The following is a 118,314-nucleotide window of genomic DNA, read 5'->3' as shown; positions in this document are numbered from 1 at the left end:
TATTGATATAGTAGAGGGAAGGTACGTTTGGAAAAATAGAATTCCTCTATGGCGACGACGTTTTTGCGTGCATTACTTAACCTTTAAATGTCTGTAAGTTACATATTTAGTGCAGATAATTAAAAAACAGCAAATACAGCAGCTGTCTATTCAAGGACAATCTGGATCCAACAGGATACTCATCAATCATTAGAGATCATGATGATGATCATGATTCATGAAGACTGATAAACTGAAAACGCACGAATTTAATAATTAGCTACAATGTTATACCATGCTATCTGAAGTTGTAGCTAATTATAAAATAGTCATTTTTTCAGTGTATCACTTGTCTTCATTATAATTAATTAATTATATATTTAGCTATATAGTATATATATATCCCTTCCTCAGCTGTGTAGAAAGAAAGGTGAACACAGTGCAGTAAACGTGTTATTTTTTTCAAGAATCCTGTGGATGATGTCATGATCAATAGAATGTTCATTCCAAGAGGTTCCAAGGTTCCTAGTTTGAGAGCAGCATTTGTTCCACAGCACTGACTGATCCCACAGATGGTGATGCGTCTTCAGCAGTGTGATCATTGTTGAAATGTCAGGCTGCTGGAAATGCAGTGGTGTTGACTCAAATGCTTTGTAAATGTTCCACGAGGCGGTCTGCTAAACGCCTTTTGGTTTCCCCAGTGTACAGCGTGTTGCATGTCTTTAGAGGGGCATGTAAAAGACTCATGGGTCTTGAATGATGGGTCATCGCCTCTGATCTCTGTTCGGTGTTCATGGATTTACAGGGAGTACATTGTGGTCTATTTCATGGAAGCGTGTCTTTTAAAAGTTCCCCAGAAGGATTCATCTCACTGTGGACTGCGTATCCTCTTAGCCTTCGGTCTCTTCTGTGTGATATCAGTGGGAAACTGATGGTGCTGCTGTGAAATGTGTACGTTTCCATGATGTTGTGTGTATGTTGTGTGTACGGGAAGGGAGAGGGAGGGAGAGGGACAGGAGAAGAGGGAGGAGAGGGAGAGGGAGAGGGGGGGAGAGGGAAGGGAGGGGGAGAGGGAGAGGGAAGGGAGGGAGGCAGAGTGGGAGAGGGCCAGGGAGCTGAGACATTTCCATTGGCTTGTTGCTTGCTCCTGTTTTCCCTCTGGTGGTAAACTGGAGATTTCATCAGATTTCAAGTTGATAAAGCCCCACCCCACCCCTCACACAGTTCTTGCGGTCATTCGGCAAGCACTCAGGCGAGAAATTGGATTGAGGTTATGAAATAATCTTAACAGAGCTACAGTAAAACATGGCAAAGAAAACAATGCGGTCAGCCTGATTGGCCGGCTGCTGCTTGTTTAGAAGTGACGGCAGTGAATTCTGCTCAGCTCACAAAGCCTGCTATTGTTAAACTACTGTTAGCTCACACTGACTTCTCCAGGAAAAACAAGAGAGAGAGAGAAAGAGAGAGAGGGGGAGGGAGAGAAGAGAGAGAGAGAGCGAGAGAGAGGGAGAGAGAGAGAGAGAGAAAGAGAGAGAGGGAGGGAGAGAGAGAGAGAGGGAGAGAGAGAGAGAGAGAGAGAGAGAGGGAGAGAGAGAGAGAGAGAGAGAGAGGGAAGAGAAACTATTAGTTGTTCAGGGTTATCCATTTCAGACTGGCTCTGTTTAACAGACTCCTGACAGCTACAGTGTAGTGAATAGAGCTGGTTGTTTTAAATAGCAGACTGGAAATGGCACACGTTACAGCCATGATCGTCCCTAAACAAGTATCCCATTCCAGGATGGGCAACTGCCCCCCCTCGCCCCCCCTCCCCCTTCTCCTTTTTGAAACCGTGCCACAAGATCGCCAATTAACATATAAAGCCCCTGACCTTTAATTCTCTAATTAGCATGATTGTGTTAATATTCAGAGAGGAACACAGGGTAAATGCCCCTGTGAATTCTCCCCCTTTGATCTGCAATGCCTTTGAAAATGAACAAGGACTCTGGCAGTCTGAACACGCCTTGTAGACAGGCTAGGGGACTGGGCAGGAGGAAGGAGTTGGTCGGCTCAGTGTTTCTGTGGATTTTACTGCAGCAAAAATGAAATCAAATGCTGGGACGAAGACTCGAGTTGCACAGCCCCTTTAAATGTTTAGCACGATCAAAAATACAACACCTTGTATTTAATGACTGAGCAGCACTAGAGATCATGGTCATGCATGTAGAAATGGGCGGTCCAGTGCAACAGGAATTGTCCCTGTAATGTGCAGGCTTGCAGGGATTGGAGGAGAGGCTGTTCCCTTCTTTAAATAGAGGAGATAGCACAGATGAAGATGCAATTCTTAATGGCAGTGTCTTACTGTCTGGTTCAAATTTTCTGTGTGTATAATTTACGATGGCAGGCGTTCCCTTTCATTAGAAATCTGACTGTGCGTCAGAAAGAGTTTCTTGCTCAATAGTTAGCACACACAGAGACACACTGACACCCAATGTGATTTCTGAATCATAAATCACAGTGATGTATTCTTAATCCTAATTGCCAATCCAGCCACTGCAGGCTATGAATCTTAAATCTGGCTGCTATTAGCAAGCAGGAAATAATAAGCAACGCAAGCTCATTACTCACACAGGCATTGGCTGATTCACCCCACTTGTCTGCTTCATTCGGGGACTTCAGTCTTTACAGTAACTCCTGTTCTCTGAATTTTAACTCGCTAAGTAATGTGATATATAATAAGTCAAGATCTCCTAATCGCTCTCAAAAATAGAAATCCTAAAAAAAGCCATGAGTATGCTTTTTAAAAATAAAAATACATATATATCATTTTTCTTTTCCAGGTAAAAAATTTGGTTTGTGATGTAAAAATCAGTCACTTGAAGAACAGACTTGCCTGGTCTTTAAAGCTAGTGGTTTATATCATAGTTACCCTTATACACGTTCACAGTAAAAGGAGAGAGAGGTGTAATAAAGTACAGTGAAAGCTGATGTAGGCATCGTCCATTCTAGAGAGGTATGGTAAAGCATATTAACCTTAGGAAAATATGCTTTACCATACCTGTGATCCCTTAGATCCCTGAATATGGGGTTGTTGGTAACCCCTATAATAAAGGATGTTAAATGGGGAGGAATGGCTTTTTGTTAGAGAGCCCCCAAACTTTGGAATGAGCTGCCAGTGCATGTGAGGGAAGACTCGATCTGTTTTTAAAACCAAGACTGAAAACATATTGATTTGAGTTGGCATGTTTATAATATGTATATGTGTGTATATATCTGTTTTCGTTTTTCTTGTTGTATCAGTTTGTATTTGATCTGCTTTAAATATATTTTTTTAATTTAGTTACTGGTGTTTAAATGATATATTTCTCTCTTTTTTTCATCTGACATGTTTGTTTGTTTTGTTTTTATAAATGTGACTCTTTTCTTGTCCTGTAAAGTGCTTTGAGATCCACCTGTATGAAGAATGCTACATGAGTAAACTTTGATTTGATTTGACTTTGATTTGATTTGATTAAAATCAGCAGTGTGGAGTAGTGGTTAGGGCTCTGGACTCTTGACCGGAGGGTTGTGGGTTCAATCCCCAGTGGGGGACACTGCTGCTGTACCCTTGAGCAAGGTACTTTACCTAGATTGCTCCTGTAAAAACCCAACTGTATAAATGGGTAATTGTATGTAAAATAATGTGATATCTGTATAATGTGAAATAATGTATCATGCGATATCTTGTAACAATTGTAAGTCGCCCTGGATAAGGACGTCTGCTAAGAAAGAAATAATAATAATAATAATAATAAAAAAAAACAAGGCAAACTATGGGAAAAGCAGAGGGAAACTTCAAAAAGACCATGCAGCTGTCCTGTGATAAACTTTCTGAAGGGTGATGTCATAAGCACAAATGAAACTGCAGGAAGGGTTGAATATTATTCGTATCGACTGAGTGAGCCGCCTCCTTTAAGACACTGTCACGTATTTACAGGTAAAGCAGGGCAGGCCTGTGAGAGAGGGAGCCTTGTCTTTGAGGGTGCTGTTTGTTCTTTACTTCACCTCTGCTCTCAAACTCACAGGCGCATCCCTAGTGTTTTACTGTCTGGAAAGACAAACTTGTACAGCACAGGAGAGTCCTGCTTAGGTATTTAAAGGACCCGCATGACCAGTTCTGAAGAGGAAAGACCAGAGATGGCCATGGCTGAGATTTCCCCTCGCTCACCCACCTGCCCCTTAATTAAAACAAAGCTTCTAGAAGCTTCTAGGGTAATTAGTATATCCCAGTCTATCCAGTTGTTATACACTGTGTTGCAGTGTGGGTGATGAGCACAGACTAGAGTGGTCAGTCTAGTGGCACTCTGAGGTCTGTCTGTCTGGCAGGGTGTTCTGTCCAATGTGTGCTGAAAAGCAACGCCCGTTTCAAACTCCTGCTTGAAAGGAAATCCTGGTCTGCTTGGAGGACCATGGCTGAAGACGCCAATGGTCAAGTTCACAAGATGCTAACACGGCTTTGAAATGCATCTCTTTCAACCTTTTGTTGTGATGGATTTAAAAAAAAAAACCTGCTAGCTTTGATTTGGGCCAAGAGTTTGTCTACCTGCTCACCGCAGTGAGACCGCTGGAGTGAATTTAACAAAAAAAGCGTGTACGGCTCCCTCCAGAGCTAAACTGGCCCAATCTCTCTAATGCGATACTGTCGCTGCACAGATCAAACGAAACGCCAAAATTCTGGCAGCTGGTCAAAATCTGAGTGGCGTTGAGTTTGGAAAATGCGTTATCTTCTTGAAATGAAGGTGATGCGACGTCTCCCGGGAATCTCTTCCACATGCAAGGCAGCGCGTAGGAGTTTGTTATGTTTTTAAACGGCGTATACAGTGTGAAAGCGGAGTAACTTTGTTTCCCTCATTGAACGGTGCCCCCGGTTTTATATATTCTTTTTGTTTCAGTTTTATTGACTTTTGTTTTTGATTTATTTTGGATGTTTTATTTGATTTTGATTTGACAGTTTTGTACACCGTCCCTTTTGCCTCTGTCCCTTTAGTTTAGTTGTGTAGTTTAAGTGTATTGTTTAGTTCTGTTTTATGTTCACCTTTTGAACCTTTTAAGAGAGCACTCCCCGGCCCTCACATACACTGTTTTTTTTTTTTTATAAATGGTTATTTTTTCCAGTCACTTTTAAAGCAGCACGGGTTTAATCATGTTGATTTTAATCTGTGTCTGTTTTAACCTTGTACAAAGCACAATTATCTTGGTGTTTTTAAATGTATTTTAAATGAAACGTAAAATGTATGAAAAAAGAATGGGTGTATTGTTAGATGGCAAATCTCAATAAAAGAGCATTTTTTCCCTCATCCACAAAAGCAAAACTTCTGCTACAAAAGATTGTTCCTAGAAATCTTTGGTCACGAGAAATTTCTTGAAATTATAAATTTCCATTGGGGTATGTAAACTTTTGACTGCACTGTGTTCTGCAGCGTGCCACCAGAAGAATGGGCGCGGCTCTCCAGCCACGGACACCAGGGGGCGTGCCCTGGGGGGGTTCTGGAACGACAGGGTGTGGCTTTCCTTATCTGTTCAAAGCGCTCTTTAAAAAGGGGCGTGGCTTAGAACCAGCCAGTGCGAGTTTCAACAGGAGTGGGCGTGTCCAACAGGAGAGCGTTCCATACAAGGAGCTTTTTCTCATGTGACACGATTTCCGGGGAGGTAAGAGATGCCCGCGGTGCTTATAGCGGTCCAGTTGTGATCGAGCCTCAGAGAGCGAAGCTGATCAAGCTGTGAAGTGTAGGATTGTTGGGGTTGTGCTAGCGTAGCGTGCTGTTGGTACCATTAATATTTCAGACGATTGCAACCCTGTAACAGCGGTAGGTACAGGTGTTTCCAGCGGGGAGAATCTAGTCTAGGGGGCTGTTATAGACCCGAAAGTTAATCTAGTGAATTGCCTGGTGAAGAGGCGAAACATGGGGAGCATACCGGCGCTGTCGGTTCTAATCTTGGGCATCGTAGCCCCAGCTCTGGCCGGATACATTGAGGTAAGCAGCAAAATATACTTTAGATTTTTTTTTAAAGAATTGCCGTTGTGATTTATTTATTTAAATTTGCATTGTAAAATGCGTTTTATTACATTGTCCTAATCTGCGGCGACAGTGCATTTTTATATATTAAGTTGCTCGATGTCATTATTTTTGTATTCTGTACAGTAATGTAATAACTGTTTGTTGCATTTAAATCTACGCCCGCTGCGCTATGCGGCGTTTTGTATAGAGCCGACCCACCTTATTCTTTTAGTGAAAACATAAATACAATTCCTCGTGTTAATAATATTATTATTAATAATACATATTCGATCAAAGCCGCCCTCGGATTTGCTGTTTGTTGCTAACCGTATATAAACCGCGCTGCGACATTTAGTAACTTGTGTACACATTCATAAGATTTGATGTTGTGGTGTGTGTGTTGTTTATGCTGCTGGGCTACGGCGTGCACGGCTCCCTCCAGAGCTAAACTGGCACAATCTCTCTAATGCGGTACTGTCGCTGCAGAGATCAAACGAAACGACAAAATTCTGGCAGTTAGTCAAAATCTGAGTGGCGTTGTTTGGAAAAATGCGTTATCTTCTTGAAATGAAGGTGATGCGACCACTCCCGGGAATCTCTTCCACATGCAAGGCAGCGCGTAGGAGTTTATTTTTTTAAACGGCGTATGCAGTATAACTCTTGTTTGCATATGCAGTGTCAGATGCGGTTATTTATGAATACAGGTGAAGTTATTAACAAACAAGCCTACCTCCCTAAAGGAATACTGTACATTAAATAAAGCTCTTTCACACGTTTATTTGCAGGTAATGGGGCTTTTTACAGTGATGTGGTGGAAAAGTGAATACCTTTGTCTGTTTTTTTTTAATTCCCCTCCTCAGTTAATATGTAACCCGTAGCGCCTCTTACAAATAAAACGACCCTTTCAAATGGAATGCTGGCAAAGTCTTTGCTTCCATATTAAGAGGAAAGGAACTCGGCGTGTCATGTGACTTCTACAGTAGCCCCTCCCTCCTCCTGATCGCTTCTAAAAACAAACATGGCTTTTACCCGATTTCAACTTGCTCAACACTGATACATTGGTTAACGTGTAACCCGGACTGCCACTGTGACCCTCTGCTATTGTTTCCCCCTTGTTTAGATATAGAGACAGTTCTGCCAGGTAAAGAGAAGCGCTTCTATAGTCAACAAAGCATTTCTCATTTTAGGAATTTCAATGAAATCTGTCAAAGCTGACACCGTTGCTTTCCGAGTCCCCGAACACAGTCGCGTTTAGACTCGCAGTACACGTGCTCAGCAAACCGCTGGCAGTCCGGTGCGTGTCTGTAAAGCGACGTGCAGACTGGTTCTTGTGATGGGAGCGGCGCGCTGCACAGCGTCTGATATTAAGATTTGATCTGCATTCTCCGTCATGGCCTCTGACGAGAATTTGAGCTGCATGTGCTTCTGACTGAGCTGCTAACTGAAAGCGGTCCAGTGATTTCTTAATTCCAAGACAGCGTACGACTTTGTGCCATTTCTTAAGTGTCGGGTCCGCGCTGCTGGCGCCTGCGGGATGTTATTTGTTGAACCAAGAGAATCTTAATCTACAGCGCTGTACAGGCTCTCAGGATGCATTCCTCAGGAACGTGATTGTGAGAGAGCAGCCGTGCCGCTGTAATATCTAGCATTGTAATCCTGCACAACATCCTTGTAGTCGACCGCACTGCAGCGTACTGTATCTCCTGTAATGGCTGGTTTCACACGCCCCGATAAGCACGTATCTTACACTGTCTGAGGCTGGGCAAGGCAGTCTGGCAAAGCAGCTGGAAAGGTTTTAGAGGGAGATAATTATGCAATTAATGACTTGCCTAAAAATGATTTCAGAGGAACGAGGTGAAGTGAATTCCATGTCGAGAGTCTGGCAGATTTAGCATTCTGAAAGCTTTACCCTGTATAAACTGCCTTTGAAGAAAAACACCAGTGAGTGTGACTTTCTCCTTGGAACATATCGATTTTATATGCCTCCTCCCTCCCAGTCCCTCAGCTCTAACCACTAGCCCACACTGCCTCCCTCCCTCCCAGTCCCTCAGCTCTAACCACTAGCCCACACTGCCTCCCTCTCTCCCAGTCTCTCAGCTCTAACCACTAGGCCACACTGCCTCCCTCCCTCCCAGTCCTCTGCTCTCACCACTAGGCCACACTGCCTCCCTCCCTCCCAGTCCTCTGCTCTCACCACTAGGCCACACTGCCTCCCTCCCTCCCTCCCAGTCCCTCAGCTCTCACCACTAGCCCACACTGTCTCCCTCCCTCCCAGTCCTCTGCTCTCACCACTAGGCCACACTGCCTCCCTCCCTCCCTCCCAGTCCCTCAGCTCTCACCACTAGCCCACACTGTCTCCCTCCCTCCCAGTCCTCAGCTCTAACCACTAGCCCACACTGCCTCCCTCCCTCCCAGTCCCGCTGCTCTCACCACTAGCCCACACTGCCTCCCTCCCTCCCAGTCCCTCAGCTCTAACCACTAGACCACACTGCCTCCCTCCCTCCCAGTCCTCTTCTCTCACCACTAGGCCACACTGCCAGTATGTCTCTGTTATTAAATCGTTTTGTTTAACTGAAGAAGCAGGTTCTTTTTCCTGGAGTGTGTTCTGTGTCCTGGGAGTGTAATGAAGGAGTGAGATAATGTGCTGCTGCCTGCACGCTGCCCTTGGGGTGTTTCTCTGTGTACTCTGTGAATCACTGGCCGCTGTACTCCTTCTCTCTAGGGCAGTGATTCCCAACCTGAGGTCTGTGAGTAAACTCCAGGTGGTCCACAAACAACTCCCAACATTCATTTAAACCTGTTTCTACACGATCACAGGTTGTGCTGCTGCAGTATGTATTACTAAGCAACACAAACAGCTTTAACCATGTGATATATAAGATATGTGTGGAGTCTGCATTCCCCCCCTTGTCTGTTTTCTTTGAAAACGTGTGTTTATAACTGAAACCGCTATCTGTGTGAAAAAATACTAAGTAAATGACTTGCACGTTTGTCTTGTCAAAACGAGACTTTTTATTTTAGCCAGTAACAGTGTTCATGTAAATGCACGTCTCTTTGGTATGATGAAACTGGTAGAATTAAGACTTGAACCCAAGTCTGTGCTGCCGTGTGCTTAACCTGTTGAGCTATGCAGCCCACTGCCTTGTTGCTGAGCTCCAGATTCCTCTCTTCACCTCTGCAGCTGCCCTTCATGGGTCGGTGGGTGCTCCTTGGCCGTGATTCTCATTGGAAGCACGTCACGCAGACTCTCTCCCATCCGTTCTCATTAAATCTACATGTAAATCTCAGTCCTCTGTGTGTGCAATGATATGTCAAAGAACATATTACAAATCAAAGAAACTGGGCAAACAGAGCTTTAGCTGAAGGACTCTCTGTCTCTCTCTCTCTCTCTCTCTCTCTCTCTCTCTCTCTCTCTCTCTGTCTGTCTGTCTGTCTCTCTGTCTGTGTCTCTCTCTCTCTCTCTCTCTCTCTCTCTCTCTCTGTCTGTGTCTCTCTCTCTCTCTCTCTCTGTCTGTCTGTCTCTCTCTCTCTCTCTCTCTCTCTCTCTCTCTCTCTCTGTCTGTCTGTCTCTCTGTCTGTGTCTCTCTCTCTCTCTCTCTCGCTAGTTATTCAGAGCTGGCACTAGATGAGATGGAATTTGGTGGGAATGAGATTAAAATAGACACTCCACATATTGGGTGATTTTGAATTGGTTTTGTTCTTGTCTCCTGTGCTACAGTGTGTCTGCATGCGTGTCCTCTCTCCCTCTTCCTCTCTGGCACAGCTGCTATTGTTGACGCGAGGCGCTGGTGGAAAGCTGTAGCTGGCCTGGTTTGGAGAGAGGGAGGGAGGAGGGAGAGAGAGCGCTGTGTACACAGGTACAGGCAAGCCGCTCTTGTTTGTTCAGGCACACACCACCTACAATCCAATTAGTTCCAATCTCTCTAAAAATTGCAGACAGTTGCACTGGAGGCAAAGCTGTTAAAATCAGTGTTTTCTTTTTAGTTTTTATTTGTGCTACCCAGCTGGGAAATCATTTCGAAGACGTGTGATTGAGAGGGAGAGCGGTTGTCTCGGGTGCGCTGTGCAGCTAGAGCTGTATGTTTCAAAGGTTTTGACACCAAAGCAGTGGGATGGGATTAAAAGGAGGGCGGTACAGAGTAGCTCGTTCTAATACTGGAGATAAAGAATTTCCTTTTGTTTCCAAGTGCTGTTAAAGACACTGGGCTCCTCTTCGCTTGAGATTCCTCTGCAGTGTTTTTATATAAATGTCATTGGTTTTGAACACAGTGGAAGTTTCCAGAAGGACTTCAGACCCTCCCCCCCCCCCCCCCCCCCTCTCACCACCTCCTTCTTACAGTTCCAGGGATGTGTTTCAACTGAGCCTTTGGAAAGCATGGCCGGCTTGTGATTGGTTCCTGTAACAGGACTTCGAAAGGACCGATTGGAAGAGAATTGAAAGAGCAGGACAATGGCACTGAATGGGTTCAGAACCACAGTTTGAATGAAATGAATTGATGGCGACGCAGTAGCTTCAGTTAACATGGAGGCTCCTTGGTTCTGATGCAGTCCAGGGCCCATGTTCCCTATATTCCAGTGCTCCAGTGGACAGTCATTTATTTCCATCTGTTCTGTCAGGAAACCGGATGAGCTCATCATCACCTTCCTAACGAGGGCCCTGGTTTTGTTATTCCACAGGTTTATGAATCCCTTCCCTCTGTAGTGGCCCTGTAGTCTAGTCTCTGCTTGGTGACTGATCGCTCACAGCTTCTGTTTTGTAAACCATCGCACAGTAAGACTACACTAATTGGCACCCAGGGGAGCGTTCGGATAATTTCGCTGCAACTGGCATTGTTTGACTTTCCCAGTCAGGAAAATGTACAATTCAACCCCTTTCTACCTGTACACCTAAAACCTGCAGCCCTGCACTGTACTGTAAACACCAGAGGTCAAGGGCTGGTTGCTGCATGTTCTGTAACAGCAGAGCACAGCACACAGTGAGGCAGGTTAACAAGGGTCAGTCTGGCGAGCGCTGTGTTCTGTATGCTGTATCTTTCTGCTTGTGATGCACGCTGGAAAGGGAAGCCATTAATCTGGGTCTTGTGGTTCCTTCCTAAGCCTTCCCTCTTCCTCTAAAATACAGCAGATTTAGAGAAACAGCCTAGCTTTCTGTTAAAGGACATTTTAACATATGTTCCTGTTAATGCTTGTCTTTGTCACTGAGTTTATTTTGACTTCAGCTCTATTAGGTGTGTTAATAGTTAAGGAAATGTATGGAAAGAGTCTGAATTTGTTTAAGCAAATACTGCAGGTGGCTTGCAGCTGCAGGCTCTCTTTTACAATGCGTTTCTAAAACTGGTGGCTCATGTGCTCGCCCTGGGGTTATGTGTTGAGTTCTCTAACAGGGGAAGCTGCTAGGTCATGCGTTTGTGTTTAATACACTCCGTTGGTGTGCTAGCGGTTGTGGATCTGAGGCACGTTTTTAGAGTGCTCCCTATGCTTTGGCAGCCCACTTGTGTGAGGAGAAAGAGGTGGGGTCTGAGGGGGCACAGCCTCCTGTAGTGTCAAAACACCCGCGTCCCCTTCCCAGCTGCAGCCACCGCGCTTCAGAATGTGTTGCCAGCGAAGCGCGTGGGTGAATGGAACTGCAGAGCAAGCAGAACGAAAACCGAAATCTCTCAGGCACGCAGCTTTGCAGTCTGCTCAGATGTTGAGTGCAAAACTGCTTTCCCATACCCAACAGGATATTGGAGCGATCATTGCCTTGAGTGTCTCTTTTAAAAGTGTTCTGTGTGATGTGCATTTGATCTTTTTGAAGTGCTTCTCTAAGGGGTTGAAACCCACAGTAGCTGCGGTCTGGGTGTCAGCCTGGCACTGGGTTGCATCCCTGCTGGACGGTGCCCTGCTCCTCCTCATCTCCGCTCTGCAGCTGTCCCTGAGCGATGGGAAAGGACGTCGGACGTCTCCTGTCTCTCTGGGGTCAGATCACAGCCTGTTACCTGCTCCACACCCGCCCGCATCCTTTTTAATGTTCTCTGCCTTTGCATGATTAAATAACACCTGAATACCCCTTTGAACTGCTGAAAGCGTTTCTGAACTTGAAAGAAGCTGTGCTTTTTATTACAAGGAAGAAAAATCGGAATGCCAACAGTATGCAGGGTTAGAAACGAACAAAACTGTGGGTTTGTGCATCTGCCTTTCCCACATTCTGAACCCCAGTAAAGTCTGTCTGGGCCTCAGTAACGGAACTAGCTGTAGAACCGACCCAGGTAACAGACACATATTCAGCAGTTGCCATTCTGGTTAACTGGGCTGGACGCAGGGTCCTCTCAATTGCGTGTATACACTCGTGTGCCTGGTTAGAATCTCTGTAGGTTTTCCTCACATTTTGAATCCTGTTGCCTCATCCAGGTCTCATCCATTCAAAATCAGAATACGGTCCTGCAAGGGCGTGAGCTGTTCTGAGAAGCACTTCTTAGCTTTAAAGTCACAGAGGTGTTTATGGGGTGTAGTGATTGCTACTCTTTTGATGCGTCTTGCTTGACAGCCTTTGCCTTGATCAGTTTCACACAGTTATAATGATGATTCTTCATGCGCTTTTAAAATCAACTCCCTCTTAAAGGTAGACGGTCCCGTCACAAACGTGCCGCTCCTGGCTGTCGTCATACAGGACACAAGCCTTGCAGCACGTCTTATCTTCTGAAGGATAGACGTACTGCAGCCAGTCACAGTGGGAAAGCCAGGTTACTGGAAAAGCACGCTGCCTCTTAATTCCTTGTGTTTGTGAATCATCGGCTCTTTTTTTTTTCTTTTGTGGTGGGGGGTCGCAACCTGGTATAAAAGCACATTTTTGTAAAATGACTTTACACTTCAGATATGCAATAGCTATTCATTTTATTCATCGCCAGGGTTTTAAATGTAGACTTTCGGTATTATAAATTATCTACTTTTTTTAGAAATCGAAACAGTATACAATGTCAAAGCACAAGCTAGCTCGAGTGACTAGCCGTTTCCTCACATTGTGTTTCTTTGAAGCGGACCGTGTGAATTATCGTTCTAGTATTTTACACTAAATCTTGCAATACGAATACGTTGGTAATAAGACACAGTTAAGCAATCGTCCCTTTAATCTAGATTGTTTTAAATACTTTTATATTTTACATTGATTTAAAGATCACCCTACCAAACACGTGTGTGTTCAAGCAATTGGGTTTAAAAAAAAAAAAAGAAATGCATAATTGAAAAAGGAAACGTAATGTGAGGAAATGGCTGTTTTTATACTGTTTTCATGTCATGTCTAAATTACATTTTGTTTATACTATGTGTGTCAGTCATCATGGTAGGTAGGTGTGTGTGTCAGTCTTCGTGGTAGGTGTGTGTGTGTCAGTCCTCGTGGTATGTAGGTGTGTGTGTGTGTGTGTGTGTGTGTGTCAGTCCTCGTAGGTAGGTAGGTGTGTGTGTGTGTGTGTCAGTCCTCGTGGGTAGGTAGGTAGGTGTGTGTGTATGTGTCAGTCCTCCATGGTAGGTAGGTAGGTAGGTAGGTGTGTGTGTCGGTCCTCGTGGTAGGTAGGTAGGTGTGTGTGTGTGTGTGTGTGTGTGTGTGTGTCAGTCCTCGTGGTAGGTCTGTGGGTAGGTGTGTGTGTCAGTCCTCGTGGTAGGTCTGTGGGTAGGTGTGTGTGTGTCAGTCCTCGTGGTAGGTAGGTAGGTGTGTGTGTGTGTGTGTGTCAGTCCTCGTGGTAGGTAGGTGTGTGTGTGTCAGTCCTCGTGGTAGGTAGGTAGGTAGGTGTGTGTGTGTGTGTGTGTGTGTGTGTGTGTGTGTCAGTCCTCGTGGTAGGTAGGTAGGTAGGTGTGTGTGTGTGTGTGTGTGTGTGTGTGTGTGTGTGTGTCAGTCCCCGTGGTAGGTCTGTGGGTAGGTGTGTGTGTCAGTCCTCGTGGTAGGTCTGTGGATAGGTGTGTGTGTGTGTCAGTCCTCGTGGTAGGTCTGTATGCAGTGCTGGTAATCTGAGCAGCAATGGGAAGCCCATTGAAAGAAGTCCCTGCTGTCCGAAGCAATTAGTGTGTGTCGCCCTCAGCAGCAGGACGTGCTTTTAATGTGTCAGTAATCGCCAGGCTGCTGGAACGAACGCCATCTTGTGCACAGCGAGAGCAGAGAGAGAGGGAAAAGGGTTTCTGGGCAAGCGCTGGTCTGTTTAACTCCTAAAGGGATATCATGAATTGGGCTGCAGAGTTCTACTCCTAACTTTTGTGGAAGGTGTTGAGGAACGGGCTTGTACTGACAGTGTTATGGCAGAGATTTCACATTTTGTTTAGTCTGTCCACCCACTGAAATATATTGCAAGAGCTGCAAACTGTAACCCGCCCACGATATGAACCTGCACAACGTAACCTTCAAACTGCGCTGCCTTGCAAGAGAGCAGTAGCTGTAACTGGAGACTCAAATACCCAAGAATGGGCTTTTACCCAAGATCACTAACTGTTCTAACATTGCTTGTACTCGGTATTCAAAGTGCAAGGTACAAAGTTTCACGCAGTTGTGTGGATTAGTGTTTCGCTCGAAGGATCTGGAGGCTGTGCAGTGTTGCTTTGTGAATCCGTGCAGAACACAGTCATGCATTATGAGATGCAGGTTATTTGCTGAGGGACTGGAAGGGAGGGAGGGAGTGTGGTTCAATGGTAGGTACTACTGGGAGGGATGCAGTGTAACCTGGAGAGAGAGCAAATGGGCTTTTGCTTTCTGTATGAAAGTGAATTGAAGTGCCGTTGTCTTTCTGAAGCAGTGGTTCCATGCTGTGCGGTTTCGATGTGAGAGGACGAGGGAGTAGCTGCAGAAGGAATTGAAACCGCTGTGTGTGAACAGATTCGGAGAACAGATCACTAGCTACTTCCTGAGCTCTTCCAGTCACTCTGCGGAGAGAAAGTCCCTTGCAAATGATTCAGTTTGTGAAATTTCCAGCCACCCTTGATCAGCTCTCTCTCTCTCGCTCTCGCTCTCGCTCTCGCTCTCTCTCGCTCTCTCTCCCTCTCTCGCGCAGTACTTTCTCGGCTTAGTGTTAATTCCAGGATATGAAAGATGGCTTTCTGGGCTCTTGAGCTTTTAAATCCTGTACGTGAAGTTCTTTAGCAGGTAGAACTTGTGAAATGCCAGTGCTGGCTGGCTTGGTACGTTTCTTTCACCATAATGAAGCATTTCTCTCAGTCCGGCTGTGATGCATCAGTATTGGTGTAGGGTCTGGAGGAATCGTGTCTGTTTCCCAGAGTCTGATTTAGTAGTAATCATAGACTGTGTCCTGTCTAAGGTAACATTAGTGTGAATCCGGTTCTGTGAAGCCAGCTATTGCTGTGCAGCAGACAATCCGAATTAAACAGCGACTCAATCAAAATCATTTTTATTGTGATCAAGCTGGCAGCAGTGTTTAAGAAGTCCAAAATAAATGAAGCAACAATGTATCTGATATACATTTGCTAGGCTGTCTGCCTTGCACTCCCATCCTCCCACTCTGTCCCAGTCCTGCAGCTCTAACGATTAGGCCACTCTTCCTTTCCAGTCCAGTGATCCCAGTCTTCCCTTTTGCTCTCAGTTTGAACTCAATAAAACCCCCTTGAGCAATCTTGAGGACTAAGTGATCTGGTGTTTGTTCTTGGATCAGAAACGGCTGTCCTGTTTTTATTGCGTTATTCGCTTCGCAATCGCTGGTACAGACTGAGGAGGAGGAGGAGGGAGGAGAGCTCAGGGGGCCGCAGTCCAGCTCATTTGTGCAAATCCCTCTCTTCTGTGGAGAGATTAGAGCCCCGCTCTTGAAAATAACAAACTTGCAGACTCTAATCCCTCTTTAAGAGCCTTTGCATAGGGCTGGACTGCTATTCCCCAGCCTGCAACGAAGGCAGCCATCATACAGGAACAGTGTGTGATTCCCTCTGCAGATTGTTTGTTTGGTTGGTTGGTCAGACTTTGTGTTTTTAACCTGTGTTGCCACCACACTGTAGATTCACTCCCTGTGCGACGAGTATCGGACCCCACCTGAAACACCAAAGCCCTGTAGCTGTATATAGGACTGCCGGGGGGGGTCATAATACCTGCTGCACAGGAAGTTCTTCTGTGGTGTTGTGGCAGGATAAAGGACCAAGTGCCAAAGTGAAAATGCCGTTGCTGAAAATGAGAAGGGACTTGTTATGCTAATGAGGGCTAAGAAAAAAATATTTTAACGCCTTGGTTATTACTCCCTGAAGTCCGGACTTTCCCTGAGAAGTGTTGCAGCTGTTTGATTACAAGGGCTGGTCAGAGAGAAATGAATTGACATGAAGTCACGCCTGAGTCTGTAGTTTACACAGCAATAACGGAGGAACAATTAATTTAACCTCAAGCTCCTGGTCATTAAGAATAAACTAATATTCTGGCATGGACCATCTGATTTCACTTGACGTGTGTGTGTGTGTGTGTGTGTGTGTGTGTGTGTGTGTGTGTGTGTGTGTGTGTGAATCCACCAACTGCAAACCAATTTGCCTCTTGGTGGGATTGTCAGAAGATTAAACAGGCGTGACTCTTGGCTTCAGGGTGGCCTTTTTATGTAGGGTTTAGACACGCTGTTGGGAGGGGCAGTGTGCGATTCTGCATCTGCCCCTGCTTGGCAGTACCTGCTCAGTGTTGAACACATCATCCCACCCTCCCTGGCTCTGCGGTCCAGCTGAGAGACACCCTGCACGTCTTCATCCGCCTCTATCCTGGGGCTATTGACAGCACTGACTTCTCTGCAAAATGCAATGGGATTCCTCCCCTGTAACAAGGCGCGCGCTCTTTCTTTCTTTCTTTCTCTCTCTCTCTCTCTCTCTCTCTCTCTCTCTCTCATTTTTGATTTGGTTCTATTTTTTTCTCTGGATCATCTGGCCGCGGTCATGTAACCAGCCCTAATCGGCTCAGCTATCCAGGTGGCTGCTAAGCTCTAGATGCAGGGATGAGAGGGGAGAGCACAGAGAGCACAGAGCTTTGATTGGGAGTTGGTGGGGCGGTTTTAAAAACAAAAGCATGGTCCCTTTCCTAAAACGCTGTGATTTTCCAGTTCCGGGCTGTGCTGATCCCTTGAAAGTTTGTTTCATGGCTGCTCTGTTGACAGAAGTTGAATAATCTCTTTCTCTCCCTCACTCTCCTCTAAATCTAAAAATAAGGCTACTGAAGCGTACAGTACATGTTTATTTTAAACAAACAGTTGCCGTGCCTCATGACGTCTAAATATACCTTCCTGTCTTGTGTTTGATTCCCATGCTGACTGGTTGCGTTCACCTGCTCTTCAAAGGCATCCTGTGCGTTTCAGTCCATCCTGTCACTAAAGTCCGCTCCACTGAGCTGTCTAAAAGAACCATCATCTGCTCTGGAGAGATGGGGGAACTCAAGATGTTTCAATAGGGGTGAAAGACCGAGAGAGAGATACGCTGTCTCTTTTGCGACAGGTTCATGGTTAATTGTTTTCTATCATGCTACACCCAAAGTACTATACCTACCTACTGCTGTACTGCATTTAGAAACCTGAGCATGGTAACCGATATAGCCAGCTTGTTCATTATTTTATTTGTTTTTTTTAAGCTTGATCTTGGTAAACAGCCCTGGCAGTTTGGAATTTTCCATGACTGCAGGCTACAGTAACTTCCATTTTAACTTCCCTTTTTTTGTCATCTGGATGTTCTGTTTGAATCTAATAAAACATTCCATTGTTCCAAAACATACGGCACTTCCCAGATGAGTTGCGGATGAATCCTCCCTGACATCGGCTCTCGGAAGGCTGCTGTCTTTTGGTTTTTTTTTATTTGACTTCTTTCCAGGAACCAGGGAAGGCTCCACAGCATGCTGTGAGATTGATGCTATGGAATGCACTGCGCCCTGAATGGGAAGCGATTTATCTTTCCGTCTTTTGAAGATCAATAGCATGTGTCTGCAGAACATGACGTTCGAAGCGGAGTGCGCTGCCGTCCTACAGAATAACGCAAGCCCTTGTCTTTCACGCTCTCTGGAAACTGTGTCGCGCTGTTTTCATGCAGCCTCCCTGCACTCCTGCACGTCATCCTTTTATTTCATGTTACAATAGTCATCTTTCATCCCTCTGTCCTCCGAGGTCTGCAAGCTTCATCTGTGCTAGATGGTTCTCTATTCCCTGACAGTACAACAGGCTTGGATGTAGGGATTGGAACCCACTTCAATCGAATTCTGGAGCTGTGCAATTACAGGCACATGTTTTATCTACAAGCCTGCAGAACACAGGACTGGTTTCTTGTATGGATGGAAGGATGGTGTGTGTCTGTGTCTGTGTGTGTCACGATGTAGATAAAGTAAAGCACTCCCCCCAAAACGCTGAAACAAAACCAGCACGAACAGATCTGTGATCACCACGTGGGTCACGCAGCCTTCCAGTGCGTTCAGTGTCGTAGCTGCTTGCACCCGTAGCATTGCCACTGCCGACATGCCTCCTGTAGCAGTGCGTGTTTGTTCCAGTAGTTTGGGATGGGCAGTGCCTTATTAATCTCACTGATTGCTGAGGGAGTAGCCAGACAGACGCTGTTTAATAGCTGCTGGGTAGTAAAATAATAGACCACGTGTACTGAACCACACCTCGGCACGTTCAGCTGTGTGCAAGACCGCCTGTCCTGTTCAGACTGCTCTCCTGGCTTGAGTTTTGAATTATTAGGATTATCTGGGAGCCTCGGTAGAAATGAAGAAAGAGAAATTAAGATGTGTAATTTTATATATGAATTAAACCGTACCACAAGGGAGCTTCTGGAAGTGGAGTGGCCTGGGATGATGGATTTCTGCTGGCTGGTGAATTGCATTGCAATGTAATTGCTGCTCCATTTATCTAAAAGGGATCTTGCAAGTGCATGTGTGAAGGCTTTTACTCAGTCACTCGGACGGAGCGTGCAGGGAGCTGATGTCTCTGCTCAGTACCTGCCTTCTCTGCTCTACTGAAGTGTAATTGATTCCAAAGATGTGCAAGTCTGTGTTTTAAGTATATGAATAGACCCACGTTTTGCTGTGACGACTTCTGATTTCATTACCTGTTACTTTTTACATTGGTGCATTGACTGAATATTTGACAAGAGAATATTAAATCAAGGAATTTGAATTGAATTCAAGCACACTGGAGAAGGCATTCCCAGAAAAGATTATTATTATTATTATTATTATTATTATTATTATTATTATTATTATTATTATTGTTGTTATTATTATTTGTTTATTTAGCAGACACCTTTATCCAAGGCGACTTACAGAGACTCGGGTGTGTGAACTATGCATCAGCTGCAGAGTCACTTACAATTACGTCTCACCCGAAAGACGGAGCACAAGGAGGTTAAGTGACTTGCTCAGGGTCACACAATGAGTCTGTGGCTGAGGTGGGATTAGAACCGGGGACCTCCAGGTTACAAGCCCCTTTCTTTAACCACTGGACCACACAGCCTCCTATGTTGTGTTGATCTAGGTTTTGAATCGTTTTCTGTGGAAGTGTTCTGAAGTTTTTGGACAAATGCCCCGTAGCCTAATTGAATGGAGGAGGGACTGGGACTTTGGAAAATGTTTTACCTGATCATGACCAGGGGTCTTGGGCACTGAGACAACCCAGTAGAGCACACCCAGTACGTCCCACATGCAGCCACGGCATTGTGCTGGGGGTGAGGTTGTTTGCCATTCAAGTCTTCAGACTGGGAGGCTGTAGAATCCCTGTTCAGCAGGAGGAATGTGTCTCGTTTGCCTCCGAGGTTTGAACTGTTGAACTCCTTCAGGCACACAGCACAGGGTTGCCATGCAAATATCTCTCTTCAGCTTTAAAGAAGCGTGGAGCAGCGTCTGTGGTGCTGCTTTCTCCTAGTCCTGCGGAAGCAGTGTGGTTTGTCCTGTGCTGCTTTAATTAAGAGTTCTTTTAGAACAGGCAGCACCCCCTCCCTTCTCCTCCTCCTCCTCCTCCTCCTCCTCATGGCTGAAATACTTGAGATGATTGGGATGGTGGTTTCCATGGTTACCTGGGGCTTGTTGGTTTGGGTCTTTGACAGCTTGTTCAGAAGAGTCTTGAGCCTCCTGAGATTTGAGTGTTTCACAGGCTGTGGGTTTCATATTGTTTTATTGTTGCAGATGCTTCAAGTCTCTTTTTGTCAAGCTTTTGAAGGTCAGGGCTTTGAGGTGCTGTTAAATATATAAAAAGGGAGGCAACGTTCGACCACCTTTTTGGATTTTTACTTTTCAGATCCAGTTTTTATTGGTGTGGATGTTTTTTAATAGGGAACTGCCTATTGCCTAGTTCGAGTTGTCTTGCTGACACACAGTTCTGTGACTAATAAATAGTGACGTACAGAATTTAAAGGGAAGTTTCAAAACTGACTTCACTGGAAGTTTCAAAATATTTTTTAAATGTGACGCCTATTCCCAGAACCGGGTTGTTTTCCACTGATCAAAGTGAAGAATACAGTGGATGGATTGAGGTTACTGATGGCTAAACAAAATGGTGTTTTTTTTTTAATTGCCCAGCCATACTATTTGACTGCAGTGAAAAGTCTCTTGTAATTCACCCTTGACCCCTCAATCAGTAAATCAAATCTAAAATCCAGAGTCTAAATGTTTCAGCTAATGCCTGTGCTGAATGCATCGCACTGGCCCGCCTCTTGAAGTTTTAATGCAACACAAGCATCACCTTCGATCGCCTCTGCGGACGCGTGAACAGGTTAAGGTAAGATTTCCTGCTCCGTCTCCCTGGATATAAGCATTGTCAGGTGGGGTTACTCCTTTACAGAGGCTGGGTTTATCTTTCGGACTTCCTCGGGTACGCAAGCCTCTCCCTGTCAAATTGAGTGAAACCCATGAAGTGACACCATAGATCACTGTCTTTGCTTGATGTTTTAACTGGCCCGGTCTGTCAATACTGTTAATCGGCCTCTCTGCGTGATCTGTTTGCCTTCCTTCCCCTGGGATGCTGTAATGAATACAAGAGTTGCCAAGGGGTCAAGAACAGTGCGCGGTTTCTGGGGTAAAAGTAACTGCGTCGTGAGACACTGACTCTATTGTCTGCGGCTCTGGAAGCCTACAGCAGTGTACAGCACTAGCTGTGATTGCACTGGCTTCAGCGAGGGCCGTCCTGTTCATTAGAGTAGATTGAGCTGTGATTGCGCTGGCTTCAGCGAGGGCCGTCCTGTTCATTAGAGTAGATTGAGCTGTGATTGCGCTGGCTTCAGCCAGGGCCGTCCTGTTCATTAGAGTAGATTGAGCTGTGATTGCGCTGGCTTCAGCGAGGGCCGTCCTGTTCGTTAGAGTAGATTGAGCTGTGATTGCGCTGGCTTCAGCCAGGGCCGTCCTGTTCGTTAGAGTAGATTGAGCTGTGATTGCGCTGGCTTCAGCCAGGGCCGTCCTGTTCGTTAGAGTAGATTGAGCTGTGATTGCGCTGGCTTCAGCCAGGGCCGTCCTGTTCGTTAGAGTAGATTGAGCTGTGATTGCGCTGGCTTCAGCGAGGGCCGTCCGATTGTGAAAATAACACATGTTTTGGCATTATTAAAAGAACCCAGACATTTTCATTTTCCACAATTTAATTAAGCCTTGCCTGCATTCTCTAAATTCTGATTGGAAATGAATTTGAAAGGATGCACCTAAATGAGATTACATGGGAGTTAGTGCAGTGCAGTGCAGTGCAGTGCAGTGTACTGTAGTGATCTCTGGCGTTCAAGCTGGTAGTTTCATTCACTGGCAGTGCGTGGGTCTCTTCGTTTTGTTAGTTCAGTCTCTTGAGAGGGGGGTAGTAGCCTGTGTCCTGTCTCTCTCCTCTCTCCTATGCAGTCCCAGCAGGTGCGGCTCGGAGGTGATCCTCTCTTTCCATCTGCTGATCTCTGCGGGAGCCACTGCTTCCCACCTGCTGTGTCTGAGACTGACCACTTCCCTCCCCTCCGCGCTCGCAGACTCACGACACGACGATCCCCGGCACGGACAGTGTCACGCCCCAGCAAGCCACTATTCAGTCATCTCCTTGCCTGCTGTGATGGGCTGAGGCCATGGCTTTACACTTCGCAGTCTGGCTCTGAGTCTTGCCTAAGTCAAGTCCGGATCCAACAAAAAAATAAATGCATTCCCAGAGAATAGTTGCAAAGTGTGAAAGGCATAGCAGATGATTTAAAAGCCCTGGTACTCAGGGGTGTAGTGACAATGCGATGCTGCAGTGTAGCCGGCCCTGTGTTTGAAATGGCAGCCCTGGGAAGAGTTTCCTGTAAAGTGCTTCCTGAGCTGAGATTCTAACATCCCACTGTTATCAGCAACGAGGACGTGCTAATTTGGTTTGAAGTTTGTTCCCCCATAGCGAAGGGGTCTTTCGGGTGCTGCCTGTGTATCCAGCGGTGCAAGTTCATCTTTTAGTTGAAGCTGGGATGAAGGCTGCAAAGTACACGCAGGGACTGTGAAACTGAGAGCGACACGGAGACCACTACAGCTTTAAGGAACGTCATGTGGTAGAACGCTGAAAAGGATCCTTTTTAAAGATTTATGATGCTGTCGGAAGCTATTTCCAATCGTAAGGGCGTTTTAAAAATAAATCTATATAAATAGGGTACACAGAGCCGCGCATCGGTTTTCCAGTGAGTTGGTTTCTGATTTGCATGCAGAGTCTCTTGTGTTGCGGTGCGTGGGTGGGAGCGTGTGTCTTTTGCTCCTCTGTTTTGCATCCGTTCTCCCAGCGCTGTGTTGCTGATGCCCGCTCAGCAGGTCTGATGTGACGTGCGGACTGGATGGGCTCTGAGCTAGTCTGTGGTGGCCCCAGGGAGGGGTCATGTGACGGGAGCGAGGTCAGTCTCCTCTTCATTGTGATGGGAGCTGTCACTGCAAATAGGTCATAAGAAGCAGTAGGGCTGAATACACACTTTGGATACACAGACACACACACACACACACACACACACCAGAGACACACACGCTCCCTCATACTCTCGCACTTTTAGTGTTGCATATAGTCTGCTCCCAGGATCCACTGCTCTGTGTACTGCATTCTAGAATTGAGAGCTCTGTTGTGTATTCTAGAACTGAGAGTGCTCCGTTGTGTGTTCTAGAATTGAGAGAGCTCTGTTGTGTATTCTAGAACTGAGAGCACTCTTTTGTGTGTTCTAGAATTGAGAGAGAGCTGTCGTGTGTTCTAGAATTGAGAGAGAGCTCTGTCGTGTATTGTAGAATTGAGAGAAAGCCTTGAGCTGCCTTTTGGGGAGAGAAACAGTGAGAGAAAGGAGAGAGAGAGATGTCACATTTCCTTTTCTTTCCCCTTGCTTTCCTCTAACTCTTGGCAGTGTTTTCATTCAGCCAACACCTCCTCCTTTATCTTTACAGTGATGGTGCTAGCTTGCTGCCAGCACCACCAACTGACAAAATGGCTCCTCCTTGGATTCCCAGTAGGTTGTTCATTTTGTGGGGAAATTACTATTTGTTACAATTTTAAAATGCATTTTAATATGACCTATTTCTTTTTGTTTTGTAACATCGTTTAACACCCCCCTTGGATTCCAGAGCAGAGGAGGGCGATTCAGCAGAACGAGCAGCACGTGCGGTCGCTGTGTCTAATAAACAAAAACTGAAATTCAACCTTTTGAAAGCAGTCAAGCATGGTGTGCTGGGCTCTGTTCCAGCAGAAGTAGGTTATTCAATAACATCTTCAATGCAGGCAAAAGAAGTAAAGAAAAGGCTGCTTTTTTATCTGCAGGGCTTGTATAAAAGCCTTATATAATCACTGGAACGCTGCATTGCATAACGCTGTTTTATTAGGATGGATCTCGACTCTCAAGTCTGCAGTTAGTGGCCAGACTCTGTCCATGCAGCATGCATTTGTGGGTTAGCTTGGAGACGAGCTGTGCTATGCAGCTACAGTGGCGTTCGGCTGCTTCTGATTTCTGTACAAGTTGTTGTTTTTACATTGTGAAACTGAATTAAAGGGGGCATGAGTCAATCTTGTGGGTTGCTTGTCGGAAAGTGTATACGCTGGGGACAGAGCTGTAAAGGAGTGATGCTGGAGCAGAACCGACACTGAGACCAGCACTGTTTACATCTGTACAGTGAGAAGAGGGTACACTGGTGCCCCACCTATACTGTGTGCTGTGTGTGTGTCTGTGTGTGTGTCTGTCTGTGTGTGTGTGTGTGTGTGTGTGTGTGTGTGTGAACTCCCGAAGCAATGTGAAGAACACAGAACCTCGCCTCCCAGTATGGTTCTAACTTTGATGTTAAAAACATGGTTACAGCAGTGTCTGAATTTGGAGCCAGATAAAAATGAGGCTTTTAATATCTTTCCAAAGAGGATGTTTAAGCCCCGACAGGAGAGGGATTTACATTTTATTATTATTTTCAACACCAGCGCAGACGCACGCACACAACGCGCATTCGGCTTCAGAATTGAATTTGAGCCCTGCGTGGTCTCACTCCTGGCAGTGCCGTCTGCTTTGCTGTCTGTGTTTCCGCGAGGTTAGGGGGTTGGATGCATTTTAAATTGGTTTGGGTGTTTTGCTGAACACAGTAAATCACAAACATGCGCTTGCAAATGATTTCTGTCCTAAATCTTTTCCGGATAGCTGTGTGTTACAAACAGCCATTCAAGAGAATGTATACGCACTTGCACAGGCCTGTGCGTGGGATAAATGCAAGAATATGTTGTTGCAGGAGTAGTTCGGCTCTCCTTTTATTTTTATTGTTTGCACCACTCCTGTGATCCTCGGCACAGTCTTCTGTTCTCTGACAGATGATCAGCTCCTCTGGTGGGCAGTTGTTCTGCAGCGTGTGTTTGCTCTACAGAAGCTCCCCTGTGCCCAGTGATTGTTGAAGCCACCTCCCTTTTTAATCAAGCTGCGGCTGGTAGACTGAAAGCAGGGTTGGCTCTCTCTCCCTTTGCCCCGAGGACTGGAACACTGGAAAGTGCTGGAGCTGTTGGCAGCCTCCCAGCCAGGCTTCAGTACCCAGCTCTCCTGAAACCACATGCGCTGTGGTTGTGCGGAGAGATTTAATGCGTTTCACCCAGTGATCAGCTCAAGGCTGTGTGCTGATTTCTTTTAACCGATGGCACGCTCTTGCTTTCTCTAATAGAGAAAACCAGGCACAGTGTTTACTGAACACCAATGTCTTAAATTATACAAAAGTTTTCGTTGACTTTGATCGTGTAGATTTTGATGCCTCTGTTAGGATCCTGGGTGCTGTGAAAGCCTGTCCTGTTCTGATCCATTAGGATCATGGGTGCTGTGAAAGCCTGTCCTGTTCTGATCCATTAGGATCGTGGGTGCTGTGAAAGCCTGTCCTGTTCTGATCCTATAGGATCGTGGGTGCTGTGAAAGCCTGTCCTGTTCTGATCCATTAGGATCGTGGGTGCTGTGAAAGCCTGTCCTGTTCTGATCCATTAGGATTGTGGGTGCTGTGAAAGCCTGTGGGAGGGTGCAGCTGTGCCTGTGATTCAGAGCTGATCCCTGAGGAGGGGAGGCGTTGAGGCACGCCTGCACCTGTTTTAATAACACGATGAGTGCATCAGGGTGGAGGGTAAGCCAGTGCTGTCCGAATACTGGGAGGAATGGGAGGTGACAGAGTGATTCACAGGAAAGGCGAGCAGAACTTAGAGAAATGTTTCTCAATGTTCTCCTCTTCTTTTTTTTTTTTTTTTTTTTTTTTTTTTTATATAACCTTGTGTGACTGCTTATCAGTTATCTGGGTGTGTGATTCAAGTGCACTTCTATGATTAATGATTAACAATGTAGTTCAGAATGGCGATTGCGCTGCACTGTTTGTGCTGTGTAAACATCTCAGAGAGATGACATCACTTCCTCACCACAGTGGGGCTTGGTTAGGGTAATCGGACAGGAAACGGTCTCTTATCCGGAGTCTCCAGATTTGCACTGATTTCTTTCCTGTGATTTTTGAATACAGGGTGGGAATAAACTTGCTCTGGTTGCATTCAGGTGGAGAAACCAAATAACGGACAAGCGAATGACCAGATTACCGCTGCGGACCTTCGAGTGAGACATTGTCAATGCAGATTACCGCTGCGGACCTTCGAGTGAGACACTGTCAATGCTTCTCGGCAGGAATTAGATTCACAGTGGCCTCTATGTGACATGAACACCATGTTAGGGCATTGGTAGTTTGATCATGCGACTCCCTGTGTTACTGACTGCATCCAGACTAGCTAACAATCCTTTTCATAAAAATGACTCTTTTTCACAAGAGCCCCACACTGGCAGGCAGGAAGGAAGGAAGGAAGGAGGTGTTGTCGGGTCGTTATTTTTAGCCACGGTCAAATCAGAGGTCTTCAAAACCTTGTACAGTATATCCCCTTCAGTCACAGCGTGTGCAGTTGTGCCATGCTGAGTTTGTCATGTATCGGTTCTATAATGCACATGTGTGGTGCACAAGGTTATGGCAGGTCAACTTCTCGAACTCCATAGAGTTCACACAAACTGTTCTAGAACTTGATGACGGACAGGGATGTGAGATCCGAATACCCTTCGTGTTTATAGACTAGAACAGGGAGGACCCTGCTGAGCTGCAGTCTGCTCCCTGCCAGCTGAACAGAGTCCCTGATTTCTGTTTCCGGAAGGAAGGATCACATTGCCTGCTCAGGAATGGCTGGCCTGCCATATTGCTTTAGACCCCCCTGCACTAAACTCCGCTCCGCCAGTTAATCACTGCCTTGGCTCTGGTGAAGCACCTGTCTTGCCGCCTGTTAAATTGCTAGAACTGAATGTAGCTGGAAAGAAGAAACAGACAAAATTCATTTCAGAAGCGGGAACTCTTTGACAGTTGTCTGCTGCTCCATGAAAATTCAAATATCCTCCTATAAGTCTCCTAAACTTCTCTTTGCTGTCCAGTACGTTTCATACACCTGTAAAAACACAGAAAGGTGAAGGAAGCCATAATAGAAAATCAAAATAAAACTGCAGGTTCTGTATGTACAGAGCTTTTTCTTGTACAGTGTACATTTCAGTATATAATATACTGTACAAGATTGACTTTTTTTTTGTATATGAATTAGTTTTGTGTGCGGTGTGGTGAATGTGTCTGCAGCTTTAAACTGTAGCTTCCCTGTGTGTGTGTGTGTGTGTGTGTGTGTGTGTGTGTGTGTGTGTGTGTGTGTCCTCCCTCAAGCCTCAAGGACACACCCTGCAGGACTACAGGAACCCTGCTGTCTCCATGCTGGTTGTAGTACCAGTGCCAAGCTCTCTCCCTAATCCCAGGGGCAGCTTCCGGGGAGGTTGCGTCTGGTTTACCTGTGATCATGGCTTCCAGGACCTGTAATCTAAAGTGAGGCATGCAGAGCACTCGGAATTAAGAGAGCAGTGTGTGTGTGTGTGTGTGTGTGTGTGTTCACACTGTGCTGCGGTTATCAGCAGCCCTTGTGATTTCTTTATATTTGGAAATCCTTTTTATATATTATTATTGATGGATGAAATGCTAGCCGTACCAGTCCAGAGGTCATAGACAAAGACAAGGCGAGGCGATGCCTTTTATTGGACTAACTAAACAATAATTAACATCAATCTCTCCTTTTTCTGCTTTCCCCTGAAGAAGAGACCTTTGAGGTCTCGAAAGCTTGCGATGTTAATTATTGTTTAGTCAGTTCAATAAAAGGGTTCACATCTCCTTCTCTTTGTCTTTTATATTAGTTAGAAGACGCGTGCAACGTGTGCCTTCCTGGTGCAGCACAGAAATAAAGTGTTTAACATGACCTCTATTCATCATGCAAGAATTAATCATGGATTTGAGTAGAAACCATAACAAGTCGTTGTCATGCTGTCAAAAAACCTATAAATACCTTCAATGTTTTGACTCAAACACAGGCTCCCTTGAGAGAGATGTACAACATATCGAAACGTTGGGCAGCTGGTTCTTTCAGCTAATATATATATATATAATATATAATCTCTCCTGCCCCTGTGGGACTGTCGGTAAGGTTCACCTGGATGTTCTGTGAATGTCAGTTGGCTTGTTCTTGGATTAAAGGTCTGCTGCTCAAATATTCAATTCCAGTCATGTGGGATTAGAGTTGCAGGGGAGCTGAACCAATGCTGGAGAGGGGTGTTTTCATTCCACCCCCCACGCTGCATGGTACGGTCGTCCTGATTCTAAATTGTTAACTCTAGATAATACTTTACATAAGTTATTTTATTTTTTAAACAGCTTGGTGCATGGGTTACCCAACCATTTTGTTGACGCTTGAGATCTTTGGAGACCCTACTGGATACAGTTTAGGGGTAGCAATCGGCTACTGTGCTAAGAACTGGACAAGAATCGATGTGTCGAATGACCTGTGTGTTTTCTTATGTTCTTGTGCTAATGTCACAACTGTAGATCTCCTGTGCTTTTAACATGACTGCTGCTGCACAAGTGAAAGGAGAGATTGCTGTCTGTCTCCTCTCGCTCCAGTGACCCGGGAGGTTTCCTCCGCTCTGACGTCTTTCTCCTCTTGTCCCTCGCAGGCTCTGGCAGCGAACGCAGGCACGGGGTTTGCAGTGGCCGAGCCCCAGGTGGCCATGTTCTGCGGGAAGCTCAACATGCACGTCAACATCCAGACCGGCAACTGGGAGCCAGACACCTCGGGAACCAAGAGCTGCCTGGGAACCAAGGAGGCCGTGCTGCACTACTGTCAGGAGGTAAGACGGCGGGACACCGGGGCATTGTGACATCACTTTCAGAGCTGAGGACAGGCAGCCAAGAGTATAGAACTGAAGTCTGCTCTCCCTTAAATCGCACATAAACCTGCGAAAACAGCCCCTAATGTAATAGCTGTGGGAGTCTTATTTCTAGAGCTTTGTATTGAATAGTTCAGATGATCGGCTGATGCATTTGAAAAGTGTTTTTCTTCAAGCAGCTGTAGCCTGAATTAAATCCGCGCTCTCTTACAATACTTCCACTACTAGATCCTGTTTACCCCCCCCCCCCCCCCCCAGATATCTCCTTCCCTTGCTCAGATCAACAACTCAACCAGACTGCTTGAATAGACTTTCCTCTCTCGCTGGAACCCCATCGTGTTCCTCTAATTAGATTGTGATGATATTCCTGTTCCCTATCTCATGCAATAGTGTGCTTGTATAAAGGGCTTCAAAAAGGGCTATTGACCTTTTTTTTTAGACAAGAATGAAACAATTAAAATAAGCCCTTTTTGTTTTCTGTGAAGCGATCCCTGCTCTGCTGTTTTCCGTTAGTCCTGTATTTGGAGCGTATCACTCCGTCATCAATTTATTCAGCTGGATGTAATGAACGCTTGACTGATACCTTTATAGAAACGGGGAAAGTAAATTGAATAAAACGGCAAATAACTTAATTTAAAACTGTGCTTGTCTGTCTACAGATATCGATTTAGACATTGATTAGACCTTGTTGATTTGGGCTCATTTCACCATTGATTAGACCTTGTTGATTTGGGCTCATTTCATCATTGATTAGACCTTGTTGATTGGGGCTCATTTCATCATTGATTTAGACCTTGTTGATTGGGGCTCATTTCATCATTGATTAGACCTTGTTTATTGGGGCTCATTTCACCATTGATTTAGACCTTGTTGATTTGGGCTCATTTCATCATTGATTAGACCTTGTTGATTGGGGCTCATTTCACCATTGATTAGGCCTTGTTGATTTGGGCTCATTTCATCATTGATTAGACCTTGTTGATTGGGGCTCATTTCATCATTGATTAGGCCTTGTTGATTGGGGCTCATTTCATCATTGATTTAGACCTTGTTGATTGGGGCTCATTTCACCATTGATTTAGACCTTGTTGATTGGGGCTCATTTCACCATTGATTTAGACCTTGTTGATTGGGGCTCATTTCATCATTCCCATTGAAACAATTTAAGTGTCAGCTGCTTGCATTTGTGGTGATTTTGATGCTCTCCACAAAGCTATAAATATGCAGGATAAACAAACAAACTTGTGATTTTTACTTTTCTACTTTTTCAGCATTACACAGGAATCGTTTTTATATAGCCTTTATATTTTAACATGCATACATTCTGTGTGAACCTGGGGCCAGAAGAGGCTATAAGGTCTGGTTGTGTTTTCCAATTGGCTCCAAAGATATACAAGCACACATGTCTTAAGATTAATCGTGTTTATTCTTAAAGTAGAATGAATTCAATTGGAATTGAGCAGTGTGGTTAGTGATCTGCAGTGTGTATTTCACTGGGGAGGGAGGGAGGGAGGGAGGGAGGCGGTGGGGGTGTGGTTCGTGATCTGCAGTGTGTATTTCACTGGGGAGGGAGGGAGGCGGTGGGGGTGTGGTTAGTGATCTGCAGTGTGTATTTCACTGGGGAGGGAGGGAGGCGGTGGGGGTGTGGTTAGTGATCTGCAGTGTGTATTTCACTGGGGAGGGAGGGAGGCGGTGGGGGTGTGGTTCGTGATCTGCAGTGTGTATTTCACTGGGGAGGGAGGGAGGCGGTGGGGGTGTGGTTCGTGATCTGCAGTGTGTATTTCACTGGGGAGGGAGGGAGGCGGTGGGGGTGTGGTTCGTGATCTGCAGTGTGCATTTCACTGGGGAGGGAGGCGGTGGGGGTGTGGTTAGGGGTCTGCAGTGTGTATTTCACTGGGGAGGGAGGCGGTGGGGGTGTGGTTAGGGGTCTGCAGTGTGTATTTCACTGGGGAGGGAGGCGGTGGGGGTGTGGTTAGGGGTCGGCAGTGTGTATTTCACTGGGGAGGGAGGGAGGCGGTGGGGGTGTGGTTAGGGGTCGGCAGTGTGTATTTCACTGGGGAGGGAGGGAGGCGGTGGGGGTGTGGTTAGGGGTCTGCAGTGTGTATTTCACTGGGGAGGGAGGGAGGCGGTGGGGGTGTGGTTAGGGGTCGGCAGTGTGTATTTCACTGGGGAGGGAGGGAGGCGGTGGGGGTGTGGTTAGGGGTCTGCAGTGTGTTTCACTAGGGAGGGAGGGAGGCGGTGGGGGTGTGGTTAGTGATCTGCAGTGTGCATTTCACTGGGGAGGGAGGCGGTGGGGGTGTGGTTAGTGATCTGCAGTGTGTATTTCACTGGGGAGGGAGGCGGTGGGGGTGTGGTTAGTGATCTGCAGTGTGTATTTCACTGGGGAGGGAGGGAGGCGGTGGGGTTGTGGTTAGGGGTCTGCAGTGTGTATTTCACTGGGGAGGGAGGCGGTGGGGGTGTGGTTAGGGGTCGGCAGTGTGTATTTCACTGGGGAGGGAGGGAGGCAGTGGGAAGGTTACATGCATGAATCTCTGGCTGGTCGGAGTGAATCAGTCTGTGCTGAGAACCTGGCTCAGATCGATGATCATTGTTTTAAAGAGAATGAAGAAAACCAGTTGAGGAACATCGTCTCTTCTGTAATGGCTGTAGTCAATAGCCTTGGATTCACGGTGCAGCTGTAAATCTACACTAGCCTTCTATTTTATTAGGAGTACGCTGTTGCTCAGCATTGTAGAGTTTTACCTCTTGGGAATTTTTTGTGCATTGCAGATACAGTAAAGCAATAAACCGTCATTTTAAAGAGTAAATGGTTTTTATGCAATTTCAATACTAAAAGGGGACTTGTTTGTTAGTATTTCCAGTCCTGCTTGTTTTGCACACACTGCATTCAATGCATCACTATACTAGAAATGACTTGTAATGTAAAGGATGTTTCTGTTTTAAACGGCTAGTAAAATATACCATGCCTTTTATTTTTATTTTAGTTCAAATTTTTTTTTTATTTTAGTTCAAATTTTTTTTTTAAAGATGCAATTTGCATCCGTGAAACCGGATCCCCACGAACCATTTCCATAAAGAAATGTATTTTAATGAGCTGCTGTTTTAAATAACTAGACCACTGCAGTTCGAATCCTCTCTCAAAATGTCTGCCTCGCACGACATGGTGAACATGAGAACTGCCTTGACTTTGCACCGGTGGTCACCAAACTCGTATCCCCTCCCCCCCACCCACCCACCCCCCCCCTCCTGTTTTGCTTTGCTAAAATCTGATCAGCTGTGCTTCATACAATTGCAGGTATGTCGTGATGCAATGTCTTTTTATTCTAGGGATCCTGGTGTGCTGGCTGGTATTGCACTAGGCTGCAGCTCAATAAGCAATATGTTTGGCGAATGTGCTCATTGAGAAGCTCTCCGCTGTGATTTTATTCATTTTATTTCTTCTTAACGTTGCAGATGTACCCTGAGCTGCAGATCACCAACGTAGTGGAAGCCAACCAGCCAATGAGGATTGAGAACTGGTGCAAGAAGGGGAAGAAGCAGTGCAAAGACCACGCCCACATTGTGGTCCCCTACAAATGCCTGGGTGAGTCCTGCTTGTGATTTTAGCTGCTCCTTATCCTGCCTGGCATTTTACACACATGTAACAGATACACGATTTCCTGGCTGATTCAGCTAGAACTATTAAACACTCAATAGAACTAGAATCAAACACTAGAAGAAAACTGATATGTACAGTGCCGGGGATGGGAAATAAGACTCCTACTGCATAGCAGTTTCATCCATTCCGGTTTGTACTACAAGCTTGTTTAAACCCAGTGTCTGGGTAACAAGCTCAGGTGTGTTCTGTTAAACTCTTAGTAAAACCAGGAATGGATCAAACTGCTATGCAGTGGGAGTTTTGTTTCCATCGCTGAATGACATAACGTTTCTGGAAGTCATCGATTCTGCTTGAAGACCATTGAAAGGCTCCTTGTAGGAACGATTTATTTCTTCCTCCTGCAAGTCCTGAGCGATTTGAATCGACTAGTGCCTGTACTGCATTATTTCTCCCTGTGTTTCTGAAGCTCTGAAGGGCCATTCCGTCCTTCTGATTGATGCTGCTCTCTGCAGTCCCAGCGATTTGCCTTCCCTTCACTGAGCACCAAAGCGCTGCTCTGAATGGACAAAAACACAGCTTTGTATTTTACTGGGGCTACAGCAGGACTAGATTGAAACAACACCTGGAAATTGTAATCCTAAGACTAGTTAACTTTCCTCCCACCCAAATACTGCGTACAGCACCCTTGTCACTTTCACCGTTCCAAGATTCAATGCACCACTTCACAGCAAGCCAATGCAGTGACCTTAAAACTGGAGAAATATGCCAAAAACTCTGTGTGTGAGTCAGTTAACAGCCATAAAAAAATAAATAATGAAAGAAAATAACACATGGATCCTTTTAATCGCATAGACTTGCTGAGTGGATTTCTACTCGACTTTATCGTAAATGTTGTTTTTCTGAAACTGGTAAAAATGAGCTGGCTTGCTCGCTAGCAGTGCTTTGTGAAACGGGCCCTGCTGGAGTGCCATTTCATTGCTGTGCAGTGAACCTCTTCCACAGCTGCAGGACCCCGTGTGTACAGTGGCAGGGTGGTTTTCAGATCTGGTGTTGAATTTGTGCCTTGATGTAGAGAGCAAGCGTTTACCCCCCCCCATCCCTCATGAAGCGGTGTGCTTTATGGGATGGAAAAGCCATTAGCACTGTCGCTGAACTGTGAAATGGGCTGACAATAGAGCCGGCAGTGCACGGTGCAGAGGGCTGTGAGGGGATTTGCTGACGGCGCGGATTTCTGCTGAACTGACACCAGCTTTCATCTAGTCGTTTATTTTATTTTCTCACTTCTCATATTGATCTACCTATCTATCTATCGATCGATTGATCGGATGTCTCCTGAGCCTCACTGATGCAGAGCTATACAGCAGCACTTCAGTAGGAAAACATCGTAAAATCATTTGAGTAGAAAAAAAACATTTAATTTGCGATCTAACTTCCCTCCTATAAGACCGTCCCAATGTAGCAGCTCATACCCTGGGGCCTGTCTGTCTGTTTGCTCAGCTGGGTGGGTCAAAAGTAAGACTCATGACTTTCCCCCACAGGTCAGTCGGTCAGCCTTGGACATGGGGTTGATCAGCGTGCAGCCTGGTTTGCATTGTAACCCTCTCCTGGCTGTGGGTCATGATCCATGAGGAGAGGTCTCTGTTAAGTTTACTTCAGACCAGGGGTCCCCGAGTGGCTCATCCAGATATAGCGCTGCTGTGGGGAGCGCAGGATGAGTCACTCAGCTGGGACGATGCCAGTTCACGTCCAGGCTGTGCAGAGAGACTTTGCTGCAGACTCAGAAGGGGGTGTCACATTGGCTCTGACGTTCCTGGGGTAGGGGGTGGGAAACTGGCAGGGATTGCTTCTCCTCATCGTGCAACAGCTTACCCTGCTGGGCAGACAGCGAGCACGTTCAGAGTGGATAAGAGGCAGGGCTGATCTCTCTCTTCCAGGATCGGTAGCCCGCCCACCTCTGCTCTGGATTGCTCAGCGTAAAAGCGATTTCTGGCTTTAGGCTTGCGAGATCGGAGGACGCTCACACACCCTCAGAACGTCTGTGCTGTGTGGGGCTGCATGAGGAGAAAAAACATAATCGTACGTTCCAAACTGAGGGGAAAAAAAACACCTAATAATTAGTCACTCTAAATTTAAAGATAAAAAAATGTTTTTACTTCAGACCTAGATCCCTTCAAAGCCCTTATTGTGATTCTGTCAAGCCTACACTCTCTCTTGTATTATCTACACAGCAACATGTGACAGTCTGTGGGAAACCAGTATTCATCTTATAAATAGAACTGTGGAGGCCAACCATCTTAACTACTGCCTTACCCGTCGTCAGAAACCACAGCCAAGTATTTGAATGCAATCTGCAGTGTTTTTTTTTTCTTATTAAAATAAACGTGTGCAGACAAAGTATCGTCTATTAAAGATTAGTAATCTGAAACCAAGGAAGCAGAAATAACCATCCCAGCAGAATGTAATAAATCCAGACTTTACATTAACGTTGCATTGTAGGTCTCCTGTTTTCCAATATGACCGTAACGCACAGTCGGACACATCCTGAGGGTTTTTTTTTCCCATAGCAATTATTGAAGAGAAATATCCCAAGCACTTTGTCCCCTGTAAGCCAGTGTACCTTGTTAGCCAACGACATGAAGGCTTAACGTCTTATTGTTACATGGAGATGGCTTGTTAATGTATTGATGTGACAGCAATGTAAGAAGGTGATGCTGACGTGAACAGGCTAATGCTGGAACATGCTACCCACTGAAATGGTGCTAATTGTCTAGATATCAGGTGCCTCTGCAGACCATTTTAATATGGCAAGTCGTTTTCTGGTATCTTCTGAACAAGCTTGAACTAGCTTTAATTAAAGGCTGTTGATCATCTGAGCTTGATCTGCATAGTTAAACGGTCTGGGTGTCGAGAGGGAGGGGGGGCTGGAACACACAGAGGACTGAAATATGTCCTTCGCAGGATAACGAGCCATAACCTGCATCCATTGTGTTCAAATGGAAGTGGGACATACTGGTACATAGCGACAGTCAAATTTCTATAGACCAGCCCCAGATTATAAAACACTCTAACTTGTGCTCTAGAATGCCCTTGCCTGTGCTCCTTACAGTCGTGCGTGTGCGCCTGCATAGCGGTCAGTCCAGTCACACTGCAGACAGTAAGGGTGCAAGGCAGTCTCTGGGTCGTCTGCTTCACTGCTGTATTTAGCTTGTTCGTGTGCATTGACTATTTGCTGTGGGGGGCTATTGATTCCTTGCAGCCTGATCTGTTTAAATAAATACATTGCAGAAGTGGAGGTTGATGGAGAGCTTTGCATTGGGAGAGAACGGGACGGGCAGGTAGCCACTGCAGAAAGCACCACGGTCTTGTGAGGATGTGCGTTCTCTGCTGGCGCAAGTCGCAGGACGATTGCACTGCTTCCCAGCTTTTTGGTTGAACATGAGATTTATTAACTTGCATCTGTGAAATAGATTGAGGGGTGTTATGACGGCTCGTTGCAGTTTTTCATAATTAAAAAGCAATTATCGCTTTGAAATAGGCTTACCTTCCCTGAGAGAGATCCTCAAATGGTGCACTGCTCCCATGTGGGGAACTGAAAAATCTATGAAATCCATTACCGTTTCCATGATTTATTTAGCTTCTATAATTTGGTTCTTATATACTGTAGAAAACTAAACTGCAGTTCAGCTGGATTCCTATTATTTATATCACAGTACAGAGTATCACATTACAGAATATCACATTACAGAGTATCATGTTCCAGATAAAAGCAGTTAAAAATCAGTTGCAAAAAAATCATTCAAGTAAGAGTAAAAAATAGAGAATGCAGTAAATAATTACATGCAAGAGCAGGTTCGACGAAGAGCAGTTAACTTACATTAAATATTTGCTTATACGATAAATGTTTGAGACTGATTTCAAATAAGAGCAACTACAAAAACCATGGATACGGATACCTTTTAAGAGTAAAATCAAATTCTAGACCCATGAAGTAGTTATAATTACAAGCAGTAGTAGAATCGAGCAAAAGGTGGAGCGGTTCAGTGCAAGTACAAGATGATGCAAGTACTGGTACAGTCGGGTGCCGTATAGTCCAGTATAGGGGAGGGTTGTGAGGTTTACAGATGCTTTCCGAACAGAGCTGAGCGGTCCTGATATCCGTGGGTAGGTTGTTCCACCACTGAGGGGCGAGGGTGGAGGAGGAGCGGGCTCTGGAAGCGGGGGGGAGTAGAGGGGGGGTACAGCCTGCCGCTGGTGGAGGATCGGGGGGGGGGGGGGGTGTAGGGAGAAATGATAGTCTGGAGATAGGAGGGAGCAGAAAGGTCAAGACAGCGATAGGCGAGTACAAGAGTTTTGAATTGGATGCGAGCCGCGATAGGGAGCCAGTGGAGGGAGCGCAGCAGGGGTGTAGTGTGGGAGAAACGAGGAAGGGAAAAGAGTTTTGGATGAGCTGGAGCAGACGGGTAGCAGGGAATCTGTTGCCGTAGTCAAGGCGGGACAGTGCCAGGGCCTGAACTAGGAGCTGAGTGGAGGAGTTGGTGAGGAAGGGGAGAATTCTGAGTGTTGACCCTAGTTGTATTCAGCAGACTTCCAAAGAGATTGAACCTAAAGAACCCAAGTCAAGCTGACACATGTAGTGGTGGTCGACTGGCCTGTGTAAAAACAATCTGGACCCATCCCGGGAAAGCCCTTGTTTTTAAACATGAGGAGCAGTGTGTTTAAACACGACCCTCTCGCCTCTAACTCCAGGGGGCAGGACCTCTGCCCCGGTTATTTTGTTCTGCACTGTTTTTGTAACAAACGCTGCCAGTAAATCTGCTGAGCTCCCAAACAGGACCTGCCAACTCTGCAAATTCCCCGGAGCCTGATCTCACCCACAGGCATCGGGCGTCTCAGAAATGAAAAGTACAGATATTTGTTTTGTCATGGTTTTACCTACAATTTCCTACTGTGCTTTATTGTCATGATTTACCAAAGATTACCACATCTTTCACAATGCTCTACCACACTTGTATGCTACTTTACTACACTTTCCTATGCTTTTACCACAGTTTGTACAGTGCATCTTTCTAAAGTCACTTTTAAACCATTAAAAACCTTTCATGTTTTGGGGAAGCTTAAAGCAGTCCTGCCTTACACGATTGAAAATGGTTCGCCTGTGCATTTAAACGACTAGGAAGATTTTCTATACAAAAAAAAAAAAACCCTTTGCTCAAATCTACAGGCCTGAGGTTTACCATGCACTGATAGAACCCAGATCCCTTCCCTGATGGCCTCTAATCCCTGTGCAGTGACAGCGTTTCCACCTCCTTGATCCTCTGACAGCTCCTGAACTGTTCGACTTCCCAATCGCCTGGTCACGTTGCCGGTCACAGACACGCTCTTTTTGTGGTCTGCGGTGGAAAGCTGTTCAATTCAAGCTTGATGCTGCGTTTCACTGTCCAGATTTCTTTGATGGATCTGTGTTGGAGACTCGTAAGCGCTCCCCGAGCGACAGAAACTCGTCTCGCCCTGTTCTGATGCGGAGAGCGCTGTGTCCTGAGCTGTCTTCGTCTCTGCCCGTTTTAAACAGTATTTCAAAGACGGAACGGTACAGCTCTGCGGCTGCGCTGGTGAAAACAGTTTCAAGAGCAACGACTTTCTCTGTCGGTCTGTCTTCTTTTATAGACTAGCTGGCTGTCTGGGGAGGGCTTTGTGAGCGGCTGCAGAAGGAATAACTGTCTGCTCCGTCCGAGTCCTAAAACCGCACAGAAACGTGTATAAAATCAAATAAGGGTCTGTTTTAAACAAGCCCAAGGGTAAACCATTTCATCGGTTCATCGGTACAAATCTAGCAGCTGGAAGGAATGAGCAGGCTGGCTGCTAAACACCGTTTTTAAAATTTCTATTCCTCCGATTTCTCTGCCTTTAGGGCTGAATGCTTATGAGCTGCTAACCTAGGTGGAGATTAGTAGAGGGCTTGGTAGCTCCTACAGCAGCCTTATTAAATGAATGCACTTGATTTATTGTGTCGGCACTTGATTATTATGTGTGTGTGTGTTTAAACTCTTAAAACCAGGAATGGATCAAACTGCTCTGCAGTGTCAGTCTTATTCCCATCCCTGGTATGGCTATCCTCACACCCCCCCTAATATCTCCTCTCTCCTGTTTGCAGTCGGTGAGTTTGTGAGCGACGTGTTGCTGGTTCCTGAAAAGTGCAAGTTCTTCCACAAGGAGAGGATGGACGTGTGCGAGAGTCACCAGCACTGGCACGGAGTGGCCAAGGAGGTGAGGCAGTGCACTGCAGAACACAGCGAGAGCCGCACACCGTGAGCATGTGACAGCAAAGCCTTGTGCATTCCAGAGTCTAACGCAGATCCTTACCAGAAAAGAACAGTCGAATAATAACGGAACAGCAATCCTAATCGCGGAAGATCATAAGTATGATCGAGGTGTGATTTAATGAAAAACAAACCCAAACGACGATGCCGTATTTTCTAAACTTAATGCAAAAACTTGGGTCAAACAGCGCTGTGAAAAAATGAGAATAAACAAATGGGCTTTAAATAAAACGGTCATTTTTAATAAACAATCCCAAAAGTGAAGAGTGCCCCGTTCTGTAAATCCATTTGAAAGGGCTGGTTAAGGCTGTGTGAGTCGGGAGGTCTCCAGTGTTGTAACACTGTGCCCTCGCTGCAGGCCTGCTCCAGCGACTTGATGATCCTGCACAGCTATGGCATGCTGCTGCCCTGCGGCATCGACAACTTCCACGGCACAGAGTACGTGTGCTGCCCTCAGAACAGGCTGGGAGACGAGCCCAGCCTGCCCCGAGAGAGCCCTGCCCAGGAGGAGGAGGGGGAGGAGGAGGGGAGGGATGATGACGAGGAGGAAGATGATGATGATGAGGAGGAGGAAGAGGATTTCATGGCTAAGAGGTAACGTGTGGAGATTAAAATGAGATTAAAAGGACTATTTGAATAGTGTTATAGTACAGCAGGGATGGAAACTCCTGGTGCAGAACAGCTTCACCCATTCCAGGTTTTAATGCTAGCTTGATTAGCCACAGTATACAGGTAAGTCTTATTTCCATCCCTGTGTTGTGTTGACCTCATATTGTGATGTGTGGCATTTTGCCTCTGCTTTTAAAAATGACAGATGCTACACTGACATGTCATCAGTATTGGACTAATGGGGGGGAAAAGTAAAGCAATGGCAATATCGAATGTATTTTTGGTAATGTGTCTTCATCCTTCAGTCCTGAGCTTGCCAGTATATGGATTCAAATGTTTTCCAGTTTTTCATAGAATTGTCTGCATGCGGTTTGCAATGTTTTTGTGACCTGCACACTGCATCTCAATCCTAACCCGCCTGTTTGTCGCTCAGTGAGGTGCCCACAGAGACGGAGCGTGACGAGGGAGAGGAAGGTGCGAGGGACGAGCCTCAGGAAGAGCAGGAGGAGGAAGAGGAGGATCTGGACTATGTGTACGAGGATGAGGAAGAGGACTACAGAGACACAGAGGAACGCAAGACCACACAGGACAGGAGCCCCGCAGACAAGGAGTCCCAGGATCTCAAGGGTATGTGTGAGGGCAGACCTGGGCAGGGCATGGGCAGTGACAGGAGTATGTGAGAGGGCATGGCCGATGACGGGGGTATGCGAGAGGGCATGGCCGATGACGGGTATGTGAGGCTCAGGTCTGACACCATTTCACCAGCCCTCGTCATCTTGGACTTTCCAACAGCAAATCTCCATTGAAAGAGGCTTTCAAGGAGTCTGCTGTTGGATTCCTTGGTTCATCCTTCCCTTCCAGTCCCAGAGCACCCCATATATTTATTCTAGTGGTTTAATTAATACATTTCTCATCTAATATCTGTATCTAACTTCCATATAAAAAGTCAATGTTAACTGTGGCGGGCTGGGACTAGCAGGCCACCCCTGTTGCACGTTAGTGGTGCAGTCCAGTGCATGCTTCATTCCCCGTTCGGCAGGGCTTACTGTGTGAGCCGGGTGGGGGGGGGGGGTTGGAATATTGTTTATTCAGCTGCATGATCCATTTCACTTTTGCTGAATGTGAATATTAGCCATTGATCTAGGGCTGCAACGAAGGGTACATCTTGACCTGCGAAGGTTCAGAACACGTTAGCAAAGGAAGGCTCGGACCATCTATGGTACTCATTTGCATAATGTACCGGTAGCGTCGTCGTAGCTACTTGTTTATATTTGATTTAAACAAGTTATCCAACGCAGGTTATCCGTCGGTCACATTTCACTGCTACTAAAAATATTAATAAAAATAATATGAACTTGCGCTTGTCAAGTGACCTCAGAGATTGGACGTGCCTCCATGACACGAGTCGCTCGCACAGTTTGCATTCAACTTTCTTTTTTGCTTGTCTGGGCATTTAACAAAAAAAATCCCAAACAGCAGAGGGGTTTCGAGACGTTTCTTTCAGTACAGCTTACGCTGTACAACGCTTTGCAGTCGAGATGGAGAATGAAGAAATGAAAGGTTTGCCTCTGGATAACACGAGCTGGAGCGGGGAGGGGCGGACGGTGCTCAGTTTTCTAAATTATTAGTGCTAGCTTATTTTGTAGGTTTCAAACCTATTCTGCCATCACACTTCGTACACTGTCTTGTACACGAGATATTCAGCTCATATTTTACTGAAGCAATATAACCGCTATAGGCACCCCCCAGTGCTTTGGATACGATACCCTGCTCCATACACAGCAGAGGCACCATGTAGAGCTGCCATGTGTAATGATTTGGTAGTGCATTTTAATACAACAACTTAAGTACTATGCGTTATACAAATCAAAAGCTGGAATGTTGCATGCGAGCGACATTTAATGTGTGCTTTATAGCATTAATTACGGGTTCTGTTAACAGAGAGAAAAAACTAAACATACTTGACCAGCCTTGGAAGGGTTAAAACTACCATGGAATTCCTGGCCAGCGAACGAACCTTCCAACACAGCCCCACGTTGATCTGATCTTATCTTTTTTATGTTTTATTGTTTACTGTTTGCAGTGTGATTAACTGCGTGTTCTATCTATTTACTGTTGCAGGTATTATTATTATTATTATTATTGTTAATAGTCGTATAATCAGCTGATCATGTTACAAATAGCTTGTTACTATTAGCTGTTCTTGGTATGGTCAGCTGCTTGTTAGATCTATGATTTGCTTCCGTTCGTTGGAGAGTGCTCTGTCCCCTGTCCTGTGCTGCTCCTGGTGGTTGCAGCCTGCTCTAACAGTCTCCCCTCACAGCTGTCTGCTCTCTGGACGCTGAGACCGGGCCGTGCCGCGCCATGATGCCTCGCTGGTACTTCGACCTTGACGCCCGGAGGTGCGTGCGATTCGTCTACGGGGGCTGCGCCGGCAACCGCAACAATTTTGAGTCTGAGGAGTACTGCATGGCCGTGTGCAAGCACATGAGTAAGTGGGGCCCGGCACGGCCCGGCCCGGCCCGCCGGTTCTGCATTCTGTGTTCTGAAGTTCTGGATCGCTTCACTGTCCTCGCTTGCACTCTGTCTCGTCTCGTCTCGTCCCGTCCCGTCCTCGCTGCAGGCCGGCATGAAACTGTCCTGCTCTCGTCCTCTCGACTTCGTCCTTCTGTCCGTGTCCGTTTCAGCGTCTGCTTTGGTGTCTCTCTCTCTCTCTCTCTGCGTCTGTTTCGTTGCTCTTTACTAGACTAGAAGCCATTTTTGTGTGTCTCTTCCTGCTGTGGTTCCTCTTGTCTCAGCGTGTTGTCTGTCTGTCTGTCTGTCTATCTGTCTGTCTTTCCCCGGGCTGACCACGTGTCTGTCTTGCGCCCGCAGTCCCCCCCACCCCCCAGCCCACGGACGACGTGGACGTGTACTTCGAGACCCCGGCCGATGAGAACGAGCACGCCCGCTTCCAGAGAGCCAAGGAGCAGCTGGAGGTGCGCCACCGGAACCGCATGGAGAGGGTACGTCTCTGTCTGTCTGTGATCTTGTGGTAGGTGTGCCTGGCTGTCTCTCTGTCTGTGCCTGTGGCTGTCAGGCAGATTGTGCCTGTCTGTGTGTTAATTGCATGTAGAGGTAGGTCTGTCTTGGTCAGTTCTCCTCGTGGAGGATTGTGCCTCTGTCTGGTTATGCCGTGCAGTTATTTTTCCACATGAAGCTCAGTAGGATGTGAAATTCTATTGCTGCAGTAAGTGAGAAACGTGGCTGTGTCAGCAGTCAGTGCATCAGGGCTGCTATCTGAGGGAGCACCCAAAACAACCCTGTGGTTTGTAGGAGGCACCTCTCCTGCATCGTGGGAAGGGATCTGTACAAGGTTAGAAGCTGCTGATAAGAATGGAACAAAGAACAAACCCTGTGTCTTTGTAGACGAACAGGATTGTACCACTTGCTGTGTGGGGAGGGGGGGTGGGGGTGACACTGCAGTGTTAAAAGTCCCGCTGTTGTAGTGAATGGTATAGCTGGGTTGAGGCTTTGGACTCACTGTTTTTGTTTCTCTGCAGGTGAGGAAGGAGTGGGAGGAGGCTGAGAGACAAGCCAAGAACCTACCCAAGGCTGAGAGGCAGACCCTCATCCAGGTATAGGACACTGTCACAAGCGTCCCTCCTGTCTGTCCACAGTGCTTCCAGGACACATGGTGTAGGACAGGATGTGTCCACTGCAGTTCAGTTCTGTCTGTCCTGTACCCATGTCTGTATTGTCTCCGCCTCCTGTTTTTCCTACTTCCTATCTCACATTCTCTCCTTCCTTTTGCTCTCCCCTCTCATCCCTCGCTCGCTCCCGCTCGCTCTCTCTCTCCTCTAACCCTCTCATTGTCTCTCTCTTCTCTCTCATCCCCCTCGCTCTCTTGCTCTCTCACTCTTCTCTAACCCTCTCATTGTCTGTCTCTCTCTCTCTCTCTCTCTCTCTTCTCTCATCCCCGCTTGCTCGCTCGCTCTCGCTCCCGCTCTCTCTCGCTCTTCTCTAACCCTCTCATTGTGTGTCTCTCTCTCTCTCTCTCTCTCATCCCCCCTCGCTCTCTCGCTCTTCTCTAACCCTCTCATTGTCTCTCTCTCTCTCCCTCTCCCTCTCTCTAACCCCCTCCTCTCCTCCTCTCTCCTGGCAGCACTTCCAGACGATGGTGGAGTCTCTGGAGCAGGAGGCTGCCAGTGAGAAGCAGCAGCTGGTGGAGACGCACCTGGCGCGGGTTGAAGCCATGCTGAACGATCGGCGCCGCCTGGCTCTGGAGAACTACCTGGCAGCGCTGCAGGCCGACCCGCCCAGGGTGAGTCCAGCACACACAAACTCACAAACATGAGAATCATTTACAATTAGGGATGGAAGTAAGCGGTGTCCCTCATTCCAGGTTTAATATAGATTTCAATTATTTAACAAGCAACTTGCATCTGTGTGAGAAATACAACAGCGACTAGTTGAATGAACCACTAGAATACCCGTGTCTCCCAGTCCCTAACTCCTCTCTCTCTCTCTCTCTCTCTCTCTCTCTCTCTAGCCCCATCGTATCCTGCAGGCTCTGAAGAGATACGTCCGTGCTGAGAACAAGGATCGCCAGCACACCTTCCGCCACTACCAGCACCTGCTGGCCGTCGACCCCGAGAAGGCTGAGCAGATGAAGTCTCAGGTGAGGCCAGGGGTCTGATATAGTGGGGCAGGAGGGAGCCTCCCTTGCAGAGCAGTGTGAGCCAGTCCAGGTTTTACTCTGTGCTCATGTTGTGTGGAGCTGGAGCTGTGTAAAGGGGTGCAGTGAGTTGACAGTACTTCTGTTTCAGATCAGATACTTCTGTGCGCTTAATTAGCTAGCCCCAAGCTTGTTTCCTATACAAGGTGGTTAATTAGGATCACAGCAAGACCTGGAACGGATCAAGCTGCTCTTCAGTAGGAGTCTTTTATTGCCTGGTTTCGGAAGCTTTTACCAAATCTAGACCTGTCCTCTTTCCCAGCCTACAGATTTTTGTATGTGGAGATATGTGCAAAACGTACAATCTGTTTCAAAGCACAGCTGCAGCTGTTGCCTTGAGGTGGGAGAAATATTTAAAAAAAAAAAAAAAGTTAAATCAGATCAAATATAAAGATCAGATGCCTGGGATTAGAGCAATCCATAGGAGCTCTTTCACTTTGCTGCAGGTCCCAGTTCCTTCAATAAAGCCCTGCAGACTCCATTAACCTTCTCAGCAAAAGGGGCTCCGCAGCACGACTGCACATGCAGCAGCAGGAGGAGGAGGAGGAGGAGGAGGAGGAGGAGGCGGCTGACGTCTGCAGTGCTTTTCAAGCCCACTGCTGCCCTCTGCTGTTGAGTGGTAGATACTGCACTGGCAGGGTGGGAAAACACTGCAGTGCTGTACATGCAGCAATCTGTCACAGCGCCCCCTGTCACCATTGCTCGGTACTGCAGATCTCCTCACTGAGTTGGAGATGGAAAAATAATTGGTCGTCTCTCTCGGTCTGCTTTTTTTTTTCTTTTCTTTCGGTTTTGCGGTGGCTGGCTTGTCTGATGTAAGCAACGTGACCGATGATGATATCCAACCCACATAAGAGGTGTGGGCTGAAAATCTGTTCATTTCTTGCTCTACGCCCTGTATTGTGATTAGAATATATAAACAGTACATCACATCATCATGAGTCTTATATTGTGCAGTCTCATACAAAGCTATATGATGCACTCAGATTGAGACAGCTGTCTCTGATCTAACTGTCGCGCTCTCTCTCTCTCTCTCTCTCTCTCTCTCTCTCTCTCTCTCTCTCTCTCTCTCCTCTCTCTCTCTCTCTCTCTCTCGTGCTCTCAGGTGATGACGCACCTCCGTGTGATTGAGGAGCGGATGAACCAGAGCCTGTCTCTGCTCTACAAAGTGCCGTACGTGGCAGAGGAGATACAGGGAGAGATTGGTGAGGCCTGCCTGCCTTCCTTCATTGTACAGTAGAAGCCCAAATTTACGCAAGTCTGAAATGTCACTCCGAAACTTTATTCCCACTAATTTGTGTGTGTGCTGTATTTGTAAACTGACTACGTCTTTAACAAAATAACCAGGAGAACTGTCTTTTAAACTGTTCAAATGCACAGAGTTGGATCTGAACGTCTTCTGCAGTAGCAAGGAGCCCCTTTTCTGTTCGTAACTTTGAGCTTCTACTGCATGTAACGCAGATAACCGAGCTCTCAGGGGGGGTGGGGGCCCAGCGTGTTGGAGTCTGCCACAGTTTAACTCCCAGTCTGCCCCACAGACGTGCTGCTGCAGGAACAGAGAGCCGATATGGACCAGTTTGTGTCATCGCTGTCGGAGTCCCAGCCAGACGTCACGGTGTCCTCAGAGGAAAGCGATGAGCTTCCGGCCGTGGAGGGCAAACCCTACCGACCGGTCCAGGTCAAGACTATGGGATCCCAGCCCGAACTGGAGGGTGAGTCCCATTGCAGAGACAGCCCCCTGACCCCTGAAAATACTCTTTCAGAATTCAGATGATAAATATTCTTCTTTCATTAGAATCCGCAGCCTCCATTTTAGTGTCTGCACCTGCTTGTACTGAAATGATTACTTTGGGGGGAAGAAAAGTGGTTTAATTTCTCTCTGCTCTCTCTCTCTGGTTTTCCTTCTTTCTTTTTCTCTGTGTTGGCGCGCACTCCCCAGATTCACCCAGGGCCATGAAGAAAGGTTGGTTTTTTACGCTGCAGAGTTTCCCCATCTGTCCCGAGTCTCTCATTTCCTAGTTCTGTCCCAGCCTCGTCCGGTCTGGCTAGATCTCTCTGTGCTATTCTCATCGTAACGAAGCCTCATTTTAATCCACGCACTGGTCTCATCCGCTCTGTCTAAGCACACCGTTCCTCTTCGATGTTCATGAGCTCTGCATTCTCGGTGTCCTGTAGTCCATACGCTGTCTCCGATCCTCACCCTAGTCATCCCATTCTTCAGCAGTGTCTTCATGTTGATTCACCCTGTGATCCGGCACTGTACACCAGTGCAGATTCACCAACTGTTCTGCCTTTTCTGAATCCTAATAATGAGCCGACTGCCTACTGCAGAATTCATTTAACTTCTAAAGCTGTCAAATTGTCAGTAGCGAGGGCTAATGCGATTATTTAAATGTGTAATAAAAAAAAGGCTGCTTAATTATAAAACATATTAAAAACAATATCGAAAGTTGACTTCCACTGTGTGCTGTGTTCTCTTACCACCCCAGGGGGTTTATAAATTCCATTCCTGTCGCACAGTATGCTGCACAGGGGCGTGCAAGCGGTTATACAGGGCTTGAAACTCGCACTAGTCCAGAACCCCACCCTGGGTTCAGAACTTCCCTGGTTTTAGATACATTGTTGAAATGACCCGTTTTCAGGAGTTTGTTCAATCAGGCCTCCCTGGTCAATCTGCTCTGAATGAACTGATCGCACATCTCATCCCAGCATGAAGAATTCACACTAGTTCAGGAGTTGATGATGCAGCTATAAGGGGGGGACAAGGTGTTTCTTAGCAGCAACTTCTGGCTCCTGAATGTTTTGAAATGATTTGATTGAAGATTGAGGAAGCCCAGGGCTGGGTGCCGCGGTGCTAGTGCGAGTTTCACTGCCTGGTATGAAGGGACATCGGAAGCAGTGCATGCTGTTGTGAGCACACCTCCGCCCCCACCCCCTGTGCTCCTGTAGAGAGGCTGAGCCCCAGGCTCTCCTTGCTGGCTCCCTTGTTTATTGAGTAACCTGTCTCTGGTGTTGGTGCAGGTTCTGGGACGGCTGGTCTGGACGGGCTGATCGGAGCGGAGGAGAGGGCGATCAACAGCAAGAACAAGATGAGTGAGAACGTGGTAAGGAAGGGGAGGAGCCTCTGCCCGGGGGGGGGGGCGGCATCTGCACAGGGGGAGGGGCCTCTGCCCTGGGGGTGGGGCTGAGAGGAAAGTGAGAGCACTGAAAGAAAAGGAAACTAAAGGTTGGGTTTACAAATCTTCCTCCCCAAATAGCCCGATAGATCCTGATCACACATTTGCCACGGATACCGGCTTGGAAAGAGAGTTTTAGGGAAAGGCTTTTGAAAAAGAAGACGTGAACACACAGTATCACGAGGCCCAAGAAGAGATCAGTTTATACTGAAGCTGTCCCTCTCTTTACACAACACATCACTGAAACTATTAGCAGGGATGGAAGTAATACTCCCATTGCATTGCAGTTCCGTACACACCTGAGCTTCTTAACTACAGGGCTAGTCAAGCACGTAAAACCTGGAATGGGTGAAACTGCTATGCAATTGGAGTCTTATTTCCATCCCTGTGTTAAGCTCTTTCTTGTAAAATTACGCGGGTGTTCACAGATTAAAAAAAAGTGCAGCTACAAAACCACTGAAGAAGAGATCTATTAAATGCTGAATAGTCTGTCTTACATAATATTTCTATGCAGCACTGGCTCGCTATTGGTTACAGCAGAGCCAGTGCAGTCCTCCCCCCCCTCCCCCTCCAAGGAGAGGGGGCCCGCAGTGTAACCCCCACCCCTGTCTGTGTCGCCAGGTTATTGATGAGACGCTGGATGTTAAAGAGGTCATTTTCAATGCAGAGAGAGTCAGCGGTGTGGATGAGGACTTGGTGAGTACAGTAGCGCCACTTAGTGGACACCTTGGGGGACTGCAGCAAAGTGGGGGGAGCAGTGGTTTCAATCAAGGACTGCAAAAGGGGAAAGGACTTGGTGACTGCAAGACAGCCGCTCACAGGGCTCGGTTTGCCCTGTCGTGTGCGTTTTATTATTTCTGTTTTGTTTAGGTTTTATTAATGTGTTCTGTATGCGTACGCTCTGTGTGTGTGTGTGTGTATATAATGTGTATACTTTGATATACACATGTGATGGATGATCTTTTTATATGTATACAGAGATGGAAATAAGACTCCTGTTGCACAGCAGTTTGATCCATTCCTGATTTCACCAGGTTTAATCACGCACCTGAGCTTGTTATCTATACACAGTGTGTAATCAGGCTTGCACTAAAACCTGGGACGGGTGAAAGTGCTATGCAATGGAAGTCTTGTTTCTATCCTTGTATGTATACAAAATAATGGATATTTAATTTAATTTAATTTAATTTATATATATGTATATATATCATCTCACTTTCTTGCATCTCTCTGTCCTCATCCTTTACATTAAGTAGTTTTGTGTGTTTGTGGTTTTTTTTTTTTTTTTTTTTTTTTATTTATTTATTTTATGTTCTTTTCTTAACTCTCTGCTCTCGGGCCAAATATCCGGGACCTGTGAAGCATCATAGAGTCCAAAAGCTTTTCTCTCCTTGATCAAACACTCAGCAGACGAGCCAAATTGGACCAGAACCAAATTACTTGTGACCTGACCAGGGTCCCCTAAATGAGCTCTGTACTCCTCGCCCCCGTCTCTGTCTCTGTCTCTGTCTCTGTCTCTGTCTCTGTCTCTGTCTCTGTGTGTGTGTGTGTGTGTCTCTCTCGCGCGCTCTCTCTCTCTGTCTCTGTCTCTGTGTGTGTGTCTCTCTCTCTCTCTCTCTGTCTGTGTGTGTGTGTGTGTGTGTGTGTGTGTGTGTGTGTGTGTGTCTCTCGCGCTCTCTCTCTTTGTCTCTGTCTCTGTGTGTGTGTCTCTCTCTCTGTCTGTGTGTGTGTGTGTGTGTGTGTGTGTGTGTGTGTGTCTCTCTCTATCTCTTTGTCTCTCTGTCTCTGTGTGTGTCTCTCTCTCTCTCTCTCTCTCTCTCTCTCTCTCTCTCTCTCTCTCTCTCTCTCATAGCCACTCTTCTGGGTCAAATGACACTCCAGGTTTTTGTTCCAGACAAGCTTGACCCTTGCTTGCTGGTCTTGACCTTTTCTTTTTCTTTAGAAAAAAACCAAACGGAAAACAACAACGTCATGATCACCTGCAATCCTGGAACGGACTGATGTATATTTAGTTTGAATGAATGATGAATGAAGCATCTTTTTAAGGAAGGTGCTGTTTCTATTGGCGACCCGTAAATGTTGCTTTCTCAGTACTAATTTCCATTGCAAACTTACGACTAATAAAACACAGCTCTGTGGTGCAATGCACTACATCAGTTATCCAAACTGCAGTGGGCTATACCAGGGGAAAGCAAGGTTGATCTGGAGCTTGCTTGGAACAATCTCTGGACTGTTAAATGCTCCTGAAGCCTGGAGTTGAATGGTCTTGCTCCCATCTCTCCCTGCCTCCCTGTCTGGGTCCCTGGGCTGTGTGTTTTGGGGTTCCTGAGGACTGACGTGCCCTGTTTTATTTTTCACCTCTCCTGCAGGTCTCCTACAGGCCCCTGGGAGAATTTAGCTTCAGCAGCAGTGCCCTGATTGGCCTGCTGGTGATCGCCGTGGCGATCGCTACGGTGATTGTGATCAGCCTGGTGCTGCTGAGGAAGAGGCAGTATGGGACCATCAGCCACGGGATTGTGGAGGTGAGGCAGATCTCTCCTGATTTTAAAAGCACTGACCCGCTTTCATGGATTCCAAAGATTCATGATTTTTAACTGACAATGTGCAGCTGCAACATCTGAAATAGTTACATACCCTGAATTAACGCAGAGGGGTTAGAACCAGAAGATGTTTCGGCACGATCTGAGGAAGAGAAGCGGTAACGTTTAACAAGGTTCGTTAAGAGGTAGGAAAAGGGAATCCTGTAATGGGTGTGCTGACTCCTCCCTCTTTCTCCTGCTCCTCTTCTCTGATAGGTGGACCCCATGCTGACCCCTGAAGAGCGCCACCTCAGTAAAATGCAGAACCATGGGTACGAGAACCCCACTTACAAATACCTGGAGCAGATGCAGATCTGAGTGCCCCAGCCACAAGGGGGCGCCCTGGAGGAGAGGGGAGGATATACTACTGACCAATAACAATACTGTTCGCTTCCAGTGGATCACACTCTGCATCCTGGTTCAAGTGTGGCTCATTTTCAAGTAATTATCTAACTACTACAACTGTAGAGCAGACAACTTCAGCTTATTTTATGTACAAAGTGTAACAGTCTTTTAAAGACGAGAGAAGCGAATTAATAATGAGAAGATTCATGATCTTCACGACGTTTGATCTGAGATGTAGTTTTTCCTTTTTAAAAAAATCGGCGAAATACAAATAATTGCTAGTCTTGAAAATGCAGCTTTTTGGTTTTAACGTGATCGCTAAACTACAGCCTGTAATAGTTATTCGAAGATGTCGATTTTTCTCTGTAATAGACTGCTTTTACATGAAGGTTATTTGTACTGATTTTATGTAGTGAAAAAAAAAAATCATTTTTTTATTTTCTGTTCTATGCTATTATGACAAAGAAAAAATATATATATATATATTAGTGGGTTTTTTTTCTCTCTCCTCATCCCAATAAACGACTTCTCTTGAGTTTTAAACGTAGTGATTTAGGCATTGTACAGCAGCCTGGTGATCCTGTGTGGAGGATTCAGCGAGATTTAAACAGGTCTCTGATTCGAAGGATACTTTGGCATTGAGCCCTGATTTGTGCAGTGGACTTCGATTTACCCCCCTTCCCCTCCCTTTACCAGGTTGAGACATCAACCCTCAACACTTAAACACCCCCCTTCCCAAGCAAAGCCTGTCCGTTGTGGCTGGGATTAATTTGAACCCGTCGCTGTGTTTGGCTACTGCCAGCATTCTAGCGTTGCAAATGCCATGGACACATATGTTGCATTACCCCCTCCACCCCCACACAGTCGAAGTGGGCTACCTAACGCCCCTGCAAAGGTTACAGGGAGTCTCTGGTTTTATCCCAGATAGAAATGTCTACATTTCAGCTCCTGTAGCATTCTGTAATAACCAGGCTTGGAGATCAGCTTTGAATAGGATGTCTGCAGTTCCTGTTGTTTGCTTTCGCAAGTACAGTGACACCTTGTGGTTCCTTGGGGGTACTGCGTGCACAGAAAGAAGTTGAGTTGATGGGCTGTTTGAAGTGGGGGAGGGGCAGGTGGGGGCTGTTTGCACAAGTGAACTGGGGGAGGAGGGAGTTCCCTTTTTGAATTGTTATCCTGAACAATTCTTTTAAAAGTTCCCTTTTTAAAGGGAAAGAACCCGAGGAAAGTGCGCTGAATCCTTGTCTACATGGTAATGTGTTTGTATGCCTGTGTGGTTGATGTCATGGCTTTCTATCGAGGTTCTGGTAACCTGTGGCGTAATAATAATACAGTTTTTATTTGTATTTGTTTCCTGTGAAGATTATCTCCTCTGTGTGTTACTGTTCCACTATGCACCAAAACAGCTTCTTTATCCTGTAACTCCTGCTTGATTGCAGAAAGAAAAACATTATAAAAAGGGGGGGATGAAATGAAATTGAAAACAAATTCTAATTAAGGGGAAAAACACATCAATAAACACTACTACTTCCATAGAAAAGTCTCTGGCTGTTTCTTTTAGTGTCTGAGTTTTTGTGTGTCTGTTTTCTAAGCCTGCATTTAATGCTCCAGTTGGAATTTCCAGAGATTCCGAACCTCTTTACAGTCAAGAACTCCCGTCGCCACTGACTTACACAATCTGTGTTACACAATCCCTTTTCAATTGATGCAATCTTTAACCAGGTGGTCTTCCCGTCTAAAGAAGAATATTAATAGCAAAAATCTAAACGGATTGCTGTGTTGTAAGGGGTGATGCGTCCCTCCAGTGTGTCCACGCCTGCACTACACCCTCGCCCCTTGAGAACCTGCTTCCCGGTCTCGTCACGCAGCTCCACCCCTGGCTACGACATCAGCACTTCCCTTATAGGGGTGGAGAAAACACGTTTGGAAACCAGTAGCATGGGTGACCGCTTTACAATATCCACCCACACTAAACCGTGCTGGATCACTCGAAGGATGCAGTGTGAATGTAGCATACAGATCATTGGCACGTTTCACAGATTAGACCATATATTTTAAATCTCAACATATTGGAATATATTTTGCCCAATATTGTGATGGATTTATATATTTTCTTTGCTTGCTTTTGCTAAGAAACCAACCATACTGCCCCTACGAGCTGAGTGTATGACTGCGGTATAGAGAGGTGTAGGCAATCTTCCTGACTTCCACTCCCCAATTTGTAGAGCTAATGATCTAAAGGGGAGTGAAGTTTGCAGGACCCCCTCCAGCACGGGTCCGCTCTCAAAGGGTTGAACAGCCGAACCAGCAGCTGATCCTCTCCTGAAGAGGAAGGAGGAGAACCGCATTCCTGAGCGATGTTTCCAGCAGCTCGTCACAGACGTGTTCAGACAGGATCTCGACATTCTGCAATCCGAAAATCTGCGAACGCAGCGAAACTTAACAGCCACACGACCGGCTGCTGCTAAAAACACAACAAGAGCGGGGTCACAAATACACCCTCTATTCACCTGCCAGGGTCGGCTAAATAAATAAATAACTACATCCCCACATACTGAGGTACTTCAGTTGCATGTTAACCTTACTGTACATATTAAACACTAGACAGTGTCTCTACAATGCTGAGCACCGTCTACAATGTATAACAGAGCATTCCTGTTTTGGACCTTGATGGGCGTGATTAGAACCATTAGGACATTCTAAAACTAGCGGCTTTGTATGTGGAACCTCTAAATATTGAGCATGGAATCTGGAATCCTGTATAATGGTTCTATGAAGAAATGGAACCCTTATGAGCTGGAACAGGAGTGGCCAAAGTTGGCTCTTCCACTCCTGGTTTTTGTTCCAACCCAATTTGTTCCCATTTAACCAATGAAACGACCACCCGGACCCTGGAGCAGTTCATCATATCACTCTACCTGTTAAACCTGGAGCGGAACGAACCTCCAGGACTGTGATTGGACCCCCCTGATCTAGAACCTATTGTAAGAAAGGTTCACGCATGGACAATGTAAGGGGTCAGAACTCAGATGAATTTCACCAGGAACCAAAAAGAGTACCATGGTAATAAACACTGGAAACAATTCAGCAACAGCAGATCATTTGTAAAATACACAGTGTAGTATGGAAATATATTGATAAATATATTGGATTATATGTTTAAATCTAATATTGTGACACTATGTGAAAATCAATGAGCCAGTTCTGGCTGTCCAGGTAAACACAATCATTCAGTGAAGTTACCAGCACTGTTTGCATTATTCCTGAAGGGAAGGAGGTACACACAGACTCAGTACAAATGGAAAGTGATTCATCCAAAATACTAATAGTGTGTAATCGTTTAAAACTACTCAGAGCAAATCCTTAGGGAATATGGAATGTGAGCCAGGAGAGGGTGCAATAGTTTGCACAGTGGGTTAGCTAAACCCTGAACACAACTACCAGGCACTGTATCCTGAGCTAGGGGGCTGAGTCAGCAGTGTGTTATAAATCAACAATCTCCAGCACCCGTTCATGAAGTGTGTCTGAATATACCGGAACTTCCATCTGCACAGTCTGTGCCAGAGTGAAGCGGTAATACGTGTATTCAGTTTCTCCATGAAAATTGTTAGCAGCTGAAAATGCTGCATATAATTTCTTGTTCTAAGCAGAAGTGGCATCCACAGCCTGTATTCTTTTTCACGCGACCCCAACAGAGAAATTAAGTTTATACAAGTAATAGATTATAAGAATCGTCATCATCATCAACTGGAAATGTAATAATCATAAAAAAACGAACAAATAAATATTCGTTGATGTCAATTCATGTTGAGCAAAAAAAGTGAACCAACAACAACACCGGTCGCTCTTGAAAAACAAATTTCCCGGTGTGTGTAACTAAAATACTGTATAAATATTAATATACTGAGTGTGGAGGCTTTCTTCCAGCGACGCTCCCACCTGTGGAGAGGCAGTGTGACACTAGGCGTGGGGAGGGCTTGGTATCACCTCTCGTATCTGGTTTCGGGATGGGGGGGGGAGGGTGTTCTCTGTCTCTCGGACTCCAGCCACGCCCCAGCTCACCTGTACACGGAAGCAGCAGGTATTCTCGAGAGATCCGGAGGGGCCGCGCCTGAAAAACACTGCAGGCAGGCGGAAGAGCTTCTGGGTCACAAACCAATAAACGACACGAAAACGGTCGGAGGGGAACAAAAAACGACCCCGATCGCAAATCTGTGTTCATTACACTACTTCCCACACTCTGGATTACGGGATCTTTCCGGGCAGTCTCTCCGGAGTTTGTTTTTGCTTGCGTAGTTTGTTTTGTAGTTTTCTTGAACCTGTTTGGGTAAGCTGCACCTGCAGCCGACTCACCTGAAACTTGAGCAAAACAAAGCCCGTACAAAATGAGACACAAAGGCCGGTGTTGAAGTGACACCCTCATATTTACAGAAAGGAGAGCACGATTGTAAATACAAACCTTACATGAAAAAAAAAAACACTTTAAATATATATTATAATTTTCCGTGTGTGGTTTGGAACAGGATCAGCCAGCTTCTCAAATGAACAAAATGGATTACTTAGATTCCGGAATGAGATACAACCCTAAATCTGGGGTAAGTCTGTTTTTATAAGTAACATGTGTTTATTATTTTTTCAATGGCGTCTCTAAGCAACATGATGTCGTTCATTCACCTATTTATACAAGATCCCTCACATTCCTAATTACAGCTCCTCTTTAAAAATACTTTCTCTTAAAGTGAGGAACTTTGTTTACCAATTTCCACAAAGGCTAATGTTGTTTAGTCAGCATCTCTCATTGAAAGGGACAGCTTAAAACACATTGGTATTAATACAGTTTACATATATATATATATATATATATATATATATATATATATATATATATATATATACACACACACACACCTATATATATATATATATATATATATATATACACACACCTATATCTCTCTCTCTCTCTCTCTCTCTCTCTCTCTCTCTCTCTCTCTCTCTATAGATATAGATATAGATATAGATATAGATATATATATATATATATATATATATAGATATATATAGATAGATAGATAGATATTATATAATACATAGACGGCTGAACCTCGTCTTCTTTAATATTAGCATCACAAGGGTATCCGTGTATTACAAAAAGTAACAGATGGGCCTCTTCACTGAGTTACAGGAAAACAATAACATCTCGGGTTTCTGTGACAGCTTATAAACTAGTCGACCTTCGGTCTCGTAATTTATGACGTCACAGAAACCCTGGATGGAGTTATGTTCCTGTACCTCACTGAAGCCCATCTATTATATGGGGGTGGGGTGGTTTGGGATAATGGCTTTCATCTCTGGGACCTGAACCGAAGCAACAAGCGAGGGGACAGAATATTAAAGGCCTTTGCACCAAAACGCATTAAAAAAAGATATATAACTGGTAACAAAACACCATTTTCTCATGTCTGCCATGTTACACGCTGCAGTTTGGATCCTGTTGTGTCAGGAATTATAAAAGTGCTTCGAGAGTCTGCCGTGCACCTGTGTAAGTAATTCAATGTGATAGCAGTCTCTGTGAACCCGCACTGAAGAACAAATACCTGCAGATCAGCGTTTGTAGAAGATAATATTTGGGATACCTCCGCGCTTATGGGACATCTCACTTACATCTTCTGCCTGTATTTGAAGAGAAGACGGCTCACTGCTCAGGGATACCAAGTTATTGTGTGGGGTACAAAGGGCAGCAATGGGCCCGCGCAAGGCCAGACTCTTTCTCCATTTGAACCCAATGATAATGAAGTCGGTCCAGGCATTCCCTGCTTATCGGATGCTTTCTCAAATTGTTTTTTTTTTTTGATTGGTTAGAGCACACGGAAGTGTTTCTCAGAATTGCTGGGGCGCATTCCTGATGAAGGTGTGTCTTCCCATGTGGGGTTTCTAAGCAAGCTCTGTTGGAATGGTCAGGCCAGCAGATTGTTTTGTGGGAGAAGCGCACGAGAAACTCAAGTCGGGTAGACAAAGCGTTTTCGCTTGTTCCTATACCAGTGTAATAGTATTTCCGAAGACAATAGAGCTTACGAAATAAAACTTTAAAACCACAGGTACTGAAGTACTTATAAACCTCCCGCTGTTGCAAGCAGCCACATACAAGCTAGCATCTCTGTCCTTGTCCTGTATGTTTCACACTAGTCTGTTTGCTTTCACTCCAGGGTGACTTCCTCCCCTCTCTCTCCACCTCCCTCCTTGTGTAGCTGTGATTTACATCACAGAAGCTGTGTCTTTCCCCACAGTAAGCATGTGCCCTTGGGGTCGGGTGCTTTCCTTTACAGTGGCCTTCTTGGTCAGTTTGTGACACACAGCTCACCTAAAGGGTCGCTCTGGAAGCTCAGAATGGAGCTTGGCGCACCTGTAAATCACTAATAGAACGACGACGTTCCTGTGTGTAGCTCAAATAAGGAGGCTGCAGGGTTTCTGCATCGTTAGTCGCACTTCCTTGTTTGAAATCACTCTGGGTGATAAAGACGTGAAGTGTGAAGTGAGCAGATTTGAAACAGGAACGTGTAGCTGATTAAATACAAACCAGAGGATGAGGCTTGGGGATTGGAGAGCTGTCCGCCTCACCAGATGGGCTTGGCCTGCCTCTCTGATCCCCTGCACAGGGGTCTGCACTGTCAAGCACGGTAAATCACAAGTGTGCTAAAGCCACAGCAAATGTGCACTATGAGCACAACTGGCTTGTTAGAACAGTGCTTAATAAAGTAAACCATCAACCTAAATAACTCAAGAAGCGATCAGTCTGACAGGTAACTTCTATATAAATGCATTAAATAAACCAATTTCATGGCATGTTAGTAAGGGATACGTGAGAACATAAGAGAAAGGACAAAATTAAATCCTGAATCGCCTTCCTTTCAGTGCCTACAGCGAAAATAGGATCCAAAAGCTCTTCATCCTCTTAATCAGGGACCTTGCCCCCGCTGGCGTAATCGCATTCACTCTCGTTCTCCAAAACTGACTGCACTGCAGCCTGCGCATCTGCCTTGCGTTTGCCGCTTGCTCACAAAATGAGCTCTCTGTATTCCCTCCTAACTACAAACTCATCCAGGTTCAGAGTTCGTCTAGCCTTCCCTTCAGTCCGCTGGACTGTTTTAAGCCTCTCTCTACACACAGATCACCTTGCAGCGCTGTCTTAAATGATGCAGCGGAAAATCAAACCAGGCATCGCAGTGAAAGGGTGGGCCCGGGCGGCTCGGCATTGTAAGAGTTAAATACTGGACCCATGTTCTGAAAACCTGACACTCTGAGAATTCCACAAATAGAACTTCATGTGATGCAGGGAGTTGAAGGATTTTAAGGTCATAGGAGGTGTACAGTCCGTCTGTATGCTCTTCTGCTGTACAGCTCTCTCTGTGTGTAGTGATCCGCTGGGCTGTTGGTGCTGATCAATCACCTGTCTGTGCAGATCGCTGGGCTCTGGGTCCTGATCAATCAGCTGTCTGTGCAGATCGCTGGGCTCTGGGTCCTGATCAATCACCTGTCTGTGCAGATCGCTGGGCTCTGGGTCCTGATCAATCACCTGTCTGTGCAGATCGCTGGACTCTGGGTCCTGATCAATCACCTGTCTGTGCAGATTGTTGGGCTCTGGGTCCTGATCAATCACCTGTCTGTGCAGATCGCAGGGCTCTGGGTCCTGATCAATCACCTGTCTGTGCAGATCGCAGGGCTGACTGTGTTTTGGGATGACTCATGTTTATCTTGGTTTCAGTTTGCTGTGGTGCAGCACGTCCCCTCCCCTGTTTGTCAACACTCCCCAGTGTAACGAGTGTCCGCTCGCACCCCAAACACACACACCCCAGTGTAACGAATTGGAATTGAATTGATTTTAAGAAGGAATTGTAACTGACTAAAAAGGAATTGACCCTGACCGTAACATCCCTTCTTTAAAACAAAGAAACTTGCCAAGGACGATTTGGTCAACTCCCTGTCCATGTGTGTGTGTTTTTTTTTAAATGTTTCTTTACAGAAAATGAGCTCCTCCTTTAGATCCTGTGCAGTACACAGCTTGTATGTTGAAAAGTAAACTAATCTCCTGATGGCGTGTTGCTGCTGCTGGTGGTCTCCCCTGCCTCTGAGCACCAAGCATGTGTTGATCTGAGCCACGATTTCCAGGCATGCAGAATCAAGGGAGATTGTTATTTTTAGGACAGGCTGGGCCGCCTTCGTGTCTGTGCCAAACGTTGTCAGTGTGTTTCATTGAAACTGGAATGTGGATTTTATTTCTTTTGTTCCTAAGGAGGAAGTTTGAAACTGAATGCATTTTATTAGTACCAGGTCAGAACAAAGACTGAAAGCTGTTCTACCCCCCAGCAATATCTCTGCATTGTTTGAATACAAGCTCAGGGTCAGAGGTTGCGCTGAGATGTAACTAGTAGTTGTCAGTGAACCTGAATCCCACTCCAGGAATAGGAATAAGACTCCCATTGCATAGCAGTTTGATCCATGCCTGGTTTTACTATGAGATACACCTGAGCTTGTTGCCTAGACGCTGTGGCTGGTCAAGCTTGTAGTAAAACTGGAATGGGTGACACGGCTATGCATTCGTTATTTCCATCCCTGTAGAAACTGCAACGCACGTGCCTTTATATTATGTTTAATATTATTTGTAGTTTGTAAATACCATTGCAAAATGTGTAATTTCTCAGAGTCTAAAGTCCGACTGAGTCATTTCTAACAGCTCTCATCTTTGTGTATACCCTCCTTGTACAGTCTCATGCGTTTCAGTGAATGGTTTCAGGAAATTCCTCTTTGTCATCAGGTCAGCCTCTTGAGTTTCACTAAAAAAAGAAACAAAAACAGTTTCCTTTTCAGTTACTGCAAACGTGAAACTTAATCCTGTATCTGACAATCCAGTCAGATAATGAACCCTGTTTACTCCACTGTAACCTGGGAGTTATTTATAGCAGGGATGGAAACAAGACTCCCACTGCATAGCAGTTTCATCCATTCCTGGTTTTACTAGGAGTTTAGTAAGACACATCTGAGCTTGTTACCTATACACTGGGGCCTAATCAAGCTCATAGTAAAACCTGGAATGGGTGAAACTGCTACGCAATAGGAGTCTTATTTCCCTGTACATAGGTTTTAACTGATAATAAATGAAATCGCCATTCATCCACTGAAAGAACACTACTGCTACTACTTAATTCCCTGAGCACGTTCCTGGCGCAGTTGACAGTATTTTGTTTCATTAAGAGATACAGCACATACTGTGAGTCCCGTCTGTGCTGTGAATTGATTTCAGCAGTTCTCTCTCCACTACTACGTGTGGTAGTACTTTTGGGCAAGAAATGACAGACTGTGTATAAAAAAATAAAAACTTGTGACGGTACAGCACTTTCATGAATACCAAACATATTTCATTCACCAGGCTTTAAACACAAACAAGAAATACCCCAACAACTTATGAGGTAAAGCAAAACTCGTATCAAATTCTGTCCTGTGTTGACCAAGAGGAAGTGAAACCAGGGGGGTCCTAAAGGCTGCTGCACAGGAAGTGGACTGATAGTGTGGTGGCACAGTTAAATAAAGTGAAAACAACGACAGGAAAGAAAACGACCGTCAGCAAACGGGGTTCGTCTAGTAGAGAGTTAAAAACCTGTTTGCTTCTTACTTAAAACTCTTATTAAATGAACACGGGCACACCCACTGCTTACTGTGTTAGGGCTTTTAAAAGAGGAGATTTCACCTTGAGCAAGCTTTTAAACTTTGTCTCTGTTTTCTTTTTAAAGTTGTTGAATGGCAGATCCCAGACCCCACCCTCACACCCCCCCAAGCACTGCAAGCGTGCGCCTGCCAGTTCGGTTCATATACACCAGATCAAAGGAGTGCTAACCAAGGCTGCAATTCTACTCCTTTCCTGTTATAGAGACCAGCTTTCCGGTTAGGTGGTTATCTGTGAAGTGACTTGGTTAGCACATTCAATAGTGCAAATCATTGTTTCAGAAGTTTCAGAATCTGTGAATGTCTCGAGGTGCCTGTCCACTCTCATGGGGCATCCTGTGATGCTAGTTTTACCCCCTTTCCTAGTGCTGAAGATATCTGCGTTGTTTGCAGTGGAGTTATTTTGCCCACACTCATTTCAGATGCTTGAATCCTGTTCTTCAGATAAGAAGTTTCTTGATTGTGTTTCACCCGGTCGTTGGGCAAACTGTCTTCCTGGTGAACGCTCCAGGTGGCATTGTTTGCAGAGCATAAGCTCTCCGCTGGAGATGGGGAGAGTCCACAGAGAAGATTAGCTAAATCATTGCCTGTGATCAGTGCCCTGTTTTGTTGTCTTTCTTTGAGAGAGAGAGAGAGAGAGAGAGAGAGAGAGAGAGAGAGAGAGAGAGAGAGACTCTGCACTGCTTCAGCCAGCTCTACCTCTTGGGTTCATTTTTGCTCTGCTGCACCTCACCCTCTAATTAAATAGCAATCAACTCCAAGCCTGATCTAAATCCGTGAAGAGGACATATTTGTTTATTAGAATAGTGTAAGAAAGGAATCACTTCCTCATAACATAAGCAGGTCAAACGGTCTCGCTGCAAGCTTGCATAGCCGAGGCCCTCTGAGGAGCCGTATGCACACTGACCTCCACACAGGTCATACTGGGGCTGTGCTGCCCTAGCTTGCCATCGTGCAGCAATAATTACGGGTCATTTCTTAAGTCGTTGTCAATGCCTTTTGTTTTCCAAACAATGTCGGCAGTGTTCTTGTTGCTGTGCCGAATTGTATAACGATACGTTTCTTTTTATTGCTAGTGATTGAGTTGAATGATTCAAAACCGATTCTATTGTGTTGTGTCGCACCTTCTAGACACTGAAGAACAAACAAAAAAACATCCTGGGGCAAGGGAGGCAACCCCCAACTATAATTGCTAATACACTAAAAGGGTTTGGCATAAAAGCTTTTGAACAAGAAGTTAACTCGAAGCTGGTATGGATTTTTGACTTTAAGCCAGTCGCTCTTAATTTACTTTAAGTTCTCTTCTGTGTTTGATGACTGTGTGGAACTGCCTGCACTTTAATACCTCGGTTTTGTGAATCGCGTGCCCTGTGTGTTTGTGTGCAGCATGCTGCAATGACTCCCATAACCAGAATAACAAGCCCCCTGCCTGCAGGAAATGCATTGCTTTGATTAGCCAGTGTCGATGATATCATTTGCGACCCAGCCTTCATCTCCTCGGTGCGTTTCAGAGACTTGTAGTTTCACTCCAAGTCACCAATCTGCTGTTTTCGTTCAGTTGGTACCGTGGTGGTGTACCTTTGGAAGGAAAATGTTGCTCAACACCTCAATTTGGCTGTGTTCCCTGAAGCAGCGCACTCCCCCAAACGAAGGCTTTGTTACAGTGTGCTCGGTGATCCGCGTGGATAGCACCTGTCTGACCGGTTCACTTGCTTGGAGGGGAAGTCATTATTCCACTATCCCTCTCTCCACCCTCCGTATCGAGACTAAAGTCGTGGAGGGACAGAAACCACTGTGAGCAGAGAAGCTCTGTATCTACAGCATTGGAACAGGACACATCCTGCACTCCTAAGAGATAGCAGCTGTATTGTAGAGTGCTTTGATCAGAGTACAGAAAATATAAAGCTATTCTTGTGAACGAAAAGGAAATAATAATGAACAAAAACTCAACGTGCATGTCACTCTGTAGCTGTTCTCATACAAAACTTTTGCAAAGATGCCAAGATCAGATCATCCAAGTGAGTTTTGAAAACGAATCTGGAGTGATGTTCTGTTAATGCCCATTCCACGATACATGTGCTACAGCTTGGAGACACCCTCCTGCATTGTAATGTCAGCTGAAAACCTGGTGTAACACAAGTTATGTAGCCAAAAGCTTCCTAAAGGAACATGTTCTTGATCAACATTTTGAAACTCATGAGGAGTGATTTTCAGAGTCCTTAATGCTGCTGTAACACACATACAGGCCTTAAATGCATTCTTGTGAATATTCTTGGACTATTTTATCACGATCGTTTCCTTTCTGTGTGAGTGACACTGGCTCGCTGTAATTGATTCGGAGGTGTCCTGTGCTCTGCTTCTCCTAACCGCGCTGTTTTGCAGGATGACAGCTGGGACACGGGGGTGCAGTTCCTGCCTGCCTCAAACAGCAAGAAGCTGGAGAAGAAGGGACCCAAGAAGGCGCTGGCCATCGTGGCCGTCCTGGTGTTCATCACTGTCCTGTCTGTGATGACCGGATTGCTGGTCTGGCATTTCCACTGTGAGTAACTCCGGGGATGAAACTACTAGGAGGTCCGCTGCTAAAGCAGCTGGAGATGCAGGTCATGTTTTTACCAAGCTGCTTTCATGAGTGTTGCTTGAACATGGCTTAAGCTACTAATGAATAATAATGCTGGACGATGGGATGAGCGGTCTGTCTAGGGCAGGGGTGCCCAATCCTGGTCCTGGAGGGCCGATGTCCCTCCTGGCTTTTGTTGCAACTGTGCCCTAAATTACTTAATTGGTCCAATCAAGCCCTTATAGAAGCTTAATCGGTCCAATTAATCAATTTAGTGTACAGTTTGAACAAAAACCAGGAGGGCATTGGCCCTCCAGGACCAGGATTGGACACCCCTGGTCTAGGGCGTTCCTAGTCCTGGAGATCACACAGGGACCTGAAGTATTTGGCCCTGCTGTATCCATACGTAGCAATGTTTTTACTGTAATGTTGTTTAACATACTTGCTGTGAGTCCTCATCATGTGCTCTCCAGTTAGTATTTTCTGTTCTTTCTCAGTCCGCAAAGAGATGAAGGTGTTCAAGATGTACGCCGGCACCATGCACATCACCAGCGAAACTTTCCAGGATGCCTACGAGGATTCTGCCAGCCCGGAGTTCAGTGCTCTGGCTGCCAAGGTGCAAGACCAGGTTGGTTTCACCAGTCTGGATCCATCACCGCGTTCACAGATGTGTTTCCACCACAATGCTTTCGCACGCCTTCCTCACTGTCTGGCATTCCTGTGATTTCTGTTTTTTCTTTCCAGCTTAAAACATTGTACTCGAACACGCCCCAGCTGGCCAGGTACTACGTTCGGTCGACAGTCAATGCCTTCAGGTATGTGCAACTCCATCGAAACACAGGAGCTAAGATACCAGGGATAGGGTGACCTCATGCATCAAGATTCCAAGATACAGGTTTCTCGCAGTGCATTCTGGTAGTCTTGTGTGTCTCGCAGAAAAGAGACAGATGAAAGGAACCTGAATGCATTGGACCCTGGACTGTCCGAAGGAGCTGTTTTAAACTTGCTGTAGGGATCCATTCAATCGATGTTAATATCGTTTAAATCATAATAGGACCCCCATGGCGTTTTAGGTATGTCCACAGACAGAAATGCACAATACGGTACAGAACGATACAGCTTAGACTTGCGTATAGCTCACGTACACATCACTGCACTGTCAGATGCTTGAATTCATAACCTTGGCACACAAAGCAGGATCCTATATTAAGGCTCCTAAACCCTGGTGTTTAGTTGGGTGTGTGCAAAAACTCTTTCGCGGAACTGTCTTAAAGTATTTATCGTCAGGTAGTCAATAAATCCATTCATTAACGTGTTGATTTCAAAACAAGAAAAGCTGTCCTTCCCTCACCTTGACAACTGAGTATCAATCAATGGCAATTAACTTCTGCACTTTTAAAAGCCGATGGGAAGATCATTTTCCTCTCCTCCGGGGTGCTGATATTGCTGTAGTGGCATACCGAGGCTGCAAACTGTCAATGGATTTATTGAATACCTGCTGATCAATACTTCTAAAAGACAATTCCGAGTGCGAGTTTACAACTCTAGTATGTAGTCCCGCTGCTTAGACCCCGTTGTGTTGTAAATACCCTTTTGATTTGTTCCCTAATAACGTAGAGTGAAAATAATTAATAAAAACTAGCACCTGAAGTCCTTGCTAATCCTTCCCTCCCCCCCGGCAGTGAAGGGTCTGTGATTGCCTACTACATCTCGGAGTTCGACGTGCCAGCAAATCAGGAGGCAGCAGTGGACTCTGCCCTGGCAGAGATCGGCAAAAGACTTGTCCGTGGCCAGAGGAAGCTCGCACCCGAGCAGCTGAGAGTGGGCGAGATGGTGACTCTCCGTGAGTAAACCCCCCCAGCACTCCAAGGGTTAAGAGACTTTTTAAAATCCGTTCCCAATTCCTTCGAATGAATTTTAGAGACCTGGTAATTGTTGTGATTTGTTCAAAGGCTTTCATTTGAAGCCCGTTCATTGACTGACGGTGACTTCAATTGAAGTAATGTGTTGCCGCTGTGAGAAGCTCATTTGACAGACTGCTGCTGATTGCAATTTTGATCAGCGATGTGTTGGAATTGGGATGGGATTTGGGAATTTTTAAAAAGGAATTGGAATTGAAAAACAAAAATTGACCCCAGCCTTGGTCTTGAATTGAACTTGTCTGGTTCGAAACCATTTCATCACGTCTAATCGTGTTGATTTCTCGTTCGCTGTTTGCTGCCTGCCATACGAAGAGTTTCAAGATCCCAATGGGGATGTGACTTCTAATGCATATTAAGAGCAACCTATTGTTCAAGCAGATAAATAGACAAACACACCTTCATACTTATTATGCATTGTATGATATCTCAAACTATAAGCAAAATCACAACGGTCTTTCCTTTCTCTCCTTGTTTTTCAGCTGTGGATCCGCGAATGGCTCGCAACAGTAAGTAACCAGCTCCTCCCTGTGTCTCTGATGTGTATGTAACAGGCAAGGGTGCACAGTTCCCTGAAGTAGTTTGTTGAACCAATTTGCCCACCTTCTAGGTCAAAATCGTTCATGTTAATTATTTAATGATCCCTATAAAATGTGGAGGATTCTGGACCTCAAGTACCGGATTGTGATATACAATACAGAATGCATTCCATGAGGTATTGTCGTTGCACCCCAGTTAATCAGCAATCTCTCTCTCTCTCTCTCTCTCATAGATAAGTGCAGCTATAACCTCCATGCCAAGCCAGGTGTGACTGACAGCCTGAGTTCTCCAGGGTTTCCCAACAGTCCTTACCCAACGGACACCCACTGCCTGTGGAGGCTGCGGGCCGACCCTGGCTACGTGCTCAAGCTGAACTTCATCACCTTCAGCCTGGAGGACGACTGCAGCAAAGACTTTGCCCGTGTGTACGACTCGCTGGGACCGCTGGAGACACGCGTGCTGACAGAGTAAGCAGCAGGGCTCTGTCCGTGAATCCTTTCCACGGGAATCGGGAGACACGAACAGAAGCGTGTCCTTTTTTTATTTATTTTTTTTAAAAACTGCTGCCGTCCCTGCGCTGACTTGGGAGCGGTGAAGACGAACACGCGCTGTCCTCTGAAGCGTGTGCCGTTAGCCCACGCTTTTTTACACACTGCAGACTCACCATGAAGCCACCCAGAGCTACAGCGTCGAAGGACAACGCAGCTCCCGGGCAGCTTACAGGCAAGCCCGCAGGCGCCCGGCCAGACCACAGGGGTCGCTGGTGCGCGGTCAGCCGAGGACACCCTGGCCGACCTAACCCTCCCTCACCGTGGGCGAAGCACGGCCAGTTGTGCGCCGCCCCCTGGGAGCTCCCGTCCTCGGTCGGCAAAGGAATAGCCTGGACTCGAACCGGCGACGTCCAGACTATAGGACACATCCTGCACTCCACACGGAGCGCCTTTACTGGATGCGCCACTCGGGAGCCCTACCCGTGCTTTTTGAATGCCGGATACACGTGGCTTGTAGTTTCTGTGAACAGGAAACAGTCCACACGTTTTTAAATTATCATTTTCTCTCTTTTCACATCATTGAAACGTAGCCCAGCAGGAGCGTCGCCTGCATATTGTGATAATGTAATGCATCGTGGTCTACGGTTATCGTTACAAGCAGATACATTTGCAGGTAACCTTTAAACAGACAGAGACAGAAAGATGGATGGACAAGCAGGTCCACTCTTAGCACAATAAGGATTTCTATATTGAGATGGTCAGTTTAGGAAGGAGGAAAGCGCAGTGTGATGTCTCTTCCCAGTCCCAGAATATCAGTATTATTATTATTATTATTATTATTATTATTATTATTATTATTTTTATTTATTTCTTAGCAGACGCCCTTACCCAGGGCGACTTACAGTTGTATACAAAAAATCCATTCTGAATTCTGACACGACGTTGATGTTGTTTTTTGCCTTTAGGAAGTGCGGGACTTTCTCCCCCTCTCAGCCCCTGGTCTTGATCTCATCTGGGAACGTCATGCTCCTGGCTCTGGTCACAGATGACAATAGGAATTTCCCAGGATTCAAAGCGGAGTACAGCCAGATTCCCAAGGATAGCAACGGTAATTCTGACTTTTTATTGGTGGGGAAAGGTATTTCTTGTTGTAGCTTCTGCTACAAACAGAAGGACAGCTACACTTGAATTTTCCTGGGTTCAAAATCGGATGTGAATTTGGAGTCTGGTTGTGTTTCAACACTCGTGTTCGCTTCTCCTTGTGTTTCCATTGCCAGCCTGCGGCGGTCAACTCACTGGGAGCAACGGCACGTTCACCTCCCCCAACTACCCAGCGTTCTACTCCCCAAGCATGGACTGCACCTGGAAAATCCAGGTAAGAGGAGCAAGGCTTTGCATCCCACATCTGCTGTGAAATCAAAAACGCAAAACGGCAGAACCATTCGTCTGTTCAATAGATTGATTTATTGATTATTAATAATAATTAATAAGAAAATAATTCTACAACATGATTATACATACTGTGTTACAATAACTTATGTTTTTATCAAACGCTTGTTTCCAATCACCTAACCTGCACCACCTAGTTTAAATCCAGTCAGGCAAACGCATTACCCGTCGCGTAAAGTGCCCTTCATTGATTATTTGAGTACTTTCTGTATCCAAGGTGGCTGCGGGTTTGAGCGTCAAGGTGACTTTCACGAAGTTCCTGATGAGCGAACCTGGGGTGAAACTCAAGAGCTGCACGAAGGACTACGTGGAGATCAACACGCAGAGGTGAGGCACGCACACGTGAAACGCCCTGTGAGCCAGCGACTGCTGGACAGAAACACCGAAGAGCACGCTCTGCATTTGTGACTGCCTGTTCAAGCTACCCCGTTCATTCACTTGCTTTTGACCAAAACAATAAACAAATCCATTCTGGGGTTTGCTGTCTGTTAAGAGTTGTTAATGCAGGTGTTTCCTGTGGATGTGTGATGGCTGCTGAAAGGACGTTGGTCCATAATGCATAAGAGCAAACCTCACGGCTCGCGCGGGTTGCAGTTTATCTTCGCTTTTAAAGTTCTTTGCTGGCGGCGACTCGGTCGCGGTAAAACTACCAAATCAAATCAGTCTGATCATCGCATAAAGACTGCGGTGGTCCGCAGCGTTTGTGAAGAACTTGTGCAAACTGTGGTACTGGGGGCAGGTGAATCAATCTGTTTGTCTGACTCAGGTACTGCGGGGATGAGAAAATGCTGGTGGTCTCCAGCCAGACCAACGAGATGACCATCCGATTCCATTCCGACGCAACGTACGTGGACAGAGGCTTCGCTGCTCGGTACGAAGCCTTCGAACCTTCCAACCGTAAGTGCACAAACCCAGCTGACTCACACGAGACCAAGCAGAACACAGTACACCATTCCTATATTAGAGGTGGGCAGTCGAGGGCTTTGGGGTTGATTTCTAAACCTGTCAACAGGGGGCAGACTGGAGGCAACTGTGTGCCTGTTGATGGGTCACGCAATCATTTCTATGGCTATGGCTTTGCTATGGCCTTTCATTAGTTCTTGAGGGCATGAGAACCGAGACTTGTAAAGGTTGAAAGCGGATTCCTGTGTATCTGTGTTCAAGAATCTGAATTTTCTACCCTTGTATTATTATAAGAAAATAAGTGAAATAGACAATCCTTTTTTTTTCGGCTAGTGCCTCCTATGTATTTGACTTGTATAGCTTTACCTTCCGATGGAGTGTTTTGAGGTTATGGCTGATGAGAGTCCTGTATTAACCCCTGGTCCCTCTCCTCTCGTCTGCTGTCCTGCAGCCTGCCCTTCACAGTTTCACTGTGCGAACGACCGATGTGTCAGCGAGAAGCTGCGGTGTGACGGCTGGAATGACTGTGGCGACTCCAGCGACGAGCTCGCATGCAGTAAGTACCACACAGAACGATTAGAATCAACACCTGGGGGGAGAACACGGCGCCTGTCTGCACAGGTCCAGCTCAAGTGGGACAGGAGGGACCCCTTGAACCAAGCTTTTAAAATGAATTAAATTGGTCAGTGTCGTCATCCTTCATGCAGAAACGTCTGCATGCACACAGCACCGACTCACCCTCACCCTAACACACAGCCCTCTTCTCATTTCACATGTGGGTTATGTGTCTGTATCATCATCATCATCATCGATCTCCAAGTGGAGGAGACGCCTCTCTGGTCCTCTTGAGCCGGAATGACTCCCCTGCTAAATTACTTTGCTGTGCAGTGAATGCGTTTCCCATATTGTATCCCCTTGTATGACCTCTTTCCAGTCCCTTTAACAGACGTGCATGGCGTGTTTTCCGTGCACTGTCTGGCATCCCCGCAGCACCCCAAACGCTCACCGTTTTGCATGTCTTTCTGTCCTCCCAGCTTGCAAGACGGACCAGTTTGCATGCAAGAACTCTCTGTGTAAACCCAAATTCTGGGTCTGTGACGGAGTCAATGACTGTGGAGATAACAGCGACGAGGAGCCCTGTGGTAAGTGCATGAAAGAGCACTGAACAACCGCAGAGAAATACCTGGGGAGACGCGTCGACCATACACTGATTAAAAAAAAATAAAATACAAAGATAAAAACTAATTCTAATCATTTTAGTTACGTGATTTAAAACCCACATTTTTGTCAGTCGCTTGTCTGCTAGGTTAAGTTGATAAATGTTATTATGTTCGGCCTCTTGCCTTATTTAATAAAAGGTCATTGTTTCTCAAGTGGCTGCACCAGTCTGTCTGGACCGCTGCCCCTCAGTAAACGTGCGAGTCTTGTTTCCCAGCCTGCAAGTCCGATCAAGCCAAGTGCAGAAACGGGAAATGCATTTCCAAGAAGATGTTTTGCGATCGCCGTGACGACTGCGGGGACGGCAGCGACGAATCCGAGTGCGACAACAGTAAGGAAACCTTCCCTTTCCCAGTACTCCCAGTGCAATTCGTCACAGCCCCTTCTGCCAACCTATTTTAAAGTGGATCGCTACAAAAAAACTAATTTGAAAATGTTCTCTTTCAGCAAGACAATATTTGACAGCTTTGTAATTGACTTGGTTTGCTTGCTTCAGTTCTGCCTCGGGATCTGTTTTATTTTGTCTTGGGTGAGGTTGACCGTGTGGTATTGTGATTGCGTGTGTCACCGGGCAGATGGCGAGGGAATGTTTTAACCGCTATACAGAAAGAGCCGGCTGGCGCGCAGAGGGGGGGGGGGGGGGGGAGAACACCAAGCTCATCCCATACATTCCTGATTGCTCGCTCTGTCTCGTCCCCTTAGCCGTGGTGATCGATTGCACGGAGTTCAGCTACAAGTGTAAAAACAACCAGTGCATCAACAAGAAGAACCCGGAGTGCGATGGGGTGGAAGACTGTGCCGATCGCTCCGACGAGGCCGCCTGCAGTGAGATCTTTATTACATTTCTGTTAAAGGCTCATTCTCCTGCTTGATGGAGCTGTGTAATAACCTTCTTCGTAACTGCACAAGCCGTACATGTTTCCTTTTGATTAACTGACATGTTGGCTTGTGTTTAGGAGATGCTTTATAAGGGGGATATGTGACTCCTTTCACGTCTGGAGAGTTCAGATCCAGCTTCCTATACTGTAAATTGTTTGTGTTGCGATGCTGTGTAGGGCATCGCCTTGATATTCTCTGATCTTTTTCTGATCCATTTAAAAAAATCGTGTTCCAGTCCAGGTTTTACAGAGAGTAAAGGACCTGGTTAATCAATATAATAGAGAATCTGTGTAGGAACAAAGACCTGGACTGGACTTCCCGTTGTTGCTTGCCTCTCTTGTGTGTGCTGAAGTCCCGGGGACCCTGTTGTTCATTCTGCCTGTCTGCCTGTGCAGATTGCGGGACGCGTCCCTACAAGCACTCGCGCATCGTGGGCGGTCAGAACGCGGAGGAGGGGGAGTGGCCCTGGCAGGTCAGCCTGCACGTCAAGGGATCGGGACACACCTGCGGAGCTTCGGTCATCTCCAACCGCTGGCTGGTCACTGCCGCCCACTGCGTCCAGGACGACCTCAAAGTCAAGTAGGTGGACGGAGAAAGAGGAGGGGGGGAAGCAGCTGAGCCTGATTAGAGGGGCAGTAACGTTTGGTAGTGGACCATATTGAGAAGGTTCTTACCCAAAGGGCAACTACCTAGGTAATGCGCTCTAATCCGGTTTATTAGAATCCGATAAATTGTGCCATTTTATTTTCTTCCAATTTTTGAAATCGTAATCTTTTAATTACAGATTGATCTAATTTTTTTTTCAGTGTTTTAATCATTTGCATGGAACAGGATTTTCAAACTATTGACTTTACTGTTGAATTGTTCCACAGCGATAAACGGATTAAAGTCTAATTAAGCAATACAAATAAAATCTCTGTACAAAGTAAAGTCCACCTAAGTGGTTTTTTTTTTCGTCTAATTGAGAGCCTCTGGGCTGCTTTTGGAAGGAGCCTCTGGGAGGTGTGAAGCAGGGCTCTGTAGTTGAAGTCTTTCCTTCATGTAAAGCTGTCTTTGCCTCTGCAGGTATTCTCAAGCCAGCGTCTGGGAGGCCTACATGGGTCTCCACGCTCAGGGGCAGCTGGGCAAGTCAACGGTGAAGAGCAATATAAAGCGTATCATCCCTCACCCGAACTACAACACCTACACCTTCGACAACGACATCGCCCTCATGGAGCTGGAGAGTCCTGTCACCCTTTCCAGCGTAATCTGGCCCATCTGCCTCCCCGAATCAACCTTCGTCTTCCCAGCCGGCAAGTCTGTGTGGATCACGGGCTGGGGCGCCACCAAGGAAGGGGGTAAGAGATGGCGAGGAACTCTCTCACACACTCAAAGGCATAGACATGCAAGTCTGTCTATCACAGGCTAGACTAGTATTGAGGGAGGTAAGCGAGGGACACACGCTCACAAACTGATAGAGCTATAGAGACAGTCGTAGGCTGACGAAACGGTTGTTGTTAAATTCATCAGGATTCGTAGTGCTTTTGTAGATATGGATGAGACTCCAGGGATGGAAATAAGACTCCTATTGCATAGCAGTTTCACCCATGTCAGGTTTTACTACAGGTTTAATTAGTCAGTGTATAGCTAACAGGCTCAGGTGTGATAGCAAAACCAGGAATGGATCAATCTGCTATGCAAGGGGAGTCTTATTTCCATCCCTTGACTTGATTTGTTTCGTGTTTGTCCCCGCTGTCTCTAGGCTTCGGTGCGACGGTGCTGCAGAAGGCTGAGGTTCGAATCATCAACGAGACGGTGTGCTCGAGTCTGATGTCTGACATCACTTCCCGGATGATGTGCGCCGGGGTCCTGACCGGGGGAGTGGACGCCTGTCAGGTACAGCCGGGAAAGAACCGGGTCACAGCGCTGCACGCAAACCACAAGGGGGCGACAGCGTTCCTCTGAAGAGTTCAAGGGGAGGGGGGAGCGTCTCGTCCAGTCAGAGGAGCGCACTGGGGGGTTCAATAGAGAGGGTCATTCTGTGCCTGCCCTGGTACTCTTTGTATTTCAACAGACACACGTTTTGCCATTGAATTGATCACGTATTATTATTTTTTAAATGTAGCTTCTACTGAGGAAGCCGAAAGGCTTTGTCTTCTAGAAACGTTTGTCATTGTATTTATCAAGTTTATTTCCACATATCTGATGGTCGAGTAGGTATACATTAGTTAACTACTTTAGACCTGGGTCTGGTTGCTTAAAACTCCTTAAGCTTTAAGTTGAAGTGCATAACACTTAAGGATACATTTCCCCTTATCTAGGGTATTGACTTATGTAACACTAAGGGGAAATGTAACTGTAGGTGTGTTATGCAACTGGCCCCAGGATGATGGCGATGGTCCAGTTCAGAAGAGTGTTATCCAGCCCTGGTGGTGTAGAGCGGCCTGACACGTCTGCAGTAGCAAGTAGAGAAGAAACTTTCTTTTCCACCACCGTTAATACGAATAGGAAGGCTGGAAGGTGTGCCAGGGAGAATGGTTTCGGATTCCAATGACGATAGGAGCAGGGGTCTGCTTCTGAAGCTGGTGAGGGCTAAGAGGATGGATTTTGAAGCCATTTTGAAGCTAATCCAGCTTGTTTGTTACTTCCACAGGGTGACTCTGGGGGCCCCCTGTCCAGTATCGAGGCGAACGGGCGTCTGTTCCTAGCCGGAGTTGTGAGCTGGGGGGACGGCTGTGCTCGGAGGAACAAGCCTGGGGTTTACACCCGCGTCACGATGTACCGAGGCTGGATCACAGAGATCACAGGGGTGTGATCAGGGGGAGCGAAAAGGACAGCAGCAACCAGGCTGTGTATTACTGGGAACGGACCGTGGAATTCAAACCCACTGTGCTGCTTCTCCGCAACCTCGGAATGACAACCCGAAAGAAACATTTTTACATTTTTTTTCAGAAGAACGGACAGGTTAAAGGTTGTGTGTGTGTTTTTTTTTAATTTTGTATAAATAAATCGAAATGTATTTTATCAAACAATAAGGAGATCATGCAATACAGATGTTTCACAGATGAAGCTGATTTTGTTTTTAGTCACGTTATATATATATATGTTGTGTATGTACCTAGGAGATGATGTCGTTTGTGATTTGATATGGGTGGGGAAACCCATTCCAGGTTTTACTACTAGCTTGATTAGCCAGTGTGTATAGGTAACAGGCTCAGGTGGGACATCGTAGACTCATAGTAAAACCAGGAATGGATCTGCTGTGCACCGGGAGTCTTCTTTCCATCCCTGTAGTTAGATTAAGAAAACAAGGCTCTGCTACAGTGCAGTACTAGGGTCGTGACTTACGACCTCTCTTACAATATGTCTCATTCTAGAGAGGGTGCTATTGGAACCAGCATTATTCAGACCTATCTTAAAAAACGAAAGAGGTGTTGCTCTATATTACCTAATATAACCCTTTTCATGCTCGTGTCTAAGCTGTTGAGATCGTTACTGATGTTTTTTTAATGCAATCCGTATGAAGGGATCTTGTCTATCACCTTGTGTTTTATTATTTTTATACTGATTTCCGTCGGGAGAATGCGTTGTATTTGTGGTAGGAGGCAGTAGTCTCAAAGGGGTGTTGTAAAGTGAGTTTATACTTGTGGTGTAACTTTTAGTGCTATTTGACCCTTTTTTGGGGGGGGGGGGGAGGGGGTGGTAGAGATGTACATCATCGCTATGAAAGGCAGCGATTTCTCCTCTCGCAGTGGGTGTCGAGTGCAGCTGGGTTGAGGCAGGGCAAGGGTGCAGAAGACCTTGCTCAACTCATCTGGGCTGTGTTGGCATGCCAGCAAAGCTGACCAGATCATGTGAAGGGTTAGCCTGTCTGTGAGCACAGAATCCTTATTAACTTCCATAACATCCCTGTACCATCACGGGGATATTTTCGTGAGCGTTTAGTTACATTTCTGTTACCAGTGACACTTGATAAAACAAAGTGCCAAAACCTGCTGAACTAGCAGTGGGGTTTAATAAAAAATGGAAAGCGCTGCGTGTATCGGTTCGAGGTGTTGATATGAGACTGCCCCCCTGTGGTGTAATGAGGTAGAAGGCATTACAATAACTGCTCATTCAAAGAGCACTTCAGATCTGGGATGGAAACCCTGTTGACCATTTAAAATCACCTTTTGAAAAGGAGTGTCCCTATATAAAAAATAAACTTTGTGCTTTGTTTTGTATTTGAATGATTTGTATATGAACACGTGTATAAAGGAGATTCTGATCCCACCCATGTGCGTGGGTTGGGTTGGCATTCCCACTGTGCCTTATGAAAGTTAGCTCAAGGAGTGTGTACTGAAATGCATTGTGCGTCTGTCTGCAGAGGCAGCGAGTTTCATTATCTAATGCTTGTAGCTGTAGTAGAGTGTATTCAATTGATCTAAATACTGGCGCGACTGTAAAATAATTAAAGTGTGTGTTAGTTTCTTCCCTGTCTTATTTCTGCTTGTAATAATATGTAAAAACTTTCATGAACAAGATATTGTAATGTTTTTTTTTATTGGTGGTTGGTATTGAGATCTGCCACTGTTTTTAAATCAATTGAACAGAACTCAGTAAGTCATTGAATCTAAATAAAATGACAGGAGCCGACTGGGTGTGTGTTTTCTGTGTTTTAAATGAAATTTAAGACCAAAATGTGCTCTTTGGATTTCAGACCACCTGTAGCACACAGACCCAGTGCCTGCATCTTAAACACAGGGAATTCATTGTTTTAAATGAAACAAAATGTGGAGAAATATATCCCGGATTGGCCTGCTGCTGTCTCTGCTTTTTCTCTTGTTTTTAAGGTTTATTAGAAGCAGGTCACTAGCTGTGGTTCTTGTGCCAGGGGTGTTTGTGTAGGATCGGGGCAGTATCCTTTTTGGGATTACCAGTACTTTTAATAATGCATCTACCCCTACGTGTCTCCGCTCGTAAAGGCATGGCCGTGTGGTATGCAGGGGGAGTCATACAGTCAGGGGAGCGCAGGTTCACGACCGGCCTGTGTGAAGTCGCCAGTCTTTGCTGGGGATTTCAGAGGAAGGCAAAACCATTAGGGACTGTTTCTTCTCCTCGTACTACAGCGGACCCTGCTGAGCTCGGAGCAGACACCTGCAGGGCTGCCCTTTGTCCTCCAGAGGCCGTTAGCTTCGCTGACCTCCGCTGACCTCCGCTCTGGAGTTCCTGGGCATAGAAGAGGAAGCTGGCTTGGTCGTGGGATTGGAGGACGCCCGCTGAACCTTCGGTTCTCCTGAGCTGTGTGGGGAATTGCTGCGGTCAGGGGATAAATAATAATTGGACATTGTAAACTGGGGGTAAAATAATTGGGCACACAAAATAAATAATAAAAAATGTCTATTGATGTGTTCTAAAGGCTCAAATAAACACTACTAATGATAACCGACAATATCAATAAAACACATTACTAATGGATGAAGCTGACTGTTCCAATGCAATTACACTGTAATAAACTTTTTTTCCTGTCTTATTGGTAATTCACAAAACCCTATTTTGCTAACCCTTTAGTTTAAGGCTCTGTTGTAAACGGTATCAGTGTGCTTCAAACAGTGTTAGACATTTCCAGCTCCTCTACAACATAAAGCAAAATAAAAACGCCCCACCCACTCACTCTCCCTCCTAGAAGTATCTGACAAACTGAGCATTTAATGTAACAATCAGCCAGTGTGTGTGGATTTGCATGAACGATGTCACTTTCACATCACTGTAGATAAAACAGGTTTCCGTTTCTAGTGAAGCGGTTATCTTACTAGGCTGCTCCTTGCTGGGGTTATTCGCATGGTGCTGGGGTGAGGCTTCTGGTTGTAGTTTGATGCTGTGGACTGAAGAGACTTGAAGATGCCGAGAACTCTGCTTTGCCTTTTTCTTCTGCTTGGAGCTGCAGCAGGTAGCAAATGATTCACTTTTAGAGTGTTTTCTGTGTTTATTTTTTACATTTGCTACATTTAAATGTATAAGGAAAAGGCTGAATCGATTCATATTCAATATCTCTGCACTGTAGGTTGGCTGACATCTGTGCTTGACTTTTGACAATGCAGTACTTTCAACATTTGGATATCTGGATACACTTTTAACACTGTATTGTTGCAAGGGGTCTCAATTCTGGTCCCTGTTTAACGTGAATTCATGATATTAATTCAAGATATTCAGATATTTCAAATGCAATGCTGTGGATAAATGTACATTCAAATAATACAAATGCCTTTTTAATCTTTCTTTAAAAAGCAATGTAGATCATTTATAAAAAAAACAAGAAATGGTATAATATAGGATGATACCTCTGTGTGTTTAATCTTAATTTAAAAGGCCAGACACTCTTGTTTTTCTCAGCGGGTCGCTCCCGAGAGGAGAGGGGGGGTGCAGAGCATTCTGGGAAATAGTTTTCCAATTTTTACAAAACGGCATTTTCTTGTTATTCTTTTTTAATTCCAATTTTATTAAAAACAATAGTTTTAACTGTTCTATTTTTTAAAATACCTGTTTTATTAAATTTTGTACTAGACTGTTTTAATGTAATTTTTGAGTGTGTGTGAAGCACTTTGGTATCCTTGTGATGAAAGCTGCAGTAGACATGTGAATTGAATTGTGTTGTGTTGTGTTGGATTGTGTTGTATTGTGTTGTGTTGATCCATTGCAGCTTTTCAATCCTGGGTGGGGGTTTAACCCTTTCCTGCATGGTGACCTGCATGGGGATGGACAAAAAAAAAACTCTTCTAGTGTTTATACGGGGAGATATGGAAGACACAATGCATGAAAGCCTCATATGAGCATGACATGTTTTCCCCATATAAATCAATAGAAAAAATATATATTTTAAAACATGTTCAGCTATTTTCAATATCCCATGCATGAAAGGGTTAAAGGGTTCAGTTCAGAACCAGGTTGTCCTGGACTGGGCGGGCCAGCCTCGCACACGCCTGGTCTCACAGTGCCTCTTCAGAGATGCTTGATCACCGCTCGGGTCTCGTTTCATTGCCCTCTGTTTAGGCAGCGGGTCGAAGTGTCAGGATTTCAGAAGAAGAGCGCCGGGGGCTCTCTGGATGAGCGTGTTGGGGTTCAGTGCTGGACGGGGCCCCTGTGGGGTCCCTCTCAATGTATCGGGGTCCCTGTCTGGGTACCCCTGGAACCCGTGGCTGCCTGTCGTCGTGATTCTCCACGGCCGCCGCCCCCCCAAAGTCAGACCCCGCTGGGTGGGGGTCATGGCCCAAGAGCTGCTCTCCGCACACCGGCTCAATGTCCTGGCCATCGACTGGCTAGCTCCTGGCAACCAAAACCTGCTCACAGCAGCCACGCAGGCAGGCAAGCTGCTGGCAGGGCTGCTGCGCTCCCTACTGGTGAGTCTAGACACTGCACTGTTGCGATACGATGGAGGGGCGCTGATGATTATTAACGGTTAAGAGAAGGCACTGAGAAAGACTTCCAGTCTGTCTTTGAATTTGTTTTCTTTTGGGATTTCTAAAGTAATTGAATTGAACGGCTGTCTGTGTGTCACACTTGCACGTTTGCATACTTGCAGAGCTTATCAAATTGTGATTAGACATTGCACTGCAAATTCTTTTTTTCTATCCAATCCTGTTGATGATGGTCATCAGCTGTTCTGATCATACTGATACTGATGACTTGGTGTGTTACTGGCATCCTTGTTAATGGAAGTGACAGCAGTCTACACCTATTTGCTTGGCAGGCTAAAGGCTTCAGCGCTACATCTCTGCATCTGATTGGCTTCGGCACAGGGGCTCACATCGCAGGAATCGCGGGGTTCCGTCTTCGAGGCTCTATCGGCAGAATTACAGGTAACAGCTACCCTTCCACCCAAGCACAGCGCTGAACGGACACAACCACTAGGGGGAGCACCAGTACTGTAGCCGGGGTGGGGTTTATATTGAACAGGCTCTCTCTCTCTCTCATTGGATATAAAATGTATTTAACCAGAACAGAACCCTTGATATACGTCTCATTTACAAGGGAGTCCTGGCAAGAGAGGGCGCAAAGAAATGACATTATAAAAATCAAATCATTCAAACAGGACAAAAACAACACAATTCCTGGTCGCAGTAACTATAGAGTTTTTCAGAGTTTCGTGTTGTTTTTCTATGCAGGTTTGGACCCCTTCGGCCCGTCTTTCCTCCACGCGGGTCCCAGGACACGGCTGGACTACACTGACGCTCAGTTTGTGGACGTGGTCCATACCAATTACAGAGGTCTGTCACTAGCAAGGGATGGAAATAGAGACTCCTATTGCATAGCAGTGTCACCCATTCCAGGTTTTACTACAAGCTTGATTAGCCACATTGTACAGGTAACAAGCTCAGGAGTGTTTTATTAAACTCCTAGTAAAACCAGGAATGGATCAAGCTGCTGTGTAATGGGAGTCTAATTTCCATCCCTGCACTATCAAGGGAAGGCACTGAATTCACTGCCCAGGTTCGTGTTCTTTTGACCTGAGCCTTGTCTGCTGTTGTCCCTGTAGCTAATGAACCCATAGCAGCTCTGGGGCTGCGTCCGCCCATGGGGCACGTGGATTTCTACGTGGGGAAAGGCTACCGGCTGCCCGGCTGCCCCAAGTCGCTGCTGGACAGTAAGTGACCGTCCATGTCCTGGAAGTGCTTTAGTGACAGAAGCACAGGGTTCATAATCCTCTATATGGGGGGTAGTGGGGAGATACAGAGCCCCAAAAAAGAAATGAGAGCCCACTTCCACATGGGATGAAATCCGTTTTATTTGACCAGGGTTTATTCTGTATAATTAGTGTAGTTTACTTTAAAAGTAGATACTGAGTTATCAATGTGTTTTTTTAAAATATATATATCAGGCTCAATTTTGTGCTATAAAGACGAGGCATGACTTATAAAACGTAGTAAGTTCAGAAACTGATTCTGCTGTATATTCACAGCGTGTGCCCTTGTTTCATTGTGTTTTCAGGGGAGCGCTATGTCCTGTGCAACCACCAGAAAGCCTACCAGCTCTTCACCAGCTCCATCCGCGCTGGCTGTCCTCTGACTGCGTTTCCCTGCCGCTCGCTGCGCTCCTTCACTAGGGGGCGCTGCACACGGTGCCATCGACCAGGGCTGAGGAGCTGCCCAGAGCTGGGTGTGTGAGAGCCGCGCGGATCACATATAACAATAACAACATACCATTTTACCATCCTCAGACACCATATAGTAATATAGTATGCTTAGCTATAGTTTGTACTGCAGTATACTATAGAAATCATGCTTTGGTCCTGTACTATAGTCCTCTCTTATATGGGAACATGTGCAGTTTTGATTGATTCAAGACACCCCTGCACTGACCCCTTTGTCTGTCCTCTGTTTAGGCTATAACACCTCCTGGCTGACAGCAGACAGGCCAGTCCCATTCAAGAAGCTCACCGCCTTTCTGGACATTACCAGCTCCCCTCCGCACTGTGGTGAGTGCCAGCTTCTCACAGCTCACCAGCTTCGACACAGAACACAATCAGCTCTGTTTAAGAGCCCTGATTAACAGCCTGAGCGTGTAAGTGAAAAACGAATCAATGATAAAGTGGAGAGCTGGGAAAAGGGTTCTGCAGCCAAATTAGGGTAGTACACCTTTTAAGTACCTTACGTCAACCTGCAGAATTATTCGTCACTGATTAAATGTTTGCAGCTGAGCTTGGCAGCAGTCTGTACTGTTGTTAATCTGCCGAGGGTATCGTCCGAAATGTTTGTCTGCTCGGTCCGAGTTTGCTCCCTCGCTGTCCTGCTCTCTTCCAGTCACATACTTCCTGCTGGAGCTGCAGATCGGGGGCTCGCGTTCGCTGCGGTGCTTGCTGTTTGTCAAGCTGAAGGGGAGAGGAGTGGAGACCTCGGCCCTGCGTCTCTCCCAGTGAGTAGACAAGCAGCACTTTAACTGGCCAGCTTTCTTTCTCCCTGTTTATGGCAGATGAGCTGTCATGTAACTGGCTTCTGTGCTGTTCCTTATTAAAGTGTCCCCTTAGTACAAGCAAAGTGTAATAAAGCATTGTAAAGCCCAGAGAGGTATGGTAAAGCACATTTAAAAACATGACAAGCCTAGGGGTAATGTACAAGCATGGTAAACCGCGTGTGTTGTGTGTACAGCTCTGCAGTGACTCTTACCCCCGGGAAGGTGTACCAGTTCCTGGTGCCGGCGGACAGGGACGGAGAGTTCAACAGCCTCCTGCTGGAGCTCTACACGAGTCGCTTCCTGCATCTGGAGTGGAGGAGGAGGAGGGTGCACATCGATGGGCTCACTCTCACACGACTGCCCAGAGACAACGGGTAAGCACAGCCTGGAGAGACAAGGCCAGGGAAGAAGCTGCACGGGGGCCAAAACTGGGCTTCTCTTCTCCTTTCCTTTCCCTGGATTGTGAAGGCAGCTTCGACAAGAACAGGATTACATTGTAATATGTCTAATGAGTTTGCGTCAAAATTGGTGTTGGAGCTATGAAACAAAAGCCAGGAAACAAGACAGATTTGCTTCTTGAATGCCCCCTGTTTACATCCTTCCATAATAAAAGATTCCAGGACAAGTATTATTTTATAAACTTCAGCCAAATCCATCCCTATCTCTTTAGCCTGAAGCGATTCAGTCCTTGTATCCTGTGTTGTCCTGTCCTGGATCAGCCCAGTTGTCCTCTCATGTGCCTCCTTCTCACTAGATCGTCATCCCTTTCTCTCTTGCAGGACTGTCTACTTTGCAAACGACATTGAAGCTGCGGAGGGGCGCACAGAACACATCCCCCTAACGAAGGAAGAGGAGCTCTCTACGATACTGTCGAGCTAGGCAGGGGCAGGCATGAGAGGAGGACGAAGACAACTGGCGAGATCCAGAATAAAACAACAGATTTCAAACCATTTCCTGCTTTTCCCTTCCTATATGAATTGCGGCCGGATGTTTTACACTCACTGTCCGTTACCTGATTGCAATAAACTGCTGTACAAGCGCAGTGCGTTCATGTTGTTTCTCGCTCTTGTTTGTAATACAATGCGATGCCTGCAAGGACAGTGTCCATCCTGCCTTGGCGGTTTATTTTCACAAACAGCATTGATAACGAAGGGATTAAAACACATGTTCACTTCTTGTCATTGTTATATTACCACCGCACCCCACTCTGTTGTGATCGAGACCTCTTTGTCCTGAATTAACTATTTAACATATACCAGTCACAGTAACACCAGCTCTGTTGTGAACTTATACTAGCTATGAAAAACAAATCTATTAAAATACGCAGTCAGACAGAAGGGGGTCTATTTCAATTATTTAAACAGATACGGCTGTTGATAATATCGGCTTCCTAGCTTTTGCCACAAATGATGCCCTGGTACTTTACACTAAGACCATAAAAAAAAGAGTAAAACAAAGTCATGCGGGTACCCATCAAAATACAATAAAACAAAATAAACGAGAAACAATATCGCCGCCCTAAAATGTATAAACCTGTCGGTTTAGCACCGTATCCCCCCATCCTCGGAAATAATGGACAATGAAAACTCTGACTGCAATTATTAAAATGACATTTCGAATCAATAAAAGGAAAATAAAACAACATTGGTTCACTTAAAATGATATCATTTGCAACTTGAATTAAGAGCCCATCAATGAATGGATTGCACTGTCCATACAATCTCAACTCTACAGACAGCAGCGTCTTGCGCCAGTGACTGATGATAACTGCACAGAGACTCAGGGGCGAGAACCAGCCAAGATTGATCTCAGATCCAATCTAACACATACGTTTTATTTTGCGGGTCACTTGGGTGGTCTGCACCACACTGAACAATGCAAGCAGCAGCTCACTCGCCTGCAACCTCGGAACGGAGTTTCTCCTTTGCTTGGTTGTAGGTACCGCAGAGTTTGAAATCGACCGGAAGTAGTCCGTCCGTGTTTTAATTCCCCACGTTCCTCCGTTTCTGCTTGGGTATTTCATTTCCTGGACTAAAAGGTAAATAAACCCTTTAAACATGACATATCCGGTATTTAACGTAGCGGTCAGTTACTCCCCCGGAGCACAGCGTAGAGCGGTAAATCAGAAACGGATTTCATTTTAATCAAGTAAGACTGCAGTAGGTTTGTGAAAGTAAACAGCGATCTTGTTTGGGTAATAATATAGACACACCGTGGTTCAGTTACCAAGTGGCGATAATTTAATTCCTCAATGAATATAAGTAATTATATGCATAACTAATTTTAGCTAACAGAAGATCTTTTTAAAAAAGTTCCTGTTATTATTATTAACGCCGTACAGACGGAGTACATCAGCCTTGCTGCGGACAGCGGCGTGTTTTGTGGTGCGGTGTGCATGCAGAAGGATGGACGCCCTGGATCACATGCTGACCGACCCCCTGGAGCCGGGGCACGGGGGTCGCATCATGGAGGACTGCATGCTGGGAAACACCAGGGTCAGCCTGCCAGAGGACCTGCTGGAAGACGTGAGTAGCAGCAACATCGCAGTGTGCTTCACTGTTTAAAATGAGGATCCTGCAGAACAGAAGCAGCCAGAGTAACACCGGGGGTCTCTGGTCTCTTGTAACCGTCCTCACAACGACCCCCAGTGAGGGATTGGATTCCCCTGCAGGGATGGAAATAAGACTCCTGTTGCATAGCTGTTTCACCCATTCCAGGTTTCAATACGAGCTTGATTAGCCACTGTGTGTAAGAAGCTCAGATGTGTCTTATCAAACTCACAGTGAAACCAGGAATGGATCAAACTGCTATGCAATGGGAGTCTTATTTGCATCCCTGGGGCTACATATAAGGTTTCCGGGTTCAACACTAGTACTATCCCTGAGGCCTGATGTTCTCATTTAAGCAGGGTGTATACATTATCAGCTCCTCAATCTGTTTAAAACTTGTTCCAATTAATAACCTACAGATGCAGGTGAGACACAGTCCTGTGTTAAAAGTCTTGTTATAAGTGTGATGAGTTGGTACCTGATTTTTGCAGGGGCTTTATTGCTTCAGTTCCAGGCACCTACCTGGCTGTTTGAACAGTGAATGAAGGCTGATGATTGGTCTTTGTGTGTCAGGGTTGTGTTGGTTAAATTCCGTGGGTGTGGAGGTTCTTGGTTGATCTCTCTCTCTCCCCCTCCCTCTCTCCCCCTCCCTCCTCCTCTCCCTTTCTCCCCCTCTCTCTGTCTCCCCCTCTCTCTCTCTCCCCCTCTCCCTCTCTCTCTCCCCCCTCTCCCTCCCTCTCCCCCCCTCTCCCCCTCCCTCTCCCCCTCTCCCCCTCCCTCTCCCCCTCTCTCCCCTCCCTCTCTCTCTCTCTCTCTCCCCCTCTCTCCCTTCCTCTCTATCTCTCTCTCTCCCCCTCCCTCTCTCCCCCTCCCTCCCTCTCTCTCGCTCCATCTCTCCCTCTCTCCCCCCCTCTCTCTCTCCCTTTATCCATCTCCCCCTCTCTCCCTCCCTCCCTCTCTCCCCCCCTCCCTCCCTCTCTCCCCCTCCCTCCCTCTCTCCCCCTCCCTCTCTCTCTCCCCCTCCCTCTCTCTATCTCTCCCCCCCTCTCAGCCGGAGATCTTTTTCGATGTGGTGAGTGCGAGCACCTGGAATGACGTGCTGTCGGACTCACAGCGGCAGCACCTCCTCCAGTTCCTGCCGCAGTTTCCAGAAGACTCCGCGGAGCAACGGGAGCGGGTGATCACAGACCTGTTCGGGGACGAGAACTTCCGCTTCGGGAACCCCCTGCACATCGCCCAGAAACTCTTCCGAGGTACGGGACCCCTCCCCTTCACCAGCTCCCTCCACGACCTCCATCACCATATCCATTCAGAAACACTAAAAGAAACTTCAGAGTGAAAATCTATAACTGTTTTTTTTTTTAATCATTTAAATTTTGAAGTAGAGAGTAAAAATCGCTATCGTCTACATACCAGCATACTTTTTCTATAGAGAAAACCTTTACTACCCAAATCTCTGTGCACTGTATGCTGCCTTGTTCTTAGGCATTTGTTCAGGGCACGTAGCTATTAGGTTAGCAATTCTACATCTGTGTCTACATCTGATTCAACAGAAACAGACTCAATGTGTAAAGTGCCTTCCACGTCAGGCGGCGTCCTACAGCACTGATGAGAAATAATATAAAGAAAAATAGCCTAATTATTTTTCTTCCCAGATGGGTACTTCAACCCTGAGGTGGTTCAGTACAGGCAGCTGTGCATCAAGTCCCAGAGGAAGCGCTACCTGCAGTCCCAGCAGCAGTATTACCACAGGCTGCTCAAGCAGATCCTCATCTCCAGGAAGGTATGACTGGCCTCCCTCTCACATCTCAGCTCAGATCTCCGGCCAGGCTTTAGCACTTTGTATCTACAGTATACAATACATCTTAGTCCTAATGTGTATATATATATATATATATGTGTACTGTATATGTTTTTGATGCACTAAAAGATTACATCAGATAATATCATTTAACATAATGAGCTGGATTCTGAAGCCAGTTATTCTAATCAAAGGAAAAATCTGCTATTGCAAGTCTGTAAAGTGAAGAATACTTACAAGCCCCTAAATGAAATGTCTTAAGTTGTTTAGTAACTGTATTGGGTGTGATTGTCCTTTATGAAAAAATTGCACGAACGCTGTAACGAGCTTTGAGAATCTGTGTTGAAAGCCTTGTTAAAAGGCAGTTGGGTGGTGTTGATTGTCTGCTTGTACGTGTATTGCAACGCTGTCTGTCTTGTGCGTTGTCATGTCCTGGTTCCCTGACGCTGCCTGTTTTTAGGAGCTGCTGGACTCGGCGCGACGCAGCGGGCCCGATCTGGTTCTGAAGCGCCGGTACCCCTCTGCTTCGACCCGGCCCGAGGAGAGGGAGCAGAGGGCCAAGAGACGGGTGGCCAAGATCCTGCGGGAGGTGAAGGAGGATTGCGGGGACAGCGCCCTGTCATCCGATGAGGAAGGTACGGGAGAGCCACTCCGGGAATGATTCCAGAGTCACCCTGGATTATTCTTTCTTCTTTTTTAAATAATTAAAAAAAAAAAAAAAATGATTGCATGAATGTATATATTTATTTTAAATTAAGCCTGGGGTGTGAAGATGGATATCTTATTTAAACTGTAGCCAAAGCTAAAAGATATGTAAACCATAGAACAAGAGCACATCTCTCTTCCCTCCCCAGACCTGGGGTCCTGGCTGCCCCCCTCTCCCCTGCACCCCTCAAACCTCAGCGTGTCTCTCAGGGTGGTCCCGAGCCTGTCCACGCAGGATATGAAGACCACAGGTGAGAGACCCTCACCACGACACCCAGGACTGACACCCTGATAGGAAAAGCACAGATCAGAGAGATGCGACTTTGCATTTCAAAATCAGCACAGCGAGTTAATAAGCAGCTTATGAACAGACCTTCACAAAATCTTAAGAACAGCGTACTTAATACAAAACTATTAAACGTTTTATAGTGCTAAATTTAGAAATGCATAAAGAAGCTTAATAAGTTTGATGAGAAACATTTAGTCTAGAAGTCTTTCTCAATGTCTTCAATTGATACAAAAAAAAAGAAATTATTATCATGTCCAGACCAGTTCATTATGAGTTTGATGAAAAACATCATCAGTAGAATGATAGATTATTTAGATTACTCCCTGCTTCTCCTACAGAAAAGCCAGAGCTGGGGGATGGAGATTTGAAGCTGATGCTGAAGAGACAGAGAGAGAGAAGGAAACGGCAGCCGGTAGGTATAGCGTGTGATCCTGGTAAAGCCCGGATATCAAACAGCAGCACATAATTCTGTCTGTCTGTCTGTCTGCAGGACCGCCCTGATCTGATGACGTCAGACCTCAACTTGAATGACATCATGACTCGCGTGAACGCAGGGAGGAAGGGCTCGCTCGTAGGTGAGTGCGTGGGACTGGGGGGCTGGAACTGGGAGACCCTTCCATCAGTTCCCTGATGAACTGAGGGAATTAAATGAAGTCGATCGTTTTGTACAACGTGAAAAACTGATTGTCAGGAATAGATATGAATTAATTAAGAACCTGCAGTGGAGGATTTGCGATGCGTATCTCAGAACAGTTTCGTAACAATAATGTAATTAGTGAGAGAGAGGCTCTAGGTAATTTCAGTGTATTTGAATATGTTTGGTTCTGCGTATTGCCAACCCCACCCCTCCCCTCGCAGCGCTGTTTGACTTGGCAGTGCCCAAGAAGAGGCTGAAGGAGAAAGACAAGGAGGAGAAAAAGAAGAAGAAGATGAAGCTGATCAAACAGGAGCCAGAAGACTCTCCCGAGCTGCTGGGGGTCCCAGAGTGCCCCCCAGCTCCCCCCGAGCCCCCCCCTGCCCCAGTGCTGCCGGTGGTCAAGGAGGAGTGAGTACAGAGCCTTGCGGTGTGACTGTGTAACCCGGGAGTGTGCAGGGGTGTGGGTGAACTAGCTGGCAGAGAAAGACAAAGAGAATCGTTTTGCTTTATTCTCAGATTACTGAACCTCTCACCTCTTTCTCCCTCCTTCTCCCTCATCCTATTCTCCCTCCCTCTCCCCTTCACACTCCCTCATTTTCCTATCCCCCTTTCTTCTCAATCCCCCCCCCCTCTTTCTCTCCATCTCCCTCTCCCCTCACCGCTCTCCCCTCTGTGTTGCTGCAGGCCCCTGGAGGAGGTGAAGGGCTCTCCTCTCTTTGTGGAGGAGATCGCAGTGAGCTTCTTCAGTCTGCTGGAGGAGATCCTGCATCTGGAGTGCCAGGCCAGCTCAGCTACGGTACGCAGCCCTGAACACTGATCTCTGTGTCGCCCTGCGCCAGGGAGATGAGCGGCAGTATTATAACGGCTCCCTTACTCCATCCTGTGGCCATATGCGGCAACTACCACGTTTCCATTTCATCATGTTCATAACATAGGAAAAGTAACCCTGTCAAGCTCCAAGCAGGATTGCATGTGTTACCCTGCAGGTTGAGCAAACACTAACCCAGTCAAGCTCCAAGCAGGATCACATGTGTTACCCTGCAGGTTGAGCGAACGCTAACCCAGTCGAGCTCCGAGCAGGATCACATGTGTTACCCTGCAGGTTGAGCGAACGCTAACCCAGTCGAGCTCCGAGCAGGATCGCATGTGTTGCCCTGCAGGTTAAGTGAACGCTAACCCAGTCAAGCTCCGAGCAGGATCACATGTGTCACCCTGCAGGTTATTGATTGTGTTATTATGCCCTGTTGGTTGTCACTGCTCCCCTCTCTCCCCACCCTGACAGATAGAGGAGAAGGTTCAGCAGTGGCAGGCCTCCCCAGCCAGCACACTGAACCCGTGGTTCTCTGCTGCACCCAACTGGGCTGAGCTGGTACCGTCAGCACTGCAGTTTCTGAGTGGAGAAAGCAAAGGTGAGGCTCTCAGTGGAATCATTCACTGTGTTTATATGCATAAGGAACACATTCCTTTCGTAAGTGTGTTTGAGTCTGAAAACAAGCCCTGACTAAGTGACTCTCCCTCCCTCTCGTTCTCTCTACAGCGGGAGTCATGGCTCTGCCTAGTGGCTTCACCCCCTTTGTGGAGTTCAAAGATCGGACACAGCAGTGGAAGTGGATCAGTAAGAGTCATCTATCTATCTATCTGTCTCTATCTATCTATCTATCTATCTATCTATCTATCTATCTATCTATCTATCTATCTATCTATCTGTATATCACAGGGATGGATATGAGACTCCTGTTGCATAACAGTTTTACCCATTCCAGGTTTTACTACAAGCTTGCTTAGCCACAGTGTATAGGCAACAAGCTTGGGTGTGTCTTATTAAACTCTTAGTAAAACCAGGAATGGATCAAACCGCTATACAATAGGAGTCTTATTTTTCTTCCCTGAATTGCAGTCTATTCATTAATTTGTATCTCTATCTATATATTCTATTCTATCTGTTAATCTGTCTATCCTGTCTATCATATTGTCTGCTCACTCTGTATCTATCGCTATCTGTATTCTTTTGATCTGTCTGTCTGTCTGTCTGTCTGTCTATATGGATCTATCTATATGGACCTATCTATCTATCTATCTATCTATCTATCTATCTATCTATCTATCTATCTATCTATGTCTCTATTTACCTGTCTATTTATATCTATCTATCTATCTATCTATCTATCTATCTATCTATCTATCTATCTATCTATCTATCTATCTATCTATCTGTCTGTCTGTCTGTCTGTTTGTCTCTGTCTATCTCAGTCTGCTTATCTCTTTGTATTCTGTCTATCTATCCATCTATCATATGTCTTTATACCTGATGAAACCTGACCTCCCCTTCTCTCTCTCTCTCCACCCTGCAGTCCCCAGCCAGGACGGTGAGAAGGATCTCGGTATGCTCTGCCAGCTGTGGCTCGAGACCAAGGACCAGCCTGTAGTCAAGGTGTGTCTGAGATTCACATGCACAGAGCCATGCGACTAACCTCAGCAGCACGCTCCACCAATCACAGTGCTGCCCTCATGAAGTGGAACCAATCAAAACCATGTTTGAAGCTGCTTAGTATTTAATTGCTGAGCATTTCATTGGTTGGTCAAGTTGATCGCTCAGGAGATTGCATGGAAATCAGGGTGTGTTATTGGTCAACAAGGGGGTTGCACCAAATGACATGCCCAGGTCCAGAGACATTGCAGGGCTCTGCTGGTCAGGTTCTGCAGTCTGCTCCATGTGCAGAGGCTCAGTGATGGGAACGTCTCCTGTTTTGTTTCTTACAGCAGGAGAGTGAGGAGCTGTCAGACTCCATACCCCCCACCCCCAGAGTGTGAGTAGGGTTTCTGTCTCCCCCAGTGGTTATTTATAATAATGGTAGGTTATTGGCAGTGTTGTGAGGCCATGTTGACGCTGGTGTGTGTTTTCAATGCAGACGGACGGACTATGTGGTGCGTCCCAGTACTGTAGAGGAGAGACGCACCTTCCAGGAACAGGTGAGCTGCTGCTTGTTACTCCTCTCTCTCTCACTATCACTCTCTCTCTCTGTCTCTCAGTTTCACTCTGTCTCTCACTTTCTCTTTCTCACTCTCAATCTCTCTCTCTCACTTTCTCTTTCTCTCTCAACATTACTCTATGCAGTTCCCTTTCTTTTCCTATGCTTACAGTTTCTCTATGCCTTTATTGCATTTATAACGAGGTCTGACCTACACCTCTGGGATTCGCCATGGTAATCTGTGCCTCCCCTGCTTTCACTATGCTTACACTATCATAACACACCAAGAAAGGCTTCTCATTGAAACGTTGTCTAAAGGTATTACAAGTCTGTCCTGTATGCTTTGCTGCACTGTGCTGTGCTTCTCCACGGCACAGGGCAGCTTGCTGACTCCTCTCCCTCTCCCCAGGAGCGGCAGCGCTATGACCAGCCTCACAAGGCCTTCACCTTCCGCATGCACGGGTTTGAGTCCGTGGTGGGGCCTGTCAAGGGCGTGTTTGACAAGGAGACGTCCCTGAACAAGGCCAGAGAGCACTCCCTGCTGCGCTCGGACCGGCCAGCCTACGTGACCATCCTCTCGCTGGGTGAGTGCCAGGAGCAGGACCTGGAGATCCCAGGGATGGGACTTACTATGAGCTTGATCAGCCACAGTGTATAGGGAACAAGCTCAGGTGTGTCTTACTAAGCTCCTAGTAAAACCAGGAGTGGATCAAACTGCCATGCAAGGGGAGTCTTATAATCAACTATGTTGCTTATCCATTATTATAACAGTAAGAATATTAATAGAAAGCTGTCTTTTTTTATATGCCTTTGATCTCCCCCCTGCAGTGCGCGACGCTGCGGCCAGGCTGCCCAATGGAGAGGGCACTCGCGCGGAGATCTGTGAGCTGCTCAAGGATTCGCAGTTCCTAGCACCGGAGGTCACCAGTGCTCAGGTGAGACACAGACACACATGCAGATGCACACAAACAGGCATGTTTATAGTGTTCATGAAGAGGACTTTGCATTGACTCCCATTAAGTGTGGGTTTCCTGTTTTAAACTGTTCTATTACTGGTGCTGTGAACTGCAGCGGATCTACAGCTTACCAAGGGGGAATATATTTTAAGTTCCAGGATTTGCCGATGCAGCGCTTGGCCAATTGTGCGCCGCCCCCTGGGAACTCCCGGCCATTGTCGGCAGTGGCATAGCTTGGGACTTTTTGACTGAGAGACAGTTTAAACTTTTGCTGTGTGTTAAATACTGAATGGGGCTGAATTTAGAAATACTAAAATAAACTTAAATTCAGTGACAAATGTTTCCCCTAGGAGTCTTTTTCAATGTCTTTGTTGTTTGTTTGTGTGCATCTGTGTGTGTGTGTGTGTGTGTGTGTGCCTGTGTTCATGTACCTGTGTGTGTGTGCCTGTGTTCATGTACCTGTGTGTGTGTTTGCAGGTGAACACAGTGGTGAGCGGAGCCCTGGACAGGCTGCACTATGAGAAGGACCCCTGTGTGAAGTACGATATCGGACGCAAGCTGTGGATCTACCTGCACCGCGACCGCAGTGAAGAGGAGTTCGGTGAGGACAGCGCTTCTGTACACTGAATTGTATTCATGGGGATTGAATTGTCTTCTTGGTCTGTGATCGGTAAGTGTGTCCAGCAGCCAGGAGTGTAACCCCACTATCCGTGCCTGTCTTTCAGAGAGGATACACCAGGCACAGGCTGCCGCTGCCAAGGCGAAGAAAGCCCTGCAGCAGAAACCCAAGCCAGCCCCGAAACCTGTGAGTGGAAACTGAGCTTAAAATCCTGTATTTAACCAGGTGGAGCCAACATGGGGAGTGTGACGAGCAGCATGGGGAGTGTGACGAGCAGGAGTGTGATGAGCAGCACGGGGAGTGTGATGAGCAGGAGTGTGATGAGCAGCACGGGGAGTGTGATGAGCAGGAGTGTGATGAGCAGCACGGGGAGTGTGATGAGCAGCACGGGGAGTGTGATGAGCAGGAGTGTGATGAACAGGAGTGTGACGAGCAAGAGTGTGACGAGGAGTGTGACGAGCAGGAGTGTGATGAGCAAGAGTGTGATGAGCAGCATGGGGAGTGTGACGAGCAAGAGTGTGACGAGCAGGAGTGAGACAAGCAGGAGTGTGATGAGCAGCGCAGGGAATATAACACCCCTAGTACAGTGCTCCCCCTTTATAAGGAGCTCTTTTATACAGCAGAATCGGTTATAAGGCAGCATTGTGCTGGCTTCCATTACAGCAGCACTTTTCTACTTGTTAGAAGGCAAACACAAATAGCACGGTCTTGTAACTATGGCGCCCGACTAGTGTTATAAAGGGGGAGCACTGTATGCATTTGGTTAAGTCTCGGACACAAAAAGCCCTTTGAAAGTTGAAAATGTGGTGGTGTTGTAGTGGTTACTAAGGGAATCAATAAATCCCTACTAAGGGGTTACAAATAAGTAGCGCTATGCAGATACGCCACTGTGTGACCCACCCGGATACTTCTAATATAAACTATATGCAATAAAGTCTGCCTGTGTTGCAGAAGTCCAGCAGTAAGGAGGGAGGACCGAAGACACCAGGAGGGGGTGCCGGTGAGCAGGCTGAACCCGGGTCTCTACAGAGCAGCGTCTCGTCCCAGCCTGCCACCCCCAAATCACCCACACCCCCCTGCGCCTCCACCCCCAGCAAGACTGCAGCCAGTGCTGAGCCAGCCAAGACCAGCCAGAGGTAAGCCCAGCTCAGTGGCTGTACCGCAGGGGACAGGATCACAGGAAACAGAGTGACAAGCAGACAGACTGGGAGTGTGCCATTGACTGCCGTGTAATTATTATCTGCTTGTACCACTGCTGACTCAGACCAGGTTTAAGCAAGGCTAACTTAATGAAATTGTATTATTTTAAATGTTATTTATTTATTATTTAACAGTGTTATCATTTCAAAGCGTTTCCGCCAATCCGTAATGAACTCGTATTGTTTGAATGGAGGGAAAAAAAGACTACGGGCAAACGACTTGCTCTTGGTAATTCAGTAATGTGGGGTCTGTTAAACACTCGAGAGATTTTTTGAAACTTCAGTTGAATTACACTCAGAAATGTTCAATTGAGTTACACTCAGAAATGTTTGTAGAAGAGTGCTATGCCTTTTCTTTGGGTATTACTACATTTTCTACCATTGAGAGTTTTTATAGTTAAAAATCCACTTTCAATTCTGCATGTAAACCAGTTTGGAGCTGGAATCAGTTTTTTATTTTAAAGGCAGTTCATGTGCACGCAGGTTCATAAGCACCGAATCCTCTGAACCCCTAGATGTAAACTGCACCTTTGTTTTGGGATTCAGTAAGATAGATTCCTTGCATGTGCAGAGGTGGTACGAATCAGACTTTGATCTCCGGATCCTCATGTTGTTTCTGTGGTTTCCAGTGTGCTGCTGGTCTCTCCGTCCTCGATGCCCCAGCTCAGCTCTGTCCTCTGCACCAGTCAGCCCTCCCCTCTGCCCCCTCATCAGCAGCCCCCCCACCAGGCCGGGATGCAGCCTGCAGCGCGGGTGGTGGCACACTCAGTCACCAGCACTCTGCCGCAGGTGAGGGTGGTCACTGCGCAGGCTGGTCTCACCACCTCACCCGGCAGCCAGCAGGCCTCGCTGGTTCACCAAGGGCATCAGCAGATCAGAGTGCCAGTCACAGTGGCACACAGCAAGGGCATCACACAGGTAACAGATATATAGATAGATAGATGTGCGTGTACTGTACATCTACAAGTAGAAATGGTGTCTTTGTAGTCGTGCATGCTGTCATCCATACCTAATGAGCACTCGCATTTAGAAATACTAAAAGAATGTTGTTGAATTCCTTTGGTCTCTAAAACCGTTAACCAAGTCGTGCAATGAAAAAGTAAAACTAACATTCAGACTCTGTAGTTAAACACCTGCCTTGCGCTGATCAGTATGGCACGTACTCAGATGAACTGCTCAGACTAGATGACTTAAGCACTGAATGAATTAAGTAACTGATACCTCTCTTCAGTTCAGTTTAATCGTTTTTGAAGATGTAAGTTGGACCGTGTACATGTTCAAACTTTTCTAGTTAATAAATGGATGGTTGGATGGGACTGACCTCCTCAGACAGCGATGCCTCTCAGTTTAGTTTACTCCCTGCTGTACACTTGTATCCATTCCTCGGTTTCAGAACTCCCCTTGTTTAGTTATGAAATGATCAAGTGAACAGTCACGCCCCTGATGATAAATCTGCTTTGAATGGACCGATTCTCCTCACAGCATGAATGTGACGCCTGTTTGTACGTCTGTGCTAATGGGAGTAGCTCCACAGATTGGCTCCGGTCTTTTCAGTAATGTGCTTCGTCGTGGGTAGGGCTGGTCTGACAGCTCGTTGTTCTGCTCTCCTCAGACGGTGGTGACTCTGCCCTTGCGCACTCAGTCCGCCGGGAGCCCGGTGCAGGTTCAGGCCTCTCGGACACAGACGAGCATCACGGTGACCGGCCTGGCATCGGCAGTGACCGTCACCAAATCCTCTCTGAGCTCCCCTGGCAGCCCGGCACACACCTCCACACCTAGCACCGTCCTGCAGAGCATCGCGGGGCAGAACATCATCAAACAGGTACCAGAGAGGGGAGGAAAGGAGAGAGAGCGAAGAGATAGGAGAGAAGAGGAGGATGGGGGAAGTTGGGGAAAAGGAAAGGGATTAGGGGATTGGAAAATACTATAAGTGTATACAAATGTCAATGTGAAAAAAATAGTATTTTTTTTAGTTTGTTAATTAGTTAAGTAAGTCAGTAAATTGGTCATAATTGAATTGAACTCAATAGTAAAAAGCTATTCCACCCTCTCTCCTCCCTTCCTCCTCCTTCCCCCCCAGGTTGCCATCACAGGTCAGCTGGGCATGAAGTCCCAGGCAGGAGCTGGCATCCCTCTGACCGCCACGAACCTGCGTATCCAGGGCAAGGACGTGCTGCGGCTGCCCCCTTCCTCCATCACCACGGACTCCAAGGGGCAGACGGTGCTCCGCATCACTCCAGACATGATGGCCACGCTCACCAAGTCCCCTGTCACAACGGTCAAGCTGACGCCGGACATGCTGAGCGCCGCAGCGGCCGCAGCTTCCTCGGGGGGCAGGCCTCTGTCCGCCACTCTGCACGTGACGTCATCCTCCGCGGCCGAAACGGTCTCCGCCATCAAGGCAGCCTGCAGCTCCATCGGCGGGGGTGCCACCAGCCTGGTCAAATCGGAAGCCGCCTCAATCCGTCTGATGCCGGCGCTGTCCGTCACCATGGCCGACCAGAAAGGCAAGACCATCGCGGCCGCCACCTCTGCCGACACCAAGCCGGCCACCACCATCCGCATCATGCCAGGCCTGGGGGTCATCCCCCAGAAACCGGGCCAGACCATCACCGTGGCGACGGCTGGCGGCAAGCAGGTGCCAGCGTCGTCGGGGGCCCCCGTTTCTGGGGCGGCCACGGTAACCATAGCGACCGGCAGCATGGGCGGCCACAAGGGGGGCACTGGCACGCCCTTCTCGCTGGGGGCGGGAACGGCCACGATGAGGCAGGTGCCGGTGAGCGCCACGATGGTGTCCACCGCACAGCAGGTGAGCCACGCTCTTGTAGCTGCACCACGCATCAATCTGAATTTGTCCCTCTTTGCTTAAAGATAATACACACCTGAATGAAACTGAGTGATGAGCAATGCTAACAGGCATGTGGGACACTCTGATTCCTACAATATAGTCTTATATAAAGTCTGCTGTATGAATCCAGCAGGAATCAGAGCTGTACTATACTATAGAAGGTGCAATGTGTTTTTACAGTGCAATGCAGTGCAATACAATGTTTAGGGATGTAACGATACACGAATGTTGCAATATGGTGAGCTATGCTGTGCTTGTGGTCTGGGGTCCCGATACGGTAGATCATGTAAAGAAAGCCTCGCAGTTCATCGGCACACAGTGAATCGCTGCGCCCCTGTGGGTGCCGCTGCGGACGTGACTGTACAGTGTGTGTTTCTGTGTTTGCTCAGGGGAAGCTGCCTGCTCGCATCACTGTGCCTCTCTCTGTGCTCAGCCAGCCTCTGAAAGGGAAGAGCATGGTGACAGCACCCTTACTCAAGGGCAACATCGGGACCAAGTGAGTGCCACAGATACAGTCATTCGAATGGTGCAGGTAATCCACGGTGTGTGTGTGCAGAGAGTGTCTCTCGTTTTATAAGAGATGTCACCTCCTGCACTACACACGACTTTTCAAACTTCTTATAAATCACAAAAACGAAGATTGGATCGGGAACTGCTCAGAAACAGAAAAATGTGCTGCTGCTGTTCTAGAATTGCCATGTTCGTTCTATGCACGGGTTGACATCAATCCACAAGAAAGCATTCATTTATAGATGGTTTTGTGCGTTAGCTATGAGTTTTCGTTACAGGAGATTGAACTAGTTCAGATTTTTAGTATTTCTTTTCCCCCAGATTCATTTATAGCTCATGTGTTGATTTGTTTTTTTTTTTTTTAAACAGAATCTCGTTTTGGACTATTTAGAAGACACACAAACACACAGACAGACACAGAGACACAGAGACACAGAGACACAGAGACAGACACAGACACACGGACGATCTGAATGAGTGGCTGTGTTCTCTTTTGTCCGCAGTATCAGCAGTCTGGGCAGGAATATCATTCTGACCACGATGCCAGCAGGAACCAAGCTGATCGCCGGGAACAAACCAGTCAGCTTCGTCACGGCCCAGCAACTCCAGCAGCTGCAGCAGCAGGGCCAGGCCACGCAGGTCAGTGAGCCATTGATTATTCATTGATTATTGATTGAATTACAGGGAAGCCCGAACTGACCAGCGGTCTCGCCTTTTAGTCCTCGTGTGCGATCAGCTCTGAACTCCTCACTCGCTCCCTGTGCTTCATCACTGAATCAAACCTCAAAAAACTTGAAATACTAAAAGAAACTAAATAAATTCAGTGAGAAATGTTTAGTCTTTTTTCAACGTCTGCAGTCGACTTCTAGTCATTGAGTTTCTTCAGTTTCTTTTAGTGTTTCTAAACTTGAATCCCAGTTGCCTGCTTTTCCACTGTGGGCCAGTTGCCCATGCAATACATTTATTGCGGAGGGGGTAATCTGCATGCAGTTTGACAGCAGTTTTTTATTTTCTTTTTCTTATTTCTCTGTCGTCGTTCAGGTTCGAATCCAGACCGTCCAAACTCAGCATCTGCAGCAGAGAACCGCCTCGGGCTCCCCCAAACCGGTCTCCACGGTTGTCGTGACGACAGCACCCTCCCCGAAACGGACTCCGGACCCTCAGTAGAACCACAAACCCACCCTTTCCCCGCCAGGACAAGAGGCAAGCCTGCCAGCGAGGGCATGCTAAACCAGGCAAGGAGTCTCCCAGGAGCTGGCAAGGCAATCACTGGTGCTTAATGCAGGCTGTAGCCCTGCACCCCAGTGACAGAATAGCGGGTCTGACATGAGTCATACTTCCAGCTGAATCTGTATTGTGAAGTCCCTGCCTTGCGATACCAGGGCACTTCTGACAGTTTTGTCGCGTTGTTAATCTACATTATGTCTGTATCTCCCCACACTTCTTTTCACAGAATAATGTATCTCAAGCAATGCACACAGGCGCTTTAGCCAGTGTGTCTGTTTTTTGTGTTTTTCACACGACTCGCTGTTATTAAGACAGAGCACACACATTTTTTTACCCAGTCTCTGCTGTCGTGCTTGCCATGCTGGAGGTCTGCTTTCATTCCTCGTTTGAAAGACCTGTTTGTGATTGTGTTTAATTCCCTGTGGGGGGTGTGTGTTAAAAGGCTAAAGTGTTTCAAATGCAAAGAGAAGAAGAAGGAGAATTATGTTTAACAGTGATTAAAAATGAACGGAACCGCATTGTTTTCATGTTGCTTGGAGTGGTTTATGAGGCTGTTGTTGCGCGGGGTGGTGTTGAAATACAACGCCATTGTGTGGGTGTGTGGGTGTTGGCCCGGTACTCCAAGGTATTCTGTTCCCTTGTGAAAAGGTTTCTGTCCTGTTTCATTCAGAGCTCAACTCATCAGGCGCATTCCTCAAGCACGTTCTTTTGTAAAAGTGTAGGTGCGATTTGCAGCAGATCTTTTATCTCAGTTTTGAAGATCTGGTAATTGAGGACAACAGTTTGTTACCTGGAGACCACAAGCTAATTCTAGCTCTGGGGTTGCTGGGCTGTGTGGTAGACTTTGGCACAGTTCCCCAGGTAGGTACAAGGCTGTATCGTGAGCCTGCACTATCGTCTGTTACAGGAAAGGTGTTTATTTAAGAGTGAAAAACCAGATGGACTGGTTAGAAGAGGTGTCACAAGGTGGGGTGCCCTGACGACAAACTGCAGGAACACACACAGTCTCCAGGGGAGAGGGGAAAAGAATGCTTACTGACTGAGCTGAGGGGTTCAGCATTGAGGAGCAAGGTCCACCCGAGGCATTAACACGCTGTAGTGACTGAGGATTCAACCCCAGGGCTGAGGTTGCAGAGACCACTACCCTCCAAGTTCTGTGCTAAAAGATGATGTAATTTAATAAAAAAAACATCTCTTTGTGTACTTGCATGTAAAGTGCCAAGGATGGTCCTAGCTTAAAGACAGGACCAGCAGTCTATTTAGATCAGTGTATGTAAGTAACATACACAATACCTGTAAAGAATATAAAAAAAGACATTTTAAAAGTGACCCTTGCCTCTTTGCTTCTGGGCAGTGCTCATGTGCATCGATCATTCAGCTCATACTTACTGTAGGGTTGGGTTTGTGCAATGGCTCCTGCTTGAAAGAATGGCTTTGGGTTCAGATACACACAATACAAAGGCACTGCTTTCTGTATTAATAGATTACATTTTATTGAATGTTTATAGAGAGTGTAAAATTGGGCTCTTGCCCATGGCGTGATGTGTTTTACGGTGCAATATGGACGCCTCTCTCCACTAGGAACTGGGCTGAGAACCAGTTTTCTGATCAATAAATACTTTGCTTCATCTGTCTGTTAACTGTTAAGTCACCGTCAAACTTAACAGATGATTAAATGTCTGTATGCTGGTTAGGAACACGCGCAGAGCTGGGACAAGTCTAGAACTCGCTTTATCCCAGCATTCAAACACTCAATCTAACACAAAGCTAATATACAGTAAATTAATAATTACTTCATCTTGTCGGAGTGTCTGGAAGCATCAATTATTATATCAAAAGATACAAAAATACAAAACAGTACAATAAAGACGTATAAAATAGTGATTCAAGAAGCACACCTTTTTAAAAATGTTTAGTAATCTGTACTAGCCGGGTCACCAGGTGGAGTGTTCAAGTAGCCTGCGCTCTCCCTCCCCACTCTCCTATTCACCTCTGTGAATATGTCGCTTTAAATGGTATCCATGGATGTCTCTATGGCTGGTGACTGCTGAGAGGTCAGCCTGCATCTACTCCTCGTCCGATTCCTGCAGCAGGGCCTTCTGGGATGTGTTTTTGGACGGTTTCATGAGGCGTCCGAGCTCCAGGTCTGCTCCGGTCCTGTCAGCGCAGCGACGCACACAGCTAGAGGCAAAGGAAAACAGCAGTAGTTCAGACTCGGCAGAGACTAGTGGAAACACTAGACTGGATATCAAACAGACGTTAAATCGGGCTCAAAGCTTTGAGAAGAGGGCAACAATCAAATCAGTCTTTAAATCTAAACTTAAAACATATATTTTTTAAATTTTTATTAGCGAGCAGTTTAGAGCTCTGTTATCTTTTCTGCAAGGAGGATCGCTATATAAATTACATTTCTGTGGTATGGTTATTTTCCCTGCTGGGTGCAAGCCGCGTTTCCACTCACCACCACACGAGGGCGTAGTTGAGTGCCATGATGAGCAGGGCGGTGGCGTAGTGCCAGCAGAAGCACATGGTGATGAACATGATGTTGTCATGATCGCTCTCATCCCACGCTGTGCCTCCTCCGGGAGGAAACAGCACAAACCCGATCTGAGGGAAACAACACAGCAGCAGCCGTCAGCAAGCGGAGCTCTCACTGTCTCAGGGTTTTATTACAGGGTTTATATATCTGAGAAAGAAGAATTACGCTGCAAAATGGACTTGGCTAAACAGATTAACCCTAATCTTGGACTAGCTAATGTTAACGTAGGTAAGTTAGTCCTGGTTAATCAGGGTCAGTGAAACCCCCTTGAACTGCCTTTCACAAACAAAAAGAAGCAAAGTCACCTGAAGACACACCTCAATAAATCTGACGTCTTCATCTTGCAGAACATTCTTGCATTTTGAACTATATAGCATCACACCTTTCCAGACAGGTACTGTATATTACTCCATTTGTAAATACTGAAAGAAACGCAATAAATGCAGTGACAAACATTTCGACTAGAAGTCTTTCTCGATGCCTGGTCTGGTTCTCGTTCTCAGTCTATCGCTGAACGATGACGTTGTCTCCCTCTCCAGGGAGTGTTTTGTGGTTGTGGAAGGTATGCACAAGCAGCAGCAGCAGCACAGAGACAGCTCTTCATACCTGCCAGAACCCTGAACGATGACGTTGTCTCCCCCTCCAGGGAGTGTTTTGTGGTTGTGGAAGGTATGCACAAGCAGCAGCAGCAGCACAGAGACAGCTCTTCATACCTGCCAGAACCACGTTCCTTGCAGGATGGCCAGGCTGCTCCTGAAGAGCTCCAGGACGATGTGGTCTCTCTGGAACACTTCCAGCAGGATGCTGAAGGCGCCCCCGAACACAGCGATCAGCAGCAGGGAGTGGATGTGCACGTCCAGCGGGGCTCGGTTGTGCACGTGGAAATAGAACAGGAAACCTGTCGAGAGTGAGAGGAGGACACGGGGGCCTTTTATGTACAGTCATTGAGTAAACATCATCATAGATCATACGTTAACATTACATAGGTCTAAGGATGCAGCAGTAGAGATTTTAAGACTCTTTGCATCTTTAACGTCACTGGTATGGCCAGTTCCATTGGTAGTGTTGTTCCCTCTGCAGTCCGCTCACCCTCTATGAACACAGCCACGGACAGCATGAGTCTGTCCAGCCCCAGCGGGACTCCCAGCGGGGAGGTGGTGAGTATGTCCACCACCCCTGAGATGCCGTAGAAGAGGTACATGGTGCTGTGCTGCCAGTTCATCAGCTTGACCCAGGAGTGACCCTCGCCCTGGGTCAGATGCAGGTGCGGTCCGTCCGGCACAAACTGCTCGGCCAGGATCCCTGCGGGCAAGCCAGGCGTTAAAGAAGAGAGTCTGCTTTCAAACCGCTGAAGACAGAGACGTTTTTACAAAGTTTCTTTCGCAATCTGCTTTGAACTCGCTGGTTTGGGAAATGTGAAAACCCAAAAGAGGACATCTCTAACAGCGCTGGATTCTTCCCCCTCGCAAATCATATCTTAATACATATTTACTGTCCGTTACATAAGTCCAAGGTTGCTTCAGCAGCAGTGGAGATTTTATTAAAGCTGTTTGCATCTTTAACGTCACTGGTACGGACCGCTCCATTGATTCTGTCTTTGACTCACCCACGATGGAGAAGACCACCTTGACCACCCCCTCAATGAGGTCCAGCCTCTGGGAGTTCAGCTGGACGTGCCCCCCTGACCGGTTTTTCCTCCAGAAGTAGAGCAGGGGATACTTGACGGACCACCAGAGCCCAAAGAGCAGGAAGAAGCTGCCGGGCAGAGCGTGCCCCTTGAAGTTCGCCATTCCCTCTACCAGCGGTTCTGCCGGAGGAAGGGGGAAAGTAGCACTGATGAGGACACAGCCTGTCTTGCAGCATCTTTCTCTTACCCCACACTTGATATCTTTCAGGAACTCCAGCAAGGAGACCAGGGATACACAAAATAACAAAAGTGAGAGCATGCAACTATTCACAGGATTCGGTTAGAAACAGATATGTTTGTAAAGCAGACCTCAGACGGTGTCTACATAACAGATAACTCAATATCTCATCCAGATCAATTTCTACCAGCAATGTTTGCTAAGCACAACTATGACTGTAATAAAAGTGTTGTACGTAAATACACCTCTGTAAAACTGTTTTATGACAAAACAAATGTGATACATACTGATTCTTGGTCTACCGACTAAGGAGTTTCCTTACCTTCACTTTTATGATTTTGTTTTAAAATAATGGACATGCTCCTTTTTGGAGGGTGTGTATGGTTGCTAGGTGGCACAGTGGATTAGCCCCGCTACGCTGTTCCACAGGGGATACTGTGTTTTTTGTAAACAGTGTCTCTTGTTGTTTTGTCCCCCAAAGGTATGTGTAATGCACAGAGCAGAAACATGTGCAGCTGCTTCCCTGTCCAATCCTGGGGTTGTGTCTCTGAGGCTGCAGCCTCTGGGATTCAACACTATCAGATAACAAGAAGCCAACTGAGGGAAACACTGATCTGATTAGAGGGGACAGGTAGTGTCTGGAGGGAGAGGCAGGGAAGAGTTTGAGGGAGAGGTGGAAGGAAAGAAGGATAAAATGAAGGGGAAAGAAATGGGCTGATAGAAAGAGATGAGGAGAAAGGGAGAGGGGGCAGTGTCAGTGATAGAGATGAGGAGAAAGGGAGAGGGGGCAGTGTCAGTGATAGAGAGATGAGGAGAAAGGGAGAGGGGGCAGTGTCAGTGATAGAGATGAGGAGAAAGGGAGAGGGGGCAGTGTCAGTGATAGAGAGATGAGGAGAAAGGGAGAGGGGGCAGTGTCAGTGATAGAGAGATGAGGAGAAAGGGAGGGGGCAGTGTCAGTGATAGAGATGAGGAGAAAGGGAGAGGGGCATGTCAGTGATAGAGATGAGAAAGGGAGAGGGGGCAGTGTCAGTGATAGAGATGAGGAGAAAGGGAGAGGGGGCAGTGTCAGTGATAGAGATGAGGAGAAAGAGAGAGGGGGCAGTGTCAGTGATAGAGATGAGGAGAAAGGGAGAGGGGGCAGTGTCAGTGATAGAGATGAGAAAGGGAGAGGGGGCAGTGTCAGTGATAGAGAGATGAGGAGAAAGGGAGAGGGGGCAGTGTCAGTGATAGAGATGAGAAAGGGAGAGGGGGCAGTGTCAGTGATAGAGAGATGAGGAGAAAGGGAGAGGGGCATGTCAGTGATAGAGAGATGAGGAGAAAGGGAGAGGGGGCAGTGTCAGTGATAGAGATGAGGAGAAAGGGAGAGGGGCAGTGTCAGTGATAGAGATGAGGAGAAAGGGAGAGGGGGCATGTCAGTGATAGAGAGATGAGGAGAAAGGGAGAGGGGGCAGTGTCAGTGATAGAGATGAGAAAGGGAGAGGGGGCAGTGTCAGTGATAGAGAGATGAGGAGAAAGGGAGAGGGGCATGTCAGTGATAGAGATGAGAAAGGGAGAGGGGCATGTCAGTGATAGAGATGAGGAGAAAGGGAGAGGGGGCAGTGTCAGTGATAGAGATGAGAAAGGGAGAGGGGGCAGTGTCAGTGATAGAGAGATGAGGAGAAAGGGAGAGGGGGCAGTGTCAGTGATAGAGATGAGGAGAAAGGGAGAGGGGGCAGTGTCAGTGATAGAGAGATGAGGAGAAAGGGAGAGGGGGCAGTGTCAGTGATAGAGATGAGGAGAAAGGGAGAGGGGGCAGTGTCAGTGATAGAGATGAGGAGAAAGGGAGAGGGGCATGTCAGTGATAGAGATGAGGAGAAAGGGAGAGGGGGCAGTGTCAGTGATAGAGATGAGGAGAAAGGGAGAGGGGCATGTCAGTGATAGAGAGATGAGGAGAAAGGGAGAGGGGGCAGTGTCAGTGATAGAGATGAGGAGAAAGGGAGAGGGGGCAGTGTCAGTGATAGAGATGAGGAGAAAGGGAGAGGGGGCAGTGTCAGTGATAGAGATGAGGAGAAAGGGAGAGGGGGCAGTGTCAGTGATAGAGAGATGAGGAGAAAGGGAGAGGGGGCAGTGTCAGTGATAGAGAGATGAGGAGAAAGGGAGAGGGGGCAGTGTCAGTGATAGAGATGAGGAGAAAGGGAGAGGGGGCAGTGTCAGTGATAGAGATGAGGAGAAAGGGAGAGGGGCATGTCAGTGATAGAGAGATGAGGAGAAAGGGAGAGGGGGCAGTGTCAGTGATAGAGAGATGAGGAGAAAGGGAGAGGGGCATGTCAGTGATAGAGAGATGAGGAGAAAGGGAGAGGGGGCAGTGTCAGTGATAGAGATGAGGAGAAAGGGAGAGGGGCATGTCAGTGATAGAGAGATGAGGAGAAAGGGAGAGGGGCATGTCAGTGATAGAGATGAGAAAGGGAGAGGGAGCAGTGTCAGTGATAGAGATGAGGAGAAAGGGAGAGGGGGCAGTGTCAGTGATAGAGATGAGAAAGGGAGAGGGGGCAGTGTCAGTGATAGAGAGATGAGGAGAAAGGGAGAGGGGGCAGTGTCAGTGATAGAGATGAGGAGAAAGGGAGAGGGGGCAGTGTCAGTGATAGAGAGATGAGGAGAAAGGGAGAGGGGCATGTCAGTGATAGAGATGAGAAAGGGAGAGGGGGCAGTGTCAGTGATAGAGATGAGGAGAAAGGGAGAGGGGGCAGTGTCAGTGATAGAGAGATGAGGAGAAAGGGAGAGGGGCATGTCAGTGATAGAGATGAGAAAGGGAGAGGGGGCAGTGTCAGTGATAGAGATGAGGAGAAAGGGAGAGGGGGCAGTGTCAGTGATAGAGAGATGAGGAGAAAGGGAGAGGGGGCAGTGTCAGTGATAGAGAGATGAGGAGAAAGGGAGAGGGGGCAGTGTCAGTGATAGAGAGATGAGGAGAAAGGGAGAGGGGGCAGTGTCAGTGATAGAGATGAGGAGAAAGGGAGAGGGGCATGTCAGTGATAGAGAGATGAGGAGAAAGGGAGAGGGGCATGTCAGTGATAGAGATGAGAAAGAGAGAGGGGGCAGTGTCAGTGATAGAGATGAGGATAAAGGGAGAGGGGCATGTCAGTGATAGAGAGATGAGGAGAAAGGGAGAGGGGGCAGTGTCAGTGATAGAGATGAGGAGAAAGGGAGAGGGGCATGTCAGTGATAGAGATGAGAAAGGGAGAGGGGGCAGTGTCAGTGATAGAGAGATGAGGAGAAAGGGAGAGGGAGCAGTGTCAGTGATAGAGAGATGAGGAGAAAGGGAGAGGGGGCAGTGTCAGTGATAGAGATGAGGAGAAAGGGAGAGGGGCATGTCAATGATAGAGATGAGGAGAAAGGGAGAGGGGGCAGTGTCAGTGATAGAGATGAGGAGAAAGGGAGAGGGGGCAGTGTCAGTGATAGAGAGATGAGGAGAAAGGGAGAGGGGCATGTCAGTGATAGAGATGAGGAGAAAGGGAGAGGGAGCAGTGTCAGTGATAGAGATGAGGAGAAAGGGAGAGGGGCATGTCAGTGATAGAGATGAGAAAGGGAGAGGGGGCAGTGTCAGTGATAGAGATGAGGAGAAAGGGAGAGGGGGCAGTGTCAGTGATAGAGATGAGGAGAAAGGGAGAGGGGGCAGTGTCAGTGATAGAGATGAGGAGAAAGGGAGAGGGGCATGTCAGTGATAGAGATGAGAAAGGGAGAGGGGCATGTCAGTGATAGAGATGAGGAGAAAGGGAGAGGGGCATGTCAGTGATAGAGAGATGAGGAGAAAGGGAGAGGGGCATGTCAGTGATAGAGATGAGGAGAAAGGGAGAGGGGGCAGTGTCAGTGATAGAGATGAGGAGAAAGGGAGAGGGGCATGTCAGTGATAGAGATGAGAAAGGGAGAGGGGCATGTCAGTGATAGAGATGAGGAGAAAGGGAGAGGGGCATGTCAGCGATAGAGATGAGAAAGGGAGAGGGGCATGTCAGTGATAGAGATGAGGAGAAAGGGAGAGGGGGCAGTGTCAGTGATAGAGATGAGGAGAAAGGGAGAGGGGCATGTCAGTGATAGAGAGATGAGGAGAAAGGGAGAGGGGCATGTCAGTGATAGAGATGAGGAGAAAGGGAGAGGGGGCAGTGTCAGTGATAGAGATGAGGAGAAAGGGAGAGGGGCATGTCAGTGATAGAGATGAGAAAGGGAGAGGGGCATGTCAGTGATAGAGATGAGAAAGGGAGAGGGGCATGTCAGTGATAGAGATGAGGAGAAAGGGAGAGGGGCATGTCAGTGATAGAGAGATGAGGAGAAAGGGAGAGGGGCATGTCAGTGATAGAGATGAGGAGAAAGGGAGAGGGGGCAGTGTCAGTGATAGAGATGAGAAAGGGAGAGGGGCATGTCAGTGATAGAGATGAGGAGAAAGGGAGAGGGGGCAGTGTCAGTGATAGAGATGAGGAGAAAGGGAGAGGGGCATGTCAGTGATAGAGAGATGAGGAGAAAGGGAGAGGGGCATGTCAGTGATAGAGAGATGAGGAGAAAGGGAGAGGGGCATGTCAGTGATAGAGAGATGAGGAGAAAGGGAGAGGGGGCAGTGTCAGTGATAGAGATGAGGAGAAAGGGAGAGGGGGCAGTGTCAGTGATAGAGAGATGAGGAGAAAGGGAGAGGGGGCAGTGTCAGTGATAGAGAGATGAGGATAAAGGGAGAGGGGCATGTCAGTGATAGAGATGAGAAAGGGAGAGGGGGCAGTGTCAGTGATAGAGATGAGGATAAAGGGAGAGGGGCATGTCAGTGATAGAGAGATGAGGAGAAAGGGAGAGGGGGCAGTGTCAGTGATAGAGATGAGGATAAAGGGAGAGGGGCATGTCAGTGATAGAGATGAGAAAGGGAGAGGGGGCAGTGTCAGTGATAGAGATGAGGATAAAGGGAGAGGGGCATGTCAGTGATAGAGAGATGAGGAGAAAGGGAGAGGGGGCAGTGTCAGTGATAGAGATGAGGAGAAAGGGAGAGGGGCATGTCAGTGATAGAGATGAGAAAGGGAGAGGGGGCAGTGTCAGTGATAGAGATGAGGAGAAAGGGAGAGGGGGCAGTGTCAGTGATAGAGAGATGAGGAGAAAGGGAGAGGGGGCAGTGTCAGTGATAGAGATGAGGAGAAAGGGAGAGGGGGCAGTGTCAGTGATAGAGATGAGGAGAAAGGGAGAGGGGGCAGTGTCAGTGATAGAGAGATGAGGAGAAAGGGAGAGGGGGCAGTGTCAGTGATAGAGATGAGGAGAAAGGGAGAGGGGGCAGTGTCAGTGATAGAGATGAGGAGAAAGGGAGAGGGAGCAGTGTCAGTGATAGAGAGATGAGGAGAAAGGGAGAGGGGGCAGTGTCAGTGATAGAGATGAGGAGAAAGGGAGAGGGGGCAGTGTCAGTGATAGAGATGAGGAGAAAGGGAGAGGGGGCAGTGTCAGTGATAGAGATGAGGAGAAAGGGAGAGGGGGCAGTGTCAGTGATAGAGAGATGAGGAGAAAGGGAGAGGGGCATGTCAGTGATAGAGATGAGGAGAAAGGGAGAGGGAGCAGTGTCAGTGATAGAGATGAGGAGAAAGGGAGAGGGGCATGTCAGTGATAGAGATGAGAAAGGGAGAGGGGGCAGTGTCAGTGATAGAGATGAGGAGAAAGGGAGAGGGGGCAGTGTCAGTGATAGAGATGAGGAGAAAGGGAGAGGGGCATGTCAGTGATAGAGATGAGAAAGGGAGAGGGGGCAGTGTCAGTGATAGAGATGAGGAGAAAGGGAGAGGGGGCAGTGTCAGTGATAGAGATGAGAAAGGGAGAGGGGGCAGTGTCAGTGATAGAGATGAGGAGAAAGGGAGAGGGGGCAGTGTCAGTGATAGAGATGAGGAGAAAGGGAGAGGGGCATGTCAGTGATAGAGATGAGAAAGGGAGAGGGGCATGTCAGTGATAGAGATGAAGAGAAAGGGAGAGGGGCATGTCAGTGATAGAGAGATGAGGAGAAAGGGAGAGGGGCATGTCAGTGATAGAGATGAGAAAGGGAGAGGGGGCAGTGTCAGTGATAGAGATGAGGAGAAAGGGAGAGGGGCATGTCAGTGATAGAGATGAGAAAGGGAGAGGGGCATGTCAGTGATAGAGATGAGGAGAAAGGGAGAGGGGGCAGTGTCAGTGATAGAGATGAGGAGAAAGGGAGAGGGGCATGTCAGTGATAGAGAGATGAGGAGAAAGGGAGAGGGGCATGTCAGTGATAGAGATGAGGAGAAAGGGAGAGGGGGCAGTGTCAGTGATAGAGATGAGAAAGGGAGAGGGGCATGTCAGTGATAGAGATGAGGAGAAAGGGAGAGGGGGCAGTGTCAGTGATAGAGAGATGAGGAGAAAGGGAGAGGGGGCAGTGTCAGTGATAGAGATGAGGAGAAAGGGAGAGGGGCATGTCAGTGATAGAGAGATGAGGAGAAAGGGAGAGGGGCATGTCAGTGATAGAGATGAGAAAGGGAGAGGGGGCAGTGTCAGTGATAGAGATGAGGAGAAAGGGAGAGGGGGCAGTGTCAGTGATAGAGATGAGGATAAAGGGAGAGGGGCATGTCAGTGATAGAGAGATGAGGAGAAAGGGAGAGGGGGCAGTGTCAGTGATAGAGATGAGAAAGGGAGAGGGGGCAGTGTCAGTGATAGAGAGATGAGGAGAAAGGGAGAGGGGGCAGTGTCAGTGATAGAGATGAGGAGAAAGGGAGAGGGGGCAGTGTCAGTGATAGAGAGATGACGAGAAAGGGAGAGGGGGCAGTGTCAGTGATAGAGAGATGAGGAGAAAGGGAGAGGGGGCAGTGTCAGTGATAGAGATGAGGAGAAAGGGAGAGGGGCATGTCAGTGATAGAGAGATGAGGAGAAAGGGAGAGGGGCATGTCAGTGATAGAGATGAGAAAGGGAGAGGGGGCAGTGTCAGTGATAGAGAGATGAGGAGAAAGGGAGAGGGGGCAGTGTCAGTGATAGAGATGAGGAGAAAGGGAGAGGGGCAGTGTCAGTGATAGAGATGAGGAGAAAGGGAGAGGGGGCAGTGTCAGTGATAGAGAGATGAGGAGAAAGGGAGAGGGGGCAGTGTCAGTGATAGAGAGATGAGGAGAAAGGGAGAGGGGCATGTCAGTGATAGAGATGAGAAAGGGAGAGGGGGCAGTGTCAGTGATAGAGATGAGGAGAAAGGGAGAGGGGGCAGTGTCAGTGATAGAGATGAGGAGAAAGGGAGAGGGGGCAGTGTCAGTGATAGAGAGATGAGGAGAAAGGGAGAGGGGGCAGTGTCAGTGATAGAGATGAGAAAGGGAGAGGGGGCAGTGTCAGTGATAGAGAGATGAGGAGAAAGGGAGAGGGGCATGTCAGTGATAGAGATGAGAAAGGGAGAGGGGGCAGTGTCAGTGATAGAGATGAGGATAAAGGGAGAGGGGCATGTCAGTGATAGAGAGATGAGGAGAAAGGGAGAGGGGGCAGTGTCAGTGATACAGTGATAGACAGATGAGGAGAAAGGGAGAGGGGGCTCTCACACTACATGAAAAACATAAAAATACATGAATAAAGCAATAAAAACAACTGCCGGGCTGAAGACTTGCTTTTGACTAAAGCTTTATTTCAGGAGTTATTTGAAGACATTTCTATCAAAGATTATTTGTATGAATAAACCACAGTTTAACTCATGAAACTGCCTCAGACTGTTACTGGCTGCTTTGGGTGATCCTACGCTCCAAACCTTTCTGTGTTTGATTAGCATGGAAAGAATGTACTTATTAAACATAAGCTGCTAAATACAAAAGCCACACTCAGAGTTCCCATGAGTCCTGGAAACTCCAGAGACTAACCAAACCGGTTACACAGCTTCTCACACAGAACGGGTTTAAATGTGTCATTTGCAAGGGCGAATTGCAGCTTGTGCAATGTGCTGTTAGTGCAGAGCAAGGTGACACAGCTGCTCTGGAGAGGACTGCGGTACCTGCATCGCTCTACTGTTATGTCATCTCGATTATCTTTCAGTGCTGGGTGCTGTTATCAGCTTGACTTCTTTTAGATATGGATAAAACAGATTGCAAAGTGCACCTTTGAACTGTGAGGGGTTGCAACATACATACAGTATCAGCTATGCGACCTTTATTACAGTCATAAACTCCATTTGACAGCTCCATGGGCGATCAGAATTTGCTAGGGTTGTCCTGGCTCAATGCTTGTTTCTTCTGAATTCTTTCCATTTGTCTGGTACTAAACACTTCAGGAACATCCACATTGACTGGATAGCACATCTGCAATCTGATAGTGACTTCAAGGTCAAGGTTAAGCTGGTGGTTTGGGGTAAGATTGTGATAAGGTTAGGACAAGATGGGGCTGCCTCTTCTGTAAAGACATTGGCTGATGCATAGATGTTGATGTCCAGTGAAATTAAATGCAAAGCAATTTTTTCTCAAAAAAAAAAAAAAAACCTTTTATAATTATCATATGTACTAGTTTTATACTGGATTGCAGGGGAAACCCAGCTTTATCAAATGAAGAAAGGGTTAACTACTGTCAGGGTGTGTGGGTACAGAAGTCAGGATGTTTGCACAGCTTGACAGAGTTTCCAAACTGAGTGACAGCCTCTTGTTTCTTCCGTGATTCTGTAGGTTGATTACCACAGCATACCCTGTTCCATGTATACAAAGTGATCTACAAACAACCCTGCTTATCATTAAACTATTCTTCCTCTGAATTCCTTTAAAATACATATATTTCTTTATTTTGTGTGTGTGTGTATTATTATGGTTATACACTAGTGAAGAATTTATAACACATCAAATAGTGTTATTAATTATTAAAAGAAATATATACGTTTCATAAGTGTACTGCATAAAGTTATGACTGAGATGAACGGATCCGCACTAAAACCCAAAATAAATAAATCAATAAATAAATAAAAATAACCATTTATAGACGTTCGAACAATTTATATTTTAACTGATTTGGAATTACTGATAGCCTTCCTAAACCGCCTGTCCCCTCTATCGTATTCACATTATTCAAAATAGGTTGCTCTCCTTCCGCGACCCGATAGCTGTTACAAAAATAACTTTTACAAAAGAGAGTATTTCAGGAATCTGTGGTCGGTATCAGTTGACACTATTTCTCGATCAGTAGATGAATCTTGGCGATAAGGCAGATTTTTTTTTCTGTCAGTGTTAACTAAACTTTTGAAAAGTAGTATTCTTACCTTATTTCGTATAACCGTGTCCCGCTTGTGCCGGGTTTGTCCCGCCGCGGTGGTGTTACCTTCGGAGAGGAGGGGTAAGGTGCAGGCAGAACGCGCACCTGTCTCACAGCCAAAGCCTTGGTTACCTGTCGGGTGACTGCATGACCCACCCCAGTCTGTCAATGAGTTTGCACCCAGCAGCTCTGCCTGGCAGAGGGGGAACACGTCACTCGGGGTTTGCCTTGTGGATATCTCCTAACAAATACATTACGCAACGCACTGTTATTCCTACCGGGAGCCACATATGAAACATTTGAATTAACAAGCGTATTATTTCATATTTAATACCTCTTAATTGGTGAAAGGAGGTATAACCGCAGTGTTCCAAAATGAAACAAGTTTTTTTTGATGTACACAAAGAGTTTAATTTACATTTCCATTCACTTTCACGTGCGTTTTCGTAGACGATATTGTTCATATTATATTGGTATCAATGATACCTGTTAATGAAAGAACAATGCTGAATTCTCTACAGAAACACTGGATTTCAGGTGTCTTTCTGTGTCTCTGTTGTTCAGGTATATAAATGATTCTTTAACCGGGTTAAGACACAGTTTCGCGGGGTGTCTCTGTCTAGGGAACCCCGCGTAGTTCCAGTGTAAAGCGCTGGCATGTTACACAATGTCAGGTATTGCGCTTGTAGATCTGCGTTCGTGCGCATTAGACCCTGACAGCGACTATTAGCATCTCTCACAGATCGCATTCCAATTGAAATAGCAAACCGCACTTGACAACGTAACCGACACCGTTCATCAGGGAAATGTTTGATTCTCATATCCTGGTGATACCAGCTTGAGGGCATATTTACATGAACTTTGTACCTACAGCAGCCATTAACCGTCAGGCCTGTTCCTCACTGTCAGATAATATATATACTGTAAATAAAAACAAACCCTTATTTAATAATTAACTTCCTCTCACGTGGTTTATTGACTGTGTTGTCTACACTATATTAGCTGTATGCAAACACTGGTTATATACACATGGATGAAGGCTATATTTACATCCTGAGCAATTCTTAAAAAAGGCAAATACCACAGTAGTGACGTCAAAAAGTGATAATTCCTCTAGAGGAAAATATACATGAACTTTGACCCATTTCGACTCCTCCAGACCATCTCATTCAATTCAAACACAAACTGTCTCGTTTTCAATAACTCGACAACAGCCACGGTACAGAAATGTTCATTAATGATCAACAAAATGAGAATATGTTAAATAAATAAATAAATAAATAAATAAATAATAAAGCTGGCACATTCGTATCTCAGAGAAACGGATAACGACACAGAGCGTCTGTACTGCACTGAAACACGACGTTTAAAAACACCCAACTGCACGGCTGAACCTCGTCTTCTTTAATATTAGCATCACAAGGGTATCCGTGTATTACAAAAAGTAACAGATGGGCCTCTTCACTGAGTTACAGGAAAACAATAACATCTCGGGTCTCTGTGACAGCTTATAAACTACTCTATTATTTTAGCCCCGTTTCTGTGGACATTTTTTTTTTATATACAGTATTTACACGTTTTTTTATATACAGTAGTTGCAAAACAAAACAGGGGACTTTACGAAGTTCTTTCCGAAGCATAGCAGCGTAACCAAACACAAACAAAACAACTATTGCCACTGATCAGAATGACCTTTGATTAAGTCATGCATTTACTGCTATGTTACCAGAAATCTTTATTTAGCTAAACTACAGACACGTCATTTCTTACCACAACACATTAGCACTGCATTTTGCATTTAGCACACTTTCTTGTACCATACTGATCTGGAATTCTCCATGCTGGGCTGTGCTGTATGATTGCACGATTCTTCCACTGCGCTTCGCTTCGCCTTACTATGCTTTAATCATACTGTACCCAGAGGACATCATCACCCTGCTAACGCCAGAACTAACGCCACAGTTGTACAATATTTGAATGATCTTCTTAGGAAGTCTGTGGGTCTTTGCAACTTAAAGGGAGGTTTAGCGTGTGTATAGCGCAGAACTTCCCTCAGATCCTCTGCTTACTAAATCCCCTGTTATCCCAGAGTAGAGATTCACAACATGAAATGCATGGTTGGCAAACATTTCTAAGGAGCAGGTGCTGACAGTCTGCGGTCCCCACCACCATGCCCTCCATTTCCTAGCCAACATCACCCTCAAACTATTTTCTGGCATCCCCGAATATATAAGGGTTGCACACAGAATTGGAATTGCTCACCCAAGCCTAGTGCTGTGTGTAATGCGTGGATTGCGCCACTAGAGGGTGCCAATGCATCACTGCCTTGTGTTCCTGAAGAGACAGCCATACATGACCCGGAACATGCATTTCAGGGATTTTTATGGGTTCTGTGTAATTGGTGTGTCAGGGAAATGCATGTCTGGACATCAGTTCAACACAGATGGACCAGCAAGAGTTTCCAATATAATATATGCATGCAATGTGTCTGTATTTACCACCTTCACATCAGTCCCTAGGCTTTTTACTTCAGTATCTATCATCTGGTATAGATGCAGATTTGAGAAGAAGTAGTGGAGAGGATTACATCAGAGTTTTGATGCAGGGTTCTGATACAGAGTTCTGATACAGAGTTCTGATACAGAGTTCTAATACAGAGTTCTGATGCAGAGTTCTGATACAGAGTTCTAATACAGAGTTCTAATACAGAGTTCTGATGCAGAGTTCTGATACAGAGTTCTAATACAGAGTTCTAATACAGAGTTCTGATACAGAGTTCTGATACAGAGTCCTGATGCAGAGTTCTGATACAGAGTTCTGATGCAGAGTTCTGATACAGAGTTCTGATACAGAGTTCTAATACAGAGTTCTGATACAGAGTTCTGATACAGAGTTCTAATACAGAGTTCTGATACAGAGTCCTGATGCAGAGTTCTGATACAGAGTTCTGATACAGAGTTCTGATGCAGAGTTCTGATACAGAGTTCTAATACAGAGTTCTGATGCAGAGTTCTGATACAGAGTTCTGATACAGAACTTCACACACAATTGGAAACGCGTGGCTGATGGTGTCTTTCCAATCCCACGAGCTGAACATTAAAGCACTTTGACATCCCCTCTCCTCCAGTGCTTCAGCTCCCATCACACTTTCATTTGTTCCTCACCTCTTTGACCCTTCGTCAGAGAGAAGGGCTGCAATAAACTGTGCCTCAGATTTTATAGAGTGGCTTATAACCTGTCACTCACACATGCAGGGAGGGCTGTAGAAGAGCTTGATCCTGCCACCCCAAGCAAGTGATTAGAGGCCAGGGTCAGCTTACCAGCTCAGAAATGGTGTTAGCGGGTCTTTACACTGACTCTTATTCAATTACTTCCTGCCTCCTTCCCCTTTCCCCTATAAGACTCTGCTTATCTCCCTTTCCTTCTCTCTCTCTCTCTCTCTCTCTCTCTCTCTCTCTTCTCTCTCTCTCTCTCTCCCTCTCTCTCTCTCTCTCATCTCTCTCTCTCTCTCTTTCCTCTCTCTCTCTCTCTCTCTCTCTCTCTTTCCTCTCTCTCTCTCTCTCCCTCTCTCTCTCTCTCTCTCTCTCTCTCTCTCTCTCTCTCTCTCTCTCTCTCTCTGTATTCAAGTCTCTTTTCCATTCCTCCTGCCTCTCTCCCTGTCCCTCTCCATTCACTGCATTACAGACTTTTTGATTTGCAAAGTTATATATTTGCATAGCAAGTATTTTATATACAGTAAATATTATCTTGGAAGAAAGATAACTGCACTGACTTAGGCTGTTTATAAGCGAACCAACAAAGAATCACTACTCAGATCTTGAAGAAATTTCCTCTGAAACAAATCACATGATGTGTGGAATAAACTTCCTGAACACATTCTCTGTAATACCTGCCTGCCTGGCTCTGTTCAACACCTCCAGACATTACTCTCTGTTTAAAACGCACCTGAAATGTAATTAGCCACACAACAGTATTTGGAATAATTCACATTCATTAAATTCACATTTGGTAAATAGATGCCAGATGGTAAAAATTAATCACAATTTAGCTCCGTACACTCAGTACACAGAAAACGTGAAAAGACTTTTTTTTTAATGCCAGTTCAAACAACAATAATTAATAAAAGTTACACTGGGAAATAAAATTGATTACAGCAGCACAGTGGAGTCAGAGCATCGCTGTGCAGGACTCATTTGTTTGGGCTGCAGCTGATAGCTCACAGGAAAGTTGGCACAGCGTTTTGTTAATAAATAATATCCTCCATTGAAAGCTTCTTCCCATCTCTGACAGCTATGCGGTTCCTTTTTAAAACATTTCAATGCAGTATACTTTGATCTTTGAGCTGATTCAGTCTAAAAAACCATAGTAGCCCAATACAACTAATTGCAGGTTTTCAAACTGAAAAACAATCTTTTCTTTTAAATTCAGAAATGGAAAAAAAAACACCAAAACCCATTCCATCCCCTCGCCACTCTCTCTATAAAGAGAAATCTCTTACTGTATCCTCTGTCCTAAATATATCTCTACGTCATTTCCAGCTGTGTCCTCAGGTCCCAATAGCATAGGAAAAGAAGGAAGTCTGTACAGGTATAGAGAGGCGAACATTCACAATACAGTACAGAAGAGAAGACACACGCCACAGAATGCACGTTACATTGTTATTTTTTATTTTAAATGAGCTGCAGTTTTTGCTATGCACTCCTGAATACTGTACAAAGGAAAGAAACAAAAGGGATATGGTTGAGATCTGAGACACACACACACCTGCTGTGTAAGAATACCAGCAGAGCAGAGTGAGACAGTGTGCGCGTGCCTTCTATTTGTAGACTTTGCAGGAATAATAAATGGCTTTCGTTTTCAAAGAAAGAAAGAAAGAAAGAAAGAAAGAAACAAAGAACTCCCCCCTTCCAAAGTCTCCAGATGGCGTGTTTCTTAAGTCACTGACTTCCCGTTGGCATGAAGATGGATGTTCCCAGCATGCCAAGACGCACTGCTGCAGGAGAATGGTGATTTATTGCCCAGACACACGGATAAGAAATGGATCATCATCACTGACACAAGAATACGAGATGGATCATCATCACCTTTTCAAAAGAATTCTCAATTATCACCCGCTGTCAAAAATGTCGCTCTTAAAGAAGTGATAAAACTCGTTGCCCTTTCCTGTTAGCGTGAGCAACCTTATCCCTGCTACTCAACATCATTGTGTCTTCCTGATATATATATATCGGGTTATTTGTTTTATTATTTAATATACTTTTAATTCACATTATACAGATTTAAAAAGAAAATGTGACATGGTCTGACTGCAGCTAGAACACTGGACTATAAATGCTATCTATCTATCTATCTATCTATCTATCTATCTATCTATCTATCTATCTATCTATCTATCTATCTATCTCTCTCTCTCTCTATCTATCTATCTAATGAAGAATACAAGTAATTGATAAACTGATAATTTAGGAGGCTGTGTGGTATGGTGGTTAAAGAAAAGGGCTTGTAACTAGGAGGTCCCCAGTTCAAATCCCACCTCAGCCACTGACTCATTGTGTGACCCTGAGCAAGTCACTTAACCTCCTTGTGCTCCGTCTTTCAGGTGAGACGTAGTTGTAAGTGACTCTGCAGCTGATGCATAGTTCACACACCCTAGTCTCTGTAAGTCGCCTTGGATAAAGTCGTCTGCTAAATAAACAAATAATAATAATTTACTAAAATGTTATTTTTTATATATAGAGAGAGACAGGGAGGAAGGAGAGAAGGGGACAATAAAAAAGTGAAGGAGAGACGTGAAAAAGAGAAAGAGGAAGAGAGAAGGGTGCAAGAGAAAACAGAGGAGAGAAACTGTGTCAGAGTCCGGGAGAGAGAGAGAGAGAGAGAGAGAGAGAGAGAGAGAGAGAGAGAGAGAGAGAGAGAGAGAGAAGGAAAGGGAGATAAGCAGAGTCTTATAGGGGAGAGGGGAAGGAGGCAGGAAGTAATTGAATAAGAGTCAGTGTAAAGACCTGCTAACACCATTTCTGAGCTGGTAAGCTGACCCTGGCCTCTAATCACTTGCTCCGGGTGGCTGGATCAAGCTCTTCTACAGCCCTCCCTGCATGCGTGAGTGACAGGTTATAAAATCTGAGGCACAGTTTATTGCAGCTGTTCTCTCTGACGAAGAGTCAGTTTTTGCTCAAAATATAAAATGAAGAAAAGCAATTGATCAACTGAAAACTCACATTCAAATAGTGATCAAGTGTTTCTAGTGATTGACGAGTATCCTGTTGCATCCTGATTATCCTGGGATGGTGGTTTTGAGCCAACGTCCTGTTTTGTTATGTTAACATACCTTTGTCAAGGGAAAGTGTGTTAGAAAACAAACACTAGAGGTACTTGTCGGCTTTTGATGCCATTGTAAATATGATCTTTTATTATACGTAACATATGATATTTATATTCAGGATTTAAGCCTGATTTCCTATTCATGTCCCAAAGCCATACTGTACCCCACACCCTGCATAGTTCACTATCTTTTGTAGTCATTTCCTGACAGTTCAGTTTCCAGTCTCTAATAACAGCCTAATCATCGGTGTATCATATCAGCTGTGTTTTGTACGGTATTTGCTTTCGCCTGTTTTGTTAGCTTAAATGGAAAAAGCAGTGGAGCGTGGATTGGGTCTATAGGGAGCACTGCTAGGTGTGTTCTTAAATGATACAGGAAATTATCAATAGGGACAGATTGTATTCATTTCATTAGAAATGCAGCGTATCCTCCAAGGGCATGGGGTGTGCTTGCCAACCACGGGCAGGACACAACAACGGAAAGCTTCAAGAGGAACGCATGAATGTGACGCCTGCTGGTTGTCTTTTTAGCAGCGGCTTCATAAACCAGATTAGTGTTCACGGCTGCCAGCGCAGCACTGCCTCAGGTAAGCTTCCAGTTGCTCATGATCCCTGTGTTTAGTTGACTGCGCTGGTGCAAGCCTGGCAGCAATGCAAACAGGACTCGAGGGTGGGTCTCTGTGCTGGTCTGCTTCTCCAAATCCAAGCAAATCCAGCTGGTCTGCACGCAGGATGTGGGCTTGGGTTTTATTATCAGTGAGTCTCATTTCGCACTGTGAATTTAGGATCCGTGACATTGATGTTCTGCACAATTCCGCTCCTCTCTCCCCTCCATTCATGTAATAAATCTAACATGGCATCCTGTCTGAGCCCTGCACTGAGACACAGCTCCACACGCGGCAATCTCCGCTAGCGTACCGGCCAGTGTTGTGTGATACACTGCAGTTACAGACTGTGTCCCCTGTCGTGAGGTAAGACATGGGTATTAGCTCTAAAACCGTGAATGCAGAGCAGCCCGGCTCTTTTGCAAAGTGGATAGAAGCTCGCTTGCGATGTGCAGGGTGGCTGGCCTCCGCCCTGTTACACAGCGTTGAGGGGGAAAGGCCAGGCAGTGCTGGTAAGCTTCTCAATGAGATCAGGTGTGCGGTGAACCTCTGGCCTGGTTATTAAAGACCTGATCATCTCCTATCATTTCCTAGTCATGTATAATTCAGCACTCTCCTGACGTTTGTTTCTCATTTTGTAAGACTCTCCCTAAATGCGGCGTCACACGATGACTAGATGGGCTGTTAAAGGGGTAATACGAATGTTTTAGTTTATAAAAAGGTTGCAATGTATTAATATATCGCTTCCTCTTTACCTTTCCGTGTTGGGAGGAGAGAGCCCGTCCCTGTCAACAGAACACAGTAAGCAGCTCTTCCGAGCGCTAAGTCTTTTAGGTACAGTCACAGTCTCACTGTCTTTTCAATTTAAGACACTGACATTTTATAATTTTTACTCATTCAAAATGTTTAATATTTTAATGAGTCATAATATGATTACCGATTGCCTTTCGTAGTACAAAGCTTTGAAAAACGCCCCCGCGCTCCGTACGCCGTTGGTTCACAGATTGCAATTATTGAATCATGATTGCTTGAATTAATAGTAATAAAAAAAACAACACCACTGAAAGAAACGCAGCACATAAAGACAGTTTCCCTCAGAACAGACTTGTCCTGATATCAGCACCGGCACATCCAACATCAACAACAACCAGATTTGGCCACTTGAGCTTCTCAAGGGCCTTAACCAAATGCGAGACCGAACAGATAAGTCTGAAGACCTTTTTTAAACCTAACATCTGACTGGCAGCTCCTGATGTCAACGGGGAGGTCATCCCACAGCACAGGAGCCAGGTGGCTAAAGGAAAGACCTCCAAGACCAACCAGTTTCAGATCAGGAACCACCAGCAGACAATAAGTCAGGAGAAGAAGTTTTAAAAGAGATTCGACATCCCGCTGTTCCACATTACTGCAGGATTTTCTTCAAACTTGATTTCAAGCTCTGTGTTCCCTGCAGCTGCCTCTCTATTAGTTTCTCACTGTGTAAAGTTCTCTTTTCCTTTTACTACCTCATAAACTCGCTGATTACTTATCACTCTCCCACCGAGTTGAGGGAGACAAGTGCGAGAAAACATACATCATCATGGACAGCTGTCATGGTAAAATAGCTTAGCAATGGGGTATTCTTAAACTGGGAATTCATGATTGGGGATCTGAGAGCCAGCACATTCAATACAGTACAGTATAGAGAACTCAGTGCTGTGGATCTCAGAGCCAGCGCATTCAATACAGTACAGTATAGAGAACTCAGTGCTGTGGATCTGAGAGCCAGCACATTCAATACAGTACAGTATAGAGAACTCAGCGCTGGGGATCTGAGAGCCAGCACATTCAATACAGTACAGTATAGAGAACTCAGTGCTGTGGATCTGAGAGCCAGCACATTCAATACAGTACAGCATAGAGAACTCAGTGCTGTGGATCTGAGAGCCAGCACATTCAATA

General features: G+C 46.3%; 5 protein-coding genes and 1 long non-coding RNA gene across 14 annotated transcripts; 4 read left to right on the top strand and 2 right to left on the bottom strand.

Moving 5' to 3' along the window:
* Positions 1 to 5,654: 5,654 nt before the first annotated feature.
* LOC117397428 (amyloid beta precursor like protein 2) lies at positions 5,655 to 51,506 on the top strand. Of its 6 annotated transcripts, XM_059009712.1 has the most exons (18): positions 5,656 to 5,969; positions 28,413 to 28,586; positions 32,079 to 32,208; positions 38,375 to 38,487; positions 38,899 to 39,134; positions 39,583 to 39,776; positions 41,473 to 41,640; positions 42,024 to 42,154; positions 42,692 to 42,766; positions 43,294 to 43,452; positions 43,681 to 43,809; positions 44,972 to 45,071; positions 45,405 to 45,578; positions 45,806 to 45,829; positions 46,888 to 46,970; positions 47,664 to 47,738; positions 49,412 to 49,564; positions 49,838 to 51,506. In XM_059009712.1, exons 1-18 carry the CDS (start codon positions 5,898 to 5,900, stop codon positions 49,937 to 49,939), a joined length of 2,292 nt encoding a protein of 763 aa, XP_058865695.1. In that variant the 5' UTR covers positions 5,656 to 5,897; the 3' UTR covers positions 49,940 to 51,506. The 6 variants fall into 6 exon arrangements, with proteins under 6 accessions (XP_058865699.1, XP_058865697.1, XP_058865695.1 ...); XM_059009716.1 differs by lacking the exon at positions 41,473 to 41,640 and having other exon boundaries at positions 5,655 to 5,969; XM_059009714.1 differs by lacking the exon at positions 47,664 to 47,738 and having other exon boundaries at positions 5,655 to 5,969.
* Positions 51,507 to 54,007: 2,501 nt separating this feature from the next.
* On the top strand, positions 54,008 to 74,253 carry LOC117966500 (suppressor of tumorigenicity 14 protein homolog). Its single transcript, XM_034912587.2, has 19 exons — positions 54,008 to 54,561; positions 62,066 to 62,222; positions 62,738 to 62,868; positions 62,985 to 63,055; positions 63,923 to 64,083; positions 64,642 to 64,668; positions 64,932 to 65,166; positions 66,156 to 66,298; positions 66,468 to 66,565; positions 66,857 to 66,966; positions 67,406 to 67,536; positions 67,994 to 68,098; positions 68,577 to 68,684; positions 68,978 to 69,091; positions 69,463 to 69,585; positions 70,035 to 70,218; positions 70,705 to 70,976; positions 71,381 to 71,514; positions 72,272 to 74,253. Exons 1-19 carry the CDS (start codon positions 54,508 to 54,510, stop codon positions 72,431 to 72,433), a joined length of 2,520 nt encoding a protein of 839 aa, XP_034768478.2. The 5' UTR covers positions 54,008 to 54,507; the 3' UTR covers positions 72,434 to 74,253.
* Positions 74,108 to 79,865, bottom strand: LOC131707331 (uncharacterized). The gene is made up of 2 exons (XR_009311117.1): positions 79,758 to 79,865; positions 74,108 to 74,913 (listed from the first exon to the last, which is right to left on the bottom strand). It is a non-coding gene; the product is annotated as an uncharacterized LOC131707331 (long non-coding RNA).
* On the top strand, positions 75,436 to 80,621 carry LOC117966674 (phospholipase A1 member A-like). The gene is made up of 10 exons (XM_034913227.2): positions 75,436 to 75,547; positions 76,648 to 76,994; positions 77,345 to 77,453; positions 77,760 to 77,861; positions 78,131 to 78,238; positions 78,583 to 78,750; positions 78,977 to 79,069; positions 79,395 to 79,506; positions 79,740 to 79,919; positions 80,325 to 80,621. Exons 1-10 carry the CDS (start codon positions 75,499 to 75,501, stop codon positions 80,422 to 80,424), a joined length of 1,368 nt encoding a protein of 455 aa, XP_034769118.2. The 5' UTR covers positions 75,436 to 75,498; the 3' UTR covers positions 80,425 to 80,621.
* Positions 80,622 to 81,422: 801 nt separating this feature from the next.
* Positions 81,423 to 96,372, top strand: LOC117397423 (nuclear factor related to kappa-B-binding protein). 4 transcript variants are annotated; one of them, XM_059009778.1, is made up of 26 exons: positions 81,423 to 81,583; positions 81,901 to 82,070; positions 83,146 to 83,347; positions 83,750 to 83,877; positions 84,356 to 84,530; positions 84,750 to 84,851; positions 85,228 to 85,301; positions 85,380 to 85,464; positions 85,748 to 85,934; positions 86,211 to 86,322; positions 86,809 to 86,935; positions 87,064 to 87,141; positions 87,878 to 87,957; positions 88,287 to 88,333; positions 88,436 to 88,496; positions 88,905 to 89,079; positions 89,324 to 89,430; positions 89,929 to 90,052; positions 90,177 to 90,256; positions 91,022 to 91,206; positions 91,899 to 92,187; positions 92,882 to 93,091; positions 93,350 to 94,078; positions 94,507 to 94,613; positions 95,131 to 95,266; positions 95,669 to 96,372. In XM_059009778.1, exons 2-26 carry the CDS (start codon positions 81,951 to 81,953, stop codon positions 95,792 to 95,794), a joined length of 3,846 nt encoding a protein of 1,281 aa, XP_058865761.1. In that variant the 5' UTR covers positions 81,423 to 81,583; positions 81,901 to 81,950; the 3' UTR covers positions 95,795 to 96,372. The 4 variants fall into 4 exon arrangements, with proteins under 4 accessions (XP_058865761.1, XP_058865759.1, XP_058865760.1 ...); XM_059009776.1 differs by having other exon boundaries at positions 81,887 to 82,070; XM_059009777.1 differs by lacking the exon at positions 81,423 to 81,583 and adding an exon at positions 81,592 to 81,693 and having other exon boundaries at positions 81,887 to 82,070.
* An 852-nt stretch (positions 96,373 to 97,224) lies between these two features.
* LOC117966560 (transmembrane protein 45B-like) lies at positions 97,225 to 109,613 on the bottom strand. The gene is made up of 6 exons (XM_059009780.1): positions 109,455 to 109,613; positions 100,000 to 100,200; positions 99,483 to 99,695; positions 99,107 to 99,291; positions 98,316 to 98,461; positions 97,225 to 98,035 (listed from the first exon to the last, which is right to left on the bottom strand). Exons 2-6 carry the CDS (start codon positions 100,181 to 100,183, stop codon positions 97,921 to 97,923), a joined length of 843 nt encoding a protein of 280 aa, XP_058865763.1. The 5' UTR covers positions 100,184 to 100,200; positions 109,455 to 109,613; the 3' UTR covers positions 97,225 to 97,920.
* Between the last annotated feature and the right edge of the window lie 8,701 nt (positions 109,614 to 118,314).

Source organism: Acipenser ruthenus, chromosome 39 (genome assembly GCF_902713425.1).
Source record: "Acipenser ruthenus chromosome 39, fAciRut3.2 maternal haplotype, whole genome shotgun sequence".
Classification (NCBI taxonomy): Eukaryota; Metazoa; Chordata; class Actinopteri; order Acipenseriformes; family Acipenseridae; genus Acipenser; species Acipenser ruthenus.
The sequence above is the reverse complement of the archived record's forward strand: the minus strand, read 5'-3'. Positions and strand labels throughout refer to the sequence as shown.

Bases quoted from the DNA above. Each gene is read 5' to 3' on its own strand.
- LOC117397428 (XM_059009712.1), top strand. From the start codon at position 5,898: ATGGGGAGCATACCGGCGCTGTCGGTTCTAATCTTGGGCATCGTAGCC. The intron at 42,155-42,691 runs GTACGTCTCTGT...GTTTCTCTGCAG, and splicing joins ACCGGAACCGCATGGAGAGG to GTGAGGAAGGAGTGGGAGGA. The intron at 47,739-49,411 runs GTGAGTACAGTA...CCTCTCCTGCAG, and splicing joins GCGGTGTGGATGAGGACTTG to GTCTCCTACAGGCCCCTGGG.
- LOC117966500 (XM_034912587.2), top strand. From the start codon at position 54,508: ATGAACAAAATGGATTACTTAGATTCCGGAATGAGATACAACCCTAAA. The intron at 62,223-62,737 runs GTGAGTAACTCC...GTTCTTTCTCAG, and splicing joins GCTGGTCTGGCATTTCCACT to TCCGCAAAGAGATGAAGGTG. The intron at 68,685-68,977 runs GTAAGTGCATGA...CTTGTTTCCCAG, and splicing joins CAGCGACGAGGAGCCCTGTG to CCTGCAAGTCCGATCAAGCC.
- LOC117966674 (XM_034913227.2), top strand. From the start codon at position 75,499: ATGCCGAGAACTCTGCTTTGCCTTTTTCTTCTGCTTGGAGCTGCAGCA. The intron at 78,239-78,582 runs GTAAGTGACCGT...TTGTGTTTTCAG, and splicing joins CCCCAAGTCGCTGCTGGACA to GGGAGCGCTATGTCCTGTGC. The intron at 79,507-79,739 runs GTGAGTAGACAA...TTGTGTGTACAG, and splicing joins TCGGCCCTGCGTCTCTCCCA to CTCTGCAGTGACTCTTACCC.
- LOC117397423 (XM_059009778.1), top strand. From the start codon at position 81,951: ATGGACGCCCTGGATCACATGCTGACCGACCCCCTGGAGCCGGGGCAC. The intron at 84,531-84,749 runs GTACGGGAGAGC...TTCCCTCCCCAG, and splicing joins CCTGTCATCCGATGAGGAAG to ACCTGGGGTCCTGGCTGCCC. The intron at 88,334-88,435 runs GTGAGTAGGGTT...TTTTCAATGCAG, and splicing joins ATACCCCCCACCCCCAGAGT to ACGGACGGACTATGTGGTGC.
- LOC117966560 (XM_059009780.1), bottom strand. From the start codon at position 100,183: ATGGCGAACTTCAAGGGGCACGCTCTGCCCGGCAGCTTCTTCCTGCTC. The intron at 99,292-99,482 runs GTGAGCGGACTG...CACTCTCGACAG, and splicing joins CGTGGCTGTGTTCATAGAGG to GTTTCCTGTTCTATTTCCAC. The intron at 98,036-98,315 runs GTGAGTGGAAAC...CTTTGCCTCTAG, and splicing joins AACTACGCCCTCGTGTGGTG to CTGTGTGCGTCGCTGCGCTG.